This window comes from Poecilia reticulata, chromosome 17 (assembly GCF_904066995.2).
Source record: "Poecilia reticulata chromosome 17, P_reticulata-male-v2, whole genome shotgun sequence".
In the NCBI taxonomy this organism is placed as follows: domain Eukaryota; kingdom Metazoa; phylum Chordata; class Actinopteri; order Cyprinodontiformes; family Poeciliidae; genus Poecilia; species Poecilia reticulata.
Window position 1 is genome coordinate 25,119,651 of NC_088846.1, and position 106,530 is coordinate 25,226,180.

At 36.4% G+C, this 106,530-nt stretch overlaps 7 protein-coding genes and 1 long non-coding RNA gene across 13 annotated transcripts; 5 read left to right on the forward strand and 3 right to left on the reverse strand.

The window, feature by feature from the left end:
• The first annotated feature begins 1,094 nt into the window (after positions 1-1,094).
• On the forward strand, positions 1,095-14,993 carry LOC103479533 (uncharacterized). The gene is made up of 5 exons (XM_008434017.3): positions 1,095-1,896; positions 5,561-5,656; positions 5,778-5,883; positions 9,507-9,608; positions 12,192-14,993. The coding sequence occupies exons 1-4, from the start codon at positions 1,371-1,373 to the stop codon at positions 9,562-9,564; spliced, it is 786 nt and encodes a 261-aa protein (XP_008432239.1). The 5' UTR covers positions 1,095-1,370; the 3' UTR covers positions 9,565-9,608; positions 12,192-14,993.
• A 1,600-nt stretch (positions 14,994-16,593) lies between these two features.
• LOC103479529 (protein lifeguard 1) lies at positions 16,594-21,968 on the forward strand. Its single transcript, XM_008434014.2, has 6 exons — positions 16,594-17,673; positions 18,741-19,000; positions 20,086-20,286; positions 20,398-20,526; positions 21,069-21,212; positions 21,712-21,968. The coding sequence occupies exons 2-6, from the start codon at positions 18,746-18,748 to the stop codon at positions 21,844-21,846; spliced, it is 864 nt and encodes a 287-aa protein (XP_008432236.1). The 5' UTR covers positions 16,594-17,673; positions 18,741-18,745; the 3' UTR covers positions 21,847-21,968.
• On the reverse strand, positions 20,237-35,642 carry parp2 (poly (ADP-ribose) polymerase 2). Of its 4 annotated transcripts, XM_081598810.1 has the most exons (20): positions 35,451-35,642; positions 34,607-34,816; positions 33,577-33,750; positions 33,413-33,483; positions 32,794-32,844; positions 32,074-32,170; positions 31,145-31,220; positions 30,963-31,065; positions 29,613-29,766; positions 29,389-29,527; positions 29,244-29,307; positions 28,548-28,682; positions 26,021-26,148; positions 25,606-25,705; positions 24,494-24,592; positions 24,232-24,356; positions 23,063-23,179; positions 21,682-21,831; positions 20,425-20,556; positions 20,237-20,311 (listed from the first exon to the last, which is right to left on the reverse strand). In XM_081598810.1, the coding sequence occupies exons 1-18, from the start codon at positions 35,521-35,523 to the stop codon at positions 21,825-21,827; spliced, it is 1,923 nt and encodes a 640-aa protein (XP_081454936.1). In that variant the 5' UTR covers positions 35,524-35,642; the 3' UTR covers positions 20,237-20,311; positions 20,425-20,556; positions 21,682-21,824. The 4 variants fall into 4 exon arrangements, with proteins under 4 accessions (XP_081454936.1, XP_081454937.1, XP_081454935.1 ...); XM_081598811.1 differs by lacking the exons at positions 20,237-20,311; positions 20,425-20,556 and adding an exon at positions 21,119-21,209 and having other exon boundaries at positions 21,682-21,828; XM_081598809.1 differs by lacking the exons at positions 20,237-20,311; positions 20,425-20,556 and adding an exon at positions 21,119-21,209.
• Positions 35,643-35,928: 286 nt separating this feature from the next.
• On the forward strand, positions 35,929-42,912 carry mettl17 (methyltransferase like 17). 2 transcript variants are annotated; one of them, XM_008434016.3, is made up of 14 exons: positions 35,929-36,115; positions 36,386-36,527; positions 36,612-36,764; positions 37,155-37,242; positions 37,355-37,436; positions 37,521-37,594; positions 37,671-37,765; positions 37,845-37,915; positions 39,138-39,245; positions 39,890-39,958; positions 40,045-40,095; positions 40,176-40,268; positions 41,199-41,395; positions 42,349-42,912. In XM_008434016.3, the coding sequence occupies exons 1-14, from the start codon at positions 36,047-36,049 to the stop codon at positions 42,449-42,451; spliced, it is 1,395 nt and encodes a 464-aa protein (XP_008432238.2). In that variant the 5' UTR covers positions 35,929-36,046; the 3' UTR covers positions 42,452-42,912. The 2 variants fall into 2 exon arrangements, with proteins under 2 accessions (XP_008432238.2, XP_081454938.1); XM_081598812.1 differs by lacking the exon at positions 35,929-36,115 and adding an exon at positions 36,141-36,164.
• Positions 42,913-42,963: 51 nt separating this feature from the next.
• sdr39u1 (short chain dehydrogenase/reductase family 39U, member 1) lies at positions 42,964-47,401 on the reverse strand. The gene is made up of 6 exons (XM_008434012.3): positions 47,248-47,401; positions 46,648-46,754; positions 46,405-46,487; positions 45,132-45,253; positions 44,889-45,041; positions 42,964-43,550 (listed from the first exon to the last, which is right to left on the reverse strand). The coding sequence occupies exons 1-6, from the start codon at positions 47,261-47,263 to the stop codon at positions 43,117-43,119; spliced, it is 915 nt and encodes a 304-aa protein (XP_008432234.2). The 5' UTR covers positions 47,264-47,401; the 3' UTR covers positions 42,964-43,116.
• A 1,106-nt stretch (positions 47,402-48,507) lies between these two features.
• On the forward strand, positions 48,508-50,031 carry LOC103479527 (uncharacterized). The gene is made up of 3 exons (XR_535956.3): positions 48,508-48,650; positions 49,657-49,684; positions 49,876-50,031. It is a non-coding gene; the product is annotated as an uncharacterized LOC103479527 (long non-coding RNA).
• Positions 50,032-50,265: 234 nt separating this feature from the next.
• On the reverse strand, positions 50,266-58,616 carry ltb4r2b (leukotriene B4 receptor 2b). Its single transcript, XM_008434011.2, has 5 exons — positions 58,475-58,616; positions 55,394-55,953; positions 53,947-54,147; positions 53,814-53,857; positions 50,266-52,625 (listed from the first exon to the last, which is right to left on the reverse strand). The coding sequence occupies exons 2-5, from the start codon at positions 55,934-55,936 to the stop codon at positions 52,382-52,384; spliced, it is 1,032 nt and encodes a 343-aa protein (XP_008432233.1). The 5' UTR covers positions 55,937-55,953; positions 58,475-58,616; the 3' UTR covers positions 50,266-52,381.
• A 6,761-nt stretch (positions 58,617-65,377) lies between these two features.
• Positions 65,378-102,486, forward strand: nfatc4 (nuclear factor of activated T cells 4). Of its 2 annotated transcripts, XM_008434010.3 has the most exons (13): positions 65,378-66,091; positions 74,976-75,142; positions 86,486-86,998; positions 87,846-88,021; positions 89,133-89,295; positions 90,239-90,339; positions 92,894-92,995; positions 94,408-94,595; positions 94,683-94,823; positions 96,099-96,154; positions 97,969-98,095; positions 100,331-101,020; positions 102,221-102,486. In XM_008434010.3, exons 1-13 carry the CDS (start codon positions 65,905-65,907, stop codon positions 102,280-102,282), a joined length of 2,673 nt encoding a protein of 890 aa, XP_008432232.2. In that variant the 5' UTR covers positions 65,378-65,904; the 3' UTR covers positions 102,283-102,486. The 2 variants fall into 2 exon arrangements, with proteins under 2 accessions (XP_008432232.2, XP_081454235.1); XM_081598109.1 differs by lacking the exons at positions 65,378-66,091; positions 74,976-75,142 and adding an exon at positions 76,247-76,345.
• The last annotated feature ends 4,044 nt before the right edge of the window (positions 102,487-106,530 follow it).

A 106,530-nucleotide genomic window follows, 5' to 3' on the forward strand; every position in this document is an offset into this window, starting at 1 on the left:
TTGACCTGATTGAAAATAAAAAAAGCTCTGTATCAACCACCTGGTCAAATTTGTAACATTCTTGAATTGCAGTTGGGCCGCACAAAATTAATGAAAGAGCCAGAAATGGCCCCCGGACCACACTTTGAACACTTCTGTGTCATAATGAAAACATATTTAAACACATATACAAATAAACAAATATATTTCATTTAATTTAAAGATTATGAATAATCTTGAGGGTTTTAAAATGTGAATAAAAAACTTAATCCACTAGATGGCACCGTGACTCCGCCGTGAGTCTTGCACTCTTGTCCCTTGGTGGGGTCGGGAGGGTTGCTGGTGCCCATCTCCAGCTGGCGTTCCGGGTCACCCTGGACAGGTCGCCAGTCTGTCGCAGGGCAACACAGAGACAGACAGGACAAGCAACCATGCACACACACACACACACTCACACCTAGGGGCAATTTGGAGAGGCCAATTAACCCGACGGTCATGTTTTTGGGCTGTGTGTGTGTGTGTGTGTGTGTGTGTGTGTGTGTGTGTGTGTGTGTGTGTGTGTGTGTGTGTGCGCGCGCACGCAGTTGGTGCCACTGTGCAGCCCCCGGTATTAGATCACTCCTTAAAAATAAAATAAAACTTGTCAGACTGATTCTCCTCAAACCTCTGATCCGAGATCTGAACTATTAGTGGTAGCAAAGCATAAAATACCTGACCTGCATTACGATTTCTTCTTCTATAATAAACTTTGTGTAAAAGCCAACAATGTTCTACATATTTACAAAAAACATTCTCCCCTGGTCGTCTGTCGTGATACTGTTACTTTTGAGTAGACCTGTAGAAATGTACGCACATATTTTCATTTAATTATTTGCATTTTTATGGAGTTTTTGTCTATTAGATACGTTTTACGTATTTATGCTAACGTTTGCTAACGTGGTGTATGTTTTAAGTCATTAATGAAGCTTTAAAATTACTGTACCTTGTTACTATTGTTATTATTATTATTTCGCACAACAACTTTTTGAAAAATATATGTTTTAAATCAATAAAATTAGAAATTGTCCCATTTACTGTACCGTAACTGTCCGTGTGTGCGCGCAGCTCCAACAGGAAGTGAACGCGCTCTCATTTCCGCTGCAGCAGCTTTAACGGTCACGTCAAAAATAAAGGAAAATGTGGACGGAAAGGACGGACTAAAAGCTGGGGAGAGATCATCCAGACCGGCCCGCCAGCTGCTTTCTCTTCCGTAAGAAGTCGTTACCAAGAGGCTGCTTGTACTCGAGGCTTCGGTCGGAACATTTAACGTGTTTTTAAGGGTCGTTTTGAGGTGAACCCGTCCCCTTGTTGTGTGCTGAATTAGCCAGCGTTTAGCCAGCCCGCTGCTAGAGATGGGGACGAGAGCGAGTCGCCTTCAAGACCCGCTTCCCTCTCCCTTCGGGAAAGATGGCACTAAGCGTGATTCCTATCGCCGACCACGCTGTACCAGGCCCACCAGCCTCGTCGTCGACTTCTCGGTGAGCTTCGAGGAAACGGAGGCCAACCGGAGCCGATCTGAGGAAGGGAGCGACTCGGACTTGGGGCAGCATGGAGGGGCGAGCGCCGACGGCAGCCCCGCGGATCACCGCAGCATACCGTCCGGCATTAGCCAGGCGTCTCCGGGTGACGACAACAACAGCGAGGGGAAACCCGAGGAGGACGGCGGGGTGAGCCCGGAGGCCCCCGCCGAAGCGGAACGCCAAGCCGGGGAGGAAACAGGCCGCACGCCACACCGCACTTTTTCAGAGAGGCTCCCCGGGAATCGGCACTCTTCCGCCCGCAGCGTCGGGGCAAGGTCCGCCCGGGTTCGTGGCACACACCAGCGGCCGGTGTCGGAGGCTTGGATCGGCCTTTACCGTGTTAACAACCGACATGGCAGTAAGTAAACACAGTCAGGAATATATATCTGTTATATAATTTTCATAATGTTTGCCACAGAAATAGACTTGGCTCCAAGTAATTTCTTTAACTTGTCCAAACAAGTTAATCAACTTCACAGTCTCTGTAAATGTGTTTTTACTCGACATATTAGATGCACCGATCAGACTCTTCTCAAGCCGATACTGGGCTGATTTTTGGCTGATTTAATTTTCATTTTAGAACCTATAGTTGTGAATCCAATAGAATATTAAGCAATGAAAAGAAATTTACTTATTTGTTAAAGAGAGCGTTGTTTCCAAACCTTTTAATTCCCAACTAAATACAAAATGTACATCAAAGTTCATGCTGTAGGTCGAACTGAAACCATTTTTCTGCTATCGTTGAAGAAAGATGGATCAAAGTTTGTTATTGGTTTAAAATAGTTGTGGTTCTTACGGAACTATAAACAAAACTCAACAAACTGATCAAAGAAAAATTGTGCAAAACAATTCCTGGATCACTGATTACTGCTTTTCCAGAAATGAAAGTGCCTCAAGGCACATGCTGGTGGTTGATGAGTTTGTAGACCAAAAATAGTGGGATTTCTTAGTTTTAATGCCTTTTTGGATAAAGAAAAAAGTAAATTCAGAATTTTCCATACTTGACATTTTCCACACCAATCTGAGCCCATCAAAGTCAAAACTAGCTGGGAAACTATGCATTTAAGAATATATTCTATGTATTTGTAGGATTAAAACGGCAATAGTTTCTATTTTTGATGCATTTAATGAGAAAACTATAATTAAATTGAAGCCTGGATGGGGAAAATCTGCCTATTCCAATGTCTGGTTAATGGATCCGTGCATTTCTAAGACACAAGTTTGTTAAATGCAGCTAATGAATGTTTATGCTTTTATAACAATCGGCAAATGTTCGTCTAAAACACAGAAGCATTATTTATTATAAAAAGTAGCCAAGTTGTAGGTCGATGTGTTGAATTTACAATAACTGTGCTGACAAAATAACGTCTGATTCAACAGAAAACTGCACTGTCTGTGTTATTTTATCTATTTAACATGATCACTTCAACTAATCATGTAAATGTGCCAGAATTAGCCATATGAGCTAATTCAGGTAAATTGATCTTGCTTCCCTGACAGGTTTAAACCTTTAAACTCCATTATTTCACTGACTAAATAATGAATAAAAGCATTGCACAAGAGGAAATTAAAAACATGTTGTCAATGTCAGATTAACCCACTGTTTTATGAACTTAGAGAAATAACAAATGTATTATTTCTAAAAAAGATTATCACACCGATACCCAAGGAGGGGGAGGTTACGCATGATGCTCCACATTATTAAACTATCTGAATATTTTATCCTGTTTTCCCAAGATATATAATTACGTTTTGATAAAACAGTGAGGATTTAGTTCAATTAAATAAAATCCCCCTGAATCAACCTGGTCTGAAATTAAACTGGATTATTGGGGGAATTTACATTCCTGGACAGTTAATCTCTTTTCCCGTGCTCGCATGCTGACTCAAACCATCAGAGACCCCATTGTCTGCAGCGGAGCGGTGGCGTAAAACGGCAAGTGGCGACACAGAAGCTCTTTCACGTTTCCGTATGACAGCCGTTGTCTTTGACAATCCTCCAGCGTGCAAGTTAAAAACATGAAGCAACCGAGTGTGTTTCTCCTTTTTTAGAGGGGGGATGAGTTTGCAAAAGAGGTGAAGCTGTACATGCAACTAACGGTTATTTTAATAATCGATTAGTTTGACCATCAATTTAATTTGATTTTTAAAAAATCTACATGTCCTGCAGGTATTTAATTTAACCTTTTAAGCCTTTTATAGATACATTAGAAATGCATTAAAACATGCAAATGATTACTTTTTTAATAAGAAAATAAGCATTTTATTGCCTAAAGTGCAATAATGTAGCATTTCTTTAGTGCACACTTCATTATTCATAGTAAAAGGTACATCTGCAGATCTTTTCTTTTTTTTTTTTTTAATAACTGCCTTGTTGCTGAAAAAGTGCTATGTAAATAAAACTCCTTCTAAAGATACTTAAATGATTTTTTGACAGAATTTGAACCAGGTGAAGCTAAAATTGGCATTTCACAAGCTGTTTTGGGTAGAACATATTTACCGCTAAAGAAGGTTCTTCACCTGAAGTTAAAATTTTACAGTGATATTTTTTACAGATTTGGCTAAATTACTGCTTTGACTGGGTTGTTCTTTCAGCAAATGACAATTTGAGTCCAGCTAGCAATTAAGCGACTCCAAAATCAGTTGACCATTATTTCAACAATCGATTAATAATTTCCGCCCTACCAAATTTTTACTATTGCATAAAAGTCAGAATCCCCTCTGAAATTACCTAACAGTTGCACCGATTAGAGGTTTGTGGTCGGTTTTTCTCATTCTTGTGGAGTGGTAGAAGATGATATATTTTCCTACTGTCTGAATAGTTTAAACAGTGTTTAAACACTATACAGTGTTTTAGGAATCAATTAATCACGATTAGTCATTTCAGTCCTACTAAATGTTTACTACTCCATAAGATTCATAATCCCCTCAAAAAGTCACTAAACGTTGCACCATTTAGAGGTGCAACTTTGGAGCAGTAAAAGATAATAATATACTGTCCTTCTGTTTATATATCTTAAAAACAGAACAGCCTTTCAATAACCGATTAATCACGATTAATTCAGGTATTTCTTTCAGTTTCACTAGATTTTTACTGTTGCACAAGAGTGAGAATCCCCTCAGAAAGTTGATAAAAGTTGTTCTGGTCATAGGTTTGTGGTTGGTTTTTTTTCATTTTCTTTTGGAGCGGTAAAAGACAACGGTATACTTCCCTATTGTATGAATAATTTGAAAGCAGAAAGGTCTCCCAATAACCGATTAATCACAGTTAATCCGATTAATCATTTCAGCCCTACCAGCGTTTGGCTATTCCATTGAAGTCAGATGTAGATGTTGGTTATCGGTTTTTATGATTTTTCTTCTGGAGTGATAACAATACACTTACCTACTGTCTGACTAATTTAAACACAGAACAGTCTTTCAGTTATCGATTAATCACAATTGACCGTTGCAGCTCTACCAGATTTTTTATACTCCGTAAAAGTCAGACCCCTCTCCCCTTGTTTTTCTTTTGGAGCGATAAAAGACAACAATATACTTTCCTTCTGTCTGGGTGATTTAAAAACAGAATAGTCTTTCAGTAGCCGATTAATCACGATTAATCGTTTCAGCCCTACATTCAGGATAATCAGATGCAAGCAGATGGTGGTGTTGTGACTGAAAACATGACATTTTGATCCAGAACGCTGCAGAGTGGTGGGTTTCCTGGGCCAGCCCTTCAGCCAGAGTAGGGAAATGGGTCACAACTTCACAAGCTGGCAGCGGCTCACAGATGGAGGAGGAGGTGGGGGGGGGGGATGTAGGGCAGCAAGGCGCTGTTTCTGCCTGACTGTCACATCTGTGAATGGCTGAGTGCTGGCTTTCCCTCAGGCATGACTCACTGTTTTCATACGGATGCACGCAGTCGAATGATGCTATTTCAGGTCAGCCCAGTCGAGGTAGCATCATCTGAGTTCAGTTTTATTTGCTCGTCTCTGTCCAAAGTGACGCCGTTGTGCTAATCCCAGCTCTGCCCTCTGCAGGTATTCGCTGCCCTTTCTGCTCGAAGCCTTTCCCAGGCGGTCGGATCGAGGATCACCTGCTGAGCTGCCTCACGTCTCCTCCGCTACCTTACAACAGTAAGCGTCCAGTAACTTGACGCTCTGACAGCTGTGTGTGTGTGTGCGCGCGCGTTGTTTCTGTTTTTAAAGGCCGATGATGACGCTGTCTGTCGCCTTGTGTGTGTGCGTTTGTTCGCAGCGGACGTGCTGAGCAAAGACAGCGGGGAGTGCTCGATCTGTCTGGAGGATCTGGTGCAGGGGGAGACCATCGCCAGGCTGGCCTGCCTCTGCGTCTACCACAAAAGGTATTTAGAGTTCAGCACGTCCATGGAAACTGTTTCAGTATTTAACACGTTTCTCAGAAACCACAACTGGATAGTAACTAGTTACAATTACTCAATTATGATTACCTGAGTAAATGTTTTGAAAAAAATTTGTTTTAGGAGTGTTTTGACTATGTTGTACTTTCTACTTTTGCTTGAGTCATTTTATTATGAAGTATCTCGACTCTAACGTGAGTAAAATTTCTTTATTTTCTACCCACTGAATGAAAAACAAACATGTTTTAACCAAAACTTCACCAGACACAGAAACACACTTGCAGTTTTTGTTAAAGTTTTATGATTTTTTTATTGAAAGAAACTGATTTGGAAACATTTCTCTCGCTTTATTTTGTTACTTATATGAATTATTGTTATTTTGGTTCTTAAAATACCAAAAAACATACATATATATTTTTTTGATCCGTCTGATTATGTAATTTTTAAATATTAAATGATTGATAGTTTGATCAGTTCCTCAGTACTTGAGTAAACATTTGACCAAATACTTTTTTACTCTTACTTGAGTAATTACCTGGATGGCTACATTTTACATTTGCTTGATTAAAAGTATGTTGAAGTAGTGCGACTCTTACTTTAGTAATAATTGTAGGTACGCTGCCCTCCTCTGACAAAAACACCTGATAGATAAATTTTCAGATTTTAGAGCTGCAGCTAAATATTATTTTAGTTAATTCTCCTTCAGTTTGTAACTTTTACCAACATATGTTTTTTTGTTTTTGTTTTTTTACATATTTGTTAAAACTGTCACCATTTCGTAGCAGTTTAATATGAGACAGATGATCTGTGAACAGATTGCTCTCCTCCCTCAGCTGCTGTGGGAGTCTGAAGAAATGCAAAAACAACCAATCAACCTCATGTAGTTGCTGCTAAATGTGCTAATGACTGAGAAACTACTTAACATTAGATGGAAACTATTTATCCACTGCCGTCGTCACTGGCTATGCTAACTAGCATTAGCATTCACAACATGATTTGCGATTTGGTCAACAGGACATTTCCCCTCACATCTTTTCCAGACTCTGTTGATCCAGTAAAACCTTTTCTACATTTGGCTAATCTGAAGACAAGAAGGAGCCAGACGTATTATGAATGTTAGTGTACTTAAAAAAAAAAAATGGATGAATGAATCAAACATAATAGCTATGATATACATTGGACATGTAATCTCTTCTTAGAGGTTCATAGTCTGCTTTGAACCACATATTAACTAAATCTCTATTAAATAACAATTGCATCTCTAAATAGCACTTCATATAAAATGATCTCAAATTATAAGTCATTAACAGATCCTGGTTAAACCCAAAGCAAAGCTTTGAAGAAAACCTTTGTTGCGGTTGTCTTGTAGCTTCAATTTGCTGTAAATGGTTATGCAACTTTTAATTACTTTAATTTGACCTTTTGGGAAGGTTATGCAACAAAACTACGCTTTTAAAAAATGAGGAAGGAGTTTGGTTCGCCACTGACTTGGAAATGTATTCGTTTCTTCTGCACTGCAAAAACACAAAATCTTACAAAGTAATTTTGGTCTAGTTTCACGTAAAATAAGACAAAATGAACTTACAAATAACTTTTCAGCAGGAAGTGGGAGCTTGTTTTAAGTAAATAATTCCTTAAAACGTTCTAGTTTCATCGGCAGATTATTTTGCTTATAACAAGATATTTTTCCCGTGTTTTAAGTTAACTTATTAAGCCTCGATGAAAAGCTACTTTAATAGTTTGTCTAATTTCAAATGTACATTTACACCAGAACTAGACTGAAGTCACTTGGGAAGATCCTGTTTTTACAGTGTGACTGGTTGTTCCATCTTAAAAGCTTTGTAAATTAAACTTGGATTATTATTAGAGAATCAAATGTGCTTCTCTGGAAATTCGCAGCTTTAAACTGAACCACAAATGTTTCTCCAACTGTTAAAAACGTCGTTACAAGTGAACTCGGCACACCCTCAGATGTTCAGAAACCTCTTGGAGGTTTAATAATTATGAATCTGTTAAAGGACCTCTGGTGTGTTTGCCTGGTTCCAGCACATTTACGCCGGCGTTTCTCAGTGTGCTGTAATTAGCCTTTCTTGGATTTCCCCCTCGTTTTCCAGCCGTCGCCGACTCCTTCGGGTTTTTAAGTGCGAGCTTCTGCAGGGATAACGCCGCTCAGCTCCTTCTTTATTTATTTATTTTTCTCCGTCAAAGTTGCCTCACAGCTGAGCCGTCGAGGCAAGCAGATACAAGAACGTCTCGGGCTCGAAGTCCGTGTAATTTCCTCACACGGAAAAGCTGAGCGCGTTGGAATTTAGCGCTACTTTCCAGGGAACTTCACACAAGATCAGACGGATGACTGACTTCACCTCGGCTCTGGTCGCAGGCGGGCTCGCCTCCAGACTTTCTTTTTTTTTTTCTTCAAGGTGTGGCCGTTGGATTGCGTGGAGGAAAGTTTTAATTTTCCCCACGGAGCAGTAGAGATTGGGGGAAGGAAGGGAATCTGAGAGTGAAACAGCTGAAAATGATTACATGATTTGTCATGTTTGATAATAGAAGAAAATGTATGAGGAAAGGATGTCCAAGGTGCGGTTCGGGGGCCATTTTGATGCAGTTAGATTTACTTATTTTTTATTTAATCAGAGTAAAATTATTACTGATACAGATTTTTCCTATTTTCAAGTACAACACGAAGTTTTTCTAATAATTAGTGCGACATTTATCCCGAGACGTTTGTTGAAAACTGACTGTGCTGCACCCAAATCAGCTTTTATTACATTGTTAAATGTTACTAAATATAACGAGCATTTTGGAAGAAAGTGGCACAAATCCTGATCTCATAACTAAGAGTAAATTTTGGGGATGAAATTATTAATTGGATTAATCGATTACTGAAATATTTATAAGCTAATTTAGTAGTTGACTAATCGTTAACTGGATTATGGACACACTAAAAAAAGAACACACTTCTTTATGGGATGCACAATTTGGGCCAATATTGATATCCGTTGTTAATATTGTCGTTATGGCCAATAACCGATATTAATTTAGGTGTTTTGAAATATTGCACATTTAGTTTATTGGTGAGAAAAAAGTTTAAAATGACAACAAAAAGTTGCTGTGATTTTAGTTTTGACGATGACAAAGACTTTGGATATGTGATAATATATAAAATAAACACGATTTAAATCACATTCAGCCTTGGTTCAGTTTATCAGGGATGCATAATGTATTAAAAAACCATCCAGTCTGTTGTTGTTGTGAAATATTGTGATAAAATTACATATTTTCACTCACTTCTCCTTTTCTTATCTGTCATTATTTTGCTTCTCTAATTTGTGGTATTATGAGGACATAATGCAACAGTTCCTGCTAAGCAAATCTTACATTTCTAAAGCAAACAAATGTTGCATTTGCACTAAAAATGCAGCTATATCTCTTAATTGTTTGGTTTCTTAATCAAAAAGCAGGAGTTGATAGGTTTTATCTTTCATTGCCCTCCACCGGCTTCCTGGTTTCTACCCAGAGATTCAGGAAGTGGATGAAAGCTTGTGGGCGACTCCCCAGTTTGCCTCATTAGCGTCGGCTAATCAGAGGGTTTTGTGTTTGTGCAGCTGCATCGACTCCTGGTCCAAGGTGAAGCCCTGCTGCCCCGAGCATCCCTTCGATTGACTCGCAGGTCAGGCGCTTCCAGCCCAGCGACCAGATCGACTCAGGTAAGCCCACGCTACCGGTGACTCGGATCAGACATGTCTGGAAATGTTGGCAAATTTTACTCAGCATTGTTGGTCTAGTTTCTACTGCAAATGTCTTAAAACACTTGAAATAAAGGAAAAACTAATAGATGCACATCAGATTATTTCATTTATAAAAAGACGTTTTTTTCCATGTTGGTGAAATAATCTACTTTTTAAAGATCAATATTAAGGAATTATTGACTCAAAGCAAGCTCCTGTTTCTTACTGAAACGTTTTCTATAAGTTAGTTTTGTCTTATTTCAAGTGAACTGAGATGTTTTCACTAGAAACTAGACAAAAAATTCTTGGTAAGATTTTTGTGGGTTTTTTTTTTGTTTGTTTGTAAACATCCTTGAAAATATAAATACTGTTTTAATCCAATTGCATAATTTCGCACTGAAATGTAGAAAAACTTGGCATTTTACTGTGTGAAAACAAACAGCTAGTTTTGGTTTTATATACAATTAAATACTATTCTTTAATTTGTGGAGCTCCGTCCTTTAACTTTGGGAACAATTCATTGTTATCCTGATTAAATACCAAATTCCTAAATAAGTTCTTGGTGTTAAAGGTTCTGGCAAATGTTCCCCGAAAATGAAAAAGGCCCACAGCATGACAGATTTTTTTTTACTATAATTTAAAGCAGATTGGATGTTTTTTATAAATTTTTTTACATGTTCATGTCAAAACCACATAGATTGTTTTTGTTTTTGAGAAGCTCAACATAAAGTTCCAGTTGAAGAGTGAGGCTCAGCAAAGTGCATGTTTACGTTTGTGATGGTAGGAACGAAAGGGTTCTCCACCCTCATTCTGGCAGATAAAGTCTAAATGTTATTATGGACAGTTCTAAAGAAAATAAATTAAAATCTGGCGCCACAAAAGGTAACAAACATAAACTGGTTGTGCTGTTTAAGTTTTTTTATTTGCATTTAGGCGTTTTTAAAAAAATATATATTTATGTGTAAAATTAATTAATTTAATGAATTAGCTTGTGTTTACTGCTGTCATGGTTGCTAGACATAACATCGGGAAGTGAGGCCGATGTTGCATCATATTCACACCCCTGAGAAACAAAGACTTGTGAATTAAACGTTCCTAGACAGTCAGAAAAATGTAATCAGAATACATTTTAAAAACTGTTCATATGTACCATTTACAGAAACTGTTTGGTAACAATAATTGAGTTAAAGAAATTATTTCTGAATGTAAATGTTTTTATATTAAAGGTTGTTTTTCCTGACATTTTTCAGTCAGATTTTGCTGCTGCTACTGAACTAATTTTAACACTTTTAACATCTTCATCGCATTTTATGTTTCCTTATACATTCTGCAAGTTTCATTTGGTTAAAAAAAAAAAATAATAATATTGACTCTAGCTGTTTTTCCAACCTAAAGCGGTTATTTATTTAAAAAACATGACTCATCCGACCAGCAGCTTCATCTGTCTGCCTGCTCATGTCAGCAGCTGAGCAGCAAAAATAACACGTTTCATGTCATTAAAATATTTTCTCACCCATTTCCTCGTTCTATAATTTTAAACGTCATCAACTTGATCTGAAATTTTGGGGATTGCCTCATCTTTTCTCACTTTGTTCAGACAGTGACTCAAGTCAAAGTCATAATTTTAAAAGCAGATATTGAAACTTTAACGACTGCTGGGATAATCCTCCACAAAGCTAAAGTTCACTGAACTTAACGACAAACATGAACCTTCACAGACTGGAAGCTGGGCCGCTATAAGGAGAATTTATTTATGTCTTAATAAAGAGAAACCTGTTGGATTTCTCCACCGAAGTGACTTCAGCTGTAAAGCAGAGAAAATAACTTTCTCTGCTTTACAGTCATTACTTAAAAACAGGAAGTGCTTCATCCTCCTCAGAGACGCCGTTTACCTCAGTGTGCAACTTAATGATGATGATAATATTTACTGAGATGCACTGCAAAAACACAAAATCTTACCAACTATTTCTGTCTAGTTTCTAGTGCAAATGTCTCAGCACACCTAAAATAAGACAAAAGTAACTTAAAAGTAACTTTTAAGCAAGACATAGGAGCTTGTTTGAAGTGAACAATTCCTTAATTAAAAAGTACAAGTTCCACTGAACTAAAACTTTTATCAACATTGAGGAATTATTGACATAAATTGAGCTCAGATATCTTGCTACAAAGTTTTAAATTAGATTTTCTTTTATGTGTTCCAAAATATTTCCAAAAATACGATAAGATTTTGTTTTTGCAGCGCAGAAGAAACGAAAGGCTTTTAACTCCTTCCTCATTTTTTAAAGGTACAATTGAATCAACTAGAAGTTGCATAACTATTCAAGGCAAATTGAAGCTGCAACACAAACGTAGTAAAATGTTTTTACTGGATAAAATTAAGGATGCAAGAAGAAACCTGCCCAAAGTTTGGTTCTTCTGGCACAGATCTGCGACAGGCAAAGAAAAAATGACTGAGAAATGAAACATTCGCTGGAAACTGGACCAAAAATACTTGGTAATATTTGGTGTTTTTGCAGTGTGAGAAGTTGAGGTTAAATATTCTCTTTTTCTGTGTTTTTACAGGAGACTACACCGAATCCCAACGAAACCACAATAAGAATCAAGAATTGAACGAGCAAAATTCATATTTCCTTTTCCGATGTAAAAGGTCAGCGGGATCTTCCTCTATCGATTTAAACTCGACCTGCCAAACGCCGACGTAGAAACCAGCTGCTCCGTCTAATAACAGAGATGTCCGTGTGTGTGTGTGTGTGCGTGTGTGTGTGTGTGCGTGTGTGTGTGTGGACTCGTATCACCGGGGGTCATTTAAATATTATCATCTAAGAAAACCAGATGGAGTTTCAGTGACCGGTGCCTCTCCTGTGTGTTTCTGTCTCTGAATTTTATCAAGTATTTTTGCAAAAAACAAAACAAACAAAAACAAAGTATTGTTACAAGTCCTACATCGGATGAATGTTTCTTCTTCTCTGCTTCCCCCCAACCCCAAATTTACCAAATATTCAGCCGTTACGTTTATTTCTGATGCGATGAGGACCTGTGTGTGGTGGAAAGGGGGCTGCTGCTACTCTTTCTTTCTGTTTTTTGTTATTATTTTTCTTGCTTTCTGTTACCTTTAAACATTTCAGGGGAAGTTTTGGGCCTTTGTGTTTTGTTTCATTTAAAGTCGGCCAGTTTCGTCTCCTTGTTACCATGGGGATTGTTCAGGAAGATTTGGACAGTAGCACCGCCTTGGCGCCAGCTGGAGCTCTTTTCTGTTATGACGGTGAGCGACGGAGGGGTGGATCTGTCCTGTGTTTGTTTGTATATACATTAGAGTGTGTTTGTGTTTGTTGTAAACTTCGCAGATGTCTGGTTGGTTGGCGAGGTTGGTTGGTACTTTCTATGAATGCGGTTTCTTTTTATTTTTTTAAATAATCTCTGGGTTTTTTGTCTTTTTTTTTTTTTTTCGCCGGATCGCGCCGGGACAAATGGACGGATTTTTGGGGGCATGTTTACGCCATGTGGCATCTGCCTCCTCTTCACAGCACTGGGGGCGATGGACAGCTGATGGTTAATAATTACATAAGCAGCAGGCACCCCCTTCCTTTTCCACCCTGCCTGTTTATTTTGAGCATTTGTGGCTGACATATTGTCGTGATTATTGCTAAATGTGTCAAGTGGCTTTCCTTTGCCTTTTTTATGCTGATTTGCCTTTTTTTGGGCTCTTGAATTGAGCCAGCGGAACAAACAACTTGATTTTTTTTTTTTCATCTGTTTCACAAATTTTCAACCCAGACGGTTCAGTTTTAGAGCAAGGGTGTTCAAAGTAGGGATCGGGGGCCACTTGTGGCTCCTGGATTGATTTTGTGAGGCCGTCAGACCAAAATTCGATAATTATAATTTATTACTTTTAAATAAAAATCTTACAAAAATGTTACACTGCAAAAAAAAGTATTTTTGGTCTAGTTTTTAGCGCAAATATCTAAGTTACATGTGAGCTAGTTTTGTCTTTATTTCAGATGTATGTTTTAGCATTTTTTTAAGTCAGTAAGTGCTATTTTCACTGGCAGATTATTTCACTTAAAACTTAGGATACATTTCATATTATAGGTGAAATAATCTGCCAGTGGAACCAGTACTTTTTCATCAATATTAGAGAATTATTCACTTAAAATCTCCTATATTTTGCTAAAGTTACTTGTAAGTTAGTTTTGTCTTTAAGGTTTTTGCACTAGAAATTAGACCAAAATACTTGGCAAGATTTTGTTTTTGCAGCGTATTTGCAACTTTTCTGGTTTCCTTCCGTTGTCATGGGTAACCAGGACCACATCTGCTCATTGACTTTGCTCTAAAGTACAACCTGCCTTTATTTGCTGTTTTAAAACTTTTTTTATTCTCTCAGTATTATTCAATCGAGCCCAAAATGTTAAGCAAACTGGATGCCTTTTGTTTAATAAGGAGGTTTTGGATTTACAATCCCATAAAAATCAGAGAAAAAAAAAAATCAACATTTTGGTGATTTCAGTTTTTAATAAATATATTTTTTTTGTTGTGCCGTTACTTCTAATGCTGACAATTTTGGCGAAAATAGTTGGATTAGTCCCAGTTTTCTTTCATTTCCTCCCGGTTCTCTGCAGTATGAGGTGCTACGACTCGCCCCACCACTAGTGGGCAGCGCTGTGCATGTTTCTCTTTTTATATTGAAGCATATAAATATATAGTGGAGAATTTTAAAAATGGAGAAAGGAAAGAAAAAAAAAGATGCCAAAAGTGAGTCTGTGCATTGGGAGCGTTGTGTGAGCGTGTGCAGAGGTCGAGGTGGCGTTGCGTTCGTTGTAGAGGTCAGTTATGATGTCGTATACTTTGGCCGGGGGGGCTGGATGGGGGGTGTTTGTTTTTATGGCCATGGAGGTTGGATTTTACCCCCCTAAATTACTCTCATTTACTCTGTTACCCTCTCTAAGCTGTGTGGTGCAATACCTCAGTTTTTATTTCTTTACCAATGCTAGCTAAATGCTCTCTGTGTTCTCCAACCGAGGATGGTGTGTATTTTTCTTTTCTTTTCTTTTTTTTGAAAGGCGTCCCTCAAAGATTTGGTTCTGAAACACGGGGCTCCGTGTTTTAGATGAGAGAGTTTTAAAAATGGGTCAAAACGGCTGAATCTGCATCCTCTGGATATGGACAATCTGCCTTGACTCTGGTATAAAAACAAATTGAACTTTATTTATTATTATTATTATTATTAAATTGTAAATATGTAATGCAATTCAAGAAAATGGCTTGGTCCTTGTCTGTTCAATTATACTGTTTCTAAGCTCTGATCTTTTGTATGTCTCAGAAGTTGTTTTTATATGTATTTTTTACAATAAATATGTGTGAGAGAAATCGTTGGCTTTGTGTTTTTGTTCGAAACCTTTTATAATCAAAAACACACATTGAGCTGTAAAAGATGCTAAAATATCAGTTTATCTGCAGAGTTGGGTTGTTGCATTTACTAGAGTAACTTTTTGGAAAAAATTTACTTCTAAAAGTGGAATTACTGCTCTGTACATTTTACATTTACATAAATTTTATTGGTTTTAACCAAAAATTCTATTAATACTATGATTCCATTCTTGTTATTTCAACTTTATTCTTGTGCCACTTTATTTTTATAATTTTATGACTTTATTCTCATAATATTTTGACTTTATTCCTGTATTTGTCCTTTTTTCTTAGCATGGCCCCAATACTCTGTCGTATTAGTAATCGTTGGCCCTTCTCGTTTGCCAAACAGCTCAAACTCAGTCTGGATATAGAGATTAGTTTATGTCTAGACTTTGACTGGACCATTTCAACTTATGAATGTGCTTCTCTTTAAACCAGCGGTTCAAAACCCTGGTTCTCGGCCCGTTCTGTGGACTGCCATGTTTCGCTGAGGGGTCGGTGTGTTCATGGTGATCCAGAATAAAAAATTTTTGGTCTCCCTCCATGTTTGTCAACAACAGCCAAGCATTTTGATTAACGGCTTATAGGAACATGGTTTGTAGTTTTCAAACTGCAGATAGAATCTAAATGATGGTAAAGAAAAAAAAAAACACAATGCCGTTGAAGAATCTGATGAGATGCGTTGGTGACATTTATAAAACTCGGCTCTTCGTTTGTTCGTTTCTAGTGAAAGATACCATCGGCCGGGTTATGGGAAGCCCGGGCTGCGTTTATCTGCTTTGTGTTTGTTGTTGCTGTGTAGGTTTGCTCTGCAGCAGCTGTTTCGAGTCTACCCAACCACACAATGACCCTCAGCCATTTCCTCTTTGTGCTTTAATGTCAGACCGAACTTTCAGTTTTACCCTTCCAGCTAACTAACTGCAGAGCATAAATCTATGGTTTGTTTTGCCTGTACAGACGTGACCAAAAGGAAACCATGTTTTCGCAGACTTGCTAGTTGTTTTTAGGTTAACTCCTCCTTCCTGTTTCTAACAGTTGTTTATGATGATCATCAAACCCAGTCAGTGTCATCATGAGAGTCCAGCTAAAACCAGAAAACATCTAATATGCAAACTGACTGATCCTTCAAACAGAAAAGTCCAGATGTCGTCGCTTAGCATCAATTATAACTTCTACAGCAGAAAGAAGAGTTTTCACTGCAAAAAAACTAAATCTTGCCAAGTAGTTTTGGTCAAGTTAACAGTGCAAATATCTTCATACATTTGAAATAAGTAACTTTCAGTAATATATAGGAGCTTGTTTTAAGTCTGCAATTTCTTAATATTGATTAAAAAAGTCCTCCACTAGCAGATTATTCCACTTTTAACATGGCAAATGTCTTGTTGTAGATTAAATAATCTGCTAGATGAACTTGCTCTTTTTCATCAATATTAAGGAATTATTTACTCAAAACAAACAAGCTCCTCTATCCCGCTGAAAAGTTACTTGTAAGTTTTTTTTTTTACAATTCTATTCTTTTGAAATAAGGTCATGATTTTTTTTTTTACATATTATTAATCTATCCGTCCATCGTCAGGTCATGTGGGGTGGCTGCTGCCTTTCTGCATTTTACTGGGAACTAAACGAGTTAATACATTTTTAGATGCAATAATTCGATGAAATGTAAATACTCCTTTCCCATTATTGTCTTTCTAAAGCTGCCTGTGTTGCCCCACCATGTTAAATATATTAACATATATTTGAATGAATTTGAGTGAGCGATTGTGACCTTGAGAGTGTAAAAAATTCAGAGTTTAACAGCAGCAACAACTTTCTGAGTTTGCTTCTGCAACAGGAAAAAATTGCAAAGCAACTGAAAAAAGGAAACTGTGGGTAGATGTGTAATCTGATATCTGTGCCTGAACCAACTGAAAAAACTTTGATACAGTAGGAAAAGACGCATTTTAAAGTCTGTTGGCTGCTTTTTGTTTATCTACTAGATCAATAACCATCAACAAACAGGAAGTAAAAAAAAAAACGTGTCAACCAAAGTTTATTTCAGCAATTAGTCAGATCCATCCTAACTTTCAGTTTCTGTTTGAGTTCAGAACCAAAATCTGAGTTGTGACGACAAAATTACAACCAATTAATAATTTATCCTTAAAATGTATTCCAGGCCAAGCCAAGAGCGTTCCTACAGTTCCAGCCTCACTTCTCCTGATGTTTCAGATCTTTTTAAGATCTAAAACATCATAGATCCTAAGCAAAATGCTTATGCTTATTCACATAAGCATTTTACGTGAATAAAAAGGCACAATTTATCCACAATTATCTTGCTTTAAATAAGAAAAAATGATGGCTGGGTAGATGGATACCACTTAGAGACGATGGTAAAGGTAATAAGTTCTGGTAATTCAAGGATTTTCCTCTTTATTTCCTTTTTATATGCCTTTACAGATAAAAACCTCTGAAGGTCGCCACCTTCAGGAATCTGTAGTCGGTGTGATAGCTGCCGATCTTTTCTGAGTTAACATGGGGCGAGTCATCAGATTGAAACGGTTCCTGTCTTTAAAGAGACAGGAAGTCTCTTTAAAGTGAGTTTTACCATTTCCTCCTCAAACAGCAGAACCGCTTCAACCTGTGGAGCCGCTCAGAAGAGGTAAGAGGATCGGTTGGTTTTTCCTGAAGCATTTTAAAATGCTGCAAAGTTTTACAGAGAAATCTCAAAGGGCAACTTAAACCACAAACTACATTAATTCCTCTGATATTTCTCTTTGATAGAAACAAAAAGGGGGCAAAGATGCAAAAATGATGGACAGTTTTAGTTCTACATAATCCAAATTTAAGGATAAAACTGAACTGAACATTTAGAAACATCTCTATTGGAGACGAGGGAAAAGATGTGCAGACCGGAGATTGAGCCAAATAAATCTATTGAATTGGTTTTTCGTGTTTTTTTTTATCTTCAGGTAAAATTCTCTTCTACAAAAATTATGTAGATAAACACGATCACTCTTGTACCTAAGTTATTTGTTTTCATTATATATTTTAAAAAATTCTATATTGTTTTATTAAAAATAATACACTTATTATTATAGTCCTTTACAATACACACTAGCGAGTGGCTAACTTTGCTTAACTGAGATAAAAGTTAAGCAAAGAGTTTTTTAAATCATTTTTTTAACTTTAGTAAAAAAGGATACAACACATGAGACGGTAGAATAAATTTAAAAAATAATTTATTATAGTATTAGAAGCCATGTTGAACAAAAATGCCTCTTTTCAGCTGCGATTTGTCACAATGGGACAATTTTAAATAAAACGTCCAAATTTAATGATTGGTGAAGGATTTTTAATTTATAAAATGCTCCTTTTGATGATAAACAGATGACTGCTTTCAGTTTAATTTACTGTACAATGTTTTTCATTCTGATGTGGATCTTTAAAGATAAACCATCACTTAAATTTCTAAAAGCAGTGATTTCTTCCTGAAAGTTAAGAATGTAACTACTGTCTTTCTAAATACGGTACATTTTGTTCAAATTCAGATTTATGGTTAATCAACAGAACTGAAAAACTGATTTTTGTCATAATTCTTCACAGCTCAAGTTTTACTTCTGTATTTCTTTTCCACATTGATGCAAAAGGAGAGTCCACCCTAATTGACTCACTTCTGCTGGCAAACTACTTCTTCTTCACGTGAATCCATGAATCTTTCTGTTTCAGCCAAGATGGCCGACCAAAGAGAGCCGCTCATACCCAAACCGCCTCCAGACGCGTCTTCGCCTCCGCCATACTCCTACCACGACCAGCCGCCTCCAGCTTACTCCGCAGCCCCGGTCAGGTACGGTCCGCACCAAAGTGAGGCCGTCGTCACCGGATACGAGTCTTTCCGAGACATAAACCCAGAGATCGCATCGGACACGAATACCTTTGTGTCGTCGTCGTTTGAGGATGAAACTGTGAGGCGAGGGTTTGCTAGAAAGGTTTGTCTCCACTCAAAAGTTCAATTATTACACTGCAAAAACACAAAATCTTACCAAGTTTTTTGGGTCTAGTTTCTATTGCAAATATCTGAGTACACTTGAAATAAATAAAACTACTTACAAGTAACTTTTCAGCAAGATACAGGAGCTTGTTTTAAGTCAATAATTCTTTAATATTGATCTAAAAAAGTACTAGTTACATTTCACTTAAAACACGAGTAAAATGTCTTTCTATAAGTGAAATAATCTGCAAATGGAATTAGTTCTTTTTAGATTAACCGATTAAAGTAATATTGACAGTTAATATCGTCTTTGGGCCAAAAATAAGTTTCTACCATTTATGTAAAATGTGTCTCTATTATTCTGAGATGTGTGAGAACATAATTCCTCTCTTTTCGAAGGAGAAAATAAATCCTTTTAGAAACCACAGAATTAACCAGAGCTGTTCCCTTGCAGCAAGAAGGTTCTGGGTTCGATTCCCAGCCCCGGTCTTTCTGCATGGAGTTTGCATGTTCTCCCTGTGCATGCGTGGGTTTTCTCCGGGTACTCCGGTTTTCTCCCACAGTCCAAAAACATGACTGTCAGGTTAATTGGCCTCTCCAAATTGTCCTTAGGTGTGAGTGTGTGTGTGTGTGCATGGTTGTTTGTCCTGTGTGTCTCTGTGTTGCCCTGCGACAGACTGGCGACCTGTCCAGGGTGTACCCCGCCTCTCGCCCAGAACGTTAGCTGGAGATAGACACCAGCAACCCTCCTGACCCCACTAGGCACAAGGGTGTAAAGAAAATGGATGGATGGATGGATGGATCTTGAGATTCAAGTCGCTCAATCATACCATCACACATTTAGTCTTTATTTACCAAAGTTATGGTAAATAAAGACCAAAGTTTCATTTGTTATTTTCAAATCAACGGTTTACGGATGTCGCTTGTGCGACAGATTTACGGGCGTACCAGAAACGCAACACAAAGGTTCCGGCTCTGGTGCGTAGAAAACAATTAATAGCGTTAAAATCTGTGTCGTTAATAACTCTAAAGTACCGCGGTAAATTTCCACCCTTAATACACATCTCTTACTTTCTCCTGCAGGTGTTTAGCATCTTGACGCTCCAGCTGCTGTTCACCTTTAGCGTCGTCTGCGTGTTCACCTTCTCCAGCGTCGTGAAGGAGGCCGTGCAGAACAACTTGTGGGCCTACCTCAGCTCCTTCATCGTCTTCATCGTGGTGGCCTTCACCCTCAGCTGCTGCCGGTCCTTCAGCCGGCGTCACCCCTGGAACCTCGTGGGGCTGGTGGGCATATTTCTCTCAAAGCAAACTAAATAAATAAATAGGTCACACAGTAAAGCTGCAAAGCAAAGACGACAAGCAAGGTGTTTTATGAAGTGAATTTTGTTGCTGCAGGTTATCGTCACCCTAAGTTTGTCTTACATGGTGGGGACTGTCGCCTCTTTCCACAACACCACCGCTGTCGTCATCACCATGGCGGTGACGCTGGTCATCTCTCTTGCCATTATCGTCTTTGCATCACAGGTTGGCGGTGCTTTTTCATTCAAAAATGTCCTAAATGATGAACATTATTATTTATAATATCGATTTGAGGTCAATTGAAGGCCAATTTGGAGTCTTGCTAGTTTTTCAGTTGGGATTTGCTGGGGTTGCTAGGTAACGGGCTAGGCTTCGCTGGGGTTGCTAGGGAACGGCACAGCGCACCCTGATTTGTGTCCTTACATTCCAGATGTTTTTTCAAACGGCTCAGACAAAAACCTTGACTTATTGCCAGATTTTTTAAGCACTTGGACTGTTTTTAGAAAGCAGTTGAGACACAAATGGAAGTACAAAGCGATATATTTTTAAATAATACATCCCTATAAAATGAACCAAAAATACTGATGGATTAGGGTTAGAAAAGTGCAATTGAAAAAAACATAATTAAAATTTTTTAATAAACAATCATATATCCCTTTAATTAACATCGATTGCCAGTTTGCAGATCCTGGTTTGCATCCAGCAGCACTAAACTTCACTGAAGTATATGACTGAGCTTCCTGGGTGTCCTTCTGTTCTGTTTTCAGACTCGTTATGATTTCACTATCTATTACGGCGTCCTATTGATCATGGCTGTAGACGTCATCATGTTTGGGGTCATCTGCACCTTCTACTACTCCCACGTCGCCAGCATCATTTATGGATGTCTTGGAGCGCTGCTGTATTCTCTGGTAAGAGCAGGGAAACGATCAGAACATCTGTTTATTTATTTAATTTTGTCCCTTCTGGCACTCCAAACTTAGAATTTGACTTTGGAGCTCTGCTTGGGTTGCTAGGCAACGGATTAGGCTGGTCTGGGGTTTCTAGGTAATGGTGCAACAATTGGGAGATTCTCCAAAAACGTTTAACCTACTCTGCCTAAAAAATGGCTGGGTGTTTTTTTTTTTTTTTATCTCTTGGACCGCTTTTAGAAACAACAGAGACCAAAATTTAAGTATATAAACGTCCGAAATGTGAATTTTTCATAACTGGTCCCCTTTAAGTAACAGTTATGGTTATGAATAGGAGTGAGAAATCTCACAAAACTCACAGCCAGGAAAAAGGGAAATATTATTAATATCTCCAGTGACTCTAGGAATGCTGTTTGCATAAATAAGGGAAGTGTTTTTATAATAAAGCTGTGGTTCTCTAATTTCTCACCCTGCTTAACTCTTTCCCTTCCTGGCTCAGTTCCTGCTGGTCGACTGTCAGCTGATGATGGGAAAGATGAGCTACCGGCTGAATCCGGAGGAATACGTCAACGCTGCTCTCACCATCTACCTGGACATAATCCTCATCTTCCTCTACCTGCTGGGGAGGAGGTGATGCTGTGTAAAAAACACTACCTAAACTGAAATATCAAGCATTACAATGTATATAACTCAGCAGAACAATACAATTTTCCCAGTTTTTTATTTACACCAAGAAATAAACATCACAATTGCTTATTTTGCATTGTTACTCTGTATTTTATTGCATCCATGTTGTCTAAAGCAGTTCTTGACTGCATTTTATCACAGAGGTTACATGTGTTTTAGAGAGAATGAGCAAAAAAACAAAAACAAAACAAAGGAAGGTAATAAACTGTTTTTATTATAAGGAGGATAATCCCACAAAGAAAAAACATGAAGGAAATATAGTGCAAACGTTTTTTTTTTCTTCATCTTAGGCATTTGTCATGTATCATACACCCATTGATCATTTTTAGAGCAGAAAGGCTAGAAAATGTTGCAATCATTTAAAGCCTTTAAATGATTTAAAGAGGCACTGATGGGCTTCCTTATATAAAATCGGATGCTAAGTTATACCGCTAAAAACACAACATCTACCAATTAGTTTTCCTGTGTTTTCTAATATAAATATCTTAGCACACAAAGCTAACTTATAACTTTTCAACAAGATATAGGAGCTGGTTCAGAATCAATAATTCCATAATTTTGATAATAGTTCCACTTACAGATTATTCCAATTATGGCAAAACATTTTGCCAGTGTTATAAGTGAAATAATCTTTAAGGCGAATTATTTTTTCATTAATATTGAAGAATTATTGACTTGCTGAAAAGTTATTCTGTTGGTTTTGTCTTATTTGAAGTGCACTAAAATGTTTGCACTACAAAACTAGGCAAAAATAACGTTTTTGAAGTTTATTTGATTTAAATCTTTCATTTTCTTCAATAGGAAGTAGTTGCTTTCATAATATCAGGTTGAGCATCTGACCAATGGGTTGATCAGGAAATAATGTCACTAAACATTTTGTTTATAACAATGTACGACTGGTTGAAGTATAATTTAATTCAAATTTTGTGAAACAGTTTTTAAAAAAATGCTGCCACATTATTCTCCAATCGGTTGGCCAAGTAGATTTTTATGAGTTGACATAAAAACTTCTGAAATCTGCCTAGCAACAGGAGCGTCTTCAAATCTCCTAACCTACAGTAGAACAGCAAGATTTCCCCAACAGGGCAGCGATCCAGACTGGACCGGGTCGGACTGGTTTTCACCAGAGAGAGGAGAAGTTAAACTGGATCCGCAGCAGGTACCTCATCCGGGTCTGAGCCGGGTTGTAAACGATGAACTCGTTGTAGAGCAGAGAGTAGCCATTGGGGTTAGAAACCCCCGTTTTAACGCCGGGACCCATCGGAACCGTCGCTCCGTTCCTGAGGGAGGAAAAAAAATACAGAGAAGGAGTCAGAGGTCATTGGTTTACACATGTTGCATTTACGTTTTTATACTTAATAATTACTTTGTTTTTACTTGTATAGAAAAAACTGAAGTTGTTATCTTTGGACCTAGAGAGGAACGATCTAGAGTCAGTGTGCAGCTTCAATTACTACAGCTAGAAACTACAAATCAGGTTGGATTCTGGCCTGAACCTTCAGAGCCACATAAAGACGGTTACAAAGTCGGCCTTCTATCACCTAAAGAACATCTCCAGGATTAGAGGACTAATGTCTCAGCAAGATCTACAGAAACTCATCCATATGTTTATCTTTAGTAGCATTGATTATTGCAACAGCGTCTGCACAGGTTTGCCTAAAAAAATCCACCTTCCAGCTGCAGCTGATCCAGAACGCTGCTGCTGTTGTCCTCAATAAAACCAGGAAGTTAGGGCTCATCACCCCAGTTCTACAGAGCTTCACTGGCTCCCTGTAGCTCAGAGAATAGACTTTAATATACTGCTGTTAGTTTATAAATAACTGAATGGTTTATCACCACAATACATTAAAGATCTGCTGTTGTCATAGCAACCTTCCAGACCTCTCAGGTCTTCTGGTTCTGCTCTGTGTCTCCAGAACCAAACATGGAGAAGCAGGATTCAGCTTCTATGCCCCACAAATCTGGAACAAACTTCCAGAAAACTGTAAAATACCCAAAACACTGATTTCATTTAAATCAAGACTATTTAGAGTTGCTTTTGACACATAATAAATGAAACATTGACCAACATTTTTGATGTGAAATGAAAACCAGTAAAGTTTCTTACTGGTTTTCTCAATTGTTGTCTGACTTTGTATTTTTCTGTTTTTATGATGTAAACCACTTTGAACTGCCTCGTTGCTGAAATGTGCTGCACAGATAAACTTGTTTAACTTCACTAATATTTACTGAAGCGCTTTAACTCAAACATTTACATAAAATGCAATAGACTGTGAATTTCATTGCTTGATGGCAGATTTTAAGTTAAGTGTGGAGATGTGTCGAGACTAACAGCGTGACGGCGTTTTTTGGGTCGGGTCCGGTCAGGCCCAGGCCCTTGGTGCTGTGTTTTTCTGCAGGCAGCTTGTGGGCCTCATAGTCGGCGTCCAGCAGCTCGTTACTGTCCCCTAAAGCCACCTGCAGACAAACATGTTGATACATATGACAGAGCTGGGTGCAAAATGTGGGCAAAGCAACCAAAATGAAGTAAGGGTCAACAAATAAACATCAAAACCGTTTTGAAGAACAAATCTTCTGAAAACACGTTTTCTCACCTCACTCAGCAGCAGCAGTCCAACATGGTGGCTCTGGTTGGCAAAACAGTAGTTGGCACTTTTTGACGACATGTCTGCGAAGTAAATACCTTTACCAAACTGAAAGAGAATAAGCAGAAGGTCGAGTTATTTTTATGTTTCATAATAAAGTTAAAACTTAAGATGGGGAAAAAAGTTGCAAAGTGTCTTTATGTCTTGCAGAGAGGTGGAGAAAACCTAGATCCATTTACAAATAAATAATTTTATTAGATTTGCATTTCTTTCCTGACACATTTTTATTTAAGGGATCTAATATATATATATATATATATATATATATATATATATATATATATATATATATATATATATATATATATATATAATCTACAGAAAAGTCATTTTCATTTCTTTTCTATATTTTTCTGACCTCTTTGTGCTTTTATTGTTTGAAAAGCTAAAATCTTGCCTAAGTTTGGTTTTCTGCAAGTTTTAAACGCAGAATTAAAGGTTGAAATTCCCCTAAAAAATGTCTGCACTGTAAAAAAATACAAAACGTCTATAATTTATGGTAAAATAGAATTTTACAGTGTAAATACGACAAAATCCGTATTTACACTGTTTACACTATTTATATGGTAGAAGAGCTGCCGGTATTTTACCATAAATTAGAGACTTATAGTTTGGCACCCACTGGAAAAATGTTAAAAACTTTTCAAATGCAAATAATTTAAAGTGAAAGTAAATAATATGTTATATAATGTATATGTCAGGAAAATCACTGTGAATGTTTTGGACAGAGGAAGAAAAGACATTTGGAAGGAAACACTGGAGAAAGAACAGAACATTTAAACAACAGAATATATAATAAAGTCTGGATATACAAATTTTTTTTTTTTCCCCCGTATAATACTAAATTAAAACTAGATATTTTTTTTCAGGAATCATAAAATTCAGAAAACATGGAGAAATTCTGACAAAAAAGCCAAACTAGTTTATATTTAATGAGGTTTTTGAGCTCAGATTAACAGTTTGTGTTGTGATATAAATAATTATGTAAAATATTGTTTTAAAACAGGGAAAAAAAGCCCAAAATGAATGGACGTGTGTGTGTGAAAGCCTCGCCTTCGTACCATGTAGCCGGTGACGGGGGCCTCAGGCGGCGCCACTCGGAGCCCCTTACTGAGGATCCCGACCCAGTTGGACAGACGGGAGCCGTGCCACAGCAGAGTCCTGGTGAAAACAGAGCAACACACAAACATAGGGATGGAAAAACCCAACATGAGCGCCGCAAAAACACAAAACCTAACAACTGTTTTCTAATGTTTCTAGTGCAAATATCTTAGTATACTGGAAATAAGATGAAACAAACTTCAGCGAGAGTTAAGAGCTTGTTTTAAGTAAATAATTCCTTAATATTGATGATGGAAAGATGATGATGGTGATGATTGACTCAACTGTGCTTGAAACTAAATAAATAAACGTGGTCATATTTTGTGTTTTTTGCAGTGTGGAGCAGAAGGAGCCTCCGGTTCTGGCTCGACCCACCTGTTGTGTAAATGAGACAGGAAGTTGTCGCTCTCGCCGCTCCGGTCCACTGAGAAGACGTCCAGGACCTTCATGGTGTAGTCAGAGTGAGTGGGAGCGTGAGTGGACTGCAGGTACCGTTCTATCACCTTTACACCAAAACAGGGGGACAGAAATTACATTTGATCATCAGTTGATCAAAGATTTGGTTCTTGGAAAATCTGGAATTTTTTTCACCATTGTCTGTTCGCTTAAGGCAGCCATCTTGTTTTACAAGCGGGTTTTTATAGCTTCACTTTATTTGGACTTTAATTTTAGCTCAACTCCACGATGGCGTATTAAGGCCAGGCTTAAGCATATCAATACTTTTATTATCACAATAATTATTGAGATAAACAATAATATTGTTTCTTGACCATATTCAAATAATGTATTAACAATAGCATAATAACGCTCTCAAATAAACTTTAATTTTGTATTAAACACGCCACACTGAACTACAACAGGAAGACTGGAAGATATTCTAAATATCCAAAATAAAATACAACAAAATAATAAATGAAAATCAAATACAACCAAAACAATAAATAAAATGCATAATGAAGGGTTAGTAAGTCATTTCACCCAGCCCTAATTTCTATGTTTGCCAAATAAATATGGTAGAACAAATCTAAAATAAACAAGATCCTCCTTCTCTTCCTATATTTTCTACAATAAATAACAGATGTGAGGAATAAAAGCCTTGTCACGGTCCTAAAACTAATTTCTTCCCACTTCCTGTCAAAGTCTGGAGTCAAGAAAACCACATTTTTGCTCTTCATTCTTTGAAGAGTGGAAGAAAATGCCACAAAAAGTCTATGGTTGCACAATTTACAGTCAAGTAAACAGATTATAATTTTGCTTGAGCTTTAAAGACTTGATTTTGAGTCTCTTCGGCCAATAAAATCCTCCAAACAATGAGCTCCGACACGCCGCAAACAGATCATTAAGTAGTTCTTTTACACAATTTTTTTACACAGCCTCGTCACTGCACAATTAATAACTTTTACAATACGTATAAATATTTTACAGGGCAGGGAGTTATGGTTGGATTATTCTGGGAGAAAAAAAGTAAGAAAAAAAGATTAATCTCTGAATGTGACTGCACTAAATAACTTATATTACCTAATTTTTTCAAAGAGTTGTTTTAGATCCTAATGGCTATGAGCAGGAAGGATCTCCTGCAACAGTCTGGTTACAGAACTCAGAAGAAGCTTCTGACTGAAGACACTGTTGTTGTATCACCGTCTCATGAAAATGATGCTCCGGGTTGGCTGTAATGTTCTTTATTTTTATATTTTGCATGTTTTTGAATTAAATAATTATTATTTTCCCTCTAAAATATGATGACTTAGAACAGAAATATTGATTGCTAACATCAGAAGTTTCTTTTAGTTTGTCTGTAAATAAGGTGGGAGCAGATTACTTTCTAAAACTGATTTTTATATTTCATGAAATAGGAAATCTATTGGTATTCTAACTTAATACGAAAAATGGTAATGAATGCATTAAATTTTATTTAGATAATTTAGATTCAGCTATCAATTAATAAAAGAAACATATTAAACAATTGAGCGTGGGACTTTATCAAGCAAGGAATCATTTAAATTAAAATGATCATTTTTACGGTTGAGATGTCAACGCGTTACTTACATGGATTTTAACGCATTTTAATCGTCTTGGTTTATTTTTGTCTTTACATAGAAAAATCCTGAGTAGGAACTTTTGTGCTGTGTTTCTGGTACGCCCGTCAATCTGATGCACAGGCGACATCCATAAACAAGAGTGATGGACAACAAAACTGCATTTCTCGGCCCACTAGACGTTAATTTTTGCTTCAAAAAAACGATCTGACTGGTAAATACTTTATTATGTTAAAGTTGTGCTAAAACAAGTTAGCCAATCAGTGAAGCTATTAAAGTCTAAAATAGCATCTCAATGCTAAATATGGTGCAGTTAGCAAAGTCTACGCTAAAGTCAGCCTCCACAGTTCACATTTCTAAAAAATAACTTTTTAAAAAATTGCACTTTACATCATTCTGATGGTTGAATTACCGAAATAAAATTAAAAAACAACTGAGCCTTTTTATTAAATGTGTCTCATGTGTCTTTTTATTAAATTATTTAGCACCAAAAAGGGGTTTTGAATTGAACATTTTGCTTATTTTGTTAAAATGTGGTTTCGATTAAAATACGATTAATTTATTACAGATCCTAAATTAATTTGATTAAAAATTTTAATCAAGTCCCACCACTAATCATGTTATATACATATAACTGACTGGTTATAAGCTGTGCAGCAAGTCAATCACTTTTTACTAGAGCAGCGTTAGCTCCCCCTGCTGGCCCCAATGGAAATATATACAGCACATTTAGATAATGAGAAGAAAAGTTATTTTAAAGTAACAAATTAAGTTATCTTTAAACTAGTCAACAGGTCAAATAAATATTTAAAAGCTTACTTATTTATTGTATTTTGACGATCTTGTAATTATTTAACTTAACCAACCTTGAACTCGTGGCTGCTCTGGTCCACAGGCTCCAGTTGGCACTGCAGGGCGTGATACTGTCTGTCCAAAGGATGCTCGTCACTGTCTGCATTGGACTCGGCCATTTTCACCGCAATCTGGATGTCGCTCAGCGCCTGGAAAGAAAAACATTAGACAACATGATTAGGGACGCACCGATCCACTTTCCTCACTTCTGATACCGATATCTTACAAGTAACTTTTCAGCAAGAAATAAAAGCTTGTTTTAAGTAAATAATTCCTTAATATTATATTTTTTAAACGTACTAGTTTATTATTTAACTTATAACATGGATATCTTAAGTGAAATAATCTAAATTAATTTGTTCAGTCAGAGCAATTAGGACGATGAAAGCAAGAATAAAATAAGTAATGAAGAAACTGAAACAGACGAAAACAACAGGTTGAAAAAAAATAAACAAAAGTGCAATTAGAAATTCTAAATATAATGTAAAATAAATAATAAAGCTTGATGTCGCTCAGAGCACAAATCATAGAATCAGACTGAATAGATCTAGATTCTAGATCAGTGGCGTATTGTCACTAATCTAGAACATTTTTCAATGTCAGGACCTCAGATATTAATATCGGATCGATCTCTATAAATGATGAATGGATTTATAGATTGGTGAAACTTTGAGGTGATGAGAAAGAAAAACAAATCTGAAATATTTTACCTCCAACAGAGAAATTTTTTCCTTCAGTTCTTCTTCTGTGCGAATCATTGGAGGCGTTTTTAACCTGGAAATTTATTTCCTTTTAATTTCCAAACACCAGAACAGACTAAATGTTTTCTTTGCAGGGTTATTTCATGCTTCTTACCCAAAGTCATGCGGGATCCGGGTGTAAAACTGGTTGCAGGCGTCCAGCAACTCCTTACTGCTTCCCTTTTTCTTCAAGCATGACTCGATCCTCTTCAGGGCTTCGTATCCTGCACGGATCTGCTCCGAGGTCAGCTTTCCTGCAGGTAGGAACACAAACAGTGCTTAACAATCCAATGCACTTTAAGACTGAGTTATTTATTTTTTTCCGTAAGTGTGGCGCACCAAGAGGAGCTTTTCTGGTGTCGAACTTCATCTCCAGCACACACTCCTCCATGGCTCTGAGGTCACAGATGAGTTCGAGGAGCGACTGGAGCTTCGCGTCCAGCTTGGAGGGCTGCTTTCTGGGGGCGGCGTCCACTGTGGTCATGTTCTCCTCCTGGGAGAAAACAAAAAAAGGTTGGTTTTATACGTTTCAGACCGGCTTTGTTCGTACACCATCAGATTTAATGTGGGTTATATGTCTACAGTTCCCAGACTTCTAAAAGATGTTCTACTCAAATTTTCTAAATTAACAGGCCTTTGCATTCAATTTACAATAAGAAATTTGGCAGATATTCTAATATTTCAGACTTAAAATATCAAAGCTGGAATAAAGTGAAAGGAAAGACATCAGAAAGAAACATCAGGATGAAAGGAATGACATAAAGGACAGAAGAAGTTATAATGTACAAGGAAAAACAAGAAAGTAAGTAAGGAAGGAATGACAATGTGAAAGAAAGAAGACAGGAAAAGCACTGCAAAAACACAACATCGTTAAGTATTTTTGGCCTATTTTCCATTGCAAATATCTTAGTGCACTTGAAATAAAATAAAACTAACTTACAAGTAACTTTTCAGCAAGAGATAGGAGCTTGTTAAAAGTAAATAATTCCTTCATATTAATAAAAAGGTACTGGTTTGACTGGCAGATTATTTCACTTATAGCATGGTAAAAATATCTGCTAGTGAAAGTAGTACTTTTATTTATAAATATTAAGGAATTATTTACTTTAAAGAAGCTTCTATTTCTTGCTGAAAAGCTACAATTACTTGTAAGTTAGTTTCATTTTATTTCAAATTTACAAAGATATTTGCACTAAAAACTGGAGCAAAAATTCTTTTTTGTAGGGAGAAAAGACAAAAGTGAGGGATGGAGGACACACGAGAGAAAGGAAAGAAATTAAATACAAGAGAAAGTTACGGAAGGACACAAGAAAGGAGTGGAAGGACATAAAAGATAAAGAAAAGATGAGAAAACACAAGGAAGCAAAGAAGAGAGGGAAAAACAACAGAATTATAGAAATAAAAAGGAGGGAAAGAAGAAAAGAGAAAGAAAGGAAGGATAATGAAAGAAAACACACAAAGATAGAGGGACCGCAGGAATAATGAAACATTTAGAAAGTAGGATAAAGAATAAACTCTTGTTTTCCAAGCCTACCCAGATCTTTTAAAACAGTCAAAACCAAAACTCTTCCAGATATTTTTTTAATCATCTTTCCATAAAACTCTGTGAAAGTGTAGATACCGATATGCAGTCGGGTCACTGTGGCCTGTGTGAACCGGTAGAAAGTCCAACCGTCCCTCCAAACTTACCTTCTCGTTAGCGGCGTAGTCCATGAACACCAGGTCATATTTTCCGGCTACTTTCTCAAAACTTTCCCTGCGATCCCACTCGTTCTTTGTCTTATCCAAGAACCTGCAGCAACATTTCAAAGATTCACCCAAAGCAGCGTTTTCAGAGGCTTCTGGGAAACGTTTTAGTCAGATCATCTCACTTTTTCTTGAAGACGTCTTTGGCCTTCAGCAGATCTGCCCCGCAGACTGTGAGGCTGTTCTGACCCACTTTACCCACTGTGGAAACACAAGAGATTAAGAAATGTATCCTGCCAGCCCTGCTGGGCAACAGTAGAACTGTAATTATTTTAATAATCTATCACTTTATCCAGTATTTTAATTTCATTCATTTATTTTTGAACGCAAGAGAAAAGATGAGCAAACATAACTAAGAACAGAGAACAGAATATTTAGCTTACCTTGACTTTTTTGTTTTAAAAGAAAACATAAACATTTATTTAATCCTACCCCTTATCTCAGTTTAATGAAACTTATTTATTCAATAATTATTGCTATTTTCTGGTCATTCTGACGATTAATTACTTGGTGCAAATTTTTTATTTAACTACTTCAGGCTTTTTTACGCAATATTTGAAATGCATTAAAAGATTAAAATAAGCAATAATTCAATTAATAATAAAACAAACATTTTATTGCCTCAAATAACACAGCATTCCTTTAATAATACTGTCTCATTTATAGAAAAGGATACATCTGCAGCTAAAAAATACTATCTACAAATATTTTAATAATTTTTTTATTAATAAATGCACAACAAAATGTATTTAACAGGTATTTTTTGCAAATTGTGAACCAGGTGGAGCTAAAAATGCCACTTGAGGAGTTCTGGGTAAAACATATTTATAGACAAACAATGTTTTTAATCTTAAATGGAAAATGTATTTATTCTTTGTACAGTTTTGGATTAATTGCAGCTCTGACTGTGTGGTTATTTCAGCAACTGGACATTTCAGAGTCTCTATACTTCTGTTAATCATTAATCAGTTACTAAATTATCTGATAACTACTTTAATAATGAATCACAGTTAGTCTGATTAATCGTTTCAGTGCTGCTGAATATTAAACTCACCCCGGCCCCATCTCATCCAGACGCTGTAAGCCTTGGCGCCGTCGTCCTCCAGCAGCTGGATCAGGTAATATTTATTGTTGTTGAACTGCAGGTTGGTCTGCCAGGCAAATAAATAACAAATAAATGCAAGTAAAACTACAAAATTTAATGAATTAAAAAATTAAATGAGGGTTTCAAGAATTCAAATAGCGCTCTAGAACTATTTATTTTACCAAAAACAAGCTAAAGCATTTCTACATTACTGCTTTGATTTATGAAAAATATTATGCGGGATTTTTGCTAAGAAACAGACAAATAAAATTGAGTTTAGTTTTTAATTTATTATTATGTCTGATCTGCAGACTCAGATTTCAATGGATTATGATTAATTTATTTTATGAAGTAAAATTCATAAACCATAATCCATCAGAAAACTAAGGAGTTACAAGAACTCTTATTTATTCATAGGTTTATTTTTAATACTCCAAAAATTGATGTTATCAAGATTTATTTGCTTTGGTGCATTTAGTGACCAGAAAAAAAAAGATTTTTCAGTATTTGACTTGCAAACAACCAATCAAAAGAAGATCACAGTAAAATTGATGGATTATAATTTCTGGTTGATGGACTGGTGCATCAATCAACCAAAAAAAAAAACATAAAACAAAAGAGGGGATTTTTAAAAAAATCTGCAGGTGGGTTGAAGCAGAAGTAAAAGAGGTTTATTTTTTAGTATTTTACCTGGTTCAGCATCACATCGTAAACATCATTCCCTTCACTGTAAACATGAGCCTGAAAGAGAAACATAAAGAATGTTTAAAAAGACAAAAACCAGCAAATTCTTAAATAGCTTTTAGAAAAAAAATAGTTTTTTATGCTTGCAATTTTTTTATCTGCCCCTCCAGATGTGGGAATGTTTCAAACAGGACAATTATTAGACATTAGACATTATTAGATATTTATAGAGAAAATGGAAAAAAGAACAATAACAACAACAAGACAAAACTTACACAGCACTGATACAGAAAACAAAACAGGAAGAAAGTACAGAAATTACAGCAATTACTTGAAAAAAAAAACAAATTTACAACTAAACTTAAAAATATGGATCATCCTCTTTTAATTTTGAGACAATCCAGAACTGAAATCATGACAGATTTTGATTGTGTAGGATAATCTACATTTTTTAGATATATTTTCTTACTAAGAGCAAAAAATTATTTAAAATATTTTGAGTTAAAATGCACCATCTTTATTGGCACATTTCTCTGACTTCAGAAGAATCCGTGACACATTTTTGAACATGCAGGTGTGAAACCAGTCAGAGGTTTAACATCTGGTTTGTACACAGGAAACGCACCTTTCCCAGTTTAGCTCTGCATTCGGAGTCCACTGGAGCTTTGCCCTTCATCACCACCGTCCGCACCACCTCTGGGCAGAAAACACACACCAGACACATTCCTGATGATCATTTTTCAGCTCTAGTTTCATAGTTAAAGCTCTGATTTTTTAAAAATATTTTACCTTCAGTTTTTATTTCCTCTTTAGGCATTTCTTTGGTTTTTGCTGCACTCTTGCTCTGTCCTCTTCTCCTCTTAGCTGCCGGCTGCTCCGCTGTCTCCTCCTCTTCCTCTTCCTCTTTGACTTGAACTGAATCTCCATTTTCAGCCGCCACATCACCGGCTTCATTTAAACTCTCTAAATTCAGGAAGATAAAAAAAATTTAAATTCAACATAACTACAGCTAAATGAACACTGGCTTTAAACAGATAATGGAAATTTAAGATAAATGTTTTTTTTTTCTTTCAGTATTACTTTTAACACAAGGTAGGTTGTAAAAATTAATTTGGGAGTTGGAAAGCACCTTATACTGGCATGCCAATATTTTTCATGTTCTACTCTACATGTCTGAACATGCAAATAAAAAAAACAAATTTGCATCTTTAATCATAAATCATATCTCGGGAGCCTGAGGCATCCTTACAAACTTAAATATGTGCATATTTAAAAGGGCTATAGCAAAAGAATATATCCTTCAGGCTCATTTACATAAGATGAAGTCAACATTTCTGACAAAAATTGCAGTGAAAGTATACATCCATCCATTTTCTTTACACCCTTGTCCCTTATTGGAGTCGGGAGGTGCTGGTGCCTCTCCAGCTAACGTTCCGGGCGAGAGACAGGGGTCACCCTGGACAGGTCACCAGCCTGTCGCAGTGCAACACAGAGACACACAGGACAAACAACCATGCACACACACCTAGGGGCAATTTGGAGAGGCCAATTAACCTGACAGTCATGTTTTTGGAGAAAACCCACGCATGCACAGGGAGAAAGACCGGGGCCGGGAATCGAACCCAGAACCTTCTTGCTGCAAGGCAACAGCTCTACCAACTGCACCACTGTGCAGCCTGAAAGTATACATATACATTTAATTTATAAATGTAAAATTATTAATTCTATTGCAGCTACTAATCAAAACTGAATCAGTAAAGTATTTTCTTAGATAAACGGATAAAGATTCACTGAAGCAGTAAAAACGATGGGTATTTACCTTCTTTTACTATCTGAGAGCGAATCTTTCTCTTGTACTTTGTCGTAGGATTAACCTGGACCATTTTCTTCAGATCAACTTCATATTTCTTCCCTGCGCCAAGAGTCAGAGTGACCGACGTCTTCCCTGATGAGGAAGCTGAATCCAGCATGGAGGCCGCTTCATCTGGGTACGGTTCCCACTGCCCGTCATCTCCTTGCCACTGCCACACTGAGCACAAACAAGAGATGGGTGGATTTTATCTCAGTTTATTTACTGATTTATAATTAAGGCATTCATTTAAACTCCAAACGCAGTTAATTTAAATAGAAATTAATATTGCACAACATAGTCTAATGCCGATAAATTCTACGTATCAGCTTGAAATCATGTTGTCAATGGTGTTTATTTAAGGTAAATCTGACTGATCCAATTGTCTTTTTTTAAATGTTTTAAGATAAAATTGAAAACCTTTTAAGACTTCATGAAAAAGCTGATAAACATGCAGCAGTTTACACAAGCTGAAACTCCAAAACATTGCTTAGTACATAATTATAGGCTTAATATTATTCTAAATCTTTATATTTGGAAATTTCAGTCATTTTTTCCCAATTAGCAATTTATTAATTGTATTAATATAAACGCAAAAATAGGTTTCTGGTAGAATGATTGTGAAAGTGGATGGTATGAAGAACACTTTGCATATAAAGTAGTTTATTTATGTCCAGATTGAAGGTTCAGAGCCTTGTTTCAATAATTACTGCGTCCAGGTCTTTGTTATGATCTCACTGTTGCTTGTCCAGTCATGTCTGGAAATTCTGAAATAACCGTTGGCTTCCTTCCTAGCTAAAAAACAAACACCAACCTGTCTTTGTCGGGACTTCCTCGTTTTCTACGGCGCTCTGGCTTTTATTTCTGGAACCTCTGGTTCTCCTCATTATGTTGTGGATAATTTTATAATTTAGGTGGTAGTAGTAAGGTCCATAGGCGACAACACAGAGCGCGAAACTCCGCTACTGCTTCCTGGACTTGTCGGAGGTCTTAGTGAAGCTCGTTTAGGGAGAAGATGGCTCACCCCGCAGGTAGACGCGACTGTTATTACAGTTACCATGACAACAGTGCTATCTGAAATCAGTCCTGCTGCATAGTTTTTTACATTGGGAGTAAAAAACGACATTTTTGGTTCATTTATTACATAATCAGTTATATTTTTTTCAAGGGAACAGACAACTTTGCAAAGAAACCGTAAAACTGCGTTGTTTCCATCAATCGCAGTACCTTCAGAGAATTTAGGGAAGAGTGAGTCCTCTTCGTATTTGTTTCAGAGTAGGAACAAAACATTCGGTCTAAGGGGTCGGACTTATTTTGTTGAGGCTCAGCTATCGTACGGTGTGCTTTACGAAAGCGTGGAGCAAAGTTGTTCATTTAACGGTGTTAAAGTTTATTTCTGATATCGAGAATATGGCGTCACGAAGTTACGGAGCCTGTTTTCTTTGTCAACGAGCGGCGGTGGTGAATATAATGTTCAGGGTGGGTGTAATTAGTAGCTGTCATTGAACGCAGCATCTTTACAATGGAGGTCAGATGATAGGACTCCTTAAACATTTACCTCTTTCGAACAGTATTTACCTTATTTAATTCAATTTATTTAACCTTATCACTAGTATTATTTTTGAAACAGTTTAAAAATCTTTAATGCTAAATTTGGACATCTAGAAATCTTTAAATGCAATAAAGAAAACTTTCTATGCTTGATTAAATATGTTTTAATACATACGTTGATTGTTTTTTCCTTTCCAGAGTGTGAGTTCAGCCTCACTTCCTCAGCCTAAGGTAGATTTCCTGAAAGGAGAACTTCACAGGAAGCATCCAGGTGTGACCAACCTGAAGACTGTCCGGCTACCCGAACAGCTCCAGCTGGCTGCACAGTCCATTATTCACAGTAGGTCCACCAGCTGGAGAATGGTTATCCAGAAATTAGACTCACTGCGTTCCTCGTTAATTAGCTTCATGTTTCCATCTACAGGAGTTCGAGTGCCTCAGCTTGTAGAACGTTCTCAAAAGCTCACAAGCTTCCTGTGGAGCCGGAAGAGAGCGGTCGAGGATTTGATGCTGAGGCAGAAAGCTGTGAGCATGGAGAAGGAACTGTGGGAGAAAGCCGTGCAGAACATCAGAGGAGGTGATGGACTGAAGGCAATTTGTGATGATAATCCATACAGTTCCTTACATTTTATGTGCTTATAAATTAGCACAAATGGGCTAATAAGCATTTTTGAAAAAAGGACAATACATGATTGTTTATAAATAAAAAATCCCCCCCAAAATCGTTGTGCATCTGAATTGTCCTGGTTTCATAAAGGCAATAGTTTTTGTTGTCCATTTTTTTCAGATTATCTGTCTCACACAGTCACAACATGATGAGAGTTTTAACAAATATGTAAAAAACATATCCCATATTATTTATAAAAGTTACATACTGCAGCTTTAAGGGGTAGGGATTCCTTTTCAAAGTGTGTCAGAAGGCTGACACAGAACCAGGAGTAATTAATTAACTGTGATCTTTTTGCAGATGTCGATGAGCAACTCCTGGAGGATCGCATCAGGAAGAAGGTTTTGTCGGAGCTCAGAAGAACGACGTATCGCTGGACGCCCCTAAAGTAACCGTGCATGCTGCTTGGTTTAAGCTTAGATTTGTTATTTATTGGAGCAGCCACATCTCACAGCTTCAGTTTAAGGCATATAAATGTCTCTGACCGCCTTGTGTTTCAGGTACGATGAAGACCTGAGCATGGTGTACATGGCGGCTCGGCTGGCTGGAGGCTATGCAGCAGTGAGGAGAGCTTTAAATGAGGTAAGTGTGCAGAAGATCACGTCTCCTCCAGCTGTTTCTATCAGCCCTGAATTAATATTTTATTTTTTTGTTGATTTTATTCAGATAAAGAAGCGAGATCCTTCATTTGCTCCTCAAACACTTCTGGATTTTGGTTCTGGCTTAGGAACCGTCGCCTGGTTGGTGTGCAAACTGAAACTTTTATTTGTTTGGCTGAAACTTAAATAATGTGTTGAGTGTCTCTCCGTCCATCAGGGCGTCTCACTCGTGTTGGGGCGACTCTTTGAAGGAGATGGTGTGTGTGGACAGCTCTGCAGCGATGAACGTTTTGGCCGAACAACTTCTCAAAGGTGCAGAAATGGATTTTAAAACAAACTGTGTCATTTTTTAAAGTGAGAAATGTTAAATTAGTTTGCTTTTTTTGTGCAGGAGACGATGAAAGAGCTCAACCACACATCAAACACATTTATTTCAGACAGTTTCTTCCCGTCTCTCCTAAGGTCAGTTTTAGTCCAAGAAAAATATTAAACCAACCACTAATAGATTTTTGTGCCAACCTTTTTCATTGGCACCCCGAGTATGTGCAAAAATCTTTCAAATAAAATGTTTTTTTTATTGAAGTAACATAATCTCACATTCAACAATTCCTGAAAATTTTATATTAGTTGAATCCACTGGCGTCCAATTGCTCAAATTTCTGCTTAAATCCTCGTATTTAGTAATCATTACTTAATAAATCTGTTCATATTTTCCTGTTTATTTACATTTTCTGACAAAATGAGGAAAAGTGTTTTAGTTTTTGACATTTTTGAGTTCATTCTGCACAGCTACAACTGCTCATAATGTACAAAGAATGTATCTGAGCTCTCCATGAAGGTCTAAAACACAGTCAAAATGAGTAAATTAGAATATTTCTAATGGATTACTTTATTCCAGTAAGTTAGTTTGTTAAATTAAACAGATTATATAGATTAATTAGACTCACGGATTGATGTTTTCAAGCCTGTATTTCTGTTAATTATTATAATTTTCTGCTTCCAGAGAATAAAACATTTAAGATCAGAATAATACATCAGGACAATAAAAAAACATTTTTAGAACAGAAATATGTGCTTAATTAAAAGAATACTTTCAATCTGACATGCTCATCTGTAATTTACTGAATATGATTGTAGATAATTAGTAAAAAAAATTTGTAACTTATCCATACAAGATTAATAATCTGAAAGTAAAATAAATAATATTTTTGGTTGTTAACGTATTATAATCTTTTTTTATCTACATATTTTTAAGTCTACTACTGCTGTGTGTTCAGTATGTTGACCTGCTATGCTGGAAGATAATAAATATTTAATATAGTATATGCATTATAGCATTGAATGAACTCCCATATTCCTATACAGATGCATATTTGTCTTTATATATATATATATAAAACGTTTCAGCAGCTGAAGGTTTTTCTTAAATATTAATTTTGTATCAACTCAGCCTTTATTTAACCAGGTGAGAACTAATTTACAACCCCAATCTGGGACTGAGGCCTCAGTAAAAGCAAGATAATAAATTACAATTATTTCAAATTGGAATAATTAAAAGCCTCAAACATATAAAAAAAAATTGACCAGCTTTATAACACACCTAAAAGAAATCTGTAGTTATTAAAGTAAATGTTGCAGGTTATCTTTTTTAATGAAACCCTGAAGGTCCAGGTTCTGTCTGCAGGTCCAGTTCGATTTGGTGGTGGCAGCTTTTACCCTGTCAGAGCTTCTCAATGCGAACGACCGGGCGGACGCCGTGACGACTCTCTGGAGGAAGACGAACTCCTACCTGGTCTGTACAGTCTGGGATCTATCTACTGTTAAATTTATATAATATACAAGGAAAAATGTAAATCATGTTGATGCAAAATTTAAAGAGTTTCTTCTAATAAATGAGTAACTAAACAAACACAAGAATAAAGTAACACAGAACTAGATATTATGAAGAAGACTAACAATAATAAAGAAAAGCTATAAAATTCTCAGAATAAATTGATCAACTAGGTAAAAAATCAATTTAAAAGTAAAACAAAATATCAATGAAGATAAATATTAAATTTAAATGGTAGCAATAATGAAGATCATAGTAATAATAATATAAATGATAGAGATTTTTTTTGTTATACATAAATAAAAATAAATATCATTTAAATAATTACCTAAATAAAATAAATATTTCTTTATTGTATATTTTGTTATCTAAAAATAATAAAAATAAAATAAACAATTATTTTGTAAATTTCTATTGTATAAATTAATTATATAAATTTCAAGAGGAAAATAAATAATAAGGATATAAGGGTTAGTATTTGTTTTCATGAGAATAATATTAATATTATTTATTTAAATTCTGAATAAGTACTTTAATAAAAAAATGGATATTAGATTTGCTGATTAGATTAATAATTAACCAATAATTGTAATGTTTGTATTTAGGTGCTGGTGGAAAATGGAACCAAAGAAGGCCATCAGATGATGATGGAGGCCAGAGACGTTTTGCTAAAGGTACTCAAGTATTTCACAAAACATTTCACAGTCATTTTGATCAGTAATATTAGTCCAGTGCAGTAATCCATATTATTGATCTCCAGAAACAGGAGAAAGTCGTTCATGACTCCAGACCTGCGTCAGTGTTTGCACCGGTAGGATTAAAATAAGCTTTAAAAGCCAGTTTTCCTCTGAGGCAGCAGCTTCAGGCTCTTCTTGTTGCTTCTGTTGTCAGTGCCCTCATGAAATGACGTGTCCCAAACTGGCCAAGGAACCCGTCACGCCCTGCAACTTCCACCAGCGCTACCATCCTCTTCCTCTGCCGGGGGTAAAACTCATCATCTGTTAATCCACCAAGCAGGACATCAGGAATAACTGTTTAGTTTTGAGCTTAAAATACATTTTGATGATGAAAGTAAATACTTTTATGTTGAGAGAGAGAAGGCCTGTCGCAATACATCAACTAATCAATTAATCGCATGGTAAATTAAAATGAGATCAATAATCTCCATTTGCATTATTTATTGTTTTTCTCTCTTTCTACCAAAAACTGAAAGTCTCCAGTTTGGCTCTTTGGTCTCAACTAGTTCTGTTTTTTTTAAGGATAATCTTGTTTACAGAGACTTCATAATTAATCTTTGTTGTTGTTTCTGTTGTTTTGTTTATTTATTTTGGATATTTAAAATGCCTTTCCAGTTCCAGATAATTAGAATGTAAAACTAATGGATTTTTGAGAATGTTCTTACATTATTATCGTTATATTACTTGAAAACAACAATATTATCATTTATCGCATTAATTTCCTGAGCAATTTATCAACCAGCAAAACTTCTTAAAGTGACAAGCCTGATTGAGTCAGTTTGTTGAAACTTTTGTCAAAGTAAGCTTTTAGAAGCTTACTTTATCAAGTAAAGCAAAGCTTTACTTGATTAAGTAAAGTAAAGCTTTACTTTATTAAGTAAAGCTTTACTTTACTTAAGTAAGCTATTACTTTAGCTTACTTTATCAAGCTTACTTTATCAAGTAAAGTAAGCTTTACTTGATAAAGTAAGCTTTACTTTATCAAGTAAAGCTTTACTTTACTTTTTAGCTTACTTTTTTAGCTAAAAAGTAAGCTTTTTAGAAGCTTACTTTATCAAGTAAGCTTCTAATAGAAGATAATGATAGAAGATAAAAAAAACAATTGACAGGTGAGCATTTTGTTCATCAAAGCTTCCCGGTCACTGTTTTTTTTTTTTTTTTTTTTTTTTTAATTCAGAGGCATGAGTGTCAGACAGAAAAGTTCAGCTACCTGATCCTGAGTCGAACCGGATCGGCAGAACCGACACCAGAAGGTCTGGACTGGGGCCGGCTGATTGCGCCGGTTCTGTGCAGAACGCGGCACGTCCACTGCCACGTGTGCTGCTCCGATGGACGGCTGCAGCACATGGTGGTGACGGCACGGAAACACAGCCGGTAAGAAAAACCGCTGGGCTGTGTTTACGGCGTGAAAATTATTATGAGAATTGTTGAAAACATGAGCAGGTCTCTCGTTTTTATATCGGTGAATATTCAGAATGTCAAAACGGAAAGTGGTTTTAAGAAACAAAAGACACATTAACTGGGGTAAAACTTCAACTATTTTATTCATTTTAATGTTATTTGATTGTGTGGTAACGCTGTTTGTGTGTCATTAAAAAGTTTTCCAGAAAAAAATGTAAAAGTAAAAAGAGTATTAAATGACTAGTAAACGTAGGAACTAGATTTTAAAAGTTGAGTATTTTTTTTACTGTTACAGATTAAACGATGATTTCCACAGTTACAATTAGATAATGATTATTAAATGTAGTTATAATAGAGACAGAGGATCATAATAAATCTTTTAAAAAATACAATGTAAAATATCAGATAAATTTAAAATCTTAAAATTAAACAGTTCAAACATTAGATTTGACGATACCAAGATTTCCTCTTTTTCTACTAAGAACAATTATCTCTTAAATTGGATTTTTTTTTCTGTTTTTATTCAGATTTTATTTATAAATTTCTTGCATAAAAAACTATTAGTACTGAAAACATTATAATATTAGGTAATATTGAGTCTTCCTATAAGGTCCAATAATTAGTTTTTTATTATATTTGTAATGTTTTTATGGAGCAGAAAAGATCCTGGGAATAATCGGATGTAATGTAGTAAAAACTGGCAAAAAATATTCTTAGATTTTATTTTAGGGCAAAAATCTCCATCTCATTTTTTTTTTTAATTCTCAAAAGGTTAAAATACGGCATCTATAAATGTCAGAAATGCTCCACAAATTTCAAGATTATTTTTTTTCTTACTGGAGAAATTAACACCACTGTTTCAGACAGATCAGCTTGGAAAGTATTTGTGGTGCAGTTTTTATCTGAAATAAATTGTGTTTTGTCAGAGATGTGTACCGCTGCGCGCGGAACAGCGAATGGGGAGATCAGCTGCCGATTGTTGAGTACTTTGAAGAAGAGACGGAGGTCCACAGTGACTCGGAGAGCTGATTCAGATGAAAACCTGGACGTTTAGGACTTCCTAAGTATTAGAAACAAAAATATCACTTTGGATTAGAATCTATTTTCCTCTCTCTGTGTTTTGTAGGTATGCCTCTATTACACATTTACATGTTTTTATTTGTTGCCATGGTCAATAAGTTGTTGATTGTTCTGTTTTTAAGTCTGATTTTCATTCAGTTAAAGTTTATTTCTAAAAATGTCAAAATAAAACTAACTTACTTGCAACCTTGTTGACTCATAACACTAGTAAAACATGGTAATAGCAGCAACATGGACTGGAGTAGGAACTAATGGTGCAAATTTCAAAAATTAAAGATGTTTTTTCTGTTATCATTTATATGGCATTTTTTGTAATCTGTGCACAACCATCTCATCTAATTTGCCCATTGAGATATCAAGATATGAAGGGAATTATAAATAAAATCCATTATTATTGTTATTATTTATTATTAATCATGTATATGTCATCTATTTGTGGAGTTTTAATGAGAGTGAAAACATCTGGCGAGTTATTTTATTGAATGTGAAAAAAGTCCCATTTCTTAAAATGAAGCAGCTTACAACATTTTTACCAATATATATAGAAGGCAGTAAATGATTTTCATTCATGTTTTTACAGAAAAGAAGATGAAATAAAGTTCCAATATCAGTTATTAACTCCCTACAATCTGTTTCAGAGCTAAGGTCAAGTCTGGGTACATGAACTGATATCCAGACTCCAGTGTTTTCAGGGGAATGACTTTCTGGCCCTGAGTGAGGATCACAGCCCTCTCTGAGCCCAACATGGCGCTCAAGACGAACTCGGGAACAGGCAAGATCGTGGGCCGCCTCAGGATCCGACCCAGCTCCTTGGTGAACTCGTGGTTGGTGGTGATCGCAGGTGCGACTCCGTTGTACACCTGCGGTGTGGGGGACGGGGCTTCGGTGTTCGCTGGGGGCTCCAGAGAGCGAGCGATGATTCCTGCCATATCCGAGACGTGGATCCAGGGGAACGGCTGTCTTCCAGACCCCAAGGTGCCTCCGAGACCGAGCCAGAACGGCAGCAGCATCTGCTTCATGGCACCGCCGTCTCGACCCAACACTGCCCCTAGTGGACAGAAGGAGGAATGAGTGAAATAACGTCTGTCCCGTTAACAGCTACGTTAACACAGCAGGCGGACACGACGCAAATTTTTAGTTGTGCTTTCTTTTTAGAAGCTTCATTCGTCTTGTTATGATTTTCTGACAATCCTGTTGGCTCCCATTGCCGAATAAACTTAAAAGTAGACCCATAGACGGCGGCATCCGTTATTATTTCCGTAAACAGTGCGCTGCTGTGTGACGTTAGCGTTCTTCTTCTGCGCCTGCGCGTAGCAGTTGTAAACTGCTCACAGAAATTTGAATGCGGTCACATCCAACGAAATAAAAATCGGATTTCAGCAATAAATAGGTAACTAATCGGAATTGGGGATGATTTTCTTTTTGACTCTGATTTTAATCATTTAATAATTTATTTTCTCACTTTTTCCTTAAAATGAAATTACAAATGATAGAAAATATCTTTAAAAGCTGGCTTTTATTTCAGTCAATCCTGCTGTGTATGCCCTGAAATTAAAAGTTTAAATTAATAGAAAGTGTAAAACATGCTTATTACACAAATGGCAGCTAACTAAACAATGGAAACCCAAGGAGTGCAATGGTGGGAAAAAAAGCCAGATTTACGTAAAAAGCCAAAAATTAAGTAATGAAAATTCAAATAATGAAATCGATTATTGTAATTATCCAATAAGTAAAAGTAGCCAGACAGCTAGAAAAGACATGAAAATTAATACTAAAAAAACAAATATCTTTTTGCTTAACATATATATTGAAACAATATATATTATTGAGATATTATTTTAAATGTAATATTTTATTTTGCAGGAGTAATTCAACATTTTTAGAAGTTATTTTTTCCCCATTCTTTTCTCTTTTTTTTAGATATTTATAAGCTTTACCAAACGAGTAGAGGCTGTGTGAATGAAATTTAATTTTTATGCCTTAGAATAACAAAGTTTGTAATTGATGCTTTCCTGTTTAAAATTGTGTCCTATATTCTTGAAATAAAGAAACAACTTGTTCCACAATACTTGACTGAAGATTAAATTGTGCCACCAACAAGGTGATTCACAAAGAAAGTGCCTGAAAAGCATCTTAGATCCTGTGCTTTCTTTATATTCTGGACAAAAAAAAATCACCCAAAATAAAACTTTGAAAGACCTTTAGAAAAGCTGGAGATTTGTGGATTAAGACCACAGTCTACAAAAATGTCTGGCTCTTTGGAAGTAACTAAAGAAACCAGAGATGATTTAAAACGTTTGCATATTACTCTAAATGGGAGTAGGCATGAACAAATCTCCCTCAGCTTCTCTACTGCCCCTCTAAACGTCCCGCTCTCTGAACGTACCGGCCCGAATGACAACTTGTTTGGTGGTTTTCGCTGCGTTCTCAGGAAGAAACGCTGCAGCCTCCCACTCTTTGACGAGTTGTGAGAGGAGGTCAAAGGGCATCCACTCACTGTCTTCTGTGTACTCAGCTGTGAGACTGGGTTTGTAGCAAGCTGTGAGTCAACGAGGAAAACCAGACAAAATCAATCATGAATCTGAATCACACTTTGTGGCTTTTGCAGCTGCTAAGCGTAGATCCGTACCTATGCCTGAAACCAGAACCCAGGAGTGAGGAGGGCTGGAAGACGCAGCGATGGCTTCAGACAAAGCTTTAGTTGTGTCAATACGACTGGAGAATAAATCCTTTTTATAGCTTTCATTCCACCTGGAAGGACAAAAAATCAGGTTATAGATTTGACATAACACGACTGAAGGGTGTTACTAAATAAAGGAGTCAAAAGAAGGATACATTTTTAAATACCTAAAGATACCAGAAAAGGAAAGGTAGCAAATTTACACTAAACATGACAATTCAGTTGTTTTTACTATGTTATTTTATACAGTTTAAAAACTATTCCAACTACTTCTAACCCCTCATACACAAGGTTTAGTAAAGCCTCTTGTGAGCAGATAATATAAGCTCTAAAGCATATGGTTTTTCACATGATGCAAATAAATAAAAACAGGTTTATGTTAAAGTTTTGAGCAGGTTACTATGAAGCACAAATCTTGAGGTAGAGCAGTCCTAAAAGTGATTAAAATCAGGCTTTGTCGTTAAGTAAGCAGTACTTACATGCTGTTCATGTCTAAATTAAATTTTCCCAGCCTTGTTTTCCAAAATTCACAATTCTTCTAATTATTTTCAAATAAATATAGTCTTTCTTAATATTGGTAGAAATATGGATGGGGTCTACAAAAGCCTATCTCTGTCACTGTGACAAAAAATATTTATTTCTTCACAGTTGAGTAGTAATTAATTACATCTACTCAAAAGTATTTGGAAATACCTTTACAACTACTTAATTGAGTCATTGTATTGTGAAGTATTTACACTCTTACTTGAGTATAATTTCTGGATTTTCTACCTACTGAGTGAAAAACAAACATGTTTCACCAGACACAGAGACACCTGCAGGTTTTGTTAAAGTTTAGAAGTTTTATATTGAAAGGAACTGATTTGGAAACATTTTCTTTTGCCTGATTTTGTTATTTTTTGATAATTTGAACAGTTACTCAGCACCTGAGTAGACTTTATACCAAATACTTGTATACTCATGCTTGAGTAATTTCTTGGACGGCTACTTTTTACCTGTATTTGATTAAAAATATGTTAAAGTGGTATTACTCTAACTTGAGTACAATTTTTAGGTACGCTTCCCACCTTTGTCTATCTTATACTTAATATTTGGTGGCTACATTGTGATTATTACATACAGAAAAATGAGTTGCAATTGTTTTTCCATCATTGTGATGAAAATAGGCTTCAGAACCAAGTCAGATTACAGTATAAAAACCTTTTTTTTTTTGGGTTCTCACCATCGAAGGGGGTTAAGAACATTCTCTCCTGCCAAGTTGACGGCACCGTCACAAGGCGGCAGTCCGCGAGACTCCAGTTCTTTCTGCAGGAGCAAAAAATTACAACAATTCAAGAAATTACAGGCATATTTGGATTTATAGAGAAGCACAGTAATCAGTCATGTTGTAGAGAAGGAAAATCCCTGTTCACTGTTATCAATCAAGAGAAGGTAATGATTGAGGAGCTGAACCTCCTGGTCATACCCATGTTATCCTTCCTGGACCAGGCTGACGGGATATCAACGTGACCTCGTGACCTTTGTCTCTGAGCAGGCGTGTCAGCTCACGACCCACAAAGCCAGAGCCCCCTCCTGAGAGACAGACACATATCACACATACAGACTGTAAGCATGATGGAAAATTGTAAATTATCTTGCAATATATCAACTTTAAGAAAATACCATAAACTCACTAAAATGGTAAAAGGCTGCATGATACACTAATTAATCAATTATTTCATGCTTCAAAGCATACAGTTGTGCTGACACCGTATTCAACCCCCCTAAAAGGATCGAGCAGCTGTAAATAGTGCGCATGCGCATTTTACATGCTTACAAAACAAAACACATGCGTGGATTTTGCTTAAATAACAACGAAATTCAAAATGCAGAGATTTCGTTTTATCTGTCAACTGATGGCAGGATTTCATACGCACCTGGATTATCTGTTGCATTAAATATGAATAAAATCCAGGATTTGTCAGCAGCTCTAACCTTAGCTTAGCAGTCTTACAAGCTAATTTGAAGCATTTTGACCTTTCTGAGAATTTAAAAATAAACTGATAACTGTAATAGCTTTTCTTACCGATTAAGACTCTCATGGCCAAGGGTTTCCACCCAACGCTGACTTTAAATCCCTCAACTTCGCCGCTGGTAAGAGGTTTCTCCTCTGTCTGTCACTCTTAAGTTCTCACTACGCTTTTTTCTCCTACGTTTGGACCAGTGGGCGTTCCGTACTACAATATGGCAAACTACATTTTGTAGTTTTTTTCCTTCTTTTATTCGCTGAAAACATCTGCCACCTGCTGGTTTTGTGTGATAATTTCATGCAGTAGTAGAAGGACTATTACTGAATATAAAAACTCAATAGATTAATTTATCATATTTTTCATGTTTTAAAAACTTTGTAATAAGTTTCTTCCACTTCAAACTTTGTTGTATTTTGAGGTGTTTTATCACATTCAGTTTGTGCATTATGAGTATGCGTGTATTTGGATTATTTATGTGTTGGGAGTTTACCACATGTTATTAAAATGGATAAACGTGTTCATATTTATGACAATACTTTTATATATAACTGCTAATTTGGGATAATTTTTATTTAAAAAGACTTGGGTAGATTTTATAAATTTTACTTCTTTTTCTCCTATTTCAGATTATATTTTACTTTGTTTTGATTAATATTTTTGGTTATTTTCTTGTAAGTAATATTGCCTGTGTATCAGTTTAATAATTCCAATATATTCTATCTCATACAGATAAACAACGAATCTAAAATACTTAAAATGATCGTTGTAATAGAAAAAAAAGTTAAATGTTCATAATTCAAATTATTGAACTGACCAATCTAATTCAAAGGAGTCAATTTATAATGGAGTTGTTAAGACAATAAAGCAGGTTTATTTTTATGGACATTGTTTTTGTATACAATGAATGTTTAAATATGATGTGCAGTGAACAAACTTAATTGTACCCATATTTTGTAAATGTTTTTATTTCATCTTGCAGCTTAATAATTGTTTCCAAGATGAATATATAATGTTTACTTAATGAAAAAGTTGAGACATTTTGTAGTATTTGGCTGGGTATGAAGGATAAATACAAATATAAAAAAATATATACGTTTCCCCAGTATTTATTTTTCTATTTTCAGCCTGTAAAAATAAAACAAGGCCATCTTGTAAAACAAACTCATATCAAGTTAATTCACTATAATGTGATTGTAAAGTTGTTGGTCTAATTTGGAATTATTTATAAATTTGGGACCTGAGAAGCTTTGATTTCAACAGTAACGTGTAGTAGTGACAGCAAATTTTATGTTGCCGTAAACCGGAAGTTGCCCGTGTGTGACGCCAAACACGTGGTTTGATAAAGAGATAAATTGAGGCGCAGCCTCATTAACATTCTCTCTTCCTTGTCGCGGTGCAGGAGGAAGGAGTGGCGGCTACAAAGAACTAAGAAATCAGCAGTTTTAAAGCCTAAAATGCGGTAAGTGTCGTATTTTTCGTGTCCGGTTTGTTTTCTTCTTTGGTGATGCATTTGATGCTGAGCAGGTGGATGATCGTTGCGGTTTAGGATCATCTTTAGCTCTTTGTTGCAGCGTTAGCGCCAAAACCGACCTCATGGTTTGATTTCACAGGAGATACTCGACAAGAAAAGCGTTCAAATAAAAGCTCAGAGGCATTTGATGATTTCTGTAAAACTGCTAAATTCGTAATGGGGTCAGGCAATTTGTGCTGCACAATATTTATTTGACTTAAGCTGAAATCATCATTTAAGTTAATTTATTGTAAGTTATATTATAAAACTGGTATTTTGTTATTTTGATAAATTGCCTAAACTATTGAGTTATTGTTTCTGAAAACCCTCAATTCATTTTTTCTAAAAAAATAAGCACATCAGACCTATTCAAAAGATTTCCATTATATACATTTTAATTATCACATTTCTAAACTGACTTGTTATTTACCTGAGTCATAAGGTGATGGGTTCAATGAGAAGTTGCCAAATTGGCTAAGGTATTTGCTGTATTTCTACCATATTGATGAAAGTTTAGTGGAAGGAAAATGTGTGGTGTATTAAGAGGTGCATGAGCCACAGCCACGATCTGTGTCAAAGATTAAGGTATATCCTTCATATCTGTTGGAAATTGGGTTCTCGACCTAGGAGATGTTTACCTTTTCAGAAAAAAAAACATTTTTTATATAATTAGGAAAAAAATTAAGCTTATTGAGATGCACCTCTAGTTTTCCCCTTAGTGGCTGTACTGTGAGCTATTTGGTAAAAATCCTGAAAGTTTCCTTTTTGTCGTTGGTGTGTCGCACTGAACTTTTAGAGTCAAACCTTGCATGATGAGTTGCATGTGAGTCCGTGTTTCACCTGAAACTGATGATTATACTTTCACTGCACTGATGGGTTTGACTTTACTGATGCTCTCCAGGTTTAGGCCACCACAATTGAGACTAAACTTAAATTTCCTTTCTCTTCTTTTTAGGAAGGATGCGTTATGAAAACCGTTTGAGGTAAGAACCGTCTGGTTTTAAAGTAGCATCAAATGCTAGCTAGCGTCTAGTTTTGGTTTACAGTCCTGTACATTTCTACTCTGATTTTGGTTTGTGGTCTAGTAACAGATGGATGCAGAAGTTAGATTTTTACCTTTTGTAACATTAAGTTGAACAAACTGATCTTTAACTGTTTTCCTTTTCCTCCACAGGTGGGATGTCAGGAGTCTACTTGTTGACCCAATGTCTCAATCTGAGAAATTTATACTGATTTCAAATGTTACATATCCTGGAAGAGCTACCTGTAAAAAAAGACAGTTTTAATTTAAAGCCTAAACGACAATAAACTACTCTGCAAAAAAAGTAAAGCCTCAGATTTTCTGTGTAAATGTTTTTCCAAGGTGTGAAGTTTTTTTAGATGAGTTCCTATTGGATTACAGCTTCAGATGTTCGAGTGTAGATTGTTTCAGTCTAAAGTTTTGCGCCTCACTTGATCATGATCTCTTTTGTAAATGTCCTCAACATCTTTTCACTCAGTTTGCAGGAGGCTTTGTACAAAAATTCTTTCTTGACTTGAACACATTTTATTCATACACCTAAAAAACCAGGAAACAAAAAAGTAAACGTTATATTGGGAAAGAAATGCATGAAAAATGTACAGTGCAAGTTGAGATGCAAACTCAAGAACAAAGCAAATTCACCTGCAAAGGTTTTCCAAACTGTATGTTGGATTATACTTTTGGTGTAAAAAGAAATTCTGACAGAGGAGCATATGAACAAACAGAATACAATGGATGTTTAGCAAGAAGAAAACGATAAACATTCCAGTAGTTTTTCGTGTTTACAACAAAAAGCATAAACTGGGACAGATTATCGATGCAGATTAATACTTGGCTCTCTTGCCTCAAAGAAAAAAAGGTTGTTTCAGCACTCGGAGACATGCTTGTTTCCTCAGAATCTTCTGAAGTTGGATTCCCATCTTTGTAAATGCCAGATTGTTCCAAATACCCCATAGCAGCTCATCTTTTGATTGTTGGTTTAGTTGTTTCTTACACCCTTAAATATCTGGAGCATGAAGAAGCGTGAATATTAAATGTTCAATAATGGTAACATCCAACATTAGACAATGTGAATTTCTCTCTGAGATTAATAAAGTATATATCCATTCATTCGCTACTTTTTTGCTAGCTGGTTTTAGCTAGAACACTCTGGTTCAAATCTAACTGAACTTATTCCGTTAACTGTTAAAATTCATTCAGCATTTGTCGTGTCCAGTAAGTTTATATAGCTAGTTTTGTGAGTAAATGTATTAAATCTAATAGTTTTAAGTGTAGAATTGAAGTTCGTTTCCAGCTTTAGCTTATTTAGCCACAGCGCTAATGCTAGGTAGCTGAACGTCTTAACGCCACAGATGGTTGTCATGGAAACGGTTTCCAATTTGTCAGTAACTTAATGCCTTTACTCCTGGGAGTCCCAAGACATGAGATCATGTTTTGTTTTTTCAAGATGCAATTTGTCATTGTAATAAGTTTAAATAATTTTAAATAAACCTGTAAAATCATGTGAGGTTGTACAGAACACATTTATACAAAACAAGACCATTTAAACAATTTAAAGAGTAATCACAAACCAGCTTGTAAGTTTTATTTTTTTTACATACTGGTCAAACCAGTTTAGTTAAACTGTCTTATTTTGTTAGAGCATTAAGTTTTGTGGACACACGGCAAAAAATTGCTATATGGAGTTAAATTAATTGTTGGAATTAGATTCATTTAGTTGAATATATTTTTCTTTTTTAAAACTTTATGAAAGCACATTTTAAAACTGAATTTGTCTTTCAGACAAACATTATTTCTGCTCAGAAACATTGGTTAAAATTCACAGTTAAAAAGTATGCACACTGTTATATTTTTTAAATTGTATTTATCATAGACAGTAAACCTTTTTAAAATACAACAATAGGCATGTCTTATCAAGCTCCTCTTCTGTGAAACGATAGCATTCAGTTTTTGTCCTTGAGACATAAATGGGAATAATACTCATTTATTCCAACTCTTGTTGAATAATAATGTTTTTACTAACATCCTTAGTTGTTTCTGTGCTTCCATGTTTAAGGACGATTGCAGCAAATATGAGATTCAATGCAATCTGAGAATTTTTTTTTTTTTCCACTAACGTTTATTAGATTGTTTTGGAGCTAAACATCAGTTTGGTTAAACTGGACTTATTTGAAGGAATATTCTGACTATGGTTGAAATTAATGTGACCATACTAATTAAAAATGTCCCCGTTTTTTATGTAAAGTGCTTTCAGCTGACAGTTGTGCCTTTACATAAATTAACAAAATATTGTTGGAGGGAAGCAGTTTTAGGTTTATGTGCTGATTAGCTCTGGAGCTAACTCCCTGAAAATCTGAGATGTGCAAAAACAATCAGGACTGATAACATTCTGCAGTTTTAAACTACTAATATATGAATTGTTATTAAATAGAATTATTTTGTCTTTTTTTTCTCACACTATGTTGGTAATCCAAGCAAGAATTGGAAAACCTTTATATATGATGTAGCAACTTTATCACTGAAATTAAAGTTTGTCAGAGAGTTTATCCTGTAATCATTTATGATGGTTTAAAAAAGTAAAAGTTCTGTTGTGAAAATTGGTTTTTCCCACAAGTAGATTTGCACATTTTACAATTCGTGGTCCATTTAATGCTCTAATCTAGCCCACTGTTGCAATGGTAGAGTTGTTTAAGATATTGTTCATTTCTCCTGCACTCCCTTTCTGTTTACTGGCTGTTTGGTCCGATGATGCCGTGCCGTCGAAGAGCTTAGCCATGAAGGCTAAGCCGTTTTTCTTGATGTAGGACTTTCCAGCGAAGGTGTAAAGGATGGGATTGGCACAGCTGCTGAGAAAAGCCAAAGCTGAGGTCACAGCTCTGCAGGACTCATGAATCAATTCCAATCTGTGGGTTAAAAAAGATGGGGAAAAAATGTTAACTACAGCAAAAAGCAACAGTTAGGATCCTGTAGAGACAAAACCTCTCACTCTGACATTGATGTTTACATAAATACTCCACTCAAAATAAGAGACGGAATAAATATGAATAATAAATTGAGCAAAGACAATTTTCAATTAAAACTTCGAAACCAACAAAAAGTCAAAAAAATCCAAATTGAACAAATAACAGTTCCTATATACATAAAAAATCCTTAACTAATTTAAATTCTCTCTCCTCAGATGTTAATAACTACAAGGCAAAATGTTCATGTTTTTGAAAAGTTTACTATAGAAATACATGCACAAAAAAATCAGCTTTTCCAAGGATTAATAAGACATGCAAAATCCCTGCTGCTGTTAAATTTGGGTAATTTGCTTTTGATCACATTATTTTTGGTAAACTACCATTACTGTTCATATGTTGGATCCTTTTCCCCTCTATAGATCCAAAAGTGCCTCAGGGTTCTATTTTAGGCCCCATTCTCTCTATAATCTCTGTACTATTTCATTAAATGTCACATTTAATTTATGTGCTAATGACACATTTATCTGGTCAAATGACTAGTCAAACATAGCACAACTTAAGTTTTACATCCTGTGCATGGCTAGAAGTATGTGAGTTGCTTGCAAACATTTCTGTGCAAATGGAAAAACAAAGGAAAACCTTTCCCTCCCTTTCCAAACTCATCGCTACAAAAGTTGTAACATTGAGCACAGATTTGTAATCTGTCTCCTGGGCTGTACTGCCAAACACATTTACAACAAAGGTCATTTTGTAAGAGAATTGGGAAAGGAGAACTTAGAGTGTAGATGAAAATTATCCATAATTATGCAATAGTGAATGTTTAGAATGCAACTGCCAACACTGAATCAATGTTAGACCAATCTGTAACCTAATTACTCCAGCCTGAAATTGCCTGGTTACACCTTAAAAAGGAAATGCCACCGATAACAAAAAAACAAAACAAAAAAAAAACAGAAAAAGTGATAAAACATTAAAGATTCCAGTAAAAAAACATGATGCCTTAACAGAATACACAGTAAATATGGTTAACATACAGAAATGTGAACATAATGAACAATTTTACCCTTAATATTCAGTAATACATCTTAATAGAGTAGTAAAAGTATAAAGCAATTTCATTTTACTCACTTTTTTCTAGTTTCTGACTTCTTCTTATACCACTCAGCTGCAACCTGGGAGTCACAAAAAGCTTTAATGAAAACAAGAACCAAGGAGCAGAGAAAGGAAATGTTTGGTTACAGGTTAAAAACGTTTTACTCACCTGCACCATGTTGATTACATGGTATGGAAACCAAAATATGCCAAATGTTATAACAATAGCGAGGATGAGTTTTTCGCTGCGAATCCTTCGCTGGAACTGGGTCTGTCTCAGGCGTCTCAGGGTGAGGACATAGCAGGTTATGATGGCCGCATACGGGAGGATGAATCCTGAAACTGTCTCTAAAGAATACTGAAACCGGACCTGACCAGAGAAGCAAGGAAAAGAAGTTAAAATTATAATAGAAAGAAACTGAAAAACATATTTTACATGGGGAAAATTGAGACTGTTGAACCTTTCTAGTTCATGGTTTTGTAATTTTTGTGAAAATAGTTTATTTTCCTTTACTTGTACAAACCTCTATGGTTTGCTCTTTTCCGTTATGTTCATTCGAAAAATTGTGGCATTCAAATTCCCAAGGTACATTCTTTGTTGGGCAACTTTTAGTTTATAGTAATTTTGCTATTTTCTTCTAACTACTCACTTTTTACGCATTATTTATACTTTTCAGTTGGGCTAAACAAAATGGCTGAAAAAGCACAAAATAAGATCACATTACAAGCGTTTCATATCAGTCGATACTGATAATTATTGATTTGTTTTTTGTTTTGAATATCTGAAAAACTGCCAAGTGGTGATCGCTCAAGTGACTGAACAGGTTGCTAGGTAACCAAAGAGTGAGTGAGTTGCTAGGTAACCAAAGAGTAAGTTGATTCCATAAAGTTTGCATAGGCTGAGGCCTGAGAGGTTGAGCAGCCTACTTCTCCCAGAATCCCATGAAGTTCGAAATTATCGAACATTTTAGTACAATAAAAAAGTATTTGGTAAAAAGTCTGCTCCAGTACCGAGTAACTGATCAAATTATCAATCATTTCACATTTAATAATTCCATAAAAAGATGGACCAAAATATAAGGATTAAGGACAAAAATGACAATAATTTATATAAGTAGCAAAAATCAACAAAATCAGGCAAAATAAATGCTTTCCAAATCAGTTTTTTTCAATAAAAACATATGAAACTTGAACAAAAACTGCAGGTGGGTATCTGTGTCTAGTGAAATTTTGGTTAAAACATGTTTGCTATTCATTCAGTGGGTAGAAAGTTCAGAAATTTTATTCAAGTAAGAGTGGAAATACTTCAAAAATAAAATTATTGAAGTAAAAGTAATAAGTCCAGCGTAGCAAAAATACTCCTAAAAGTAATTTTTTCAAAAGTTACTCAGGTAAATACAATTGAGTAAATGCAACTAGTTACTACCCAACTCTGAGTAAAGGTAAACATCAGATCCAGTTAACATCAGCGTTTTTTTTTTCTTTTTTTTTTTACTAATTTGTGTCTTCTGTTTTCCCAGCTACCATGATGAAATAATCAGATGCTTCACTCATTTTGTATCAGTAGAAAGTACAAGTCAAAAAGGGTTTTCACTTTGTGAGAGGAGTGGACTTACATGAGTGGGCCAGGTGTGGTTGGGTGAACACACAATCCGTGAATTATTCTCGCTAAAATCCGGCTCAATTTCCAGTTCTCGAAACACCAGTGAGGGGATGGAAATCACCATGACCAGCACCCACATTCCCATGATCACCCTCGTCACAACCTTTCTGCTTAACAGGTGCAGTTTCTGTGGAAACAGCACCGCCACCATCCTGTGTACGCTCATCAGTGTGATCAGGAAGATGGAGGCGTACATGTTGGCGTTGCACAAGTAGAAGAGGCCTTTGCACATAACGGGTCCAAAGATCCACGTCTGCTTGGCCAGGTAGATGATGAAGAAGATGGTGAGGGCCATGATGAAGCCGTCCGCACAGGCCAGGTTGAGGATGAGGATGGTGGTGACGGAGCGCTTCCTGGTGCGCGCCAGGATGCTCCAGACGATGAAGAGGTTGCCGGGGACGCCCAGGAGGAAAACCAGGGTGAGGATGAGGGTGCCGATGGCTGTGGCGTAGTCGTTGCTCACGGCACTGTCTTCCTCATTTGTGGAAGCTGTCATTCTAAAATGATTTGATTCTATAAACGAGAAGTAGTTAGAAATTGTACATTTCATCACCAGTTTGTTTCTAAAAACAATCAGAAGTCCTTCTGGACCTGAAAGCAGAAGAATCAAACATTCATTCTATACTTATTTAATTTATATTTTTATTTAATTTGTCTCAAAATTATTGACTAAAATGTCAACAACAAAACACTTGTATTTTCCTGCAGCCATTGTACAGCACATACAGCAGTTGCTAAGAAACGGAGCAGTGCTCATTGATTGTAACTCAACAGTCAGGAGGTTTTTGAAATGGCTCATTTTCCAAACACCAAAAACCTTTAAGTTATTTGGGGAAAAAACAGCTTGACTGGTTTTTTTTTTAAAGAAGTTGGGTTGTTTTTAGAAGCAGTTGAGGCTCAAATTGAAGTATAAAAAAGTGGAAAAAGGTTAATTTTGCAATTAAAGAATATTGGTTCATGTTGATTATAAACATAAACATGTTTCAAGCATATACAATAAAGTTATTTTTTTAAATCGTCAGATATGACACAAATTAAGTAATTTGGTTGCAGTGAATGTAGAAGACAAAGCATCAAGCATAAGAACAGTAGACTAGCTGTCAAGTAAGGTGGTGGCAGAATTATGCTGGGTGGCTTTTCTTTTTTTTTTTGTTACCAGAGGTCTGCACAAAGCTGGTGGAAAAACAAAGATGGAGGCTTACATTCGTAATAGGATGCATTAGGGTTATTCAACAGGACAATTATGCCAATCACACATCATAATGGTTTTAGAGTAGAATAAGCAGGCAAATATGAAGCCTCTGTAATGGCCTCCCCAAAGCCATAAACCTCCTAACCCTTTCTGTACAATTATTGACTAAAAGCCACATCCGTGCCAGGAAACCATATATTTTAAAAGAAATGACATCTAAAGAGAAAAGTGATCAAATATCCACCCAGACAGAAGCTCTCTAATGGTGTAGTTTTCTCCACGACTTGCTAAGTGACATTTATTTAAATATTAAGAGATTTAAACCAATAAACCACCCAGATTATAACGACTTCTGTGTGAGGAAGACACAAGCTTTTCATAATCATCAAATCAGTTGTGAATTTCATTATCCACTATAAAACTCAACGTATTGGCCTTATTATTATGATTTTTGCACATTCAGACACTTTCTGCAATAACTTTTTTAAGGTTTGCTTTGTAAACTTGTATGAAATGTATAAACAGATCTTAAAAGAGGAAGCAGATAAAGAAAAAGATGCTTTTCAACCACTTTAAATCGTAAACGATGGGAAAGATTTGTTTACAGAACCACAGGATGTCTGCCAACCTGATGTAATCTCTGAAATATCTCCAGCAGGCTAAAGCATGCAAGAAAACTGGCAGCGGTGCGTCAGAGGAGAGGACTGTTTCAACACAATTTTTTATTAATCTTTTAATGTTCTCCAAAAATCTTTTTCTTATTATCATTTTGCTTGTTAACTTTGTAGGTCAGAGATTAGTTGACCCTTGGACTGACCACAACATGCCAATAAAAGTGAAGGATGTGGAAAGATGAAGTTTTCATTTCTTTATTAAGAACTCATTTCCTGTGCCCAGTATCCAAAGAAGACCATTTATGTATTTTCCTCTTGTGGCTTCATTAAAATTCCCAGGTACCCAAACAATGCATTAGGATCTTATCTTCACATGTATCTCGCATGAGGTAATAATAAAATATGTAGTTTTATAATTGTTTAGATTACAGATTGAAATAATCTGACCTTCAGGAGTACATGAACATGTAACACGTGGAAAAGCTGGTCATTTGAGTAATTTCATGATCATTCTTTGAATTAACTTGTGTGTAAATAATGCTTTATAATACAGTTAGGATAAAAAAAAATGTCATAATCAATGGCAGATTTAGATTTAAAATGAGTTTTTAATCAACCAAGAAGTTTGTTTCTGACATAAAAAGAGACAAACTTCTATCAATGACGGAAAAAAATCATTTTAATGTATCAACTTAGAATAAATGCTAATGATTACTTATAGTCTTTTTGATAGTTAATTGGAAACATATTTATATTTTTACAACAACTATAAAACCCTGCTTTCAGTTGCTGAGTAGGTTGTTCATGTTTCCACTGGTGTTTTAAAATCGTCATCAAATCATTTTTAATCTACATTCAGTCAGAGAATATAGATTAAAATATATAAAAAAAGAAATTCAATGTTATTTAACTTTAAGAAGAACTCATCAAATGCAGAGACACATTTTTATTTACATTTTAGCAATTTAACTGGCAGTTTTATTGATACTGGACCACAACTGGCTGGTTTATGATCTAGACTGTAGATACTTAAAACCTAAATCTGCCAAGAGTTTGAATCATTTTGTTTTCTTTTTCCTGTAAAGCATGCCTGAGAACCCATGTTTGCTTGTAAATATTTACAGTGGATCGGAGCAGTCCAAAATACTTTCCCACAGATTTGTAGTGTGGACAAATTCAGAGGAGAATCATGGCGGGTAAAAGTAAAGGAAAAGTCAGAATTACTAACCTCTAAGTAGGGAGTCTTGTTGTTGGACGGAAATATCCGGCTGTTGTCCCGCTTTGAGTCTCTGTTAGTTCATTAAAGAGGAGATTATGTCCTTCCCCACAGGCTGTAACATGCTGCGGTTTTACAGACAGAGAGGTGTGTCCTTCACTAACACTCAGACTCCCCCTCTTCTTTTCACTTTCATATCCCAATTTATGATCATTAACTCAAGTATTCAGATAAAATCAAACACTTTTTTTATTATAAACAAACGTGCATGTTTGTGGAAACTTGCCCAAATGTTGGGAGACTAAGTGTACATTCGTGTTGTCCTGAAAATATACTTTCACTCGGTTGCTGTGTTTGTGAAATGAAATGAGGAGAGATTGCAAAACCTCAGTGCCTCATTGATGCAGAGCATGCAGAGGCAAATACGACCATGGAGAAGGCTCACGCAAATAAAACTTAGCACCTCTAGTCGCAACAAGTCTGACTGAAACAGGAATGTAGTTTTCCATGAAAGGGTGGTGAATTAGCAGAACGACTTATGCAGAGGAAACGTAGAGTCTTTTCACCTTGGTTCTGTACTGGAACTGCTTGTCTCTTTATCTTTGACTTCAGATTTGACATTCATCTTACACACACCAAGGTCACGTGATAGAGTAAAACTTTAACAAATGTCTTATACCAGGTTTGGGTATTAGTTCTATTTACTCAATCACATTTACTTGAGTAAGTTTTTTGACAAAAGGAAATTCCTTGAGTATTTTTAGTAGGCTGCACTTTTTACTATGACTAGACTAATTTTATTAGGAAGTATTTCTACTCTTACTTGAGTGAAATTTTTGGTTTCTCTACCCATTGAATGAAAAAACATGCTTTAACCAAAAGAATTTTTACCAGACACACACACCAGTTATTAAACTACAAAGTTTCATAAGTTTGTTATTGACAGAAACTAATTTGGAAATTTTTTTCTTTGTCTGATTTTGTTATTTTTTGTTACTTATATGAATTATTGTCATTCTTGTCCTTAAAACACCAAAATTTCCACTTAGCTTTATAATTTGATCCATTTGGTTATTATAAAAGACATTTTTACCAAGTACTTTTTTGCTCACTAGAGTAATTACTTTTACTTGAATAAAAATATGTTGAAGTAGTGCTGCTATTATTTGAGTAAAATCTTTGGCTGCCCTGTCCACCTCTTCATGTAGTAGCTACATACCAAATTTATCAGATTATTACCAGCATAAACACCTGAATGAAGGCTGAAATATTTCACTAGTGATTGAACTAACCAAGATTTAATCTCTCTGCTCTCAAAACTTGTGCTCTCTTTCAAATTTTCCCTGTTCTCCCTCAAACTTTCTCTGCGCGGATCAAACATGTCTAAAACAATGTTAGTAAAATGAGGAACAGACGTTTTAAGATGAGTTTAGAAGATATTGACTACAGAAGACACAGATCTTATATCAGTTTCACGTTTACACCACAAAGGATTGCAGGCGATATCGCCAAAAATCTTTACGTTTTGCCCAATTGGAAAACCATTAAATTTACAAAAAACAAACTATTATTCCGCCATGACGCCATGGCTGAAAAATTAAGTTGTTTATTTCATCGCCAGAAGTGAACCCGTCTATTGTAGCAGCACATCCCGGAGATGTTATCAAGCGCACCCAGTGGAACGCTGTCATTCTATTGGGTGGAACGGTTGCTAAGTGACTGTTCTCTTATTCCGCGAGAAAGTGGGAGCGCAGATTTGTTCCGTGTTTTAAGAGCAAACAGATTTCTTTTCAACTGGAAACGTACGCTTTCAATTTAAGACTGTGAGTGTTGTCTGTTTGATTCACATGGTTCCATGTTTTGCCTCTGTTTAACATAAAGAAGTCTTAAAATAAGTAATTGTTCACGAGAATTTGACACGTTACATGCTATTGTTAACGTCCGGAAATTTCGCGCATGCGCACAATGCTGGAGGGCAAAAAAGTGGGGAAAAACCCAATTCAAATTCAAAAATACTGAATTAGTCCCAAAGGGAAATTAAATAAATATTAAATATTATTTTACTTTCCATCCACAGCTGCGCTGCCGCTGTAAAATAACCCCGCTAACAAAATAAAACTAGATATTAATTCAGTGCAGTTCCCCACACATCGAAACACACCGTTATTTTTTAAGATAAACCGTTGAAGAACAACTCAAAAACACTCATATTCTTTTTTTCTTGCTCTCAAAATAAGAAAATAAACATTTTAATGCCTAAGATGCAGCATTGCATTCCTTTATAGTAGAGCTTAACCATCTGCTTTACTTCCACATGGAGGCAGAGCCGGTGTCATGCCTTTTATTGTGTAAATCGATTACTAAATTAGTTGACGATTATTTCAATAATTAATTAATCATAATTAATTCGCTTAATCGTTTCAGCCCAACTGAAAATATAGATTTTGTCAAAACAATCTAAACAATAAGGTGCATTTTAATGCTGGATATATTTGAAAATATGTTCACCAGCAGTGTGAGTGATACAGGGTTGTCTTACCCAATGACTGCTGGATTTAGGCACCCATATCAGTCCAACAAATAAAAATGACTGCATGATTACTCGTGTCTGATGATGCCATTTACTGTGCAAACATTCTGAGTCATCCTCTGATATTTTTCTTAAACTTCTTCCAAGAATCCAAGATTGATTCAATATTCTTGTTTAAGGAACAGATGTAAAGAGAAAGGAGTTTTCTCCTTCAGCTTTGAAATGATTTTTCACTATTTTTCATTTAAATAGCAGAAAATGCTTGTAGTTAAGCCCACAGCGTCTGACCCCGATCTTTATAACTCAAGAAAAAAACCAGTACTTGGCAAATAACTTGTCATACACTGAATCTTTTTGCAAACCAACAGATTATTTCTTTAGTTGAACCTATGAAGATAAAACAGAGATGATTCTGTCTATTTTCTTTTTTAATTTGTTCCCTTTTCCTCATTCTTTGAGCACAAAGTGGATAAAGTTTTGTTAAGATCAAGTGGAAGTGTTTATGTCTGAGTGAAACAGAAGCCAAAGTTAAAATGATACCAACATTTAATGAGCTAAAAGAAATATTCCTCAAGATGATTTAGAGATTACAAGAAAATCTGGCTTGTAACACAAATACAAAGTAAATAGATGTGATTTAAATAATATTTTAAAAGTAGGTCAAAACTGAAGTTAAATGTTCTACAAAGTTCATTACTTAATGTTAATGTTATTTTCATATATGCTAATGTTTTCCTTCAAACTCTGTTTATTTTAATTTATATAGCACATTTCAGCAGCAAGGTATTTCAAAGTGCTTTACAACATTAAAAACAGAAACACAGTCATGTTACTACAGGTAACATGTCTTCTCAAATAATTCATACTTCATTTTCAGGTGTAGTCGTCCTGTCTCTAACCTTTCATGTGTATAGTTAGTATAAAACTGGTCAAAAGGACTCTTTTTTGGTATTTGTGTGGATGTTTATAGCCAACTTTCTCTTCAGCTACTTCAGTGGACGTTTAGGTGTAGCGCCATTTACTGCCACCTACTGGCCAACCAGTGTAACTACATAATAAATCTCGAACCACGTGGCTCGCTGACGTAAATGACGAGCATCTGGAGGAGGGACTGGTATACCGGTCAACATTTTGAGTATTGATTTTACCTAGGAAAGAAAATGGAAATAATATTTTTTATGAGCAATACTGGTACAATACTGTTCTTAAAAAATACATCAACAGAAGAGATTTTTCTATTGAGTAAATTACTTTTTTTTTTTTTTGCTTTAAACTGTTTATTTTTCTGGTGATCCATGGTGTTGTTTATAATTAGTGTCTTATTATTTTTTCTAAGGCTAAGTCAGTTCATGCTCATTTCATTGTGGGATCCTATTTCCCCCATCTCTCCTTTCTTCACTAATATATCAGTAATCACATTTTAGGTAGCGCTTTTAAAACACTTTTGTTGTTTTTGTGCAAATATTTAGTGATAAAATACAGATATTTTTTAAAGCATGCTGAACAATGTTAGAAATGCTAATATTTATTTTCCCCTGTTGTTTTTACAGTAAGATTTTATAGAACTTCTTGTAGTATTTTGTGCATATATTCAGTTTAATGTTAAGTTTGATGAGTATAACCTTTACTGTAAAGTTAAGCTCCCAAACAGGTACAACAATAAAGCAAAACCTTTCATCAAGTTGAAAAATACACTTTAGCTTCACTATACTGGATTATTTTTGCGCTCTCCTAACTCTTTTGGATGTTGAAGTGATTTTCTGCTGACCTTTAAGGGATGAAACTGCTGACTTTCACCACACGAGGGCAGCATATCCCCACTAGCTGTAGCTTGCCCCATAAACTTGGAGTGTGAGCCACTGAAATAAGGCTTTGGGTTAATGTGTGGCAGTCTTTGTTTTTTATTGGCCTTTCAACCACAGATGAGGTTTTATAAAAGTCTAATCTCCTTTGTCTTTGCTTTAGAGATCATAGTTTTAAGGAAAATCTTGAACTTTGAGGAAAGTATCTATTCACTGTTGACTGTCTCCACAGTCACTGGTCAAGAGGCAAAGTTACTATGGCTGCTATACTTTGCTATACTCTTACCGTACTATTCTACGCTGTACTACTGCTATACTTTAATATACTATGTTGTTGCTACTATATTGTGCTTTACTTTCCTTAATTTGTCCCCTACTATTCTATACCATATGGTCACAAAAATACTATAACTATACTGCTACTATACTGTTTTACATTATAGTATAACTATACTGTCCTTCATTACACAGTACTGTTGCTATGCTGTTCCACGTGGCACTATTTATATACTGTTACAATATTTTATTGTCTCAAACTAGAGTGTTACTATGCTATCTTTCACTATACGTGTACCATGCTATCCTAAAGGTGCCTGCAGGATATTATCGCAGCGTACGCACAATACTGTTACAGTGGACCTATTTCGCTGTTGTTGTTTTTTTATTTCTAAACAACAAAATAAATAATAAAGACATGAAAACAGAGCGTACTTGTGTGATCCATGGGAAGTAGAGGGTGGAGATTCCAGGTTCAGGTGGTGCATGAGATGTCCAGAGGAGGAGACGGTGAAGCAACATGAAGCAACAATGTTTGTTTAATTTGTTCTCTTTTGGCAAAGTTTCCACTAGATTTAACTGTTCAACCCTCCTGCAGTCTTAGAGCGACACTCAGGGAGAGAGCGGCAGATGTCACGGTCGGCCAATCGGTCGATCCATTAGCTCTTCAGTTCGTGGAACCGGCGATCTGCCAGAACCACATACATAGTAAAAAGCTGACCCCTCTTAGAGCTACAGAAGGGTTCAAACTCCGCTCATTCATTTTTAGTTTACAGAAAAAGCTCCAAGCTGCCAAATAAACAAAAAATAAACAGACCAATAATATTTAGACTTTTAGGACGGACATGTGCCCACCCCCACAGACTCACACAGATGTGCGCTACGTACAAGATGTTTTGACACAAAAGATGTTTTTTTTCTCCACAATTTTAATAGTAAAGAGGATTAGATAACAAAAAAACCCAAAAACTACATTAAAGGAAAATGTCAAGGTACACACAGTGAGTACAGCCCTACAGCTGCAGGCACTACTGCTGTCTTACACTGGACTATTACAGTACAACACCACATCACTGCGCAATACAAACTACTTTACTTTATTACTTTATTACTATCATGTTCCACCCAACACTTTATATGCTGTCCAATGTTACGTTATATACTATAGTATTACTATGCTATCTTTCTCTATACTTTAACTATTGTGTTCTATGATATTTCCATACTATCCAATGTTTTATTATTGCTGTACTGTCCTGCATCATACCATTACTCTGCTGTCTTACTCTATCTATGCTTGATTATTTTGTTGTTGTTGTTCTGTCCCATATTACGTAATTAAAATATCTCTACAGTGTCTACATAGTGTTATGTTATCATCCCACAACTAGAAAAGCAGATGTTTCCAGAACAGCACAAGCCAACTTCATGGTTAATTTTCTAACCACTAAATACAAGTTCCTCTGATTATGTCTCAGTCTTGTTCTGTCATTTCTGGATTTAGTGATGTTGGGTTTTGTCGGGGGGTCTGGAAATCCTTGTGTCTGCCTGTTTGGTAGCAGTTTTCCCCTTCAACCTAACCACACTGTAACATTTTGAGACCAATCCAGGACCCCGAGGCCCCGGAGGACGACCCAGAGAGTGAAACGAGCCCCCGGTTACACGCCAGCACAGCATACACCCGACGGTTGTGAGAACCGGAGGGGGGTCAGAGCATGGAGATGTTGGAGAGACCAAGAGTGAGTGTGTTTATTTAAGTTTTTCTTCTCCTGACTCAGACAGAGAGCAGACTACAGAGGATAATGAGAAACAGATCTTTGGTGGAGAGGAAGAGGAGGGAGGGCAGAAGAGACGACAGAGACTTGGTCAAGGGGGAGAACAAAAATCAAGATGAAGTAAAAAAAAGAAAATGGGGAGGAGAGGGAAGAGTGACAGCCAAAAAAGGGGGGTTGTTGCGTTCATCGCCACAGGAAATAGGCCCTCTTATGTTCACTAACTGACAGTTAACACTGCAGCCCTGGTGGCCATGCAGCTGGTCTACAAATGGAGGTATGAGAGACTTTAAGCAGCTCCCCGTGCCTCCTGGTCATGATTAGAATAACAATCATTCTGCTTTTAACCCAAATATCTGGAAAAACTTCCAATTCTGACTGCAAATTTAGCCGCCAAATGGAAAAGGGCAGCTATGGTGATTGGGAAAAAACTGGATTACTAGACTGTATGAAGAGAATGTGAAGTAAATGTGACAGAAAGAAAACCCAGAAGGAGGCAGAGGAGGGAGGCTGGAGGTTGGGCAGGGGGGATTCATGACTGACACATACAGAGTCCTATGGGGAATGAGTAACGGAGCAGCCGGGGCTGGGAAACCCACCCAAAGGCAATTAAGGGTAAAGGACGACAAAAATATTTGATGAACTTTTTTCTTCTCTCTCTGCCTCAAACGGGACAGAGGAAGGAGTCGTGGGATCTCGATGGAACTGGGATTAAAGACCGATGCTTACTGGGAGTTTTGCTGATTTTTCTTTAAGGATGATTTAAAGCTAACCGCGAAGCATCCGGTTGGATAAACTTGCAAATAAAGCGAGAAGAAGCGGCAGAAACTTTTCTTTTTTGGAGGGGGCCCGAAGCAAAACCCCGAAGAAAAAGAAGAGAAAGAAAAAGAAGGGGGACGGATAGTTTTTGCGCAATGACGCGCTGATGGGAGAAAGCTAAAACTTCTTGGAAAACCTCTGGGAAAGTTTTTTTTTAAAATTACTATTATTTTGTTTTCGTGGCGCCCTTTAAGGAGTCGCAGGAGATTGAGATCGGATCTCTGGGTCCTGATCCGGAGGACGATGGGGGCCGCGCCGGGCTCGGGCTGGGAGGAGGGCGAGTTCGAGTTCAAGCTGGTGTTTGAGGAGGACCCGCCTCAGCGGCAGATCCAGGGGCCGTCCCCGGCGCGCACAGCCGAGCCGGAGAGCTCCGTCGGCGGGGAAGAGGAAAGTGATGGCGCCCTGTTGCGGCTGGACTCCAGCAACCTCGGTTAGAGTCACAATTTCAGTTCAGGCTGCAGATAAAGAAGCTGGAAGCCTTCTTCTTAATGCATGGAAACGTTTATGCATGTTTGTGTAGTTGCATGATCCACGGTAATGACGGCCTCCATCCATATGCATCCGCTAATGTGGTGTGTGTTTGTGTTTCAGGCTGCATGCGTGCCTGTTTCCCTGGGTGAATTCTCACAGCGGCTTTGTTTTTTGGTATGGTATGCATCTGCGTGCATATCTCGCCGTTTCCCTGTTTGTTGTGCGCATTTGCGCGCGTGTGCATGTGTTTGGACATGTGTGCGTGCGGCCCCAGACTCAATGTGTTTCTAATCAGCTGTGCGTGTGAGCAAAGTTAACAGCTGCCATCTGGGAAGGAACCTCAACCTCTGTGTGTACTGAGCGCACCTCCCTTCTTTCGCTCGGCCTCCATCTCCCTCTCATTTTTAACCGCAAAACTCTCACAAACACGCATCGTATCCAATCGTTTGTTTCACGCCCACACTGGCATTTAGTTGGATTACCAAACCCCAGGCATGAATGTGCAACTGCAGGAGACGTTCAGGAGAGATGCACCTAGGAGATCAGATTCAGCGGATTTTTGCTTCTATTATTCTTCGATCTGCCATTTATCGAAGAATAAACTTTTCTCTTCTTTATATTAAATGACATTCTAGATCAAAATGCACAAAAATCACAGTTTTGCACTTTTATTTTCAGTTGGAGGCACACTTTGATGCATAAATGTTTAAGTATAACACCTTTATGTTAGGTTAAGTTTCACTATTTTTGCACGCTATATACGAACAAAGCAGAAGAAAGAAGACAATGCAATAAAATGTAAAGCTTTTTCTCTTTTGAAGTCAAATATACAAAGTACTAATATTCTTTCAAATTTTTAACCCAAAGGTCTTTAGAAAAGAGGAAGAGAAGGACAATAGAAATATAATTTATTGTCTCACAGTGGGGAAATTTAGGTACAACAGCTGCAAAGTGACAGGTAATCGAGGCACATATGTTCACACAAAAATAAAGGTATAAAAATATAAAACACGATTTAGCTTAATATACTGTACAGTATTTTACAACATAAAATATTGCACAGTTATGAAAAATGGCATAGTCCAATCCAAGGAATGAGCAACTGAGTAGGAAAATTGTATTTTTTTTTATTTGTAAAAATATGCATGTATATTTGTGAATGAAATAAACAACAGAGTGTCAACAATACGTGAAAACAGAGATGAGCAAATACCAGCAGGAATGTTGTTTAAATTGAGTAAAACTGTATAAATACCAGCAGGATGTTGGTAGCAATGATAGAGTCTAACATCTACTGGGAGGAAGGATCTACGATAACGCTCTTTTGTCCTCCAAGGATGCAACAGTTTATCACTAGAGAAGCTCTCCAGTTCAGCAACAGCTTCTCGCATGGAGTGGGACACATTGTCAAAAAAATAATCTTAATAACAAAAAACATAACCCCGATTTATTGAGCCCGCTGTATTCCTACTTCAACTCAAACTACGTCTGCTGAAAATGGAGCAACTGAATTATTTTTACCTTAAATATTTTCCAAAACAGACCCAAATCCCAAAACATTAATGATAAAAATGATCCACTGACAAAAGATCAGGAACCCGCCTGTTTTGTTTTAAGGTACACTGTTAATAATGGCCGTGGAATTTACTCAAAAACTGTGTGAAATCACAACTGAAAAAATTGTAAAGTAGAAAACATAAATGTTTTATTTCACAGAAACCTTTTGAACAAAATGTTTTTGTTGTTTTTACAGCAATTATATATGAGCATAATAAAATTTTGTTTGTTAAAATTACAAATGTGGTAAAAACTGAAAAATATTCAGGTAGTAGAAAAACTGAAGTTTTTATTAGTTGTTTTTGAAAAAATTGAGCTTATAAATAATGTAAAATTAACATAATATTTTGTAGACTTAAAAGTTTATTAATGTAAATCAGCTGTGATTTAAATCATTGTAAATTAATCTACATATTATTTTACAGTTTTCCAGTAAAAACTACACTTTTTTACAGTGTACCCTTCTATTCTGATCAGGAGGTCACTGAAAAATCAGTTTCTCACCTTATTATTATTTTTTAGATATATTAAAACAAAATCTTCAACTATTTATTTGTGTCTAAATGCGTTATGCAAGGGGTGTCCAAACCTTTTGCCATTAGATCAGCACTTTTAAAAAAAAATTAAAACTGAAAAGATTTATTTCTGAAAACATTTCCTGTTTTTTAAAAAAAATCTCAAATAATATTCTAAATAAATGATTTTTTTAAAAAGCAAAGTAGTCTAACTGTTGTAGAATTAGCATCTGGCTCAGTTGCTGCATTAAATAATAAGTAAATATTTTCCAAAACTTTTCTCGTTTTTTTTATTTTTTGGCAAAGGTTTGGCAGCACTTGCTAGATTTACCAAAATGTAATAAATAAAATCAGAAACATTGTTAATAAAAGAAAAAAAAAAGCCGTATCTTGTACCGAAATAAATGTTTAAGAAGATTTTATTTGTCTGTAAAACATCTCAGATTAATCGCTCCATTCTTGAATTGTGAACAAGGAGCCAAACAAAATCATCCAGGGGGCCGCAAATGGCCCACGGGCCACACTTTGGACATCCCTGCATTATGCTGGAGCAAGTATGCGTATGCAAGTTTTTAAATTTCATAAAAATCAAATAATATTTAGGGACAGATACTCTGTGAATCTTGCAGGAATAAATACAGATAATTTTTCAATTAATTTGTTTGTTCATGAATTAAAAATTAATACCTTTATCAAATTAGCTTCTCTTTTATGTGCTATAACCTCCACAAGTTAACTTAATCAATTAAATCAGAGCATTAAGTTGGTATAAGTCCAGAAAAATGATTGGTCTTCATTTAAGTTAAAAAGTTTCAAGTTTTAGAGGTTTAATGTCTTCATTCTTCTTCTCTGCTCATGCAGAATGTATTTAAACTTCTCATGAAAAAACTCATATTTAATCATTTACTGATGCCACATTTTTTAATCAATTCTAAATTAAGCATCAGTGCTATTTCCCAAAATCAGTTTCTTTAGCAACATTAACCGAAGATGCAGACATCTTGAAGTAAAACGCCGATCTATTAAGAAAACACATGCGTACTTGTGGCTGGCAGTACAAGAAATCTTTAATTCAAGACCTCAGCATGTTTATTCCTCCTGCCAATAAATTTTAACAAGTGAATTCACACTTCAAAGACAGATTTATTTCACATATGGAGCGAAGTCCCTTAGATGTCGGGAATGAACCAGGAATGAAAGGTTTGTGGTTCATGCGTTACTTTATCCTGTCGGCCCATCTGTTCAACATACAGGATGCAAACTAACGTCAAACAGAAATGAGCTGCTGCTCAATTAAACGTGACAATTAATTTAAGTGGAATTTACAGCAAAAACATGGAGCTTTTGGTGGATTTTTATTTTATCATTATATTTTATTAGACTAAACTATTTCCTTTTGGTATGTTTGATGTCACTCAGCAGCAGATGCAAATTCAGGCAGAACTTCTGCAAAACGGCAGAAACCAAAATATCCGACTTCAAAAAGTAAATATGCAAATACAAAATCTAAATTATTTATATCTTCTATTTGGATTGTGATGGATAATGTGGAGGAATTGAGATGATTGTTTTAGGAAATAAATCTTTTTGGACACTAAAGATGGAAATAACATTTTATTTCAAATGTTTAGGTTTGGAGTCATTCTCCTACAACGACAATCACTGAGCAGATAAATTTGTTATCGATGCACCAATCAAACCGATAACCATTTCCATTTTTGAGCTCTAATCTGCTGGTTTAAATGTTAATTTATTCCATTTTTCTTAAGGACACATAAAACAGAAACATGTTTTTTTAACAGTGGTATAGCTTATATGTAGTTTTGTACGACTTTATGCATCGTATCATATTTCTTTATCACAGATGTGACTTTCAATAAATAAATTTTCTGTATTTTAAAGACAGAAAATGACGTCATTTCTTAGTTTTTTGGTACTTTTGGTATTGGCATTTGTTACTGATACCAAATACCAATACCAATCGGTGTCAGCCAGTTTTGTTCCCTTATTTTGGTACATCTCTATCTATTTTATCTTTTAGTTCACATTCTTGTTCAGAGTTTGGTGCCACACATAAATACCAGTGTGGGAATGAGTGAAACAAATGGAAATGTGAGAGATGTGATGGAGGAAAAATCGGCCTGTTCCGATCTCCAGTTGACTGATTGGTGCATCTCCATCAATTATTTCTCAAACGTTAAACTTTTATTTTACTTTCTCCTTTTATGACATTTTACATCTAAAAACTTGATTTCTGAAAAGCTCTCACTGTGTTTTTGTTAATGCCACAGTCTTCATGCATATTAGGGGTTCATTGCACAAATCCTGGCCTATGCTTTCTAAATATCTCATACTTTGTGATCTCTCAAGGGGGCTGTAACTCTCAGGTTGGGGGTATACATTGCTTTAAAAAAAATCAGTTATTAAGATCTTTTGTACTTTAGAATAGCTTTTTTACTGTGTTCAATAAGTGTTAGGTAAGCTTTCGAGGCTCATAAACTTTACTGGTCTGCACACACACATACGCCCAGATCTAAAACAAAAAGTTGCCTCAGTACAGCAGCTTTAATCACTTGGAAATATTTCTTTTGCCAGGAAACATTTGAAGAGATTTCTTTTTTTTTTTTTTAAACCCTAACTCGTAATTTGTTGGCGGTTTCAGTTGTGTGTCCATGTTGCCCAAAATTTGCCTGCATGGCTCACCGCCATCATTGCACAACAATGATCAGATGGAGCCTCGCTCATTACAGAAAAACCGCTGCGATGCTCCGTGTGGAAGACGGGAATTACATGTGGCCCCACGCGGCTGTGGCCTTGTTTGGGTGGCTGTTTGAAATGAAACTGAAAAAACTTTTGGTGATTTCATGCATAAGAAAATGTCTTTTAGTGCGGGTTATAAAAACTAGCAGCTTGGTATGCAGCTGTTAATGAGGAACGGATGAGTTCGTCATCATTTTGGTCGTGACGCCATTTTTTTTTCATGCACAAAAAGACTATTTTTAATAGAAAGTATAACTTGGACCTTTAACCCCCCAAAAATCTATAGTAGCTCTTAAAATTGCACACATTCCCATTAAAGTGTTTGGTTTTATTATGTATATCATCTTTTCTATATATAATTTTGTATTTATCCTGCACAACTCGGCTACGAAAACAACAAAGAATATTTAAAGAGGTGAGAAATCTGACTGCATTTATAAGTACCACTGAACTAATACTTTGTTGAAGCAGCTTTTGGTTAAATTTCAGATTTTTTGGTCTTGACTTCTCAATATTTACACACCCTCTCTTGCAAAGGTTCTGCAAATCTATCAGGTTGGTCCAGTCTAAAACTTCTACCCTCCTGTAATAGCTGCTGCATGTTTGGACTCACAGCGATGCTAAAAAATAAAATCTCTTTACATTTTTCGGAAATACTTTAGAGCCTTTTCTAAAATCAAATTTTAGTGGCCTGTTTTAAAATTTCAGACGCCAGTTATACAGTGGAAGCCATCTTGGCTCTACTGCAGAAGCTAACATCAACAGTTTTCCTTATTTACGCTCTTAGGGGTTCAGCCAATCAGCGCTGAGGAAAAATGAATGGTGCTCCTGGATTGGTTGATTTGCAAAGTTGCAAAATCTTTTCTGGACAAATGTAAAATTGTTGACTGATCTCATATTTCACTTGATTTTGTTGACCTTCGATAATCTGGAAACATTTATTAATATGTTTAAACCGATTGCAGCACAAACAAAAAAAAACGCTGCTGCACAAATGTAGCACCGCTGATGGACACCATATTTTGTTTGATTTTGTAAATGTGGATTGGCAAGTTGACCGTTGATAACCTCCAAACATTTAAACATTTATTAATATCTTAAATGAAATGCAGCACAAACAAAAAATTTGCAGCACAAATGTTTGTTTTGAAAAATTTGGAGGGGATAACCTCACTTCATTCCACAAAGTGGTAAATTTTTCCACAAATAATTTGGAGTCACGTTCTGTTACTGTTTTCAGATTTTCACTCACCTCAATAAAAACACAGAAATGCATCCCCATTTCATGATGGCACCGCCACCATGTTTTCTTGTGGGTTTTGGTGTTTTGTTGGTGATGTACTGTGTTGTTTTTGTGTCAAACATACCTTTTGGATTTGTGGCCCAAAATTAAAGTTTGGTTTCACCCAAACACATTGTTTAATAAAGTTCTAATCTGGCCTGAATGTTTTCTTTGATAGAAAAAGCTTTTTATTTACCGCTGTACTTCAGGAAACAGACACTTATGAAACACGATCAGTTAATTTGTATCCTCAGATAAAAGGGATCTTGTTAAGAAAATCCATCAATCAAGATGAAATATTCAGTATTTCATCTTGGTAGACTTTTGCTGAGCATCTAGCAAAGGAAAGACCATAAAGATGCACAAAGCACGTAGCTAAAAGAAATAGGTCAGGGTTTGTAAACCCACATACAGTCGTTTATGTCCGAATAATAATATAAAAAACTTTTTAAAATGTTTATTGAAAGTAAAATATTATTGCAGTGTTTCTTTTAAAAAGCAAGCTTAATTTTTTCTTTTTTTTAAAAAAACCTCTCAGTATAAACCACAAGGTTGAAAACTCATTTTGACCTGCCGATTGTTTGGTTTATACTGACGTTTATTTCACCAGATGGTGGTTCAATTAGAAAGGTTTAGGTAGTCGTTTATCTCTTTGAATATCTTATAAGATCATGTTGTTCTAATAAAAACTGCTGTCAAATAAAAAATAGCTGGAATGAACCCCACTTGAATGTTACAGGCTAATTTTCTTAATCCATAAAAACAATAAAAGGATTAATTGACCTGTTATCACACCAAAGTCAGCTGCGTTATCTTAATAAAAAAATAAATCCAGCCCATGATATTGATATAATCGTAATAAAACAGACTAAACAGTTTGGTCCACTGCTTTCGTTGGCTTGCTTTAAAAAGCTCCAGTGCATTTTCCATACGGTAACAATTACTGCAAATTGAGGGAAACTAATGTGTAATAAATGATAAAGGCATGTTCATATAGAAAAATTAATCTTAATTATATCCGTAATTTTGTTTAATAGAGTTTGATTGAAATTTAATGCGTCCTTTTTTTAAATAATCTCAAACCAAAAAAGCAGAAGTAAACCAGCACAAATATACAGACTGAGGTTTTGAATAAAAATAGAGGATACATATATAACAAAAGTTCACAGACTAAATTGAGTTTTATTCCCAGTGAAACGTAAAAAAAAAATGTCTGTAAACATGTGGAGGGCCATAAGTGACAAAATTTATTAATCATTAAGTAATGAATAGAATTTACCATTAAATAAATAAAAAATTTGATACATTTAATACACAATAAATTCATTAAATATGTCAATAAATCACTAAATGCAAACATATAATTAAAGTCAAGGGACGGGGCTAACACTCTTCAACTCCGTTAGCCTAGCATGATTCTTTGAAAATCAAGGTGGCTCTTTGGAAAACTTTTACAATTAGCAACAATGTAGGAGCAGGAAACTGTCTCCCAGATTATGTAGCGGAAAGAAGTTGAATTGATTGTAAAACTGGTGGGGTTTAACGATCAGAATAAGCTCCGCCCACGGCCCCGCCCCTCAGAATTAATGGGCAGCAACAAGAACCATTAAATACTTAAATACACTTTTTATTATTTTTCCGCATCAGTTACTAAAAGTTTCCATTTTAATGATTTAATAACATCTAAAAAATGTAAATTGTCTATTGAATAAATTATTTAAACATTTAATTAGACATTTATGTATCTAAGGGTACATTTAATTACTGATTTAAGGATGCATTTATTTATTTTTGTCACTTTTGGTCCTCCAAAGCATATTTTTTCCCATATATTCAGCCTCACAGTTCATTTTTTTTCAATTACTCATTCAGGAACAGATACCCACATTCAGAGTCAGCCCAAGGCGAATGCGAGTGAAGCGGCTGCTTAGTTCCCTAACACCACCAGGGGGTTCCCAAGAGCATCATCCATCCATCCATCCATCTATTTTCTTTACACCCTTGTCCCTCAGTGGGGTCGGGAGGTGCTGGTGTCCATCTCCAGCTAATGTTCCGGGCGAGAGGCGGGGTCACCCTGGACAGGTCGCCAGTCTGTCGCAGGGCAACACAGAGAAACACAGGACAAACCATGCACACACACACTCACACCTAGGGGCAATTTAGACAGACCAATTAACCTAACAGTCATGTTTTTGGACTGTGGGAGGAAACCGGAGTACCAGGAGAAAACCCACGCATGCACAGGGAGAACATGCAAACTCCCAAGAGCATCATTTGATTTAATTTTGTAGTGTTTGCATGTTTTGTTCATTTTACACATCTGCTCCAAATTTTATAAACAAAAGATTTTAAAATTGTTTACTGTATATTCAGTGTTACGTTAAATTTATATGCCACACATATAAATTTATATAAATATCGCAGTATTTCAAACTGCAAATTAATTAGAGCTTCTTTCCTTTAGGGTGAAAATAAAAGGCCATAATAACACCGGTATGTTGTAAGCTAATTGCAAATGACAGTAATAAAAGTAGGTATATGATGAAGTATCTGGTGTTGACATGTTGGTATAAGTGGCCCCCAAATCAAGATCTGCTCAGGGCCCCATAAAGGCTTTGGCCAGCCCTGATCACATTTATTTAATTTTGTCACTTTTGGTCTTCCAAACCACATGTTTTACTTATATTCAACCTCACAGCTCTTTTTTTTTTGTTTGTTCGTTCATTCAGGTACGGACAACCACTTAGCCATCGCTCATGCAGGACACTCAATCAACATCCCCAGCCCGCCGCCCTCGTCCAATCAGAGGGCAGGGATGCATTCGCCGCCTCCCCGACGGGCCACCATTAGAGAGTTCAGCGGCACCTATGAGAGCCTGCCGGCCCGCTCCGTTCAGGTGAGACGAAGACAGTTCATGTCTCACTGAACTAAACTTTTTAACTGGTTTGCTTTCCTTAGGGCTCCACACTCTGTTTATAGTGTTTAACATTTTTGTCTAACTTTTATTGAGATTTATAGCTGAGAATAGGAAACTACGGCTAAAAAATACACAATCTCTTCAAAAAAACAGCCAGTTCTAGATTGGAAAAATGTTACCTGGTATGATGAGTTCATAAATCAGCAGATTTTGAGGTCAAACATCACCGTACTCCTTGAAAGCATGACTCCACCCCAAAATTTACTGTTTGCACCTTTTTGTATTTCCATTTGGGTTTCTACTGCTTCTAAAACAGCCCAAGCACTTAAAAGAAATAAAAACATGTCAGAAATCTTTTATTGCTATTCTAAGTTTTTGTTTGTGACTCAAAGTTTTGCTTGTGATTCTCATATGATGTCTTGAGCAGGGCCTAAAATCACAAAAAAAGATTTCTGATGTGTACAAATAAAAGTTTATGTTTGGCAAATAACTTTTTAAGTTATTTGCCAAACATAAAATGAGCTAAATTTAAAAAAAAGTTTTTTAAACAAAACGTTTTGTTTTTTAAAAAGGAATTATTGCAATTCCAAAAGTTTTGATTACAATTTTATTTTACCTAACTGAGGATACTTTTTTTTTTTTCATTGAATAATTGGGGAAAAAAATGTAACTGCATACTCTGGTTTGCAGACCCTAAACTTAAAGTTTGGATTGAGTTTTTTACCCTTCATTAATGACAAGCTTTTATTACATACATTATATCTATCATTGTAATTATTTTTTGTTTATGTTTTCAGAAAAATAGTAATAATAATAAAAAAAACGCATTTTTTTTGTCTCCGTTGTTCTTCACTGGCGGAGCAGATTTATTCCTAAAAGATCGAAGATAGATTTATAGCACACGTGTCAAACTCGTGGCCCGCCATATCATTTTATGTGCTCCCACCCCCACCCAGCGTTTTATAGGCCCATGATTCGCTTAAAATAGGTTTTCAGCACGAATTGACTACAGACTACATCTCCCATAATGCATTCCGATTGTTACCAGCCAACATTACGGCTTCTCGCCACTAGAGAGCAGCAGAGTCACCTCAAGCTGCTTATTGATTTGACCAGCGAATAAAACTGAGACATCGACAAGCTAACGTCAAAATGTCCAAGAAAAGAAACATCGATTTACAAGTAAGACTGTGAATGAAGATGTGTGTGAGTTGGTGTCAGGGCGGCAGGTGGCGCTAGACTTTTTTTGTTATCCGTTATCTTGACCGACAACATAAAAAAAAAAAATCGTTCATGTACTATTTTTATCCGTGAAATTACAATCATATTAACATCGGCTATTTAGCCGCATTTTATGCGTTTAGTTAATATTCACCGTGAATCCAGATCCCATCACAAATTAAGCAGATAAATGCATTTACATTTTTCTCCGTAGTGACAAAAACCTCTGACTGAGGCCTCAATAACTTTTAATAAATTAAATTAAGCGGCTTCACTTAAACTAGCATCACTTCGCCCGCTGGGGCCTGAACGCACTTCCTCCTGGTCCCCATCTGCAGAAAAATCTGCGCTAATTCATCAGTCATTTGGATCTGTCAGGGTAAAACACTCTTACCTTTTTCTGTCAGTGTTTTACCCTGTGCGCTGTCCGGTGTGCGCTTTTACCAGGATTTTTTTTTGTTGTTTTGCGTGTTTTCGCTTCTCTGAAACGGACAGATGTTACGTCTGCAGCTCCTCCAGGACGCCGCTCTCCTGGGTAACTTGCACCAAGAAGGCTCCAAGTGTTAAATCCGCTGGATGAGTTACTTCCAGCGGTTTTTAATTCTTTGCAGCGGCCGAGCCGCGTCCGCAGTGGCTGAGCAGCGGACTGCGCATGTTACAGTCTAAATAACTTCTGCGTCATCATTTATTTCCTCAAGATAAACTCCCGGCTCCTCAAACGGATTAACACAACGATGCATTCTCTTTGGTTTTATCTAGTCTGTAATGGAGACTTGAATTTAACGCGCCATTTCAACCAAAGGTTTTGAATGCGCTAACTAACCAGACGCTCCAAAGCGTTATTTAACAATATGAAGTGATGTTTAATTTATTTTTAACATTGTATTTTCATACATTTATGCTAGGGCTGCCCAAGCCTAGTTTTCCAGAGCTACCATCTGCAACTTTAGATGCGTTCCTTCTCTAACACACCTGGATCATTGACTCATTATCAGCCTCTACAGAACTGAGTTGCTGCTGATGAGGGAAGTCAACCTTTTGTCTGGGGTGTTTTAGCAGGGATGCATTTAAAGTTGCAGTCTGGAGGACTGAACCTGGGCACTCCTGATTTGTACCGTCAATGTGGCCCGTTGAGGGTGGCCAATATGCTTTAGTGGCCCTCGGTGAAATTGAGTTTGACACCCCTGGTTTATAGATTATGCATTTAAAGCCGGACCAATCACACCGCTGGCGCCTCAGCGCGTTGCCTCGCGCGCTGCAGTAGCTGGATTAAGTTTACCTCAGCACAGATCCCGCGCGCCTCTTTTCACTCAAACTGGACACAGGCTGACCTGTATGGATATTTACATCAACCCAGCAGTAGTATCGCTGCGGGTATTTGCTGATTATTCCAAATGAGATGGCTTCATGAAAATGAATGGGGAACTATTCATAACCGTGGTATCAGGTTCTCGCTGCTACTTTTATTATGTTTTTCTTTTTTTGTTTCTTTGTTTTATCGCAGCATGCTTAATAACCCAACAGGGGAAAAAAAAACTAATTTACTCAAAAATGACTAGGAGAGGGCAACAAAACGCAACTAACCTGATAGAAGAACATTAACTGGTCTTGCAATGCAATCAAAGAAGCAAAATCAAGGATAAAATCTCCATTGCAAATGTTTTGGGTAGAGTGTCACTTTATGCTGCGGTGGTAAGAGTCAACAGTCGATCTCACAAAGGGGCGATTCATAAACACACAGTAAAGAGGTTGAGATGGGGGCTGTTAGAGAATAAGAAAAGGTACAAAAATAAATAAGGTGAGATTAAACATAAAATTATTTGGCTGATGATCTGCTTGGTGCATCAACCTTGTCACTGAGTTCAAATGTAAAAAAAAAAAAAATCTAATTATTAGATGTTAAATGTTTTCTTTATGAACAGAGCAAGCAATTAAGGCAAGACATGATATGTTTAATGGGATCCTCCTCACTGACAGTTCAAAATAGATCAAGCAGATGGTTTAGAGACAGTTTCTAAATGTGATGTGTGTAACGTCTGGAAAAATACTCTATAAAACACTTGTATTAATTTGTTTGTTTATGGGTGTTGTCATAGGTAAAATCTCTGATTTTTACACGTATGTATGAGTTGAAAAACAGGACAAATACAAAACTTAAATTTATGCACATTTATTGACTTGCATTTGAGGAACTGATTCCTGAAGACCAAAGTGACATTGACGTTTCCGCCAACGTTGTTAGTGCCATTTCAGGTGTCATGGCAAATTTTACTCCTGAAGATACCGTCGCTTTGGAAAGCATCTGTGGACTGTACTGGGAACCTTGCTCTGGGGATGCTGACACTGATTGTGAAAGTGTTGATGAAGACCAAAGCAACATGGACACTTCCGCTAAACTTATCAGTGCCATTTCAAGTGTCGTGACAGATTTGACAAATTTTACCCCAGAAGATATCGTGGCTGTGGAGAGCATCTGTGGACTGTACTTAGAAACTTGCCCTGGGGACGCACACACTGATTGTGAAAGTGTGGATGTTCCCCTTGAACAAATGGACCTGGCTGTTGTAGCGAGCTGTGACACTAAGGAAGATGTGATTAATGTTGAACATATCTATGAGGATGCATCAGTGGAAAAAACCTCTTCTGTTGATGGAAACTCAAAAGATACAGTTCAAGATTACGCAGACCATATTGATGGCATGGACGCTGAAGATATGGCGGTTTCCTCTAAGGAAGTCCATTCTGTAAACATTATTGCTGAGGATGTTGTGGCACATTTTGAAGATGTTTCTGAGGATTCTCCAGAAGAACTACACTCAGAAGAAGACACTGAATTAGAAAATTTTGACAGGAGGATTTTTTCTAGGAAGAGATCCAAACTGGGATATCTAAATCTTGAAAATTATGTGTCAAATTTAGACACAATTTCTGAGTGTTCTTCTTCAGACGAAAACTCAGAACTCAAGTTAAGCCTCAATTTGACACCTCCTCAAATTGAGCCACAACATTGTGACAGCAATGATGTTAAAGAAATGGACGTTTCCTTTAAGGAAGTTCATTCCGAAAGCGGAAATGCCAGGAATGTTCTGTCGCGAGTTTCTAGGTGGATTCGCCAGTTAGGGAATAGGTTGGCAAATCTCCGACCAAGGAGAAAAAACTAACCATTTTCTTTCTTGGCGAAGAAAAGTTTGAGGAAGCGCCTTAATGACCTGATAATAACCTTACTCAGCCTTGTCAGAGTCCAACTCTCACTGAAAACGAGCCCAACTTACTAATGGCATCGCGGCCCGAACTCGGATACCAGTCGTACAGGGACCTGACAGCGTCAGGTCCCTGTACGAGAGTATGAGTACCCCATACTCCCGGAGGACCGCCCCACAGAACTCCCCAAGGGACGTGATCGAACGCCTTCTCCAAGTCCACAAAACACATGTAGACCGGTTGGGCGAACTCTGCCTGGTTAGTACAGCTTCGAGGCAATTCTGGTCCACCATCTGGCGTCTCAGTAGGGGGTAGCAGTTCAGCACCAACACTGTTTATAGTGGGGATGGTGTGCTACTGACCTCGACTCGGGACGTTGTGGGCCAGTGGGAAGAATACTTCAAAGACCTTCTCAATCCCACCAACATGCCTTCCATTGAGGAAGCTGAGCCTGGGGACTCTGGGTCAGGCTCTCCAATCTCTTGGGACGAGGTCGTCGAGGTGGTTTAAAAGCTCCTCGGTGGCAGGGCCCCGGGGGTGGATGAGATTCGGCCGGAGTTCCTTAAGGCTCTGGATGTTGTAGAGCTGTGTTGGCTGATGCGACTCTGCAATATTGCATGGACATCGGGGGCAGTTCCCCTGGATTGGCAGACTGGGGTGGTGGTCCTCCTGTTCAAAAAGGGAGAAGACTGCGGCGGCAGGAGGCGAGAAGACTGCGGCGGAAGGAGGCGAGAAGACTGTGGTGGAAGGAGGCGAGAAGACTGCGGCGGCAGGAGGCGAGAAGACTGTGGCGGCAGGAGGCGAGAAGACTGCGGCGACTGAAGGAGGTTGGAAAACAGGATGGAGTTCAGGAACCAGTCATGCCCCCAGCTGTGCAGCCTGTCAACCAGGAGACAGTCAAACTGCTTGGAAACCATGACCAGGGGTACTGAGGCTGGCAGAATGGCTGGGGATGGTGCTGGAGAATGAAAAAGGTTTGCCAGCCATGACAGCTAAAGCTGCCTGGCGATGCCACTCCACCTCTTCCAACAGCTCCGTCAAGTTCATGAAGGAGTTGTGTTGCTCAAGGGGTGGGCGGGACAACATGGAAACTCAACTTAACATAGAAACCTAAATTAAGACACTGAAAAACCAAATCCTCACACAGAGTACTTCACTATGGAGGACCAAAACCGACATAAGAAATAAAAGAATAAATATATATTTTGATGAGAATTATAAGCATAAACACATATTTTGATAAGAAATATATTATTCTTTATTTATTTATTCTTTTATTTATATATTTATTCTCCCACAGCTCAAGTCCCCTCATTCTCCAGCACCATCCCCAGCCATTCTGACTATGGAGGACCAGAACCGACATAATAAGAAATAACAGAATAAATATATAAATAAAATAATAAATATATATTTTGATGAGAATTAAAAGCATACATACATATTTTGATAAGAAATATATTATTCTTTATATATTTATTCTTTTATTTATATATTTATTCTTCCAAAGCTCTAGTCCCCTCTCATTCTCCAGCACCATCTCCAGCCATTCTGACTATGGAGGACCAGAACCAACATAAGAAATAACAGAATAAATATATAAATGACTCCATACTCTGCGAACTAGACCATAAACTTACTTAAAGTTTGGGTTGAGTTTTTTCCCCTTCATTAATGATACACTTTTATTACATACATTATCTCTATATCTATCATGGTAATTCAGGGTGAGTTATTTTTAATTCTAAATATCTTTGTTGGACTATTATTTAAGTGCTATTCTCCTTCAAGATACATTTATCTAACGCTAGAATAAATACAATGTAAATTATGCAGCAAAGGAAATTAGAAGACATACACACACACACATATATATATATATATATATAAATTTATTTTATTTTATATATATATATATATATTCATTATGGAGATGATGGGTTTTGGACGGGCGATTTGCCCCTATTGCATAAGCGATACTTTAGAACAGTGTTTCTCAACCTTTTTTGGCCCAGCGCCCCCCTAGCCCTTATCCAGGTCCCTTACCGCCCCCCACCAAAGAATTTGCAGGCTACTTTGCACTGATCATTATTTTATCATTAATATTACTATCACTATTGTAGATGTTTTGATTTTTATGCTTGTTTCTGTATTTATCATCAAAAATAATTTCCCAGAGAACAAAAAAGTCATGGGAATGGAAATTATTTTCACATGCGTCTACAAAAAATGCAACAAACATTCAAGTTAAAATTGGTAGGCCTAACAGCAGCCAATCAGAGTGGAGAATATATTCTTATTTTGTGCCATTTTCTAGTTGTTAAATATTCCACAACATGACCAGATAAAAGATGTTCAACATGCCAGTTTAAACTTTGATCTATTTGCAAACGACTGAGCTCTGCAACATTAAAACATGGATAGAACTGTAACTACATTAATCATAACTCTTCTTCTCTTCAGTGTTTGTCAGTTTCTGGTGGTGCAGCTCTGTGCTGCCTTCAGGAAAATGGGACATCAGAGTATTATCCATAAAACTTCACCCACATGGCATTTATTGTGCAAACCAGAGCCTTCAGTGGAAAAACAAAAGTTCCAGATCCTTTTAATAACATACAAATATGAGACAGAAACATGGATTATATCTTTATATAGACCTGTCTATTGATTATAGATTAATAGTTTTACTGGACAGAAATTACAAAGAACAAATCTGGTTCTTAATCAAATCCTAATGAGTCAAATTGAAAGTGTCATGGAGTCATCAGCCTCGTGACATTAACACTGACATGAAAAATAATATTGAAATAAATATATCAAATCTAATTAAAAACATAAATAAGTGATCAGTTCTTTACTGTTATGGTCTGTAAGATATATTTTTTCTCAGTACTAGATGTGGTCTCAACAAACCCATAATATTTAAACAATATTATGTTGCCTTTTATCTAGAAATAGTGTTTTTATTCTTGCCATACAGTCCTCTGTATTAATTATTGCTCGAAAGATCTTGCCATACCAGTTTATTCCTCTGTATTTACTTTAGTTTCTTAGTTTATTCTTGCATTTTATTCTTCATTTATTTCCATTCAGTTTCATTTGATTAGTATTATCCTCTCTTGGTTTATTGCTATGTCCACTTTAGTTTCTTTCCTGTTGCTACATTTATTTGATCGTTTATTGACCACCAGTAATTTTCACTCACCAGCTGCTGCGCCACCTAATCGTCATGATGTGTTTCACATCACGTGTTGATTTTTTTCACTGTTCAGCATCGGATTCTCTGTTTTTATTCACATCTAGTCCGTTTTATGTCCCGCTTTTCCTGTTTCAGAGTTTTGCGCAATGTGCTCGTCTTTTTTTTAAACTCCCTATGATGCGCATTGTTCGGGAAGCAAAGCGTATCGGTGGGGAAAAGGCAGGCTGACATAAACCTTTTAAAACAACGGAAACAATTTCTGCATTCTGATTATTGCAATTTAAAAGTGCTGTGTTGTTCTATTACCCCCGTTTCATACCGGACCACTTACAGCACCGGTGTTAACGCTATAAAATGAACGCTCTCTATCGTGGTATCACCCATGGAGGGATTTCTTTATTTAAGTGGGTTCATTTTTCAGAGGGATACACAGTGAGGGTATCGTGATTTTAGCTACCAGGAGCAGGAGAACGAAGCTGCGCCAAGAAGCTAACAGAAGCTAACAAACACTGAAGACAAGAAGAGCTGCCATCGATACAGTTGCAACCAAGCATGTTTTAATGTTACACAATACAGTTTTACCAAGTTGCTCAAAGTCTAAACTGACATTGTTGTGCATTTAAGGTGTAAAGTTTAGCTTCGACCAAACGCCCCCGAAAAGCATCCCTTCGCCCGCCTTTTGTAAAAATGTCCGCCAGCGCCCCCTGCCGTCCTCTGAACGCCCCATGGAGGGCGGCACCGCCCATGTTGAGAACTGCTACTTTAGAATGACCATCATTAACGATACAGGAAAGCTTTTTAGTTATCTTGCTTTGCTAGATAACGTTTGCTAGTTAACAGTTAGCTAATAGCACAACAGCAGCCTAATGTCTGTATGATAAAAATACTGAATCGATCAATAAGAACAGTTTCTCCTCACCTGGCTGTCTCCTCCCGCTCAGTAGTTCTCCAGAGAAAGGCAGACGCAGAGGCCTGTCTGTGTCTGTTGTATTTCATTACCTCTCTGCTTAAACCGCGACTCCGAGCTGAAGCAGAAACGATACTTCAACGTTTTCCGTCATCTGACAAGTACAGTGGTGGGAAGTAACGAAGTACAAGTACTTTGTTACTGTACTTAAGTACAGTTTTCGTGTATCTGTACTTTACTTAAGTAGATTTAATAATGGGGACTTTCTACTTTTACTCCACTACATTTTACAGTAAGTATCTGTACTTTCTACTTCACTACATTTCTACAAAACTGTCTCGTTACTCGTTACATCCAAGCCGCATTGCACTTTTTTCCGTTAAAATGTGAAGTTCAGGGTCTTAAGGTGGCGCCGTAAAATCCAAGCAATAACGTGACTTAGTGTCTGTTGTCACCCATCGGCTCCACCTTTACTCGCACGGAGCTCCCAGACATGCGCAGTGGTTTCCTCTGAGCTGGAGGCGATATCTGTCTAATCGTCAGTAATATAATAGCGCTGCATAAATTGATATGGCGACATGTAAAATCAGCAGCGCTTCGCTTTCACAGACGGTGGGGACTTTGTCCAACTTTTAGCGTCACTTGGAAGGAAAGCTTAAAGAAAGGTAAGCTCCGTGGACGTGATGCTAGCAAAGCTAGAGCTAGCTGTACAGAGACACATGTTGCATCTGCGATGAAAAACAGTTGTCACTCATGCGCTGAATTATTGTGTGGAGGTGTTGACTTGAGGTGACGCAAATATGGGACAACGCTGTGACCAAAGTCTGCATTGATATGATATTCAGGAACGATCCGATTCTTCTGGACGGATCTTTACTGATTAAATTCATTTCAGCTCTAAGTATTTAATATCTAGTTTTCTTTTTTATGGGAATGTGGATCTTTCAGATCAATTTGAGAAGCAATTTTGATGGGTAAAAGTACATTTTTTGTGTGTCACGTGTCACGTAGTCTTGACTCGTCTTGGGTAGGTGGTCTTGACTACAACTCTGCTACTGGCTCCTTGGTTGCCTGTCCTCTCCCACCCACCTTCTTTCCATCCCCTTTCTGTTGGATTTCTTTCAAAATAAAAGCCACTAGTGGCAAAAAAAGTGACGTTCATGTTATGTTAGGACAGGAGACGATGTTTCCATCCCTGAAATTATGATGCATAGAATCACATATCTAAGTCTAAACTATGTTACATAGTAAACACAATAAAAACATGCTTTATCTGTGGCCTTGTCCATTAAAATGGCACATTTCTAATGTATTAAAATGAAATACGATCGGTTCACTTAATGATATTAGCGATTAGGTTCAGCAAATACTTTTACTTTTAATACTTAAGTATTTTTAAAAGCCAGTACTTTTTTACTTTTACTTAAGTACAAATGTTAATGTGGTAGTTTTACTTTTACTTGAGTACATTTTTGTCTGTGTATTTGTACTTTTACTTAAGTACATTTTCTGAGTATTTTCTCCACCACTGGACAAGGAGCAAGTCTACTCCAATTTATTCACCAAAAACGTTTTTTTTAATTCACCAAAAATTGTTCTGTAATCTGGAACGTTCGCTACGTCCAGCTCAATCTTTTTAAAAAAATTTTTTTTATTAGTTCTTCCTTTATTTCCATGTAAAATGGGGTGAAACTGTCAAAACACAAACAACTCAGGATGAGCTCAGAGCAGCTTGCAGACGTGTTTTACATTCAAATACATACATTAGAAGTACAACTGATACAACAGCTACCTCAGAATGCTATGAGCTGCACCGTAAACGACCTGAGAAATTTTTTTTAAATGTATTTTTATTGACAATAAGGTGGTTTACAAAATAGCAAAATTAATACAAATAAGTAACAAAACAGAGAGGATAATAATGCCAGGGTGTTACATATGAAGCACAAACAAAATGAAGAGCAAGTATACTAATAAAAAGTTAACTCAAAAAGATGTTAAAGTGAGAGCACATGTCCATTGTCTTAATGGCTTTTCTATTTTTGAATACTGGAGAGATGTAATACATTGTTTGAATTCCTCTTTAAAGGCTAAAAAGCGAGGTTTCTGATTTGAGAATTTAGATTTATGTATATGATATTTTGCGACTAATAAAATTAGGTTGATAATATAAAAATGTTTTGTTTTATTAGTGGGATAAGAGAAGAATCAAAACAACATATTTATATAAGTGAGGGAAAAGTCATCAAGAGTTGTTTGAGAAATAAATGCTCCAGCTCCATCTCACTGCGAGAGGCAACTGCGTCATGCGTCACGGGCAAAAGGTCAAAGGTAACAAGGTGACCGGCTTATTATGTTGTACAAAAAACCCAACAAAAAAACTAATAATTTTAGTACATGTTCTTATGTGTCAGAAGAGGGCTTAGGAAATAATAATACAAAAAATAATTATTATTTGACCAAAAGGGCACTTGGGGGCAAGGAGCAAAAGGGGCAGGTGCTCAAGCACCCCTAGCCCCTGCCCTCTGCAAGGGCCTGTGTTGCATAGTATCATGCCTCTGCCGTCATTGCTTACACACTCTCGCTCCCTCTCTCTCTCTCACACACACACACACACACACGCGCGCACACACACACGTTAATAATATTCATTGATTAACACACAATATTTTCTGTCTTTTTCTTTATGTTTTGTGTGTCTTTTCACTAATGTACTGTACCATGTATCTTGAACTCTGATGTAAATTAAATTTCTTTAAAAAACAAACACTTAAATGTTTTTACATTTGTCCAGGTGTCGGAGTCCTGTGTGGTTGAGTGCCCCAGCATTCAGATCACCACCATTTCCCCGGAGGATGACCCGGCGCCGCCCGTCCCCAGCTACTGGGACCTGGGCAGTGGCGGCGGCTGGGACAGGGAGCGCCTCTACCTCCCCCTGCTGGACCCTTTCTCCTACCGCGACCGGTTCCCCGGCTCCCTCAGCCCCAGCCCCGCCTCCAGCCCGTCGTCCCGTGGCTGGCTCAGCCCCGCGTCCAGCTGCGACTCCCTGCTGGTGGAGGAAGAGGAGCTCAACGAGGCCAATGTCGGTTTCGGACTCTCCCCGTCCTCCAGGCCCACTTCCCCGGGAGGAAAGAAGCGCAGGAACTCTCCTCTGGCGTCTCCCTGCATCTCACGGAGGAGCAGCTACTCAGAGGACCTGCAGGGATGCAACCTGGAGGGCGGAGAGTCCTCCTCGCAGTCGCAGGCGCTGCCCGGCAGCTGTGAGCTCAACATCCCGCAGAAAACCAGGAAGACGTCCCTGGAGCAGGTGGGAGTTCTGTTGTTTTATGAGAAAACAATTAGCCGCATTTCTATTAGCCATAAAAATGTGCAAATTGAAAGTATGAAAATAAATTTGCTTTATGCAAACATGTCAATTTTGACATAACATGTTTACGGTTTTGCTCTAAAGATGGAGAAAAAAAGAGGAATAAATTTCCACCAAAAAAAATTCAGAATTTTTTTTTAGATCAATCTTATACTTCAGTTTTTTTCAAACTCAGGGAAATGCTTCAGCTTGAAAAATCAAAAATTTCCCTGAAAAAAATCTGAAATACTCAAATTTATTTCAGACTTTTTTGAGAAAAGTATCAAAAGTAGAAAACTTTTCACTTTTAAAACTCAGAAATGTCCTGTTTTTCTTTGAGAATTTCTGAGATTGATCTAAAAAATTTTGAGCTTTTTGGCAGAAATTTACTCCTCCTTTAATTTCCTTCGTAAACACAATGGTCCTAATATGCCACAGTAAGCAACTGGGTTTCCATTTAATGATAAATTGCACAAATTAAAACAGAAATGCGCCAATTTAAAAAAAAAAACTCCCTGTGAGTATTAAAAGTCAAGAAATTTGCTAGAAAAAATTCAGAAATATTTGTGGCTCAAACTCTGATTGGCTGGTAAATGAAGAGAGCTGAAATATTAATTTATCTCACGTCACTGTAAATCTGCCCTTATTTTTAATGACATATTGTGTAAACAAACTTTGTTTGATTTTAATTTATTTAATGGAAACACCATAATTGCTTTTTTACATTAGCAGAATATAAACAAATATATTTGTAATGTAAATGCAGCCAATGAGAGCAGCTGTTAAACAGAGACTTGCTTCGCTGCAGTTGTCTCCCAGAGAAGTGGACCAGGAGCCGGGTCTGGGCCGAAGCTCCCCCTGTCCGCTGCCGGAGACCCAGCACCCCAGGAGAGAGCCCCCGTCTCTGGGAATGGACTACCTCCCGGTTCCCCCTGCCCTGGCCTGGGGCAGAACCAGAGCCAGCGCCCACAGTCCTCTCTTCAGGCAGGAACACATTTTATATAAAAACCAGTGTGAGGGGTTCTAATGTTCTCTGTTCAAACTGAAAAACAACCAAAAGACACTTGAGAAGTGTGTCCACCCTGTTTCAGCGTAGAGTTTCCAGAGTTGTTAAAATCTGATCTCAAATAGTCAAAATCAGACCGTGAATCCTGCGCCGCCGCCCTGGAAAGGTCGCCAGTCCATCAGAGGGCAACAAAGAGACAAACAATTATGTACATGTTCTCACTCTTAAAGCTGCAGTACGCAAGTTTTAGAGGTGCGCAGATTGCAGATTTCTGCCCAATCTCTAAAAAACCTCACTTGAAGATTCAGATTTTTGGCCAATAGCATTTTTTTTGTCTGAAATTACGCTAAATGACCTGGTGGGCCAGTCTGTCAGTCAAACCTCTCAACCTTTTACTTGGTAACTACTTACATTTACTCACTTGCATTTGAGTAACTTTTTGGGAAAAATTTACTTCTACTCTTACTTGAGTAAAATTTCTGGATTTTCTACCCATTGAGTGAAAAACAAACATGTTTTAACCAAAAATTCACCAGACACAGACACACATGTGCAGTTTTTGTTAAAGTTTCATGAATTTTTTATTGAAACAAACTCATTTGGAAACATTTTGTTTAGCCTGATTTTATTTATTTTGTTACTGATATGAATTATTATCATTTTTGTCCTTAAAATACCAAGATTTCCACTTAACTTTACATTTTGGTCCATCTGATTATGTCATTTTTAAGTATTAAGTGATTGATAATTTGATCTCACTGCTTGAGGAGACGTTTTTAACCAAAACCCAAAATTTCTTGGACGTCTACTTTTTACTTTTACTTGAGTAAAAATATGTTAAAGTATGTAATCACTGCACCCCTAGTAACTTTTATTTTTTTTTAAATGTGTGACAGTTCAAGACAAAAGATTGAGCTCCTGTGCCTTCTCCCAGTACTCCCAGTTCTAACTGCAGATATACACCACTCAGTCAGAAACAACCAGTGCTAATTTAAATCTTTTTATTTGCTTTATATCTCACACTGGGTGTCTGTTGTGCTGTTGTCTATGTTTTTCTCAGCTGTAAAACATTAATCTTTTGTCCTTTAGGTCTAATGCTTTGCCTCCACTTGACTGGCCGCTCCCGTCCCAGTTTGACCAGTATGAGCTGCGCATCGAGGTGCAACCCCGGCCACACCATCGAGCCCACTACGAGACGGAGGGCAGCAGAGGCGCCGTCAAAGCCGCACCAACTGGACATCCTGTCGTCAAGGTGCGACCGACGTTTCTCACAGGAAATACATCTAACCAGGATTTTACTCCAGATTTGTTTTATTTAAACCAGAAGGGTCCAAATGAAAGTTCAAAGAACTCAAGTAATTTTCCTCTATTCAATGCAGAAATTCATGTGGCTTTTATTGTTTTATCTGCTCAAATAATAAAGTAATTATTTACCTTAATAAAGTAAATAATTAACTTTGAATTTCATATATAATTTATTAAAATTTGTTTACTTTATTAAATCTTATAAAGTACATTTAATAAACTTTATTAAATGTGATAAATTATTTTTTATCTTATTATGTACATTTGTTTACTTTAAATAAAAGACATTTGAATATTTAAAAAGGTCTTTAGAAGCAAAAAACTTACTTTTAGCTTATATTTTTTAGAATAAAAAATATTTTTATATATTCATATTTTTTAGAAATAGCAAAAAATAGTATTTTTTGCATTTTTTAGATTGAAAAATCTATTTTTCATCTAAAAAGTCAACTTTTTATTTTCTAGAATCATTTTTTTTTTTTTACATTTTTCATATTTTCATATTTTTCCCCAAAATACCAACAACTCTAATTTTTGCATCTAAAAAAAGGTTTTTAAGATGCAAATCATAAAAATTGTCTGAGTTTGTAATCCTATAATTATACAAAATAACGATAAATTCAAACTTTAGACTTTGAATGAATAAGAAACTTATGTATTATCAAACATTTCCTTCTTCTTGTAAATTTAGGATTTTATTTGCCACCAAAATTTGTCAAACTAAAATAAATGAAAAATCGTTGTATTTGATTTAAACTGTGGCAGGGGGCCACACAGAATTATCCAGAGGACCGTAAACGGCCCCCAGGCCGCACTTTGGCCACCTGTGATTTAAGCAGACGTGTGTCTCCTGCTGCTCTCGTCACTGTGTGGTTTGTTTGTGTGTCCAGCTGTGCGGATACGCAGAGAGGAAGCCGCTGTCGCTGCAGGTCTTCGTCGGGACGGCTGACGACCGCTCGATCAGGCCTCATCCCTTCTACCAGATACACAGGTACAGACCAGACCGTCAGCGTACTTAACTACAACCAAACAAATTACAGTATTTTTCGCACTATAAGGCGCACCTAAAAACCTTCAACTTCCTCAAAAGCCGACAGTGCGCCTTATAATCCGGTGCGCCTTATATATGGACCAATATTGAGCCACAACAGGTCTAACAATTACGGTAAGCAGCCGCCGACTTCATTTTCCCCATAGAAGTCGGCGGCAGCATTGCATGCTGGGATAGTTGTCAGAACGCTGGTTTATTAATAAAGTTTGACTGACCTATCTACCTACCGACCGTCTAGAATCAGGTTGTCTGGATGCAGGTCATTTAGCACCACGTTCTCCACCAACATGCTGTGCGCGAATGGAGAAGGGTGACCATCGTCCGGCCACGCCCCGGCCCAGTCGCAGAAGGTTCTCCTCACCGACCGGAGTCAGACTGTTTTGTTGACATTCCCTTTTAGTGCAGCTCCATCTAGTGGATGCATAACGTAACTCCCGCCTCTACTGTAGCGTCTATTCTATGCGCCTTATAATACCTTATAATGCCTTATATATGAAAAAAGTTTTAAAATAGACCATTCATTGAAGGTCCACCTTATAGTGCAGAAAATACGGTACTAAAACTGAAATAAACATTTTTTATTAGCTGAAATAAACAAAAACAGTGTTTGATGGAGAAAAACTACAACTAACTGGAAATATATAATGTATTTATAAAACTAAAGCATACTGAAGTTATATTATGTTTTATGAATCCATATATTAGACGTGAAATTGATTTATAACAATTTCAACACCACTCCGTTCTCCTCCTAGATCTCGCTATATCGCAAAATGGCAACAGCAGAAGCTGGGAGAAAACGGCAAACACAATTTGTTAAATCTATTAAATTAAATCTATTTTTTGAAAATGGTATTCATTAACATAATCACAATAATTAATAAAAATGAACCAAGGTATGAAAAACTATAATAAAAACTAAGCTAAACCTAAACAATCAAACAATATTCAACTACTAAAAACTAGCAAACACACTCTAAAAACTAACTGAGTTTGACAAACAAAAAGTCACAATGAAATTAAACTTAACTATGATGAAAAACCCAAAACTATTTTCACCCTGGTGCAGAGAGAACAAATTTATCTCCATGCCTCTTTTTCAATTAATTAAATCTAAAACTCCTCACAAGATGCATCATCTGACTGCGGCTTTAAATGCAGCGTAACGAATCGTTTTCTGCCGCCAGGAAATATCTCCTCCCATTTCTCTCAGCTCTGAATACAAACATCAGACTCGGACAAATAATATCAGGATGAATTCAGGGCATCACAGCTACAATTCAAGCTCATTTGAGATTTTTTAAAACATCTCAGTAGGACAACTACTGGTTGTTTTTAATAAATAAACTTTTACTTACTTTTTGGTTGGGGTACAAATATTTAGAAAGCCAGAATAAACATGTAAACTGTAATGAAGTACCTGAGGCTTTGCTGCAGAAATAATTAAATTAATGATCATTTATGGATCCAGGCGTTAAAGTAATGAAGAAGAAATTTACTTTTTAACGAATATGTGATACTACACGTTTACGTCACATTTTATCAGGACATCTGTCATAATTCTGGTGCAAGTTAGTCTAGAAATGTTACAGGAAAATATACATTCAACTGCAACAAAAGATTAAAAGGTATTTTGGTCTAATTTCTAGTGAAAATATATTAGTAGATTTGGAAAAAGACAAAACTAACTTACAAGTAACTTTTCAGCAAGATAAAGGAGCTTGTTTTAAGTAAATTAATCCTTAATATTGATGAAAAACTTCTAGTTCTAATGGCAAATAATTTCACTTTTATCAAGACATTTTTACCATGTTATAAGTTAAATAATCTGCCAGTGGAACCAGCACTAGTTGACTTAAATTAATCTCCTTTATCATTATGAAAAGTTACTTGCAAATTAGTTTTGTCTTATTTCAAGTGTACTAAGATATTTGCACTAGAAACTAGACCAAAAATACTTGGTAAAATATGTATTTTAGCAGTGATGTCATTTAGTTTAAAAGACTAAAGAAGAGAATGTAAACTTCATGGGTTGTATTTTGCGAGATGTTTAAGACAAATTTTTGAAAATTTCACTGGCAGATTATATGTAACATGAGAAAATTGCCTTGTTATCAGTGAAATAATCTGTCTATGAGACTAGTATGTTTTTAAGGACTAAATATTAAGGAATTATTGACTTAAAACAAGCTCTTTTATCTTGCTGAAAAGTTATTTGTAAGTTAGTTTTGTTTTATTTCAAGTGTAATAACACATTCGTGCTAAAAACAAGACCAAAAATATTTGTCTTGTCTCTTAAAATGTTGTGTTTTTGCAGTGATTTCCCCCCTCTAACATGTAAAAAAAAAGAGAGTATTTTCATTTGTTTTGTAGATATTTGTCAAATGAATGTTGAAAGGCAAACAGGTAATTGAAATATCTTGGGTAAGGTGAGGTACCCGACTTCTTTTTGGACTTTTTGGACTCTTAATTTTAAATGTTTCTCATTGTGTAGGGTGACCGGGAAGATGGTCGGAACCGCCAGCCATGAAAGCGTCCAGGCAGGGACCAAACTGTTGGACATCCCCCTCAACCCAGAGAACAACATGACCGCCCTGTGAGTACGAATTGAAGCCTTTAAATCTGGTTTGTGTTACTATTTCAAATCTTTTAGCCTACTTCATGTTGTCAGGCAGGTTATGTTTATTATTTCTTTATTCTTCATGTCTGTCAGCAGTGGTGCACATTGATTACTAAAAAGTTAGTTGCTCTAACCCAAAAGCCCTAATCATTAGCATTAGTTATGCTAAAGCTAAAGTGCTTTTCCAGTATGGTATTTAGCAGAAGCTAATGCCAATACCCAACTCACCATCTGTTACAACAGCATATTGCCCTAAATAGGATAAAAACTGTTATTGCATGTCTATCTGCACAGAAAGTGATTCTTTGGAGCAGATTTTTCACTTTTGGTTTCAGTTTTTAGTTGTTGAGTTTTGCCAACTGTTGCTGATTTTGCTTAACTGAACACAGCAGCAGGCCTTCGGTCACAGAGCATATCGGTAGATTTTAAACTGTTTACTACATCTTTAATACAGAATAAATATCTGCACTGCACCACAGGTGGACAACGTGAGGAGAAGAGAAGGAACCACTGCGTAAACATTCTTCTCCCACTTCAAACTAAGAGCATGAATATAAACATCTAACTACTTAACCAAAACCTCAACATATATGTTGAATTTTATTCTATTGAAAGCTTCCAAAACAGCCAACTATGGTGTCACTTCAGAGTTTATTTAGAAAAAAAACAGTTACATAGGGGAAATAAGTGCGCTAAGTGTTTTCACAGTTAGCTAAAGCGCTAAATGAAAAATTAGCTACGGTATTAGCGCATTAGCTGAAGCGTGCCCACAACTATCTGTCGGAAACCAACCAAAAGCTGAAATTAAGTTAAGCTTTTCAGATGAAATCTGGTTAATCAAAGCTAATTTATTGTTTAATAAAGGTGCAATTACTTTTCCACGTAGGGCTAAGTTGTTGTGGATAGACTTTTCTTCTCACTTCAAATTTAAAACTGCATTTAGCTTCTGAGACTTAAAAAAAATATTTATATCTGCTTTGATTTGCTCAAATTTAGCAAAATTTTAGGGCCTGATTTTTGTGTTGCTGCTCAACATTTAGACTTAATCTGCTGCTTCTGAGTTTTTTTTTAAACGTATATCTTTCTCTAAAGACTGCACTCAAAGAATGTTTTCTGCATTTCTTTTAAGATATTCCAAAACATTAATTGTCCACATTTGAAGAAAGATGATTGTAAAAGTTTAAATCCTATTTGTTCTCTTATGTCTGAATTTCCTTACCTATGAAAGAAGAAAATTGTCTTTTTTTAAATTTATTTGTTTTATTTTTTCAATTTATGTGAAGATGCTGTCGATATATTTTTATCACGATGAAAATAAACATAAGATCGTTTATGAAGGATTGAAGTTTCTTCTACTTCAAAAAACATTTAACAACTTTGATGTTCAGCATCGACTGCGCTGGGATTCTGAAACTGAGAAACTCCGACATCGAGCTGCGTAAAGGCGAAACGGACGTCGGGAGGAAAAACACTCGCGTGCGTCTGGTGTTTCGTACTCACCTCCCTGTAGCGCCCCCTGTGGGCCCTCCTGGGCGCGTCCTGGCTCTGCAGGTCGCCTCTTTGCCTATTGAATGCTGTAAGACGCTGCACAAAATTCAACTGAATTTAAAACTTTGTTGTAATTCCACGAGAGGCCAACGTTTGTCCGTTTTTGCCGCTTCAGCTCAGCGGTCGGCCCAGGAGCTTCCTGTCATCGAGTCCGTCAGCGTCACGTCCTGCTCGGTGGAGGGAGGCGAGGAGCTGCTGCTGAGCGGCACCAACTTCCTGCCGATCTCCAGAGTCCTCTTCATGGAGAGAGGCACCGGTATGAGTTTGACACCAACCCAAAATGGCGTAGTCAGAAAATATTATGAAATTAAATTAAATAAATAAGCAAATACACCCTGGTCTATTTTGTATACAGTCAAATGTTGAGCTGGCCTTAAATAAGGTAATCACGTAACTTAAATTTTGTCGTGGCTGGACTATTTAATCTCAAATATTCGATGTAGATTTTTTTTTCTTTCCGGACTTTTCTGTCAGGCAAAAGTTTCAGTCGCACCCAGACATCTTCGTTACGTTCTGCGGTTCAAGCTTATTGAGGCTACCGCTAATTAGCTGCTAATCCTTAGCTAGCTGGCTAGGTGTAAATTATCACTTTATTGACTGGACATTTGACTTTGCTCACTTCTGTTGCTATCCTGTACGATGCTACGTGCAATCTGAGCTAAAAAGCTTGGCACTTCAGCTCTACAAAATATTCTATTTTCCTTATTTCTTTCTTTTTCTTTTCTTTTTTTTGTAAAGCAGGTGTTCAATTTAATTTATAGTGGTTATAGAAATATCTTTAAAAATATTTGTGAGACCTGCAGGAACCCTGAAATAATTTATTTAAAGTTCTCAATAATTAGAATTTCTGCAATTATTGTATATTCATCCTCATCATACTGGATTTGATGTCACTCAAGCTGAACGTGACACTTGTGTTAGATCTCATTGGTAGATATATCTGGACATCAATATGAGTAGTAATGATGCAAAGCTACTTTATGTTTCTGAAAAAAAAAAACAATCTTAGCCTTTGTTTTTTAATTTAAATAATAACTGGAGGGAATATAACTTTTGACAAACCATTTAAAAATACTCCTACTTCTGCTAGTAAGTTATTCTTTAAATGTCTTTTATTATATTTTGGATTTATTACAATTGTACTATTGTTGTTTACATTTATATTTGTAAGAACCCCTCAAAAACGAGATGCTACATTTAAAGGTTTATCCGTGAAACAAATAAAAAAAATGTAAATAAATAAATAAAAAAAACAATCATCTTTTCCTTTGGCATTACAGCATATTTTTTGTGAATTTATGATCCCAAAAATGTAGACTTAATATTTTATTCTAAAGACAGACTAAAAATATTACTTGCTATGTTTGTTGATGTTAAAACTACAGATATACTCAGTGAGATGTTTATTGAATTAAAAATCTTTATGTTTCAGGCCTCTAAGTTATTTTTGTTGTTTTTTCATCAATGCCAAGCTTTTTTAATTAAAATTATTTCACCAAATATAAAGTTTGTCTTTGCTCTGGCACATCAGATGGGAAACTACAGTGGGAGGAGGAGGCACATGTGGACCGGGACAACAGCAACGAGGTAATTTTACGACCCCCTCTCAGTTTAAATGTCTGTTGATGATCCACCCAGGGAATACTTTTATATTTATGTTGTTATAGATTTGAATATAAGCAACAGAAATGTGGATATATTAAATAAAAGACAATCGGATACCATCAGGTTTGCCATCTTGATTGCTAGCTTGCAACATTTTGCAGAAAAATTGCAGACTGGGCGGTGAACTCAGGACTTTCTTGCTCCAAGGCAGCAATGCCACCACTTTACACCATTTTGCAGTGCATTAATGGTGATAAATTGACCCAGTAATTATTACAATAAATGATAATATTGTTGTTTTGTGATCATTTTCAAGTAGTATATAGATAATGGCATTATAATGCAAGTTCCAGACCAATAATCTTTAGTTTTGTGACAAAAACACTGTTACTGGAAAATATTTTATATATCCAAATTAAAAAATCAACAACCAAAACAATAAATAAAAAGAAAATAGAAACCAAATACAACCAAAACCAGATTGATTTTAATGTCTCTATAAACAAAATTCCTCTAAAAATAATAATCATCAGTATGAAAATGGTTGTGCTGTTATTTGTGGTTTATATGGTATATCATCAAACTTCGGACGTTTGGGTGTTTTGGTGGTTTTTAATTTGAATTACCTTGAGAGAATTTGGACAAAACTTAAAAGTGTCTCCAAAACATTTTTAATAAAACAATTACATGATTTGTGTGCATTATTTTTAATTAAGTGCAAGAAACTATAATTTGAGAACTAATACATAAATAAATAATGAGGTTGAATTGAGAAACTACAATACAAAAATAAATTAAAATGTCAAGAGGGAATCTGACACTAAAGCATTGATCTAATACTGATACTGATCTGGTATCGATATTATTGGTAATCTGTATCGATCCGCCCACATTTAGCAGAAAATCCACGCCACATGCTACTTTTAACAGCGAGTGTAAATGCATTCTTTACTGGTTCAGTTCTTCATGTGCCCATACCGGTTTTTAGCAGCAAATTTGTGTCTGAAACAATGGTTCAACTATTAAGCAGTATGTAGAAAAGCATGAAATCAGATCCATAAAACTAAATCACAGCCTCAGTGGTTGAGACTCTGCCAAGATGGAGTCTAATGTGCCCAGATTAGCTTGTTAAAATTGTTCTTTTGTTTGCTGAAAGCGCCACATCTGTAGGAACTAAAGGGATAAAAAAGGCAAAACTATTAATAAAATGTTGTTTAAAAATTAGTCACTCGCATTTCAGTCCATTATTTTCCCTCTAATGAAAATGTACCAAGAAGACAGAAAGGATGTGCACATGTCCAAAAACGTTTATACCTTTTTTTAATATTTAGTTCATTTTTAATTATAGACTCAAGATTGATATATATATATTTGTATAGATACACTTAACTCCAGTTTATTCAGTGTGTGTAAATATCAGTTATATACATACATACAGTTTAAACCAGATGTTTACATTCACTGAATAAACTGAAGGTAATTGTATACAAATGTAGGTCAACTTTTGAATTTGTGAAAACTTCCAAGAAAATATCTCTGAAAAAAATTCTCAAAAATTTTTAAAATGAGCAAATAGAAATAACTTTGGTAATACTTAATAAGCTAAAATAAAAAAAGTTTGGTTTAATTTAACTTCAGACGGAGAGAAAAAAATGTGTTTGTCTTTTTATCTGGTTTCAACTGTCTTCAGGTAAAACTTTCATTCAATATGTTTAAGGTTTATTCTCTGTGTTAGTTATATATTTGAACAGCGAATCATAATGCGTAGCTAAATGTGCGTGTATTTGTTGCTGCAGTGTTTGCTGTGTGTGAGGGTTCCTGCCTACAGCGACGTCTCCGTCAGTCGGCCCGTGTCCGTCAGTCTGTACGTCTCCAACGGGAAGAGGAAGCGCAGCAGCACGCACTGCTTCAAGTACCTTCCTGGTGAGCGACTCGCAGCTTTATTACCTCATCCCAACTTCATTAACACTCCTGATGTTTGCATGTAGAGACGCACTGATCCGATATTCATATCGGTGACAATGCGTCCGATCCATAAGGGCCGATCTATTCAGTCTAATTCTGTGCTTTGTCCTTTTTACGTTACATTTAAAACTCCTAATTGCACTTTCTGAACCGTATGAGTGACGGTTCGTTGCAGTTTGTTTCTGTTAGTCTTGGTTTATTTATTATTTTTTCTGCTGTACAATGGCTGCTGGAATAGATGAGTGTTTGTTTTTCACTTAATATGCAGAAACCACTTATTGTATTATCATTGGTTGTCCAGAAGGCCCCACTTCTGCTTTTCAAAGATGTATGGTTGTGTAATTGTGTATCTGTTTGCATCCATTTTCACATGCAAGTCTAAATTTTGAGTTGGTGGGCCTGGCCAGCAGTTTATTTGAATTTAAAGTGACATGAAGCCCTACAACAGCTGAAACTTTTTCGACTTTTTACATGATGATCTTTATTTTAAGTCACATCAAAACTTTATTTTTTTTCTCCAACTAATTGATCTTGTTTGTTCTTGAGTCGCACTCACTCAAACGTCACGCCACTTCCTTTCTGGGCTCCAGATCCTTTTACATCAGCTGCACTCAAAGTCCTTGAACTGGGTTCAAGTAGATGCCAAAGCATCAATTCATTAGAAGAATCTGTTTTAAATTTAGGATGAACCAGCCCAGATATCTCCAACTGTTAAAGATGTTTCCTGATTTAAATTTGTCCAGATGTTGGCAGGAAAAGTCTGGAGTTTTAAAGTGGGAGATTTGTAGGAACGCTGCCTTCTGCTTAATGTGTGCTGGCAAGACAAAATGAGGTCTTTTTCTATGGTTGATTTACTTTGTTAAAAGTTCTTGGAATATTAAAATGTATTAAAAAAGTTGCTGCAGGAGTGGTTAGGAGTGCAAAGTAATGCTAATTTAATAATATGTATATATATATTTTAACAAAAGATGAATTTACATCAAGACTTTTAACACACTTTAACTAGGGGTAAAAATAAGTTTGTTTGTTTGTTGGTGAAAAAAACAAACAAAAACAGTATGTTTGTGTGGATTTTGCAGAAAATAGCTAAATCAGTAACTTTTATATTCCTGTTTTCTCTCATTATAATTTGTATGTTTGTGACAACATACAAGGCAGTCATCATGCTTTGCTTTTCCTGTTTCTGTGCAGTAGAAATTTGAGTTTTACAAGTTTAATGGTTACAATCTTTACCTCATTCTGCATATTTGAGATTTATTTGCAGCCATGTGGATTAATAAAGTATGTGTTAACTTTATGTCTTATATTTTACATTTACTATCAAACCAGGTTAATAAAAGCATATATTTTACTAAAGGTTAAAGGGAAGTTATTATGTAAAATTCACTTTTTGCATGTTTTTCTACACAACTGCTTTTAAAAATGCTTTAAAAAAAGACAGAGCCGATTTTTGGCAATAGGTTAATGATTTTTGGTGTCTGGAAAATTAGTCTTTTCAAACACCTCTCTAATGTTGAGCCACATTTGACAGCCACTGTGCCGTTACCTAGCAACCACAGCTAAGCCCACCCCCGTTACCTAGCAACCAGAGCAGAGCTCCAGCACCTTTGCTCAGCTGGTTTTACAACTTTATGTGCCGTCCAATGGCTGCTGGAAAAGACAAGTGTTTTGTTGTTGACTTACCATCCAGTAACCACTTCTTGCATTCCTGTTGGCTGTGCAGGAGGCTCCACTTCTGCTTCTCAAAGATGTAAAGTTGTATAACTGGGCATCTGTTTGCAGCCATTTACAACTTTAATTTCTTCAATTAGTGCAATTAGGAGTTTAACAGCCAATGTAAAATAATTAATAAACAAACTGAAATTGACAAAGCAATAGGTTGACTACCCTGGTTAAACCTGTAAAAAATAAAGTACAGCAAATCTTCTTTCAGATGGTTCAGAAATTGCCGTTAGGACTTCTAAATATAAAGTAAAATAAATAATAAAGCTTTACTTTGATCAGAGCTGAAAGTATAGAATTAGACTGAATAGATCTAAATAGATCGAGCGCATTGTCACCGATACCCGATCTGTTGTTATCAATATTGGGACTGATACAGATAGCTCTAGCTTAAACCTGCTAATCATGAAAAACCCAGGATAAATAGAAATGTTATGTGAATTAGATCATTTCCGTCTATTTTCCCCTCAGTTATGTTTAAAGAAGAGGATCCCTTGCTGTCCCGTCCCTCTGTTCCCCCTCTGGACGGGGGAACTGTGTGTCCGCCCAGAATGGACAGAGGCTTCCACGTGTCGGACGACCGCGGCCTCGGCTTCCACCTTCCCCCCTACCCTTCCACCTACTCCCCTCCCTGCCCGGCCATGAGCTACCAAGAGGAGTACTGCCCCAAACCCGACAGTGCTGTGGAGGAGCCAGGCGGGTCCAGGGCGCCCCTGTCCGAGCGTAACCCCAGCTTTGAGAACCTGGAGCTGGGCTTCACCGAACTGCTCCCCCCTCTTTATCCCCGCGGTCCTCAACCTCCGTCCCCGTCTCCTTCCCCGTGGCTGGACTCCCCCTACCTGTCCTCTTCGCCCTCTCCGTCCCACTCCTCCTCTCTCAGCCCGTTCCCCACTGAAAGCCCCCTGGCCAACTCCCCGCTGCCCCCAATCCCCACCTCGCCTTTCCCGCAGTACTCCGCCTATCCTCAGGAGCTGTGTCCCTCGCCTCCGTCCAACCCTTACCAGGACGCCTGTCCGGCGCCGTACTCCCACTACGAGGGCTGGGAACCTCAGGGAAGAATGCTGGGTACAAGTCACGGGGGAGACGGGGACGCCAAGAACCAGGAGTGTCCACTGGAGTTCACCAGCTCGGCCTCTATGCACCACATTACCTTTGAAGAAGGTGAGGCAGCTATAAGAGACAAGAACATTTATGAAGATCAGACCAGAATCAGGGGTGCTGCTGCTGAAAATTAGCAACAATGCTAAATTTAAACCAAATGTAGTGACTAGCATCTGTAGCATCACTACATGGATGTAGTCCATTCAGCTAAATGCAGCTAATACAGGAAAAATTAGCTAAAATATATGTTTGGTCACTAGATTACAGAGCCACCTAGTGGACATGGGGAAAAAAACATTTTGCGTTATCCCACAATAAATTAGCCAATACGCCCTAATCTGTTTTATATACAGTCACAAATGTCGATTTAAAATTGCAAATATATACACACTTAAAGAGCCGCAGCCTCTTTGATGCAAAAAACTGATTGAAAATAAATTTATTCACTGCATGTTTATGTTTGTTTGCGTAAAGTTGAGATGGAACTGCACATCTTTATTAACCATTCAGACTGCCAACGCAAAAAGACACAATCAAAACAGTCAGACATGACATTATTACCCCGTACAGACGGGGTAATAAACAGAAACTGCTTTTGCATTTTGCACATAGGTTTGTGGTGCATAAAACTTCACATAGTTCACAAACAAGATATTAACATGCATGGAAAAAACCTACTATATTATACCCTATATTATAGCAGAAAATATGGTGGACACCGTTAGAAAGACTTTCAGTATTCAATTATGCCGCATGAACTGATCAGTTCTTTGAGGGAACGCAAAAGAAAAAAAAAATCCTCCATGTCCACTAGGGGGCTCCATACTAGATTGTATGTAGGTTTTTTTATTATTAATATAAACTCAAAAAGGTACCATAATGTTTTCAGAACACACAGAAAACAAACAGAACTAAAATTACAGAGATTTTTGCCTAACTTTTTGATAAAAATTCACTCCTATTTTTCCCCCTTTATCATCAATGAGCCTAATTCACCGTTATACTCGTTAGATGCAGACACAGCTATTTATTTCTATTTTAACAGTTTTTTAATGGGTCTTCTCTGTACATTCTGGCTCAACCCACCCTTTGGAACATCTTGTTTTTGCCCAAAACGAAAATTAGTTTGACATTCCTGTTTTGGGACGTTTTATCACCCGATAGTCAGTTAGACTCGGTTTGATTAGGAACCAAAAGTGCAACATTTGTTACACACAATTCAGATTCTAATTTTCCTCTCTTATTCTGTCTCCTCCGTAGTGTCAGAGTTCATCGGGGAGGACATCCAGGCCTACCAGTCAGGCTCGCACATGAACAACTAGTCCAGCCTGTGATGAACCCGGTTTGACGTTCAGCATCTTTTTAAATTCCCTTTGCACTTGGTATTAAGTTGGGATAACTGCAGTAGCACATAACTGACAGGGGAATCTGGTGGGAAATGTATGCAATTTTATTCCAACCACTGTTTTATAAAAGGGAAACTGATGTTTTAAAATATCTGCCAAAATAAATTATATAAGAAACTACGCTGTGTGAGTCTGGTGTCTCTTTTGGATGTTTATTTGTAGCCTGAAACAAACAGACTTAAAAGAATGAAAGCAGAAATAATTATTGTTGAAAAAAGTTTCATGAATTAATTATATTGGGACCACAAAGTTTATAGCGGCTATTAACTGCACAAAAACCTTTTAATTAACCAAAGATGACTATTCAGGAGATTTTTTTCTCAGTTGCACAATTTAAGATCCAATGTCGCCAAATAGCAGTCAGTGCAAGGTTGTTGTGCAGTTAATAGCTGCTGTAAACTACATATTCTTTTTATGTTTTATTTTAAGGTTTGATCATTAAGTTAACCAGTAACATGAACTAATTCTCTAAATCAGTCTCCAAATGTGCCTCAAGATGTTAAAACCGTAGCTTGTTTCTGTTCAGAAAGTTGAAGTGAAGAAGCTGAAAAGGCTTTCAAAAAAATTATTACTTTCCAAATTTTACAAATCTACAGTCAGACTAAAAGCCCTATGTTCTGTTGTCTACTTTAAAAAAATAAAAATAAAAAAGCAACTGCTGAAACAAAGATGGATGCAAATGTTTAAAGCCTGTAAAATCTAATTGGGATTGTAAAAATCAATTAGAAAGAAATTTAGTTGCACTTTTTTGGTTTCAGTGGGGAGTACTTTTCAATAATTAACTTTTTCATCATAACCAAACTGAAATTATAACTACCCACTGACTGGCTTAAAAACTTTGGCTCATCTTTTTTTGCATCCAAATGCTGCAGCTTGGGTCCTGACCAACACTATGAAAATATGAACTGTCTGTCTCAGTTGTAATATTCTTGGTCAAGACACTACACTCGCAATTTCCAGTACAAAAAAACAAAAACGGTTTTCCAGTATGATGCTTCTCTTTAGCTTAAGGAGCTAAATAAGAGTAAAAACTAAACTAAAATGTTAAAAATGTAAAAGCACCCTTATGTTTGAACATAAACTGTGATGCAGTTTTTTGGGCAGGGGGTTTGTAAAAGAACACATCCTGACTACTTGCATCAATTTTACACTTTGTTTGTCTTTTTAGACATACTTTCCCAGTTTAAAAATATCCAAGCACGGTCAGTCTGACATTAAATCAAAGCAAACTAAATTTCAGTCTCTACTCGGCTGTAAAGGAGTGCTTGAAATGTTTTCAATAACCAGATTTAATGGAAAAACAAAATCCTGTCTTGATTTTTCTTACGATACGCATCATTTTCCTCTCTCATTTTCAAGTTTCTTTAAAAGAAAAAAGAAGGAGGATAAAAGGGGAAAAATAAAATTGTAAGCAGTAATATATTTGAAATATAATTTCACAAGTCCACGACGAAGGACATGTTTTGACTTTCATTAATTAGCAGGTTTGGTGTATTTAGAAAACATGAAAATGTGATTTGGTGTCAACAACACTCAAATAATGTTTAAAATGAATCCTTTTTCTTTTAATTTATCTGGATTTTTTGTAGGTTTCTGAGTCCATTATGTGTAAAGAGAAGTTTTCAGACTGACGTCAAAAAGCATTTTAATTTTGTTTTTTTATTTATCAAAGTGTAACTGAGATCAACATTTTTTTGCAAATAAAATAAGTATAGTATAGTAAAGTGTTGCCTTACATTTGAGCAACATCATGGACCCTCCATGTTTTTGCCTTCAGATGACCTTAAATTCAAATTAAGATTATTACTTGTACTGATGTGACCTAGAAATTGGATTATCTGTCTTTTTATGAGTCTGAGCCATTCTACACTGCAAAACACAAAATCTTACCATGTATGTTTGGTCTAGTTTCTAGTGCAAACATCTTAGTACATTTGAAATAAGACACAACTACCCTATAAGTAACTTTTCAGTGAAATATTGGAGCTTCTTTTTAATCAATAATTGGTACTTGATACGATGAAAAGGTACTGGCAGATTATTTCACTTGTAACAAGACATTTTCCCATGTTAAAAATGAAATAATCTAGTACATTTTCATCAATATTATGGACTTATTGACATAAAATGAATTTCTATATTGTGCTGAATCTTGGTGTTTTGTAAAATGTTGTGTTTTTGCAGTGGACTCTTGTAAAACAGTGTCAGGTTAGGAGGATTTAGCAGCGGATTGTGTTGAGAGACGATGCGTTTCTGGCATAATCCAGATCCAGTATGACTATATAAGGCCTGTCGCCTGCTGGAGAGTTCAAAGGTTACACACACGCCCAGTGTCTGTTTCAGTGCGTCGCCTGGAGTGAGATGGAAAACCCAACTTGTACATTTTCTGCACTTTTTAAAAAATCTATTTTATGAAGATGTAAAAATGACCAAAGAAAAACACATAAAGCTGAAACTTGATAGAGAGATAGCTAAACTCATTTGAAGAATTTTGTTTTTTAATGATAGCATCTTACAGAAGTATCCTCATGTTTATTTTTGATTCTCTTTTTATGTCCTGATTTTAATTATATTTTTAGATATCTTATACTGCAACTGATTATTTCCTCATTGATTTATTTGTTCTGTAATTCTATTTTTTATGTAAAAGGCTCAAACATCTGTATAGCTTTTTAATATCTTGTGTCATAATTAGAGTTAGAAAACAGCAAAAATAGAGCCACAGCACCACCTATCATCACTTTTGCCCCCAAGCAACCAGACTTTTGTATAATCTTTGTAAATTGCATTTAATAAACATACAAAAAAAATACCAACCTGGATTACAAGAATGTCTGTCTGCATGAAAACAAATAAGACGTTTTACATTTTTATTTTGGGAAAATTCCTGGCTTTTTCCATCGGATTTGCATGAAATAACTTCAAGTTCCACTAGGGGGCGGTATAGCTTCAAACATCAGGCAGCGGCACCACCACGCAAAACTTCTTTTATTTGTACTTAGCAAAACGTTGAAGACACATTTTTGGCTATTTCACTCATAATATGAGAAAAATGTCTAGTTACAAGTGAAATAATCTGCCTGTGGAACAAGAACTTTTCTGACATTTACTTTTTTTATCTACAAGAACCGTCGTAAAAATCAATGGTGGTCATCATTAGCGAGCATTTCTTTTTTTTTTTTGCGGGGATCTTTACGCGCAGTTTCACGTTGCAATATGCCAATAATCTTGTTATAAGTCAATAATTGTTGATTGTCGATACTAGTTCCAACGGCAGATTTTTTTCAATTATAATAAAGATTTTTTCCCCCATGTCATAAGAGAAAATATGTCAGTTTAAGTTGTACTTTTTTTTTTAATTAATATCAACCGATTGTTCTTAACACATTTCATGGTGGATAGTGATGTTGTTTGAGAAAATGCTGGCATTGTCTGCTCCTTTCGTGTCAATAGGTTTACATTAGACTGAAAGCTCTTCAGTAAGTTGCTAAAAATAAAAACACTTATACTGGGACCAGTTCTATTTCTGGGATGGGAATGGAGGGAACGGAAGGAGGTGACTTAACAAAGTTAACAGAGAGGTATTAATAGTATTTAGGTGATTTACTGGCCTTTGTTTGTCTGTCCACACAGTCATATTCCTTATTTATTAATAATTAATTCAACTGAATAGTTTACATTCACATAACGGCCACATGGTGGCGCTGTGTAGAATAAACCTGATCTCACAAACATCAAATCAACAGATGAATAAACAAAACAATGGAAGATTAAACGCAATGAAAAGTGAAATTGCAGAATCAAGTATAAGTTATTTGATTATCATCCATCCATCCATCCATCCATCCATCCATCCATCCATCCATCCATCCATCCATCCATCCATCCATCCATCCATCCATCCATCCATCAGAGCGAGCCCAAAGACATTTTTTTTCTGTTTTGTGATTTTATTGTCATGATTACATAATTTTCTTGTAACACTGACGCGGTCTTGTGAAATATAAAAACATATAAAATCACCAACCGGAAAATAGGTGCTACTTTTATAACCTTCATTTTCTCAGCAGTCCAGAACCAATGGAGCAAATTAACAATTCATTTATTGGTAACCGATTAAAACATGTTTTCCATACAGACAATAAATCTATTTATTGTATACAA

Coding starts and splice junctions, on each gene's coding strand:
- LOC103479533 (XM_008434017.3), top strand. CDS start 1,371: ATGGGGACGAGAGCGAGTCGCCTTCAAGACCCGCTTCCCTCTCCCTTC. Junction 5,657..5,777: donor TCCTCCGCTACCTTACAACA/GTAAGCGTCCAG, acceptor GTTTGTTCGCAG/CGGACGTGCTGAGCAAAGAC. Junction 5,884..9,506: donor CTCTGCGTCTACCACAAAAG/GTATTTAGAGTT, acceptor GTGTTTGTGCAG/CTGCATCGACTCCTGGTCCA.
- LOC103479529 (XM_008434014.2), top strand. CDS start 18,746: ATGGCCGACCAAAGAGAGCCGCTCATACCCAAACCGCCTCCAGACGCG. Junction 19,001..20,085: donor GGCGAGGGTTTGCTAGAAAG/GTTTGTCTCCAC, acceptor TTTCTCCTGCAG/GTGTTTAGCATCTTGACGCT. Junction 21,213..21,711: donor GAGCGCTGCTGTATTCTCTG/GTAAGAGCAGGG, acceptor TTCCTGGCTCAG/TTCCTGCTGGTCGACTGTCA.
- parp2 (XM_008434015.3), bottom strand. CDS start 35,523: ATGAGGAGAACCAGAGGTTCCAGAAATAAAAGCCAGAGCGCCGTAGAA. Junction 34,817..35,450: donor GGAAGTCCCGACAAAGACAG/GTTGGTGTTTGT, acceptor GTTTGTGCTCAG/TGTGGCAGTGGCAAGGAGAT. Junction 32,845..33,412: donor GCAGAGCTAAACTGGGAAAG/GTGCGTTTCCTG, acceptor TTTCTCTTTCAG/GCTCATGTTTACAGTGAAGG.
- mettl17 (XM_008434016.3), top strand. CDS start 36,047: ATGGCGTCACGAAGTTACGGAGCCTGTTTTCTTTGTCAACGAGCGGCG. Junction 37,916..39,137: donor TTCTTCCCGTCTCTCCTAAG/GTCAGTTTTAGT, acceptor TTCTGTCTGCAG/GTCCAGTTCGATTTGGTGGT. Junction 40,269..41,198: donor ATCCTCTTCCTCTGCCGGGG/GTAAAACTCATC, acceptor TTTTTAATTCAG/AGGCATGAGTGTCAGACAGA.
- sdr39u1 (XM_008434012.3), bottom strand. Junction 45,254..46,404: donor GTTCTTAACCCCCTTCGATG/GTGAGAACCCAA, acceptor TTGTCCTTCCAG/GTGGAATGAAAGCTATAAAA. Junction 43,551..44,888: donor ACAAGTTGTCATTCGGGCCG/GTACGTTCAGAG, acceptor TCTGTCCACTAG/GGGCAGTGTTGGGTCGAGAC.
- ltb4r2b (XM_008434011.2), bottom strand. CDS start 55,936: ATGACAGCTTCCACAAATGAGGAAGACAGTGCCGTGAGCAACGACTAC. Junction 54,148..55,393: donor ACCACACCTGGCCCACTCAT/GTAAGTCCACTC, acceptor TTCTCTGGTCAG/GTCCGGTTTCAGTATTCTTT. Junction 53,858..53,946: donor ATGTAATCAACATGGTGCAG/GTGAGTAAAACG, acceptor TGTGACTCCCAG/GTTGCAGCTGAGTGGTATAA.
- nfatc4 (XM_008434010.3), top strand. CDS start 65,905: ATGGGGGCCGCGCCGGGCTCGGGCTGGGAGGAGGGCGAGTTCGAGTTC. Junction 66,092..74,975: donor GCTGGACTCCAGCAACCTCG/GTTAGAGTCACA, acceptor TCGTTCATTCAG/GTACGGACAACCACTTAGCC. Junction 90,340..92,893: donor CCCTTCTACCAGATACACAG/GTACAGACCAGA, acceptor CTCATTGTGTAG/GGTGACCGGGAAGATGGTCG.